Source organism: Phoenix dactylifera, chromosome 18 (assembly GCF_051530095.1).
Source record: "Phoenix dactylifera cultivar Ajwa chromosome 18, Ajwa_hap1_PhDact_Kaust_v1.1, whole genome shotgun sequence".
Classification (NCBI taxonomy): domain Eukaryota; kingdom Viridiplantae; phylum Streptophyta; class Magnoliopsida; order Arecales; family Arecaceae; genus Phoenix; species Phoenix dactylifera.
This window is the reverse complement of record NC_143207.1, coordinates 8859392-9003570: the sequence shown is the minus strand read 5'-3', so window position 1 is coordinate 9003570 and position 144179 is coordinate 8859392. Positions and strand designations below refer to the sequence as shown.

The 144179-nt window shown below is 41.7% G+C and overlaps 3 protein-coding genes and 2 long non-coding RNA genes across 13 annotated transcripts; 3 read left to right on the top strand and 2 right to left on the bottom strand.

Moving 5' to 3' along the window:
- Positions 1 to 40883: 40883 nt before the first annotated feature.
- On the bottom strand, positions 40884 to 46600 carry LOC103695731 (GDP-mannose 3,5-epimerase 2). Of its 4 annotated transcripts, none has more exons than XM_008777124.4 (7): positions 46481 to 46600; positions 44932 to 45353; positions 42550 to 42643; positions 42318 to 42447; positions 42034 to 42166; positions 41498 to 41705; positions 40884 to 41397 (listed from the first exon to the last, which is right to left on the bottom strand). In XM_008777124.4, the coding sequence occupies exons 2-7, from the start codon at positions 45345 to 45347 to the stop codon at positions 41236 to 41238; spliced, it is 1143 nt and encodes a 380-aa protein (XP_008775346.1). In that variant the 5' UTR covers positions 45348 to 45353; positions 46481 to 46600; the 3' UTR covers positions 40884 to 41235. The 4 variants fall into 4 exon arrangements, with proteins under 4 accessions (XP_008775346.1, XP_008775347.1, XP_088570486.1 ...); XM_008777125.4 differs by having other exon boundaries at positions 44932 to 45348; XM_088714360.1 differs by having other exon boundaries at positions 41005 to 41397; positions 41498 to 41759.
- A 13077-nt stretch (positions 46601 to 59677) lies between these two features.
- On the top strand, positions 59678 to 89129 carry LOC103710197 (cyclin-A2-1-like). Of its 6 annotated transcripts, none has more exons than XM_039131908.3 (13): positions 59678 to 59932; positions 61958 to 62043; positions 62342 to 62706; positions 62834 to 63137; positions 63489 to 63601; positions 63971 to 64063; positions 73736 to 73869; positions 76524 to 76599; positions 76736 to 76854; positions 76955 to 76988; positions 77082 to 77231; positions 77313 to 77447; positions 88683 to 89129. In XM_039131908.3, exons 3-13 carry the CDS (start codon positions 62401 to 62403, stop codon positions 88737 to 88739), a joined length of 1521 nt encoding a protein of 506 aa, XP_038987836.1. In that variant the 5' UTR covers positions 59678 to 59932; positions 61958 to 62043; positions 62342 to 62400; the 3' UTR covers positions 88740 to 89129. The 6 variants fall into 6 exon arrangements, with proteins under 6 accessions (XP_038987836.1, XP_038987834.1, XP_038987835.1 ...); XM_039131906.3 differs by having other exon boundaries at positions 62816 to 63137; XM_088714053.2 differs by having other exon boundaries at positions 59680 to 59932; positions 76736 to 76812.
- On the bottom strand, positions 83403 to 91733 carry LOC120112452 (uncharacterized). The gene is made up of 3 exons (XR_015974569.2): positions 91640 to 91733; positions 85646 to 85763; positions 83403 to 84882 (listed from the first exon to the last, which is right to left on the bottom strand). It is a non-coding gene; the product is annotated as an uncharacterized LOC120112452 (long non-coding RNA).
- A 25175-nt stretch (positions 91734 to 116908) lies between these two features.
- Positions 116909 to 121861, top strand: LOC149750897 (uncharacterized). Its single transcript, XM_089928474.1, has 2 exons — positions 116909 to 117525; positions 117582 to 121861. Exon 2 carries the CDS (start codon positions 119347 to 119349, stop codon positions 120808 to 120810), a length of 1464 nt encoding a protein of 487 aa, XP_089784600.1. The 5' UTR covers positions 116909 to 117525; positions 117582 to 119346; the 3' UTR covers positions 120811 to 121861.
- A 7048-nt stretch (positions 121862 to 128909) lies between these two features.
- Positions 128910 to 129368, top strand: LOC149750896 (uncharacterized). Its single transcript, XR_016399044.1, has 2 exons — positions 128910 to 129194; positions 129251 to 129368. It is a non-coding gene; the product is annotated as an uncharacterized LOC149750896 (long non-coding RNA).
- Positions 129369 to 144179: the final 14811 nt, after the last annotated feature.

Below are 144179 nucleotides of genomic sequence, written 5' to 3'. Positions count from 1 at the left end.
AAGTGGGGACCCTTTATTGGAGTGTGAAGGCATGAATCATCCTTGGCCATGAATAAAGCAATCCAGGGTCCTTCTAATAATGACAAACAGTAATAGCCCCTAACACCGATGACGGAGTAGTAATTATTGCAATTATGATATCTACTTTTGGGAAAGCAGCGACCCCCCAACCCCCAGCCCTACCCATCTCTTTTGCTTCCTCGTGTGCCCAACATCTGGAAGGCGGAGCCATCATAGCTCTGGACCCTCGTACGGGAAGCAAACCAGGCCGCTGTCAGGCCCACCACCCATCGTCACTAGCCTTCGGCCTTCGGTTTTGAAATGATGGATCCAGGATCTTCCACGGGAAAAAGATAGACGCTAATCAGCTGAGCTAAGTCTGCTTGGCCTGTAGCTTATACAAATCCAAAGCTTAGGTCACTTTCGAAAACTACTCAGCCCACGTCCTCCTGTCTGCTCGTATTTTCTGAAAAACAAGGGGCTGACGAGCCCTTTGCCTCCCTGATTGGCCTCCGGAGGTTGCCGGTCCATGTATGATTGCTGAGCTCTTGCATTGAAGTCCGCCGGAAATCCCCTCTTCCGGTGGAAAGAAGAGGAAAAATAATCGGCAGCCATGCCGTCATCTCTGTCACCAAATTTAGCCTTTGTTTTCCAACGAGACAACGTCACCGTATGGGCTAGGAATCTCGACCTCGTCACATGTATATTTATATGTTCTCTCTCTCTTTCTATTGCCAACGACTGCCATCATAGATCAAACGGTCCAGGAAAATGGTTGGACCACTCTATGAGCCCATGGGGGACAAACCCTATCCATAGTAGACGTGGGCAGGCCAATGCTCGGCTCCATTCCCTGGGTGCAGCATGTTAGGTGTGGCTTCGGTTGGCCCCTTTCACGCATTACGACACTCTAGCTACTGACACGCGTCCACCTATTATCGGAGAGAGGGTGACCCTGGGGTGAAAAGGACGGCCCTTTGGTCGCTTGACAGCTGTCGCAAACCTCTCTTACCTCTTTGATGTATGGCATGAGCAATTATTTTTAGGAGCCCTTTCCAAACAGGGACCCTCGAAAGCTTTGCTGCCTTCTTCTCAATCTGATCCAAAATGGAAAAGCCAGCTGGTACTTGTTTAGTTTCACTCTATCATGCAATTTATCTAGGTTTTTTTTTTTTTTGTTGCTAAAACGAGCGATTCATGTCTGACGAGTATGAATACATACAATAAAGTCAGAAAATAGAATATCTCCAAGTGCCAGAGGCAGCTCCTCATCCCCAGTTCACACGGTACTATCCGTATAGCTGGCCACCCAATCCACAATTTCATTAGCTTCACGAAAGACATGCTTGGCCTGAAAGGCTCACTCCATCTATTATTCAATGTTTAGAGGCCCCACTTGTCAATTCACCATTTATGATTCCACAAATATACTAAATGACCAAAAATGTGAACCTACAAGACCTCTCCATGGTCCTAACTGGTTAGTGTGAATATTGTAAGTGAAATCTTGTCACAAGGCAACTTTAGCAGCGGCACGTCCGAGGAAATCTCAGTTTTAGGATGCTTGGCAAAGTAGGTATAAAGTTTATGGCACAAGTTACATAATGCTAGGGAATAATTTATAAGGACTGAGCTGTGAGTATTAGACAATCAGTTCATCCGTGGAGACTTGTTTGTTAGTCATATTTTTAGGCATTTACGTCCTCTTGAGTAACTTGAAAGTGACCCTAAAACCATGGAAAAGGAGAGATTGAGACCTCCTAGGAGGATAATTCTATAAATAATTAGGATCAGATTAAGACAGCTATCGATGAAAAATAGGCCTTGATTGGGTTGATATGCATCTTCAACAAATTTTATTTCTTTAATTATATATTTTGATTAAAGAAAGTCCAACTTGTTTAGCTGGTGCGAGATTTTCATCTCCGCCAGGTTATCTTGGCTGGTTTAAACCAATATATCTCTATTTATCTCCCGACATGATATCATAGTGCTAGCTGGGATGAGAAACAATTTAGTTTTCCAACATTCTATTTGACCTGTTTACTGGCATCTTGATTGATAAATCCTATTTATAAGATATCAGTTTTTTGGCCTAGATGGAACCACAGTACTTGTATTTCTTGACCAAAAGTTTCCAGTTCTTCACTATCTTGAATGATCTTAAACCATGGGCAGCAATCGAGCTGCATAGGCGTGGCATGAAAGATAGTTTAATTGCTCCTTGGTGGAGTTCGAAGGGCTCGAGTCTTTCAAACCAAAGAGTCCGAAGGTGATTATGCCAAGAGTTGGGGGGCAATAGCCAAAATCATCTCACTACGCGGGGGAAGACCACTCTAAGGTTGGGCACCTCAAGGGTGGAGGAAAGCCCCAAAGGCAGAGAAGGTGGTCCAAGAGAAGAAGCCCGGAGGTAACTGCTTCCCATGGAATGGTTCACATTAGACTAGAAATTGTCCCAAGAGGAGTGCTCTGGATGCTATGATAGAGAAGCAAGAGAGCTTAGATACCATATGTTGCCACGGAATTCCGGACCGAGGTCAGAGCGCAGCTCGGCTGATCTTGAAATCGACGAGAATCGAGCTAAACAAGGCAGCCGAGGTGTTGAGAAGTTGATCTCCTCTGGAGACGGCCTACAAGAAGTTTGCTTGTCGGAGAGTTTCCGGCGGAGAACTCTTCGATGCCTAAGTTAGAATAGAAAGGCAATATTGTGGAAGAAAAAAAAAATTTAGCAGAGTGAAGTTCTCTCTGAGTGAATATCATATATATGAGGGCCCCTAAACTACCCTTGTATATAGGATAGTCTATTTTGTCATTACATGATTTGATGTGACGTGTGTTAATGACTAGTTGTACATTTACAGCGTGGAAATCATTCAGCTTGGGCGGCATACGACACTGATCATGCGGCGACTATAGTATTGTCATGATTGTTGGCTGCTAAAACTGTCGGTCTTTATCGGCACGTGCCGATTAGCTCCTCGGTTATCACCAAAGTTGTTCACCTCGGTTTACACCGAAGTCAAGATGGTCAGCCTAATCTAAGATCAAAATATTGTTCACCTCGGTTTATACTGAGGTCAAGAAAGTCGGCCTAATCTGAGGTCGATATGTCCAACATTTTTTTCATCACTTGCCCTCCACTTTCGAGACCGAGCTGCATTTTAGTTCGAGCATCGGAAGTCATATCATCATCTCGATCGAGGGCAAAGCTTCTAAAAGAGAGCATTAATGTGCCAGTTGATCTTTCCGAATCGTCACCATATTGTAAGCTATCCCGAGGAGCTATTATTCCGGGATTATCCCAAGGCGTCGTTTATGCAGCAATTCTGGTGAATCGCTTACGTCATATCTCAATTTAACACGTGGCTGAATCTGCTCGAGTAGTCAAACTGTTGCTTTGATCAGGGTCGTCTGTGCCTCTATATAAGAGTAACTCCCTCCCTCAGTTAGCACCCTTGCTTCATTTGCAGATCTTCCTGAGTGCATGAGTGCGCAAGCTCTCAGGTGGCGCTCCGACGAGGCTTCTCTTCTTTGGCTTCGGTGTCCTCCGTGCTCCTCCATTTTTCGGTGGGTACCCACTCTTGGTTGCTCGAATTCCTTCCTTTGATTTCTCCTTCATCTTTTCTCTTCCCTTTTTTCGCTAGCATGAGTGATGCCGAGGTCAACGCCTCGGCAGGGAGTTGGTCGTTCAACCATTCTCCCTGAGCTTAGCAGTCCTCACCTCCAGGTCAGGCGGAGCCCGAGGTCCGCTTTGGACCAGACTATAAGGTGTCCATCCTCATCCAAGAGGAAATAGACCTTATCCAAACTCAACACTTCATACCTCCTAAGTTCACCTTTAAACTTGTCGGTCCTGATGACCAGGTAACAAGTCCTTCTCCCTCTCGACTTGTCCTGTATGAGGAAACTCTCAGGGATGGGTTGAGATTACCTCTTCATCCCTTCTTTGTCCAATTATGAGGGTTTACAGCCTCGTCCAAACCCAGCTAGTTTCGAACTCCTGGCGAATCTACGTCATTTTTCTTTCTTTTTGTCTTTTCTTGAACATCCGGGCCTCAAGTTCCCTCTTCCGAGGATGCTTCACTCTGAAGAGGCATCCTTGGAACAGCAACCCGTGGTACTTTTATTCTTAGAAGGGCCACCAGTTGATCCGAAATACTCCCTCTTCCATTCATGGATGGAAAAGGAGGTTCCTCTTTGTTTTCTCCGAGCAGCCATGGCGGTTTGAAATCCTGTGGAAGGCACCTCAAAAATCTTTGAATCGAACCCTGAGGTTGTCTGGCAATGAAGGGTCCTTGGACGCTCTTCTTAAATCTCAATCCAAAATTTCTGCATTGTAAGAATTGTTTGTTGGGAACCCGCCCATGCCGCTGATATTTCAAAACAAAAATCAGATGGCAGCGGAAAGGGGGCATGTGCGGGATCAACGTTCATCGCATGAACGTTATTTCGAGACCTTTTGTAATTAGGTAAGAATTAAAACTTTTAAAATCATTAGGAAGATCAGATCTTCACCTTGCGCGGGTAGATGATCACCGCAAATCTGAATTCGTGGGTTTCGGAAGAGGGTTCGCTTGAAGCCGTTCAAACGTCCGGCCTCTACGGGTATCCACACGAAGTAGAGGACCGATCAAATCTTTCTTGTCTTCCCGGGGTGCTAGCTCCCTTGCAAAGACTTCTTTTGATGGCTGATCTCCTCTCTTTCAATCAACCCTTGATTGTACTTGAGAGGAGGAAGAAGAAGGATGAAGAAGAGGAAGAAGATCCAAGCCCCTGCAGCCTTCTTTCTATCTCCCTGCATTGGATGGAGGAAGAGAGGGGAAGGAGGCCGCCACCCTTTCTTTTGCCTTCTCTCTTGCTTGCGGCTGAAACAAGGGAGGATGAGGGATGGCCACGGCTTGGAGGAGGAGAAAAGCTTCAACTAGGGCGCCGGCCCTAGTCCTCCTTTAATAAGGATGAAGGGCTCCTACAAGTTAGGAGCCCTTGAATACTTTCCAAGAGGGGGCGCCGGCCCCCTCTCTTCATGCCGCACCTAATCAAGGATGAGAGGGGCTTATGCCCCTCTTACTTGGTTAACCCAATCCTCTTCCAAAGAGGATTAGGTGCCCTTCTCATGGTTTAGTCCTAATCTAATTAGGATTAACCAAATCATGAATCAATTGGGTTTAATCTATGCTAGTCCTAATCCAATTAGGACTTGAATGAACCATGACTCAATTGAACTCTTCAATCCTAATCCAATTAGGAGTCATGTTAATTCATTAGATTAATAATTAATTAGGACTTAAGGAATCCTAATCCAAATTAGGACATATTTAATTTTAGTCCTAATCCAATTAGGACTCTATTTGAATCCGAAGTCCTAATCCGATTAGGACTCTAGAAATCCTACTCCAAGTAGGAATCCGATTTTAATTTAAAATTCCTAATCTCATTAGGATTGTAGGAATCCTATTTCAAGTAGGAATCCCAGTCCTACTCCAACTAGGATTCCCAGTCCTAATCCAATTAGGACTCTAGGAATCCTACCCGAAGTAGGATTTGTGTTTAAGTCCAATTAATTAATTCCCTTTGTTCCTTCTTCAGCTTCTTATCAATCGAATTGATTATTTGTGATTCATAATCACTTTTCAACCATCGGATCGGTCAATACTTCTAGTGTGTGTGTAACCCCATAGGTTCTACTCTGACTGGTAGTGAGATATATTGCGATCTCTATCACAATATCATTGAAAACTCCTTTCAATGGGTTGGAACGATTCCAACTCAACTCATTAGGGTTTATCGATCATCGAGATAATCCCTGTGAGTCTCACCATCCACCAGTGACACCTAGCAGCATGTAGTGGCTACCCAGCAGAATGGAATGATGAACCTCTAGGTGCAGTTATCATGTGATACAGTCCTACTATCGTGGATCCCTACAGGACGGAGGTCATGGACAACTTGTCAAACCTCATCGTCTGTCATATGTCAAGATTTATTCGACTTGAGTTCGATAGTGGAAAACTCTTTTTCTACTTTATATTACTGCCCTGGCCAAGGTCTTAGAACTCAGTCTAACAAATCACATAGGATCACTCCTCTTCTATCAAGGTCGATAGATTCCTTATAGGCGCATACCCTACTCCTACAGTGAACTTACTGCAGCCAATCTACACTGCATGGACCCATATGGCTAGAGACCATGTATGTGTGCAGTCAAACTACAATAACCTCACTGTGAGTAGCCGAAGCACCGCAGGTCAAAGGACCAGTCACACTACTACAACATCAAGCAAGTCACTGACGAGTGGATAGACATCCAAGTGACTTCTTGTCTTGGTCACGCTCAGTACCCTTGTTCTCTAACAAGCACCTGCACTATCACTTCAGTGTCCCTACACTGTGGACTCAAGTCTCGTCCATCCAGAAGGAAAGTGATCTGTGCACTGATCGGATCGATCACCGTCCTCGTGATGATCCATTGATCAGGAGCATTTAGAAATTAATCACCAATGATACATGGCTCAAATTCTCAACTCTTGAGAATATGTATCATCATCTTATTAATTTCTTGGACGATTCATAGACACATAAATAATATGAATGAAAAGATGCCTTTTATTTATTCAATAATAAACAGTCAAGTACAAAATTATGTCCCTATAATCAACAATGTGTCAGCCAAATTGGCTTCTAGGGCATACATCTAACAATCTCCCACTTGCACTAAAGCCAATTGGTCATATATCTTAGGCCCATCTTCTCAAGGTGGGCTTCAGTCTTTTGCTGACTCAGCTGCTTAGTGAACGGGTCTGCCACGTTATCCGCGGAGTCTACTCTCTGCACCTCTACATATTTCTTCTCAACATAGTCGCGTATGAGATGGAAGCGCCGCTCTATATGCTTAGACTTCTGATGAGACCTTGGCTCCTTAGCAAGGGCTATGGCGCCATTATTATCGCAGTAGAGTGTTATGGCATCTGATGTCATCACGTCCAACTCTGTAATGAATTTCTTGAACCAGAAGCCTTCCTTAGCAGCTTCAGAGGCGGCGATGTATTCAGCTTCCATAGTAGAATCAGCAATGATCGGTTGTTTAGAACTCTTCCAATTTACCGTACCACCATTGCACAAGAACACATATCCAGATGTTGACTTTCTGTCATCGACATCAGTCATGAAGTCTGAATCTGTGTACCCTTTTACCTTTAACTCTGATGATCCTCCAAAAACCAAGAATAAATCTTTAGTTCTTCTCAAGTACTTGAGAATATTCTTCACAGCTGTCCAGTGTTCTTCATCTGGATTCGACTGATATCTGCTTGTGACACTCACAGCAAGAGCTATATCAGGTCGTGTACACAGCATGGCATACATGAGGCTTCCTATTGCCGATGCATAGGGAATCTTGCTCATGCGTTGAATCTCTTCAGATGTGTTGGGGCACATCTTCTTGGAGAGATGAATTCCATGCCTAAGGGGTAAGAGACCCCTCTTGGAGTTTTCCATGCTGAACCTCTTCAGCACCTCCTTTATGTACATCTTCTGTGAAAGGCCAAGCATCCTTTTAGATCTATCTCTATAGACCTTTATTCCCAAAATATAGGATGCTTCCCCAAGGTCTTTCATGGAGAATTCTTTTGACAACCAGACCTTGACCGAGGTTAGCATGGGAATATCATTCCCTATTAGTAGGATGTCGTCCACGTACAATACGAGAAATACGACAGCGCTCCCACTAACCTTTTTGTAAACACACGGTTCCTCTTCGTTTTTGATGAAATCAAACGTTTTGATTGCGTCATCGAAACGAGTGTTCCAACTCCGAGAGGCTTGCTTTAGTCCATAGATGGACCTTTGCAGCTTGCAGACCTTGTGATCTCCATCACTGGAAGTGAAACCCAAAGGCTGTTCCATATAGATATCTTCATTAAGATGTCCATTCAGGAAGGCAGTTTTCACATCTATCTGCCAGATTTCATAATTATGAAATGCTGCAATAGCAAGCAATGTTCGGATGGATTTTAGCATGGCTACAGGTGAAAAGGTCTTCTGATAGTCAATGCCTTCGCGCTGACTATACCCTTTCGCCACAAGCCTTGCCTTATAGGTCTCTACCTCTCCATCCGAACCTATCTTCCTTTTATAGATCCATTTGCATCCAATAGGTACAATACCTTCTGGTGGGTCTACTAAGGTCCAGACTTGGTTGGAATGCATGGAGTCTAATTCTGACTTCATGGCTTCCAGCCATTTCTCGGAATCGATATCAGATATCGCCTCGTTGTAGGTTTTGGGATCCTGTATGTGATCCCTATCTTCCACTAGGAACATTTCCTCGATATCCTCTTCTAGTATACCTAAGTATCTATCGGGAGGATGGGAGACCCTACTAGATCTACGAGGTGGTCGAGGGACATCGTGTACTGGCTCTTTATGAATGGGTTCTATAGGATCCATGACTCGTTGCTTTTCAGAGATTTTCTCTTCAAGCTCAATTTTTCTTCCACTGCCTCTATCAAGGATAAACTGATTTTCCAAGAAGATGGCATGACGGCTCACAAACACATTGTGATCCTCTGAGACGTAAAAATTGTATCCTAATGACTCTTTAGGATATCCTATAAAACGAGCACTTATGGTCCTAGCCTCTAACTTGTCCGCCTGTAGTCTCTTGACGTGGGCCGGACATCCCCAAATCTTGAGATGACCCAGACTTGGTTTCTTACCATGCCATATCTCATACGGTGTGGTAGGAACGGATTTAGAGGGAACTCTATTCAATAAATAAATCGATGTGAGTAAGGCATCCCCCCAAAGGAACATAGGTAAATCAGTAAAGCTCATCATGGACCTGACCATGTCCAACAGGGTCCGATTCCTCCTCTCTGACACCCCGTTGAGTTGAGGTGTACCCGGAGGTGTCCATTGTGAGACTATGCCGTTTTCTTTGAGATAGTCCCGGAATTCCCCACTAAGGTATTCTCCTCCTCGATCTGATCGAAGAGCCTTAAGAGATTTTCCGGTTTGTTTTTCTACTTCATTCTTGAACTCTTTGAACTTTTCAAAAGATTCAGACTTGTGTCTCATAAGATACACATACCCATATCGTGAATAATCATCGGTAAAGGTAATGAAGTAAGAATAACATCCCCTGGCTAGCACATCGAATGGGCCACATACATCTGTATGTACTAGGGTAAGTATTTCAGTGGTCCTCTCTCCATGTCCTACAAAGGGCAGTCTAGCCATTTTTCCTCGAAGACAGGACTCGCAAACTGGATATGACTCGGAAGTCAATGAGCCGAGAAGCCCATCTTTATCCATTTTGTTCATCCTATCCTCTCCAATATGGCCAAGTCTGAGGTGCCACAAATATCTTTGGTTTATCTCATCTCTAGATCTTTTGGATCCTTTGGCACTCACTTCTTGCTCGGTAATATTCACAGATACATCCATATGTAAATGATAGAGACTGTCGATCATGAAACCACGTGCGACTATTTTATTTCTTAAATAAATAGAACAGCAGTCTTTGTCAAAAGTAAAAACATGACCTTCCTGTGCTAGACATGAAACAGAAATCAAATTTCTGCTAGCAGCAGGTACACAATAGCAGTCTCTAAGTAATAAACTAAATCCAGACGGTAGTCGCAGATGGTAGGTGCCCACAGCCACAGCAGCAACTTTTGCCCCGTTGCCAACCCGAAGGGTTACCGCACCTTCCGCCAGCCTTCTACTTTCCTTTAGACCCTGCATGGTAGTGCACAAATGAGCACTAGAACCAGAATCTATAACCCAACTAGAAGTAGAAGAAACCGTTAGATTAGTTTCAATTATGAGCAAGTCTATACCTTCTGAAGGCGTGTCACCTTTCTTGTTCTTCAGGCTCTCGAGGTATGAAGTACAGTTTCTCTTCCAGTGGCCTTCGACATTGCAGTGGAAACATTTTCCTTTGTCGTTAGCCTTTTTCTTTTGAACTTCCTTCTTTGGCTTCTTGTCTTTCTTCTGCTTCTTAGCAGGCTTCTTTTTCTTCCAAGTAGACTTTCTCTTGGAACCAGAAGTCAACTCAGCAGCAAGGACATTACCCCTTGAACCTTTCAAGGCTCCCTCAGCAGTTACCAACATGTTGATTAGTTCAGTCTTAGTGCATTCAATCTTATTCATGTGGTAGTTTACTATAAACTGACCAAATGAATCAGGAAGTGACTGTAGGATCAAATCCACTTGTAATTCCTTGTGCATGTCCATACCGAGCTTCTCAAGCTCCTCCAGATCCTTGATCATAGTCAGACCGTGATCATGGACAGACTGCCCCTCGCGCATCTTTGTTTTGAAAAGCCTCTTGGACACTTCAAAACGAGCTGTGCGACTCTGCTCACCATACAACTCTTGCAGGTGTGCCAGTATGTCCCTAGCAGTCTTCATATTTTCATGCTGGCATTGGAGTTCATTTGACATGGATGCCATCATATAGCATTTTACTCTAATGTCATCATCCAACCACTTTTTATGCATCTCACGCTGAACATCAGTAGGACGTGTTGGTAGTGTGGGGATATCTGAATCGAGTATGTAGCCTATTTTCTCACAGTCCAAAACAATTTTGAGATTTCTAAGCCAGTCTTTGTAATTGGTTCCGGTCAGTCGGTTGGTCTCAAGAATACGAGTCAAAGGGTTTGAAGCTGACATTGTATCTGCAGAGAGTAAAGATTCTAGTTAGACTTTTGTACTTGATCCTAATCTGTTCTAAGGTCTTTTAGAACAAATGTAACTCCCACTATTTTCTCGAATCCCTCACACTCCCCTGGTAGGAAAACGGAAATCCCACACGACTAGGGTTTCTAGTGGGTACTGCGGCCCCACCGATTTACATGCCACCTCACCTAACAGTTATTGGTGACACATAGATGGATGAGTGTACAACTCTTGTACAATGCTTCTCAAGCATGGTGCAGTGTAACTTGGTCTCTAAGCCATGAAGACCTCACCTAACAGTTATTGGTCCCATTTCTTAGTTAAGTCAGACCCACCGTATAACCGTAGGAATAAAGTTGTCATTGGGTCCTCACCTAACAGTTATTGGTGCCCAACCCCACCTTTACCCTACAACATCTCATGTCTATAGAGAGGTCCAGCCCCCCGATGCAACTTGACCACTGTGTCCAGCCGAGACAAATCAACATCAGAAAGGCCTTAGCAGCTCTACTACAGTGGAAGACCTATTGACTTAATATTGGTTAATCAGGTCTTAGTGTTTGCAACTTGAGCCCTTCATAAGAGGTAATCGAACAATTGGCCAGGTAAGCAGGTGGGAGGCTCCCCTTACTCAGAGACTAAGGTCCTAATTAAGTAACCACCTTTTATGCTTTCCTAGACACCAATTAGATCAATTAATCTAATATGACTCGCTCATGTCGGTTCACTCTCGACTTGATTGAGGAGGTTTTGATTTAGGTCTCAATTGGGTTTGCTACATCACATGTAAACCTATCTACCCGACTCGCATTCACATCACATGCAAACGGCACATCACAGGCAGTTATAATCGCAGCATCAAATAAAGCTAAACTTTAAATAGGTGATGATCATGGATTCTAGTTAGGTCGTATTACAAGCACATGCACGTCAATCGATCAACTGGTCTTCAACTCTTGAATTGGTTCCAAGCCTCCTTGATTCGATCCTTGACCAACTCTTGATCCAATCGCCATCAACCGCTTAGACCCCTGTTCATCTCATGCATCGTCTTCGACTTGATCGTTGACGTACATCACATCACAGAAATACAACCAAATGTAAAATAAAAATAAAAATAAATTACATCTCCTTTTAGGAGGCACGCAGGCCTCTCAAAACATCAAATAAGATGCATGCAAGCATCTGAAAAATTACATGACATCGCAGATCACATCGCAGGTCATTTACATTTGATACCAAAAGGGTTTGAATCCTATGATCATCACCATATGCAACAATTATAATTTTCAGATCTGAAAACTAACTGATTATGTCATGACATAGGTTGCTGATCATGCTAATCATGATTCTAAACTTTGTAATCTCATTAACAACGCAATTAGAATCATCATTTTATCACATAAAAATCAGCATGCAAAAATCAGCACCCCTGAAAAATCTGCATGCAGAAATTTTCAGCATGCATGATCATTCAATTTTTAGATCTAATAAGCCTTTAGATATTTAATTCTTACCTTAATCTACGTAGCCTAGGCTCTGATATCACTGTTGTGAACCCGCCCATGCCGCTGATATTTCAAAACAAAAATCAGATGGCAGCGGAAAGGGGGCATGTGCGGGATCAACGTTCATCGCATGAACGTTGTTTCGAGACCTTTCGTAATTAGGTAAGAATTAAAACTTTTAAAACCATTAGGAAGATCAGATCTTCACCTTGCGCGGGTAGATGATCACCGCAAATCTGACTTCGTGGTTTTCGGTAGAGGGTTCGCTTGAAGCCGTTCAAACGTCCGGCCTCTACGGGTATCCACACGAAGTAGAGGACCGATCAAATCTTTCTTGTCTTCCCGGAGTGCTAGCTCCCTTGCAAAGACTTCTTTTGATGGCTGATCTCCTCTCTTTCAATCAACCCTTGATTGTACTTGAGAGGAGGAAGAAGAAGGATGAAGAAGAGGAAGAAGATTCAAGCCCCTGCAGCCTTCTTTCTATCTCCCTGCGTTGGATGGAGGAAGAGAGGGGAAGGAGGCCGCCACCCTTTCTTTTGCCTTCTCTCTTGCTTGCGGCTGAAACAAGGGAGGATGAGGGATGGCCACGGCTTGGAGGAGGAGAAAAGCTTCAACTAGGGCGCCGGCCCTAGTCCTCCTTTAATAAGGATGAAGGGCTCCAACAAGTTAGGAGCCCTTGAATACTTTCCAAGAGGGGGCGCCGGCCCCCTCTCTTCATGCCGCACCTAATCAAGGATGAGAGGGGCTTATGCCCCTCTTACTTGGTTAACCCAATCCTCTTCCAAAGAGGATTAGGTGCCCTTCTCATGGTTTAGTCCTAATCTAATTAGGATTAACCAAATCATGAATCAATCGGGTTTAATCTATGCTAGTCCTAATCCAATTAGGACTTGAATGAACCATGACTCAATTGAACTCTTCAATCCTAATCCAATTAGGAGTCATGTTGATTCATTAGATTAATAATTAATTAGGACTTAAGGAATCCTAATCCAAATTAGGACATATTTAATTTTAGTCCTAATCCAATTAGGACTATATTTGAATTCGAAGTCCTAATCCGATTAGGACTCTAGGAATCCTACTCCAAGTAGGAATCCGATTTTAATTCAAAATTCCTAATCTCATTAGGATTGTAGGAATCCTATTTCAAGTAGGAATTTCAGTCCTACTCGAACTAGGATTCCCAGTCCTAATCCAATTAGGACTCTAGGAATCCTACCCGAAGTAGGATTTGTGTTTAAGTCCAATTAATTAATTCCCTTTGTTCCTTCTTCAGCTTCTTATCAATCGAATTGATTATTTGTGATTCATAATCACTTTTCAACCATCGGATCGGTCAATACTTCTAGTGTGTGTGTGACCCCATAGGTTCTACTCTGACTGGTAGTGAGATATATTGCGATCTCTATCACAATATCATTGAAAACTCCTTTCAATGGGTTGGAACGATTCCAACTCAACTCATTAGGGTTTATCGATCATCGAGATAATCCCTGTGAGTCTCACCATCCACCAGTGACACCTAGCAGCATGTAGTGGCTACCCAGCAGAATGGAATGATGAACCTCTAGGTGCAGTTATCATGTGATACAGTCCTACTATCGTGGATCCCTACAGGACGGAGGTCATGGACAACTCGTCAAACCCCATCGTCTGTCATATGTCAAGATTTATTCGACTTGAGTTCGATAGTGGAAAACTCTTTTTCCACTTTATATTACTGCCCTGGCCAAGGTCTTAGAACTCAGTCTAACAAATCACATAGGATCACTCCTCTTCTATCAAGGTCGATAGATTCCTTATAGGCGCATACCCTACTCCTACAGTGAACTTACTGCAGCCAATCTACACTGCATGGACCCATATGGCTAGAGACCATGTATGTGTGCAGTCAAACTACAATAACCTCACTGTGAGTAGCCGAAGCACCGCAGGTCAAAGGACCAGTCACACTACTACAACATCAAGCAAGTCACTGACGAGTGGATAGACATCCAAGTGACTTCTTGTCTTGGTCACGCTCAGTACCCTTGTTCTCTAACAAGCACCTGCACTATCACTTCAGTGTCCCTACACTGTGGACTCAAGTCTCGTCCATCCAGAAGGAAAGTGATCTGTGCACTGATCGGATCGATTACCGTCCTCGTGATGATCCATTGATCAGGAGCATTTAGAAATTAATCACCAATGATACATGGCTCAAATTCTCAACTCTTGAGAATATGTATCATCATCTTATTAATTTCTTGGACGATTCATAGACACATAAATAATATGAATGAAAAGATGCCTTTTATTTATTCAATAATAAACAGTCAAGTACAAAATTATGTCCCTAGAATCAACAATGTGTCAGCCAAATTGGCTTCTAGGGCATACATCTAACATTGTTGTCCAAGAGGAATGTTGATCAACATCGGTCTGAGCCCAGCTGACCCCAGGGTAAACTTCTTTAGAAATTGTTCTATCTTTTCTCTTTGGGATTCTTGCCTTTGTCTTTGGCCTTGCAACTATTGCAGTGATGAAGACTGACCTGGCGCTGATCCGCAAGAAGATGCGCAAGAGGTCAGCCACAGTTTTCAGGGGTGAAGCCCCCCAAAGAAAGAAGTTGAGGGGAGAATCCTCCTCGGCCCCTGTCGCCGAAGCTGCTAAGGACTCGGTTCCAGAGGTCTCCCTCGAGTGCTCGTATCTTGGGAGCAAAATGTGGAGCTCGACCTTGAGGTTGAAATTGTATCTCCAATTAGGTCGGCCCCTCCGAAGGGGTCGTCCTCGCCCACCCGTCTGCCGCTGCCGCGTCTTCACGTCTGTCATCCTCCGAGCTCATGCCATGGTTCGGTCCTATCCGAGTTCGCCCTCCTCAGCTGAGAACGACCCTTCAACCTTAGCCTGCGCTTCCAGGACCTACATCAAGAGGTGGTCGATCCAAGAGACCGTTTCAGCTTTGACAAACTTCGGGGTGGCTAGGGAGGTGGTCTAAACTATCCAACTTGGGGACAACAAGAAGCTCATGTGCTCCTTCACCGTCAATGACCTGATCGATGGGGCCTTCTTCTCGGTCATCTGGGCAAGTTTTTAATTTGTGAACTTTTGCCAAGTCATTCACTTTGACTTCGGTCACTAATTCTTCTTCTTTTCAGCATGCTCATGAGGTCAGCTACATGTACAAGTCGATCCTGGCACTCAAGAGGCATGGCTCGGAGCTCGAGATGAAGCGAGAGCCAATCGAGGAGTGGGCTCGGCAGGCCGAGGAGCGAGCAAGGAAGGCCAAGTATAAGATCAAGTAGGCGAAAGCTAAAGCCTCAGCCGCGCGGAGCCAGGTGATGAACTCTGACAACCGTTTGTCCACGATTAGGGAGGCCTTCCTAGCTGCCGAACAGAAGGTTCTGGAGCTTTCTATGAAACTTGCTCGGGCCGAGCAGGAGAGGAGCTTGTCGTCCAAGCCGAGGAGTATCTCTCCTCGGATCGGTTCAAATATGGTCCGTTGAGAATGCGACCGATGCATTCGCGAAGTGCTTTGAAGAGTGCTAAGCTCAAGCACATCGGCTCTTCTCGAGGATGGATTTCTTCGACCTTCAACCTGACCTCGGCGATGAAGACGACGATGATGAAGACGGCAACGATGAAGACAGCGGCTCAAAGAATAAAGTCTTTTTTTTCTTTTTTCTTTTGTTTCTTTTTGCTCAAATAGATGGAGCTTAATGTACTTTGCTTTTGCTCCATTTTTTCTGAGGTTGATGTATAAACTTAAAAGTAATGAAAGTAAAATTTTTTCCAAGTACCCATCTTTAGTTCATTCTTGCATGATTTATTTTCTTCATCTGAGTCCGGTTCATTGTACCGAACTTTCTTTTGGTGCCTTTTTTTAGCTTAATCCCGACTAGAGGATTGACGACGACTTTTAACGAATCTTGAGCTCCTCGAATGATTTTTTGATAATTCCAACCAGAGGATCGGCAAGGATTTTCAGCCATTAGGCTCCTCAATTGATTTTACGATAATTCTGATCAGAGGATCGACAAGAATTTCCAGCCAATCTTAGGGTCGGTTGATTTTCTGATAATTACGACCAGATGATCGGCAAGGATTTCTAGCCAATCTTAGGCTCCTCAGTTGATTTTCTAGAGTTTGTCTCCAGATTTACTTCGAATTCCGAGCAAGCTAGGCTTAAGGAGGTCCCGGACAGGTCCGAGGTATCTCCACCAAAATAGTTGGTTTTGTTACCGAACTATCGTTGACCTTGGAAGTCTTAGGTCGGGGCTCAGGCATTTCTGAGGTATTCCTTATTTTATCCAAGTCAAATATGCTTATCATAATTGTCCAATCTAAAAGATAGAAACATAACAAGAAGGTCTTTATTAGAAATAAGCTCAGTATACAATGAACCTTACTAGTGATAGATACGAAGGTTTTTGGAGTTCCAAGTGTGGGATTAGAGTGCTGTCAAGATCCTCCAGCCTATACGTTCCTAGTCGTATTGCTTCGGCTACTCAGTATGGGCCTTTCCAATTTGGCAATTTGGGCTCAGCTTTTCAAGTTTCTCTGGTTGTGATGCTTCGATCTTTTTCAAGACGAGGTCGCTAGGTCGGAAGAGCATAACCTCAACCCTTGAGTTGTAATACCGAGCTCCTTTCTATTGAGATATCGCCATGCAAATTGTGGAGTTGGAAAACTTGTGGAGCGCACTGCTAAGCGCCAAGTATGGAGTGCAGGTGATGGCGACTTGCTTCTAGGCAGGGCACCATTGCTCCTTCATATGGAGGGAGATCTGCTAACATGCTCCGTCGGTGCTCACGGTGACCAGATGGGTGATCGGCAATGGACAAGCCGTTGATGTTCTAGAGGACATGTGGGTGACTGAGCAACCGCTAAGTCGATTGCCGACGATGGTTGATGCAACGAGACTGGCTGGTTCTAGAGTCTGTGACCTGCTCGTTTCTGGGGAGGGCAAGTGGGATGAGGCATTGATCAGGGAGGCCTTCGGGGAGCAGTTGGCTTAGAGGATTCTAACTATCTCGCTATCTTATGGTGCTTCAGAGGACAGATTAGTCTGGACGATCACTGGGAGGGCCAAGGTATGCTCAACAGACCTACAGGTGGTTATGGGAGGTGGGTCCACCCCTGAGTGACTTTGTTCATCTAGAAGGTGGCCTAAGATTGCCTGTCGACTGGGAGAATGTTGTCGAGGAGAGGAGTCAAGACTCCCTCGGTGTGTGCAGACTGCTCGAAGTTGGTGGAGTTGGTCAGCCATGCTCTGCTTCATTTTCCACGGGCCGCACAGATTTGGAGGAGGGCCTCATTTTTCCTCCCTAGGTCCACTGAGTCAGCAGAGAATCTTTTGCGCCATATAAGAGCAACCATGCAGTCACCGAGCACAGCTGGGTAGGGTATTACCTGTGCCTATTTGGCCTATCACATCCGGCTAGATAAAAACGACAGGATCTTTGAGGACAGGAGGGCACCTCTAAGGACTATTGTGGAGAAGGCACTCTATCAGGCTGTTGCAGTCACTGAGGCTACATTGGATGCTTCATATGAAATAACTAGAAAAATCTGAGACCCCCTCTCTACTACTACACCTCCCAGGTCTGTGCTTGCTTCTTGGGAGCCTTCAACCCCAGTCATCTTAAGGTGAATTTTGATGGCAGCCTGCTTAATAGTGGTGACAGAGCTGGTGTAGCATTTGTGATCAAGGATCAGGATCTAAGTTGGTTGTGGTGGGAGGGCGACGCTCTTTCGAGGCATCAGCTTTTGGAGCGGAGCTTAGGACGGTGTGGGAGGATATTTTCTACGCGAGACAGGTGTTAGGGGCTAGGAGCATCATCCTTGAGGGGGACTTAGCCATGGTGATTGAGTGGACACTGAAGGAGGGGCAGAGGGGGATGGCCATCCATTTCTTGGCGATATTCGGTTGCTGGTGAGAGAGTGTGATGCATTCCAGGCCGTACATGTGTACCGAGAGGCAAAGAAGGCTGTGGACTGGGTTGCCTCCTGTTGGGGGGCGGATGGGGGATCCGAAACTTTAATCCCACATTGGAAGAGTAGCGGAAAGGATTGTGCCTTATAAGGAGGAGCCACCCCTTTCCTTCCAGAAGGCCTTTTTAAGAAGGACAAAATCGTGAGGAGAATATTGCCCATTAAGAGCTGCACACGACACGCGTCGCGCGATACTTACGTACTTCCCCAAAGTAGACAATACCTCTGGTCGGGATGCAGTCACTTTTCTGTTCTAACAGATGGCGCTAGAGAAAGGGCCCTGCCGAAACTTTTCCGCACGAATCCTTCCCGCTGGGGGGTAGTGTTGGAGGGCGGATGGGAGATCCGGGACTTCAGTCCCACATTGAAAGAGGAGCGGAAAGGATTATGCCTTATAAGGAGGGGCCACCCCTTTCCTTCTAGAAGGCCCTTTTAAAAAGGACAAAGTCGTGAGGGGAATATTGCCCATTAAGAGTTGCACACGACACGCGTCGCGCGATACATACACACTTCCCCAAAACGGACAATATCTCTGGTCGGGATGTAGTCATTTTCCCACTCTAACACCTCCATATCGCCCACCATTCTGGAGAAGTTATTTGGACTCGACATTCTACCATTCCTTCTCCACTGAGATGTCTTCTTTCTCTTGATTCTATTGGCTATGCTCACACGAGATTAGTGTGAGCAGCTGGTGTATCAAAAAAAAGAAAAGAAAAAGCATTCCATAATAGAAATATAAGATTTAAGGTGTCTATGAAGCTAAACATGTGTTACACTATGCAATCTTTTGGATCCATATGTTTGTTGGCTGGAGAAATTTTTTTGTTGAGGTTGATGTTAGTGATGGTCGCACCCCAACTTCTCCTTGCCCTATTCTGATCTTTCAATCTTTTTTTTTTGGGGGGGGATTAACATTCATGGTCCCTTTTGTACAAGTTTTCCATACCATTTTGATGCCTTTTGTCTGATCATTAGGCTCCCTTTATTAGTGCCTCCGGCCTTGACCAAGCTACTAGTTGTAGATTTTCTTCTCTCAGTGTGCAGATATGGGAGAACAAGGTCCTAGCCACCAAATTAAAGAAAAATCACCTCCAAACAATGTGAGAAAGATAGAAAAGCAAAGAAATTATCGGATCATGAAGATCTTAAGGATCCAATAAGAAACCTTGGAGTCCTGCTCCTACTAGAATCTACTTTTCTCACATCTAGGGCTCATAAAACTCATTATGTAAGTTTATATGTGATTCATAGACATATAAAGACCTCCATGGCTTCTTAGAAATACAAGATATAAGCACAACAAACTGAAAAGCCTCAACACAAGGGATTTTGCCAACTTTAATCAAACTGATAAACATACACGTGTCCTATTCCTAATAGGACACGATGGGCATAGAAGATGGACCTTCCTATCTTATATAATGAAGAAGAAGAGTTAAGAACTTAGATCTAGAAATTATCTACATAAGATACAATCGTGTAAAAGTAAGAAATAGATTTAATGAAACTGGATCTATATGATTCCGACCACTGATTCATGCAACTAAAGCCTTCTTCTATCACCCCATGAGAAGAATACCTTCATATCTATTAATTTAGAATCAGATCTGAACTTTTCTCTTGTGGATTAAAATTAGATCCATGGCCTTCTATTCTCATCTAATGAGATTCATGCCAAAACAAATTGCACCCCATGCTTGATATAGTGCTACACTATGCATGATTAATAAAATTTTGTTGTAAATCAATATACATCAAATTTGGAAAAATTAGGAAATCATATTTTTATAATCATCACCACAAGTTAAAGATGGAAAAACAATTAATAGATCATATCTCATGTGATCTACATTATACACCATTTAAAATGTCCCAAACAAGCATGAAACCATACCAACATAGATCTATTACTAGATTGGGAGTTATTTTTCACCTAAAGGGAAACTTGGCACTTTGATACCACTTGAAGGGTGTGGTGTGCTATCCAACACAATATTATATAGCAGATTAAAATCTAAAATATGGAACAAGATTGCTCTTTTTGATAAATCACCATGAATATATAGATTACATGCATAATAAAAGCAAAGTATATTGGTTAAGAGATACTGAGGCCACGAAAGTATAAAGCCCTCTAAAAATTACTATCCTCGGCCACTTCAATCCACATGCTTATTTAGAGTATTACCTAGTCCTAGTCTCTAGCAATTGCATGCCAAATGGATACTTTATAAGAAAAACTTATCTCACAAGCCTTCTTTCTTTCTCTCACTCTCTCTTTTGGAGAAGAAAAAATCCTAACCTTGTGCCTCTCTCTACCTCGCTCTTGGTGGTGTGTATCCCCTTACCCAAAACACTAACGTGCCGCCTCTATTTATAGAGTAGGAGAGGTGAAAGGTTTCTAAGTTTGAATCTAAAGAGTCCTATTTAGGACTCAAAGAAGAGAGGAGATAGAATAAGGAATTGGCACCGTCATCCATGCCGCCCCACTTTAAGGAGTCTATTTTGGACCCTAACTTTGGGAGGCCAAGGGGTGCCGGCCCTAGGGACAAGCCTTTTCTAGAAGCATGCACCTTGGTGGTTGAGCCTTCTAATAGACACATATAATGTAGGGCACATATGCTTTTGGTTGATTGGGCCCCAATTGGATCCTATCCAAGTGGATTTAGGGTTAGCCCAAGTTCGATTATGCTTTATCTAATCTAGCCTAATCCTTGTATCCGGACTATTTCTCTATCATAGTCTCTTCTCTAACAACATATAGATTTTTCTTGATCCATTATGTAGGAGAATAATTAGCTGAAATCTTATTCCAATTGACCTGTAAACAAATGGCACATTCTAAATGCATTACTGAGATACGTCAACTTAGATTCTTGCTCATCAAAGAATTGCCTCTATAGATCTACTTATTCACACATTAACTATATAGTCCAGCATGGAGATATAGAACCTATATTGTATTATTTTTTCTTTTGATGAAGGATGAAACTAGTAGGTCATCCTATTCCTGCATAAGCCATATCTTTAAATTCAGTTCCTATCAGTCCAATGTCCTCGAATGATCATTAAATATAAAATTATTGCCCAAGGAGACAACCCAAGAGGGGGGGTGAATTGGTTTTTAATTAATTATTGACCAATTAAAAATAAAGTGAGTGATTAACTAAATCTATTGCAAGTGGATTAGTTAGATCGCTAGATGCAATGAATGAAGAGAGAGAAAGAGACAAAGACCAATACAAACACTGAGAGGTTTATAGTGGTTCGGAGCTAACACTTGCTCCTACGTCTACTTCCCAAGCCGCACTTGGGAGTTCACTATAATTTCTAGAATTACAGCCGGTTGTTTTCCAAGTTCACAACGAACTCGGTCGGTTTTGACAGGCTCACCGACTAGAACCAAACGATCGTTTTTCCGAGGTTACAATCAAACCCAGTTGGTGTTTTCCGGTTCACCAACCACAACCTTACATCGTTGGTTTTAACCTTGGCTCACCAACAAACCTAACTAGCCTTGATTCAATCCCTTGACTGAATCAAGAAGTAAAGCAAGAGTTTAAGTTTACAACAATAAAGCTTCTAAAAAGCAGATTTAGGGCAATATAAACAAAGAGGAGTTAGAAGCCCTCAAACAGATTTGAGTTGTTAATGTGGGGCTTCTTGATATCTGAGTCTCCTCTTGAGTGAGCCGGAGGATGAGGAATAGTCGGTAGATCTTTTAATGCCAAGGAAGCTTTTTAATTTGAGTTGAATGCACTTCTCCCTTCTTTTTGCTTGGATTCAATCTACGGATGCTTTTGGTGGTTGAAAACCTTTAATGCTCAAGTGAAATGACTCTCTTGTTGTCTACTACTGTTCACTCTGGCTATTTAAGTGATCACCTTTGAAAAATAGCCATTAGAGACTGATTTGGAGTCGTTCTGACCTATCTGCACAATCTGACAATGTATCCGTTGGGATCGGAGTTGACTCGCGCAATCTGGAGTCGACTCGGCTGTTTTTAGAGTCGACTCGCGCTATACTGGAGACGACTCGGCCACTGTTCCAAATTTGAATTAAAGTGCATGCCTTGTCCTGGAGTCGGCTCGGACCAAACTGTAGTTGACTCGCCAACAGCTGGAGATGACTCGGGCACTTAGGAGTCGGCTCGTTCTCAGGAATTCAGAGAACCCATTTTCTGATTTTCCTCCTCGAGTCGACTCAGGTTAGCTTGGAGTCTACTCGGCTGACTTGAGAGGCGACTCGAGATCTTCGAGAGACGTTTCGCTCTCAAAGACCGAAAAATTGATCCTCTGTCTTTTTGAACTGATCTGCCTCGGAGTCGATTCGGGCCTTGCTGGAGTTGACTCGACTAACTTGGGAGTCGACTCTGGATCCAGTGGAGACGACTCGATATCAGGTCTTCAAAAATCAACTATGTTGTTTTCACTATCTTCTTCTGGGACTCGACTCGGGACCATCTAGAGTCGACTCGCAATCTTTTGGAGTCGACTCGCTCTCAGGGTCGAAAATCCATCGTTCTGTCTTTCTCTCTGTTCTTAGTCAGAGTCGACTCGAGCTTATGCCAGAACCTTGCAAGCGTCCGGAGTTGACTCGCAGAGTGCAGAAGTCGACTCGTGATGCAGACTTTGATTCAGACAGAGTTCAATACTTAACCAAAAGACTCTAAACCAAAGCTCAAGGCACTTAGACAAAATTTAATAAAGATTTTCCTGAAACACTAAATTGAATTCATTAGAACAACATAAAACATACTCAAGTGCTTTGAACTCATCAACATCAATTAGGGGAATACTCAATCACTCCACAATCTTTCCTTTTTTGATGATGATAGAGTATTTGTAAAGCGAATTACTTATTCAAGGAATGATTCATGGTAAAGTTTTGAAATGAATTCAAATGTCTAGTCATTTAGTATATCCAAAATTGAATGGTATAAGTCAGTAAACTCTGAAATTAAAGCTCCCCCTTTCATTTGAAATTATATAAGCCTTCAAATTATTCAATCAATTATTTGGCTTATATGTCTTTAATGAGTTTGCTTTCTTAGAATTTCAGATTCTCCCCCTCAACATGTGCATTCAATTTTGTTTAAACTTTGTTCAAATTTTCTGGATGTTCTTTTAGTGTTCTAAACTTGAACTTTTGTTCTTAATTATAGAAGAAAAAATCTGATGATTTGTTTTTGAATATGATCCAACAAACCTCCGAATACCCCTTGAATAGATTCTGGAGATTACTCCTTGAGGAGCCCCAACGGAGGAATAAAAACCTCGAGGTATCGAATCTACTAAGAACAAATCACATTTTGCTTAAATGTTTTCTTGTTTAGTGATTCCCTTTTTTTATAATATATCACATTTTTTATAATAAAAAGGAAAATAGCAACCATTGAACACAATAATGATACCAAGAAAGTCAACACAAGCATCACAATGTGACGTAAAAGGGAATTCATTTCATTTCAGTAAAAAGTACAAGATACATCAGTGCAGAAGAAAAAGAAAAAAAAAATATAACTAGGGCTTGGAAGACGAAGCACCACCAAAAAGGCTGTCTATGGAAGAGGTGATGGACTCTAGAAGTTTTATCATCTTGAAAAATTTGTTCTTCTGTAGAAGATGAAAGTCACTCATAGAGTCCACAATCTGCGCAGTAGCACGCTCCACTATACCTCGAAGTTCTCCATCCTCCTTGGCGAACTCCAAAATGTCGATGATTGTAGGAGTGGCAATGGCAGCAACTCTCAGCTGCAGATCCCGGATCTCCTCCATCAAGAGGGAGTCCTCCCAAGATATGCTCTCTTCCAAGTGAGTGATCCTCTCGTGTAGCCGAGTGAACTCCGGCTGAACGCGCAAGACCACCTCACTCGAAATCCTGTCGACGAACTCGGAGTCAAAGATAGTGGGGGCTGTCTGAGGAGCAGGCTGAGAAGAGGGAATGTCAGAATCAGCTGGGATCTCAGAGGAGGGTATAGAGGGAGGAGGAGGATGAGATGAAGAAGGGATCTCTGTGGATGGAAGGTCAGAATGAGTAGATGTAGATTTCCGAATCCATGAACCCTCAACAAGGGAGAACCCCATCCTATGAAAGGTTCTCTCGTCTACATAGTCAGTGTTACGTAAAGGACAAGAGGACTCCCTCTCTGGAATGGCGACATGGAACTCACGAAAGAGAAGTGTGAAAATCATTCCATACAGAAGACTCATCCTAGGCTTAGATACAGCCTCTAGAAAGTGACGATAGATGAGATGGGGAAAGTTCAGTGGAAGGTCCTGAAGAATGAAGAACATGACCATAAGATCCTTCTCGAAAATGAAGTCGAATCTTCCAGTCTTGGGAAAGAGGACATGACCAATAATGCAAAGGAGAAGACGCAACTCAGCGTTAAGCTGATTTGCAGATATTTCCTCAAACGGGTCCGTGGGGTCTCTACCGAGCAAAAGACGTATACCATCACCCTATCAGCCAAGGAGGAAGGACAGGGGCCGACAATGGGTAGGTCCAAGAGCCTAGAGAGGATGGGCACCGAAATGACAATCTTTGTGTTGGCTACCCAACCTTCAATACAATCGTCACCCCATGTGACGGTGCTGAAGAACTCCCTAACTAACCCGGGGTAAGTAGGGACAGAGAGAGTACAAAGAAAATGGAGACTATGAAACCTCAAATGATCCCCTAGGGCAAAATCCGAACGGGAGAGGAAGTCAAAATCAACACACCTCCCGGTCGTGACTGCCCTTCCAGCACATGAGCGCGAGGGAGCCGATCTCGGAGGGGAAGGAGCCTCGGGTTCCAAAGGAGCCGGCTCATTCTGACTCTTTGACCGTCTCTCAGCGTCAATGCACATGCTAGGGCGCTTCTTATGGGAAGCGAGTGCTTTCTTGGGGGCCATGACAGTGACAAAACGAAGAGAAGGAGACGAGGAACTTACGATTCGACACGGGAGAGACAGGGAAGACGGGAGACAGAATAGGATGATTTTGGGAAGACGAAAGAAAATAAGAAAGGGACGGCTCGGTTAGGTCATATACCGATTTTTCGTTCCCCAGTTGACTCCTACGATAGCTCGAGTCGACTCGGGCACAGACGACCAAAAAAAATAAAAGCAATTCCAAAAAAAAGGAAGGGGCCAAACAGAGTCCATAGACTTCTCATGATCCTCAATAAATGATATAATGATTATTGACTCAACAATGATTCAAGGAATAGGAATCAAGGATCAAAATCAAAAAGAATTGAAGATAGATCAATCAAAGGGTCAATCACTCCTAAATCTCTTCTAAGAACACAAAATCTATCTTCACTTAGAGGTTTAGTGAAGATATCAGCAAGCTGATCATCTGTACATACAAATTCTAACATAACATCACCATTTAGCATATGATCTCTTATGAAATGATGTCTTATTTCAATATGCTTAGTTCTTGAGTGTTGTATAGAATTTTTAGTCAAGTTTATGGCACTAGTATTTTCACAATTTATTGGAATTTTATCTTGCTTAATGCCATCATCTTCAAGTTGTTGCTTAATCCACAAAATTTGAGCACAACAACTTCCGGCGGCAATATATTCGGCTTCCGCCGTAGATAGTATAACCGAGTTTTGTTTCTTGCTAAACCATGAGATTAAGTTCTCTCCTAAGAATTGACATGACTCGCTAACTCCTGATCCCTGCGGAAAGGAAAAAGAATTTCACGTTCTTAGTGCTTTTTCTATCAAGTTTACAACCAGCAAAGTCGGAATCAGTGTACCCTATTAAGTTTATGCTTGATTCTCTAGAGTACCATAAACCTATATTTTTTGTTCCTATTAGATATTTAAAGATTCTTTTTACAGCTAATAGATGTGATTCCTTTGGATTAGATTGATACCTAGCACACATGCATACACTAAACATGATATCAGGTCTACTTGTTGTAAGATACAATAATGAACCGATCATACCTCTATACAGCTTTTGATCTACTGACTTACCTCATTCATCTTTGTCTAGTTTGCATGATGAGCTCATGAGGGTGCCAATTGACTTGTTTCCATCCATATCGAATTTCTTTAGCATCTCCTTGATGTACTTAGCTTGATTGATGAAAATTCCTTCCTTAGATTGTTTGATTTGAAGTCCGAGGAAGTAGTTCAGCTCTCCCATCATGCTCATCTCAAATTCACTTTGCATTAATTCAGCAAACTCTTTGCAAAGACAATTGTTAGTAGCACCGAAAATAATATCATCTACATAAATCTGCACTATTAACATATCTTTGCTTTTCTTTTTCAAAAACAAGGTTGTATCAACATTCCCTCTAGAAAATTCATGATCTAATAGAAATTTGCTAAGTCTTTCATACCATGCTCTAGCGGCTTGTTTTAGACCATAAAGTGCTTTATTTAATTTGTAAACATAGTTAGGGTATTGATGATTTTCAAAATCAGGAGATTGTTCTACATAAACCTCCTCATTAATATACCTATTGAAGAAAGCACTCTTTACATCCATTTGAAATAATTTGAAATCTTTAAAATATGCAAATACTAGTAACAATCTAATTGCCTCAAGTCTAGCTACAGGAGCAAAGGTCTCATCAAAATCTATACCTTCTTCTTGATTATAGCCATTTGCTACTAGTCTAGCCTTGTTCCAAATCACAACTCCATTTTCATGAAGCTTATTTTTGTACACCCATTTAGTTCCAATTATTGAGTATTTAGAGGGTCTTTCAACTAAGTTCCATACATTATTTTTTGTAAATTAGTTAAGTTCCTCTTGCATAGCATTTATCCAATTTACATCATTTTCAGCTTCTTCAATGTTTTTAGGTTGTAAATATGATACAAATGCAAGATGATCATTTAAGTTCCTAAGAGAAGCTCTAGTTCTAATAGGTTGAAATGGATCATCTAAGATTAACTCTTTAAGATGACCGTAAGCATACTTCCAAGCTCTTGTAAGCTCATGATCAGCAATTACCTCCTGGCTTGTTGAAGTCTCTTCAATTTGCTTCGGTTCATCCTCTTGCAAGGTCATGTGATCCATTTTTTCTTCAAGTGTCCCTGCATCATCATCAAAAGCTACTTTTTTGCTAGAGGAAGCATCATTAGTCTCATCAAAAATAACATGAATAGATTCTTCAACATCAAGAGTTGTTTTGTTGAAGATTCTATATGCCCTACTTGATGTAGAGTATCCCAAAAAGACACCCTCATCAGATTTGGAATCAAATTTGCCTAAGTTATCTTTATCATTATTATGATGTAACACCTACAACCAAAAACATGAAAGTAGTTTACTCTGGGTTTTCTATCTCTCCAAAGTTCATAAGGTATTTTCTTTATAATAGGTCTCAACAGAACTCTATTTAGAATATAACGTGATGTGTTAACAGCTTCAGCCTTTGCAAGATCACTTTCACACAACATGATTCTAGCCATTTCTTCTAGGATTATATTCTTTCTTTCTACCACTCCATTTTGTTGTGGAGTTCTAGGTGCAGAAAAATTATGAGTTATGCCCTTTTTACTACAAAATTTTTCAAAAAGAAAATTTTCAAATTCTGTTCCATGATCACTCCTAATAGCTATAACTGAAGTATTTTTTACATTAGTTACTTCCTTATGGAATTTCTTAAATGATGAAAATGCTTCATCTTTATGAGCTAAAAACATGACCCATGTGAATCTAGAGTAATCATCTACTATCACAAGACCATACTTCTTTCCACCAAGATTTGTGATCCTAGTTGGTCCAAAGAGATCCATGTGAAGTAGCTCAAGAGGTCTAGTAGTAGAAACACAGTTTATAGACTTAAAAGAACTTTTAGATTGTTTGCCAAAGTGACATGCTCTACAAATTTTATCTTTTTTGAATTCCAGCTTTGGCAAACCAATCACAAAATCTCTTTTAATTAATTTAGACAGTGTATCCATGCTTACATGACCTAATCTACGATGCTATAACCAACTTACCTCATTGACCTTAGCATCATTAGCTACTAAACAGTGGCTATTTTTAATAAGATCATCAAGATCTACTAAATAAACATTGTCACATCTTAGTCCTTTGAAAACTATGCTATTGTCAATTGGATTGGTTATGATGGATAAAGATGACTTAAACAAAACATCAAAATCTCTATCACATAATTGACTAATGCTAAGTAAATTATGCTTGAGACCATCTACAAACAGAACATTAACAATAAAGGTTGAAGGTGTGATTTGTATTTTACCGATACCAATGATGTGACCTTGATTATTGTTTTTAAAGGTCACCACACCTCCTTTCTTAGGTTCTAGGGTGAAGAATTGCTTCTTGTCACCCGTCATGTGTCTTAAGCAGCCATTATCCAAATACCAACAATGTTTATTGAGCTTGGCCACAAGACACTCCTAGACAAGGAAATCATATAGTCTTAGGTACCCAAGTTTTCTTGGGTCCTTCAAGGTTAGCTAAGTTAGTTCCTTTTGGTACCCAAACCTTGTTAATCTTCTTTTTAGTTTCTGTTTTTCTATAGTTGCATATATTAGCTTTATGTCCTACTCTACCACAACAAAAACAGGTTACATCTTTAGCTTTACTTTCACTAGCTTTTACAAAGAAATTTTTAAGGAATTTCTGTTTGTTCTTAGGCTTATACCCTAAGCCGGCTCTATTAAACACAGCTCTTTGACTATTAAGAATCATTTCTAGTTTTTCAGAACTATAAGTAAACTTCTCAACAATAGGTTTATATTTTTCAAGTTCTTTTGTTAAGTTTAGTTTTTCTGTTTTTAGTAGGTTTAGATTTTTCGTAAAGTTATCTTTTAAAGTTTGAATGGTATTTTTTAAAATAGAGATTTCCTTTGTTAATCCTTCCTTTTCTTTAATTAAGGTTTCTGTTTTTAGTTTTAGTATTTTATTATTAGTTTCAAGCTCTAGGTTTTTCTTAGTTAGATTTTCTTTGTTCTTAGCTAGCTTTTCTGTCTTATAAATGTGGGTTTGATTAGATAGCTTCAATTCTTTGTTTCTAATGGTTAGTACTCTATATTCATCCATTAACTCATTAAAAGCATCATATAATTCTTCAAAAGTAAAATCTAAATGGTTTTCAGTATTTACCTCATCCTCGTTGGCTATAAGGCAGAAGTTGGCCTTCTCTTCTTGTTCTTCTTCTGATGGTGAGTTGTCGGAATCTGTCCAAGTAGTGAAGAAGACTTTCTCCTTCTTGAATCTACTACTACAAAACTCACCCTCGTTGGCCTTAAGGCAGAGGTTGGCCTTCTCTTCTCGTTCTTCTTCTGATGGTGAGTTGTCGGAATCTGTCCAAGTAGTGAAGAGGACTTTCTTCTTCTTGAATCTACCCCCCTTTTTCAATGTGAGGCAGTCGGCTCTGAAATGACCCGGCTTCTTGCACTCATAGCACCTGATTTCCTTACCTTCCTTCTCCTTACCCTTGTCCTTGTGGAAGGAGCTTGAAGGGAACCTTTTCTTGTGGAAGGTTTTCTTTCTATTGATAAACTTCCTGAATTTCCTCGCAAGAAGTGTCTCTTCTTCATCCTCCTCATTGTCTTCTTCTTCACTACTGCTACTGCAAAAAAGATTTTTGTTAGAGAAAGTAGACTTGAGGGCAATTACCTTTTTTCTTATGAGAGGATTCTTCTTTGCTATGTTGTTTCATCGTGAGCTCATGCATCATTAGTGATCCAAGAAGCTCTTCAAGTGGTAGCGTGTTCAAGTACTTCGCTTCTTGAATCGCCGTGACTTTGGCTTCCCATGACCTATGTAACGAGCGAAGAACCTTCCTAACAAGGTCACCGTTAGAATAACTTTTACCAAGGCTTTTTAGGCCGTTGATAATATCAGTAAATCTAGCGAACATGCAAGTGATGGTTTTATTAGATTCCATTTTAAATAGTTCATATTTATGAACTAGCATTTTGATTTTAGATTTGATTTGTGCCCTCGTGGGTCACTTCAAGTCTATCCCATATTTCTCTTGCAGAAATATAAGTAGAGGTCCTATTGAATTCATTTGGATCTAAGACACAATATAGTACGTTCATTGCCTTAGCATTAAGTTGTGCTTTTCTTCTATCAAATTCATCCCAATTTTTTTCAAGCTTGGGAATGGACACATTATCTACCGTGTGTGTTGGAATGTGTGGTCCATTTACTACGATGCTCTATACATCATAGTCTTGGGCTTGGATGAAAATTCTCATCCTAGCCTTCCAATAGGTATAATTTGTACCATTGAATAATGGTGGTCTATTGGTGGATTGTTCTTTACTAAAGAAAGATCCAAATGGGGTTGTCATGTTAATCTTTTACTCTTTTTAAAGATTGGAACACCAATCGATATGAGAGCACCTGCTCTGATACCACTTGTTGCCCAAGGAGACAACCCAAGAGGGGGGTGAATTGGTTTTTAATTAATTATTGACCAATTAAAAATAAAGTGAGTGATTAACTAAATCTATTGCAAGTGGATTAGTTAGATCGCTAGATGCAATGAATGAAGAGAGAGAAAGAGACAAAGACCAATACAAACACTGAGAGGTTTATAGTGGTTCGGAGCTAACACTTGCTCCTACGTCCACTCCCCAAGCCGCACTTGGGAGTTCACTATAATTTCTAGAATTACAACCGGTTGTTTTCCAAGCTAACAACCAAACTTGTTGTTTTTACGAGATCACAACGAACTCGGTCGGTTTTGACAGGCTCACCGATTAGAACCAAACGATCGTTTTCCCGAGGTTACAATCAAACCCAGTTGGTGTTTTCCGGTTCACCAACCACAACCTTACATCGTTGGTTTTAACCTTGGCTCTCCAACAAACCTAACTAGCCTTGATTCAATCCCTTGCCTGAATCAAGAAGTAAAGCAAGAGTTTAAGTTTACAACAATAAAGCTTCTAAAAAGCAGATTTAGGGCAATATAAACAAAGAGGAGTTAGAAGCCCTCAAACAGATTTGAGTTGTTGATGTGGGGCTTCTTGATTTCTGAGTCTCCTCTTGAGTGAGCCGGAGGATGAGGAATAGTCGGTAGATCTTTTAATGCCAAGAAAGCTTTTTAATTTGAGTTGAATGCACTTCTCCCTTCTTTTTGCTTGGATTCACTCTACGGATGCTTTTGGTGGTTGAAAACCTTTAATGCTCAAGTGAAATGACTCTCTTGTTGTCTACTACTGTTCACTCTGGCTATTTAAGTGATCACCTTTAAAAAATAGCTATTAGAGACTGATTTGGAGTCGTTCTGACCCATCTGCACAATCTGACAATGTATCCGTTGGGATCGGAGTCGACTCGCGCAATCTGGAGTCGACTCGGCTGTTTTTAGAGTCGACTCGCGCTATACTAGAGACGACTCGGCCACTGTTCCAAATTTGAATTAAAGTGCATGCCTTGTCCTAGAGTCGGCTCAGACCAAACTGTAGTCGACTCGCCAACAGCTGGAGATGACTCGGGCACTTAGGAGTCGGCTCGTTCTCAGGAATCCAGAGAACCCATTTTCTGATTTTCTTCCTCGAGTCGACTCGGGTTAGCTTGGAGTCGACTCGGCTGATTTGAGAGGCGACTCGAGATCTTCGAGAGACGTCTCGCTCTCAGAGACCGAAAATTAATTCTCTGTCTTTTTGAACTCATCTACCTCGGAGTCGACTCGGACCTTGCTGGAGTCGACTCGACTAACTTTGGGAGTCGACTCTGGATCCAGTGGAGACGACTCGATATCAGATCTTCCAAAATCAACTCTCTGCCGTTTTCACTGTCTTCTTCTGGGAGTCGACTCGGGACCAGCTGGGGTCGACTCGCCAAGCACCGGAGTCGACTCGCAACCTTTTGGAGTCGACTCACTCTCAGGGTCGAAAATCCATCGTTCTGTCTTTGTCTGTTCTCAGTCGGAGTCGACTCGCAGAGTCCCGGAGTCGACTCAAGCTTGTGCTAGAACCTTGCAAGCGTGCCGGAGTCGACTCGCAGAGTCCAGGAGTCGACTCGTGATGTAGACTTTGGTTCAGACAGAGTTCAATACTTAACCAAAAGACTCTGAACCAAAGCTCAAGGCACTTAGACAGAATTTAATAAAGATTTTTCTGAAACACTAGATTGAATTCATTAGAACAACATAAAACATACTTAAGTACTTTGAACTCATCAAAATTAATTAGAGGAATACTCAATCACTCCACAAGAACTATTAAGCTTTAGTTGTATGATTTCATGACCCATTTAAAACATGTATCATGTCAAATAATCTTTTATGAAAACTATTCACGCAAATCATTTTTGAAATGGTAAATTATTAACTATAAAATTTTGCAAAATAATTATTTTTAAAATCTTCAAGTTATTGCTTGGCAAGGTCTAATATATTTGACCACATCGATATTCTAATATGGATAATATGCCAAATAATGTTTTTCATGTTCGACAATATGTCCTTTAGTCATATCTGAATCTAGTAAACCACTATCCTTCCTATCAAGCACAAGGACCTTTTTATCATGGTCGATACATGGTTTGGCCGCAAATTTATTGACCTCTAGATTATATTAGAGTGTTCTATCCTGCAAGTCAAGGAACCATTTGCAAACTCATGCATTTGGTTTATATATTTAATCCTAACAGTAGTTTGTGAGGTAGATTACGTACATTGATCGTTTACTATGATGGCATTTCTAGTATCAGCATAAGGTCTCACCTAGATAAAGAAAAAACTCCATGAAGCTACTTTTCACCTCAACAGCCTTACAGATACAATGCCCGACTTAATCCATAGCTGATAATAAATTTTGAGTATTTAGAAACATCCAATCCTTCTCGTGAAAAACACTTTCTCCATTTGGACAATTCTCGGAGTACTCATAGATTTTTTTCTAGCTCTATGACCAATGTACGATACATACCCTATCTGTATATGACTTTGTGTGGATAGGAGAAGCCATAATTTCTGAACCATTCTCCATTTTAAATATGTAAATGGCTTTAGAGAAACTTTACTTCCAACACTCTCGAGTTCTCACCAAACTCGGGCTCAATCTTATTGAGTAGGTGAATTTGACGCTTGGTACAAGGATTGGTTCATCTAGGCTGGCATGAGAAAAATCATTGGCGTGGTATTATGGATCGAACCTAGCTCAACCTGGCATATGGGTTTTTGATATAGTCGACTCCAAGGGCTAACCCTAGGTAGCCGATTACATTTGTAAAAACCTCAAGGCAGTCGGTCAAAGCCTAATGTTTAATAGGAAGCTGCCAAGTACCAGAGGTTTAAACATAGTAGCGACCATAGACCTACAGTTTCCTTGGATGGTGGCAAGAGGCCTAGGGTTTCCATCCTAAGCTGGCCCCTTGTATTATAAATAGAGTGGGTGGTGTAAGGGTAAGAGTGTTTGGAGAAAATAAAGAATGATTAAGGGTGTCCAAGTAAAGGCGTAGAAACCTTAGCTCCCAAGAAAAAAAGAGATAGGATGGAAGGAAGAAGAGGAAAATTGAGATGACATGGAGACTACCGAGAAATTCTTAGAGTGGTTGCCAGGTGCGAGCACTTTGTGTGGTGCCTAGAGAATCTCCATCCATCTTCTTTCACCTTTTTGTGTTCTTCAACCTCCTCCACAGGTACACATCTATTTTATTGTGCATGCAATCTATGTATTAATGATGATTTATCGAAAAAGAGTAATCCTACTCATATTCTTCCATTGCATAGCATCCTGCTAGCCAATTCCATGTCCTTCACAAAAAGGTCTACAACAAATTTGGTGAGAGGGGTCAACTAATTGAGCTAACAGTTGTTGCTGCAATAGATTCTAAGTTATAACACAATTAACCATATTAATATGTTTAATACTCCAGACTCTTGGTTTTAAATTGCAAACAGATGAAAGCTAGATCTTGCAGAAATTATAACAATAGAACCTTATAGATCAAGAATATAAGACAAGATAAGCGAGAGAACCTTTTACATGCATACATACACACAAATTTATAGCAGTAGAACCTTATAGATCAAGAATATAAGACAAGCAAAGAGAAAGAAAAGGAATATAATACATTGAAGCAGGCAAACCAAACAATTAGCATTCATAGTCAAGTTCCATTGGTTGCTCATTAAAACATTAGGAACCATAAATTTTAGGCAATCTTTATGCATCCTCTATTCCCAAGATTGCTCTCTAGATATACTTTACAGAAAAAATTATTTAAAGACAGAACATCCAAAGGAGCATGCTATGGTTGACCAACACATATAAGCTAAGAGTAGATTCATAGAGGAATTTATCAGAGAGATCTCTGGCACATGTCAAACTAATTCTGACTTCAAAAGGCATTATTTATCTGTTTATATCATCTTAGAGGGTTCTGTGCCATTATTCATGTAGTTTTCAGTGTAACTTGTGATATCCTCGTTAGGCTTCAAACTAACTCTGGATGTTAGGCGAGAAGGCCATATACAAATTGAAGACCCAAAGATGTAGCAGGGTTGAACCACTGAGTCAAAAAATTGCATTTAAAAAAAATACATAATGTATAATATATGCCACATTGATTAAATGACAGCAATTTTCTTAAACCTCATACCTGGTGCAAGAGATGAAAATTATGAAGTCTTGAACTTGAGAATTTAAGATGCCAGAGATCAATTGAACAAGCAAGGCAGGTGAACAGAGGAACATATTTTTCATTTGGTTTTCATATATATAACATATGTATACGTATATATTTAAGCCACCATTTGTTAGCTATATATCCTTGTTCTTCAGTAGAGGTGGGCATTGGGCCGGGCCATGGGCGGCCCGGCACGAAGCGAGACATGCCAGGCACGGCCCGCTTGCTACAGTAACGGGCCGGGCTGGGTTAAGGATTTCTGGCCTACGGGCCGAGCTCGGCACGGCCCATAAGGGCCTGGGCTGGCACAATTCGTGGGCCAAGCACGGCACGGCCCGCGGGCAAGCCCTTCTCCTTTAAACCCTCATGGCCAAATCCTAACCCACCAGTCCCATTCTATAGAACTCTGAACCCCGTAGCTCTAATCCCGAATAGGGTCTTGGTCCGCTTCTACACCAAACTCGCCGCTTGCTTCAAGAAACCCGGGCCGTCCGCCACTGCCGCTGGCAAACCGCCGCCGAAGTGGCCCTCTGAACCCAACCCGACGTATTCTTCGCCGTCCTCTCCCTTCTCCTCCTCCTCCGCCTCCTCTCCGTCGAGGGATGGTGCCGCCGGCAAGACCCTCCACGCCCGCCTTTGCATCATCGGCAGCAGTCCCGCCGCCCACACCGCGGCCATCTGCGCTGGCAGGGCGGAGCTACGGCCCGTCCTCTTCGAGGGCTGGCTGGCCAACAGCATCACCGCTAGCGGCCAGCTCACCACCACTACCGACATTGAGAACTTCCCGGGCTTCCCTTCCGGCATCCACGGCCCGAACTTCATTGACTGCTGCCGCATCCAGTCGCTCCGCTTCGGCACCGAGACCACCACCGCCATCGACTTCTCCGTCTGCCCCTTCCGCGTCGTCTCCTCCTCTACCGTCCTCGCCGACGCCGTCATCGTCTCGTGCCTGGCACGGCCCGCCACCCCACGGGCCTAGGGCCGTGCCGGGCTTAGCCTTTAGATTAAGCGGGCCGTGCCGTTTAGTAACGGGCCGGGCCAAGCACGGCCTGTTTGGTCTGTGGCCCGGTGGGCCTGGGCCGGGCCTGGCCCGGCACGACCCGATGTCCATCTCTATTCTTCAGTCACCATTTTTCACAAAATAAAAACAAAAGGAGTGCATCTCAGACAAGTGTGACCCAATTACAATCCTGACAATGCCAATGAGAACATAATCAGTCATGAGGAGATGCCTAGCACATTGGCTTCAAAGGAGATATGTCGTATGTACTTTTGATCATATGTAGACTTGCAAGAGTAAGGGGATGATAAGAACGAAATCAATGAAATTGTTACAGTTTGAAATTATTTCTAATCTTGCTATCCAGGAATTTGATTGGATTAACCCTAGAGTAAGCATGGTTAATAACCTACTATGACGGAATTTTAAGAAGTACTGAAAGCTAAATTTGTGGCTATCACACAATAATTTAAGAAACAACATGATCAATAGCTATGAATTTTAAGAAGTGCAGCATCAATTCCCTACATGAAAATCACAATTCCAGTGGCATGTCTACAGTATAATCCAGAATAGAGAAGGTCAAAATACAGTCATTGAGATATTACAGAAATATTTTGTAGCAGAGCTAGAGACAGATACTGATTGGATGTCAATCATGCTTTGGTGCATGGAGAAAATATTTTTTGGTATTGCAATAAATAACTATTTTTTGGTCTTGCGGTAGGTATCTTCCTATATGATGGTCCCACGTATTCTAAAACTGAGATCTTATTTTGCTAATAGATGATGAAATCACTCAGGCCTTGTATAACTTTTATTCTTTCTAATCTAAGCATCAAACTCAGGGACACCATTACTAATACAAGTGTCAAGGAAATGCACATGCTCTACATCAGTTTTACATGATTGATAATCACAAAACAAAGCCATACAAAGTCGCTAATATTTTCATTTTGTAGCAATAAATAACTCTTGAATATAAATGTACTGCTGGAACAATTTTCAGTCACAGGCAAGCAGAGATGGGCATCGGGCCGTGCCGGGCCTGGCTCGGCCCAGGCCCACCAGGCCACAGACCAAACGGGCCGTGCCTGGCATGGCCCACTTAACCTAAAGCCTAAGCCCGGCACGGCCCTAGGCCCGTGGGGTGGCGGGCCATGCCGGGCATGAAACGGGCCGTGCCTGTACAAAAAAAATAGCCGTTATGGGCCTATTTTTTTGGCCCATAACGGCTATTTGTGGCTTTTTACCCATTTTGCCCCTCCCAACAGCCATAAAACGGCTAATTTGAAGGATATTTTGGGGGGGAAAAATTGGAGTCCTATAAATTCGTGCTTGGCCCACGAATCGTGCCAGCTCAGGCCCTTATGGGCCGTGCCGGGCTCGGCCCGCGGGCCAAAAATCCCTAACCCAGCCCGGCCCCCTTTTATGAGCCGTGTCTGACACGGCCCGCTTCGTGCCGGACCATGGGCGGCCCGGCCCAATGCCCACCTCTACAGGCAAGTAACCATAAAATAATATATAAATAACTTGCGTATTGATATACAACTTGTAGGAGGTTCACATTCAAAAAAATTGAACATTAGCGATTTGTTTATGATCCAATGCAAGCTTTGCAGGGTGCGTGAAAATATGCTTTGGAGGCATTACAAGATTGTGCTTTGATAAAGTAGGTTTCTCTACAAATTTTTTAATGTCCACATTGACCTTCGTTCATTTCTTTGACTCCGAAAGCCCGAGAAAATGATCGTGGCGACTTAACTACTTTTTGAAGTCAAATGAAGGGTTCGTCCAGCTTTGTAGAGTTTGCCTTCTCAAACAGATATTTGTACTGCAAATGCAATCCACTGAATCTTAAAGACCTAAGTACTCAAATTTGGCAGCAAGATATGCTCCAAATGATAATAATTTTCACAATATAGGTCCATGGTTCTACAATTAAGGTTCTCAAGCAGGATGTGCGAGGAAGGATCTTTGCAAGATTACAGTCTAGAAGTATTGTGTTATAGTTAGATAGGAGCTATCTCTAGAAGCCAAGCTACTCTCCGTCAGGCTATGATCAATGGGCTTCAATAGAAATACATTCAGTTCATATATAAAGGTCTGGGACTATAGATGTTTCAGAGGCATTGCAGGGTTTATTTATGTTCTTAATGTCCATCCCAAGCTTGATCTTAGGATCTAGAGAATTAAGGATATGAGAATTTTCAGAAAGATCGTCTATCAGTTATGAAGATCAAATAAGTGCTTTCCTACTTGAAAGGACTTAGAGATGTTGTTGTGTATGTAACAATCCGGTGATATTTAGATTCCTTGATCATGTATAAATACTCAAGATCTATCTAGTGTATTGTTGATGTGAGACTAAAAAAAATGCCCGCATGGGTCCTCACGATATATCTTGGGAAGGTCAAGCCACAGGGACTGCAATATAGTTCCATTATACTACTCAAGTACGATCAAGTGTTAAAAGAGGATGAGCCAATGACAAAACCACTATTATCTATATTTCCCAGCAGTATTCACATGAAACAAAAGCTAAGATAGATGTGCATGAGCAATAATTGCAGTGTATCTGAATTTGTAATGGTAATTTTAGTTCAGTAGTTGCACTTTAATTAACTAGAAACCATTAGGATGAAATTTTAACAGATTCTTACAGATTAAATCATATTATATGTATAGAAAACAACTTTTCTAACCAGAAGTTCTCCCGATGATTAGTGGCACAATAATGATATCCAGAAAGTTGTTTAAGTTCCTCCAGAACTCAATCTTTCAGATTATTTTCAGAACATGGTAGGATCCATAGATGTCATGACTGACTTTGTAAGTGACGTCAATTTGTTTATACATATTGGAGGACTTTAGAAACAATAGAAATATAGAACGCTAGAGTCACAGAAGAAATCATCTTCCATTTGCAGTTACTCAGAAGCACAATAAATATGGTTAGTAAGGCAAACTTGCCTCCTCAGCAAACATATTATACATTGGAAACCTTTGGAAGATCCAAAGTTTTATTAGGTGAATGTGGCCAAGAAAAGCTCTCTGCATTGACATACTCTCTCTGGTTCATCAATCAACTTCATTTTCCTCAACTTTATGGCATGCGACAGATGATGGAACTGCATTTTCCTCTTAATAGTTGTAGAGTATATCAAGCCCAGCGTATCCTAAAGATAGATAAGAAGTCTTTTTTCTTGATAATGTATACCACCTCTGATCATGATCCAGTGACTGTCTAATAAATCTCAAAATTTTTCAGGCCTCACAAATCATATCCAAACCAGTGGCATTCCAAACAGCACATGTAGATTATTAACATCACTCATGTCAGTTCACATATCCTTTCTTTTGATCCTAAAGATATACATGGAGGTGGTCCAGAAAAACTAGTGATCTTCATCAAATATTCCGTAGGCAAGTGGGAATTGAATGTGAAGCATCCAGTCATAATTTTTTAGGTACATGTCCTCTCTATATAGGCATCCAAAGCAGAGCTGCTGCACAATGGATTATGTGGACAACAATTCTCATGGAAGTTGTCATGTCAAGCAGGGAAGTTTACGGTATAAAAGTTTCTGATGGAATTGTGGGTTCTAACTCCTAGGCGAGTATGCACTCCAATTTAGAGAATAAAGCTCTTAAACTACATTGCAATGCCATTTTAAGGCCAAAATACTGAGTTCAAATGCCATCTGTTTACAGTTCTTTGTATCACACTACAACAAATTTTGATTCTTAAGTTTCAAGAATTTATTGCTATGTTTTTTTATTAAATTAAGGAACAAGAACAGCATAATTGAAAACATCAGGTAGTTGAATAAAATTGCTTCAGACACTTCATGGAGAGTCACATTGGTGGGAGGATTAGTGGAGAATTTGGGAAAGATGAAGAATTCCAGTTCGTTTTCAGTACGTGTGACAGAGCACTTTGCTTCTAGTATGTAAGGTATTACAACTACTTGCATCCATAGTAGAATAGGAGAATCATTGTGCTAATGGAGTTTCATTGAAAGATACTTACATCCATGGTAGAATAGAAGAATCATTGTGCTTATGGAGTTTAGTTGAAAGATATTAATAAATTGCAGGTAATAAAGATCTAGGAACAACCTGATAGAGTACAGTAACAGATACATGTCAAACTGTTAGGGAAAGGAACAGAGTTGAAAGCAACCGAAGGTTAACTGCAATGAATTTTACAGAATTATCAATTGTTTTCGTGTGTGTTCCCTATTTTAGGAGCCCTTTGGAAAACCATTGCGCAGGAGAAAGTAAAGATTTTTAAGTGGTCAATGTTAAACAGCAAAGTAAACACAAGGGACAACCTCAGGAAAAAGACCCACAAGTTGATGCAGAGAGATTTCTCTGTGGAAATGGCTTGAAATCTGGGAACCATTTGTTCTTGAATTGTTCTTTTACAAAGGTAGAGTGATACCCTTTCATGGAAATGGACTGCATATTAATAGAAAAGTCTCAGCAGTGCAGTCCTCATGGACAAAATGGAGAATAAGAATTCCTCGCCAATGGAGACTTGCCTAGGACCAACTGAACATGGTAATCTGGTGGAGAACTAGGCTCATCTTTATGACAAGAGAAGGCTATGGGAGTTTAATCTGTTAAAGAACCTGTTGAAACCTCTACATAGAGTATTGTAACTTGTTTGTGCAATTTTCTCAATTGTTTGTCCCATCACCTTGGGGCTTCTAATTTTTTATGATGTAATGACCTTGTTATAGTTTCTTGATAAACCGGGTGGTGTCTAACCACCCTTTTTTTCATAACATATATAGAGAAACTGGCAGTGGCAGCCAAAATAATCCTTGTGGAATGAACAGCAAAAACGATCATGAGCTGAAAAATAAAGGGCAAAATAAATCTTACTGGTTACGGTTGTGGTGTAACAAATGCTATTCTAGATTTTCTTAACTAGCTAGGAGTTTTACAAAAACAACAACAACAAAAAGAAATAAACATCAATCCTCATACAGAGTAATCATGCATCAAAAACCCACTTTGGCGGCTATTTAATATGAATTTCCCATAGAGCTATCAAGATTACTTTAAACTTCTGCGACCTCTTCTTCACAACAAAGCTCCAAAATTTCAAAGATTAGCATTAATTATTAAAACTCAAATTTTCACTATAATAGGATGCCAGAAATCTGATATACATGACGCAAGTATTCAAGTTCAACAGAATAACAAAGAGGGATTTGCATCTCCTGTATAAAAGACAATGCATGCAACTTTAATACATGTCATATATAAACTCTAATAACAGTAGAATGCACAACCACCAAAGACCACTATGACATGGAAATAAAGGCATCCTTTAAACTTACTAGCATCAATAATGTGAAAACCAGACACTACATTTCACTCTAAATTTCCGCCATCCATGCCCAGAGTTTGACTCCCCTTTCAACCTGGACGATCATGTCAGTGCCCCACAGCCACTGGAAATAACTTCAATTTCGTTCCTTTCCATCAGCTGCACAAAGCGAACCCAGTTGAACAGGTGCTTGTGTCCCAACCACTTTGGATGATCCATAAACAGACAAGTCTGCCCCCTGAGCTTTCTCTTTTTCAATTTGTTCCTTTATCCAGAAATATGTAATCCTCAGACCATCCTGTGGAATTTAATGAAAAAACTTGCATAATCAGTATCAATATGAATTATGACACTGATGAAATCAAAAGATTTGAATAAAAGATTAATTCTCTGAGTACCTTCAGTTTCATTGTTGGCGCCCAACCCAGTTTCTCTTTAATCAGAGTGTTGTCAGAATTGCGGCCACGGACGCCCTCTGGACCAGGAATGTGATGGATGGGCAGCTTCTTGTTCTCAAAACTGAGTACTATCTCAGCCATCTCATTCATGCTCACCATTTCATCACTTCCAATGTTCACTGGCTCTCTGAAGTCTGACTTTGTCAATCTAAAACCCATCAGGAATAGATTTGCAAATATTAGGAAGGTCCATATGGAAGCTCTGTCAAAGAGCACTATTAGAATCAAAGCATCAAAAACTTTTATTGCTTTATTTAGGTCAGCAAGAACTGTAGCATGAAGAAATTTCGGGCCTAATAGGAATACGAATTTGTGTCGAGTTTTGAATAAGTAACAAGAATATCCAGAGTTCTCTTGACTTCATTTTTGTTTGCTCATAAGAGAAATCAAGTTTGCTCGGCTCTTAACCATCTTTTCTTTTCCAACATATACAGTAGTAGTAATAGAGATATGTAAGGATGATGTCAAGAGTTTACCTCAGGACACCTTCCACACATTCATCAATGAACGTGAAGGATCGTGTTTGCAGCCCATCTCCCCACATTTCAAACTTGTCGGTAGAGGTGATTGCCTTTCTACAGAAAGCAGCAGGGGCCTTCTCTCTCCCACCTGGAATACAATTAAGAAAACCTTGACAGTGAATATGCTGCCAAGGAAGATCATTTAATATTTTATTAAAAGCTTACAAGTTACCTTTCTAAGTTCCATAAGGGGTGCCATGGAAGATCATTTAATATTTTATTAAAAGCTTACAAGTTACCTTTCCAAGTTCCATAAGGGCCATAGATGTTATGGAACCGCCCAATCCGACACTCAATACCAAAGTCCTTAGTGTAGTGCTTGCACAATTCCTCTGTTGCAAGTTTCTCTAAGCCATAAGCATCTTGAGGCTGCATTAGTAATCAATATCCAATAAATAACACTGCATGCAGTTAACTTCAAAAAATATGTTAACCAGACCAATATTCTCGAACATTTTGAGATCAACAAACCTCTGCAGGCCAAGCATCAGATTCTTTCAAGCTCACATTAGTGTCCAACTGCTTAAATTCTGGGTAAATGCATGCACTGGAGGCATAGAAAAACCTGCAGGCCATCATATCGCAATTTATTTTCATAATTGTTTATTAACAAGCAAGCATTCATGCAAATGAAGATAAAATATCATGAGGCTTAGTACAGAACTTTGGCAGTACTGCATAAGCATGAAAAGGAAAGGATGACAGAAATCCTAAAACAATACATGATTATGGATAACTTGAGCGTCTGGATTATGTTTTTTTCCAGTTCTTGAATGCGCCACCCTTCCTATTGGTTAAACAGAGCTAATAAAACCAGAAACCTGGTTCAAAATTTTGTTTGTTTTATGACATATTTATTTGAAATAGTTAGATTTATGTCCGGAGGCAAAAATATCAAAATGATAATGCATCTATCATCATACACTAGGGACATCATTAGAGGATTTTTAGTTTTTAAATTGTTAATTGCTTGGTTCTTATATTTTATTCTATGATATATATAAATGCTTTTTAAATTCTTTAACTTTCACAAAAACATAAATATAGAAGCTCTAACATGGACAACTATTATAATTCATAACAAGGTATGTCATACCAGCTGTACCATACTATACCGGTTCGGTACCGGTACCGGGTACTGGTGGCTACTAATACTCGGTACGCAAAAAAATTTTGTACCATACCGTACCAACACTGCACTAGTGTGGTACCGACATGGAGTCCAGTACCGAGATGACGAACCTTGATTCATAATAATCATTGAAATAGATCTAACATTATTCCATATTTATTATCTCTCCTACTTAATTTCTAATTGGTGATTATTCTTTTACTTATATCTAAAAGTTGCTTTTTTTCAAAATTGGACACGTTAAAACTAAAAGCCACCTGAAATAAATGAAACATTGAAATGTTTTGACCCAGCAAATGGCCAAACCTGGTCTAAAAACAATAGTTTAGGCTTTAGCTGAGGAGAAACCTCCAGAATACCCTGATTTCACAAGTACCTAAAGAAAGAGGGAAGAGGAAAGACTTAGATAGGGATTTTGATTTATCTCTAAGGCCCAAACTATAACAACAAAAAGTGTCAACTTCAAAGAAAAATCCTAGCATCCCACCCATGCCTGTGGTATACTGGACCATTTTTCCAAATATAGAATTATATATGTTATTGCTTTTTATGTCCAGATGAAAATCATGCATTTCTTTCTTAGAGATTAGGTATCCTGGTAAACTTGATCTGAATAAAACTACATTTTATTATGGAACTACCTGAAATAAAAATATGAGATGTTCAATGTGCAACAAGGCATTCGGTGATGAAAATAATTCTATATTAAAATTTTAAGAAAAGACCATGTATTGATAAAACTAAGACTTTGTGGCTTGGTTTTTGACATAGAGTATATGGCCCTTTAACTATGACATATTTAGCATCTTTTTGTGCATCCATGCATTGATACAATCAAGTTGCCTATTATGAAAACCATAAAGCAGGCAATTTCTTTGTTTCCTAACACAAGTTCCTATTTCATATCATATTACAGAAATCGTATAATAAACAGTATTGAAACATCTAGAAAAGTAGGGGTAGAATTAAAGATAAACAAAAATAACAAGAATCTAATACTGAGTTATAAAAAAAATCCAAAGAAGAAACAAGTACATATATAAAAGACAGCAAGAAATCAAAGTAACGCCAATAAAGTACAAGCTGTTGACTACTAGTAATTTTTTTTATCTACAGAAGGGAACATTTTACCAAAGTTATATATAACTTATTACTAAGCAATGGCTTGCATACATGAAAAAGGAATGAGTCATGAATCGGTCATGACATGCAGCAGTTGAAATTGACAAGACAATTATGAAAAAGGGTCAGTTAATTCAACATAGTGAAAAAGAAAGCGGGTCATACATAAGGATAATTTTGATTATACACAAAAGCAAACAGCTCCATTGATTATTTCCTAACTAGAAATCATTTCTGTAATTTTTTTTCTTGCATATTAGTAATTAGTTCCATTTCAAAACAGTTAAAAATTTAATAATTTAGACTTTTGACATGACCATTATACTTTTTGTTTTTAACTAAATATTGTTTTTGTTGGTGCTTTTTGAACTTTTCTGTGTAGATCACAGAAATATTGAATTTTTATAAAGCCCATTCTTTTAGCGGCGAAGACATAGTTCAATTGCTGAGATTGAATTTCATTGCATGACGTGCCACGTGTAAACTCAAGCAATATTGCAGTTCTCATACATTGGCTGGAAAAGATGAAATTTTTTGACATTAAAACCTAGAATTTTAATACCTGCAAAAAGTCAACAGTAATTATAAAAATCATATACCTTTTCACACCATTAATCCTTGCAGCTTCAAGCATGTTAAAACTGATCATGGTGTTATTGTACATGATCACAGAATGGTTCGACTGAATAAAACCCATCCCTCCCATATCAGCAGCAAGATTAAATACATGGTCCACACCACAAGTGACCTTCAAGCAATTGTCCATGACCCTTAAATCAACAAGGTGGAACTCATGGCAGAACATATCCACGGTCATGTGCTCATTCTTCTTCCAGTCAGAGGCAATAATGTAGTGCCCCTCGCTCTTCAGACGCCTTGCGATGTGGGAAGCAATGAAGCCTCCAGCTCCTGTGATGGAGATGCGTAGCTTCTCGGAAGGCCAGTATGGCTCCCTCTCCAAGTTTGCATAGGTGTATTCCCCATAGATACTTCCATTATTACCAGAACTACCCATTCTGCCCTATATGTGAATAAGAAATTCCAATGGAAGCTCGTGTAAAGTTCTTAGACATCCACATATACAAATGGAAAAAGATGCAAAGGCAATTTAAGTATAACCAACTTAAAATTATGAAAGAAGCCAAGCATGTAAGAATTCCAAATTGAGCCACTTTAGTAGAGCAAAACGTACTAGCAAAATTATATGCAGCAAGTCCATATACGAATTTTATTGAAGAATAAGAATGAAATAAAAGCACAATTAACTAATACAACGTTAGCTTATGCAAGCCTCATAGCAAAACCAGAGTCAATTTCGACAGGAGAAAAAAAAAATGCCAATTATATCTTTTTACATTAGGAACCATATCATATCTCATAAAGTAAGAACACTCCATGCATCATGAACCAATTATAGGCTTGAAGCAATTAATAAAACTACCTGAATCATAAAGAAACAAATCACCCACCAAATCCAAACCACATTAGAAATAAATGCCATAAAACTCAAAAATCAGTTTTTGCCATTCATGCAGCTATCATCTAATTTCTGGTCAAAGTAACAAACAACGTAATACATGTTATAAAAACAACAAATTCGATGATAAATCTATCAGAAATATGTCCAGTGAGCAGGAAAGAAGTCGTAGTCATTCTTAACACAGATCATGAGCAAGTATAGAACATGCAAGGTCATCAAAATACAGCTTTAGCGAAAGAAGAAGAAGAAGAGATATATAGTCATAGGAGGAGAAAGAATGATTAGCTTTTCTATCAAATACGATCAATGGATTTAAGGAAAATATAAGAGAGAACTTCCAACTTATATATTAGACAAACATGAAGAATTTAAACAAGAAAACAAAAATTACCCAAAATCAAAAAAAAAAAAAAACACACATGTTTAGGACTTTCTGACCCAGCCGAAAATTCAAAAAAACCAAGATAGAACAATTATAATCAACAGGAAAAACCAAAATTAAATATAACCAAAAGCGAAGACTCCTTATAATCCCCAATCCTGAACAGGGGAAGAAGAAGAAAATTTTTAAAGAAAAAAAAAAGCCATTTTGATCCTTGTCAGCAAATAAACACATCGTCACAAAATCTTCAATGCATTGAAACCTAGAGAGGTCGAAACCGCTTTACCTTAGAGAGATGGAATGGAATACCAAAGAGTTGGAGACGAGAGACAGCGGCTTAGAGGGATCTCGGAAGGCAACCGGAGCCCTTTAGCCCTCTCTTCCTGCCTTTATAGTTGTGCGGTTGAGGTAAGAAAAATTTATAAGTAAAGTTTTTTTAGTACAAGTCGTTTTCCATTCTCCTATTATTTATTTTTTACCATTCTCTCCCCTCTCTCTCACTCTCTGACCTTTACGTTTTTTTTTTTTTTTAGTTTCTGTACATCTTAGAGAGACCAGAGTGGAAAGCCAAATGGGGCGTGCGCCGGGCTGCACAATGCTCGGCAGGCTTTATAGGCTAGAATGGTATTGTTTGAGAATAATTCGGCTGTAGTTAAAGGCTGGATTCAAAAAAAGCATGGACAATATTGCTGGTTGTCATTCCTTGCTTAAAGACATCCGAACCATGATCTATAGCAATGATGTGATATTTCAGGCTAAGCATGTCTATAAAAAGACCAACAGAATGCAGACTAGATGGTCTGTATGTGGCCAACCACTTTAGAAATGCTCTCTAGGTCAGAGAAAATTGCTTAGAGCACTCTGAAATTTATTATATTTTTATCTTTTTGGATACATCTCTATTAAAGCTGTGTAAATTATTTAACAGGAAAAAAAAAGCCAGGAATTATTTATTTAGCCCATACATCACAGGACAAAATGCTGCCATCCCATTATTACTTGCTCTCCCACCGATGCATATAATAATATTAATAAATATTAATTTTTATGGAAGCATATTAATTTTTATGTTTTTTAGAAGCACTTTTTAGATGATATTAACAAACATTAGTTTTCTAAAAAGCATTTTTTTAAAATTTTAAAAATTATAAAAGAAATTACTTTGTGAAGCAATAGCATGCATGTCTTTCAATATTATTTGTATGATGTTATAATAGATGATTTCTGTTAGCCAAAGTTGTCAATATCTAATTATCTAGCATGTACTTGAGTCGCTTAATCCATGCTTACAAAGACACACATGATTTAGGCCACAAGCTTTGGGCCCAGACTAAGCCACGGAATCACTAAATCAGAAGCCCAATCTCTACCAACTGCCAAATTAACCTGGGTATATGGTACTTGATTGTTAACTAGTCATACAAGTTATGGTTGTAAATACCCGAATCAAGAGAAAAGAAAAGGAATTCCACTATGCAATTCTTTTAGATATACAAATATTAACTAATAAAAATATTAGGTTCAAATGAATCTTGGGTTCAAGTGTAAAACTTATTAAAGTAAATTACAAAAACCTCCTTAAAGTCTGCATTTATTACACTTATGTTCAATAATTTGTACAACCTACGCTTGCACCTAGTTAAATTAACAGCGTTAGTAAATCCGTTTATCTCATATGAAAAGTCAAAATTGTTCTTGAGTGAGGAGGAGAATACATACATTTTCTTATATCCTTAATTAGTTGTTAGGTCACGTAAGGTTATTTTAATTATTTTTAAAAATTTTTCTAATGTGACACGTGGGTCATGTTAAAAGTTAACGTTTTGACTCACATTTTATTAAGTTATGGATTAAAATATTGAATAGAAATAAACCTCAGAGGGTAAACGCAGATTTTTTTCATACTATTGGGTATAAATATAATTTATTCCTAATCTCAATAAAATTTTTATAATTTTCTCAACTTATTATTATTATTATTATTATTATTATTATTTAGAATGAGGAATAAAACTAATTATTATCGTATAGCATACCATGAAGTCTGATTCCCATATTGGACCTATATTATGAACTCCAACTGAACCATGGGCCCTAGTCATCTAGAATCCCCTCAAATTGACCTGGCTCATTGATATCAACAATGTTTACCATCTCCATCCTTTAACACTGCCCTTTCTTCAACAATATGTCCTTAAAACCTCTACTCCTCATGTGAGGGTGTATACAGTATACTGGACTGAGCCAGCCATGAACCACTAGATCAGCTAAATGAGCTAACATCCAATATGCTTGGTTACCAGGTTTGAATTGGGTTTGGGACTAAAAAATACGACCCATCTTAAAATTGGGACAAGCTTGGGATGGGAGCTCTTTAGACCAACCTGATCCAACTCCCATGTCATATAGACATGTATGCTTAGATTGTTACATTACTTTAGCTGTGGTGTAATTATAGGGTGTAGCCTAGCAAAAGATTATTTTAAGATAATTTTAAATTCTACATATATATTGTATTAAAAGCAAACTTTGAGCAGTGCATGAAGCTTCTCTTTGCTTGCGAGGTTGTATGTCTTATGTGATTTGCATGTGGTGAATTCTAGCTTAAGCATAAAATAACTCATATAACAACATAGTTTTCCCTAATAAAATCAAGAATAGATATAATTGGGGAACAATCCATTGGCTTGGATTGTGTTGGGTTGCTCATATGCAAAGGGTGGACTTCTCCATTTTCAAAGTTCAGCCACTGATAGCATGCAATGGGACATAATGGGTTGACGATGGACTAGGTCAAACTTGGCTTGTGATTGTGTATCCCAACACAACTTGTAGCAAGCCGGCCAATCCACTTGGACCGGACCGGTTCACTTTGCTTAGGTGAACTCTGGCCGGAGGAGAGGGTTGCACATTGCTCACCCTCCTGGGGTCTTTTTTTTTTTTGGGGGGGGGGGGGGGGGGGCGGGGGGCAGAAAGATTTGTTGAAGAATCCCATAATGTAGTTCAAGTGTAATTGGTGGCATAGCTCGTCATTTGAGATCCTTGTTTTCGATAACGGCAATGATAGAGATTAATTAATTTGAACACAACCAAATTCAAATAAAAAAACATTTCAAAATGTATTTGTAAAATTAGTGCAAAAGTTTGAGAAAAAACTTAGATGAGTTACAATTGCTTTGCAAGTTAAAAGAAGGAAATGTGCATGATACAATGTTTAGAAATATGACAAGAGAAGACAAGCACATGAGTGCATTGAAAAGCAGATAAACAATCAACGAAGCTATCTCCAACAACATTTTGTATCGATAACACATGGCCTATGAGTAATGGCGAAGAACTGGTAATTAATTTGTGGAATTTACAAATCATCAAATAATTTCTTAACAACTTGATTAGCTATTAATAATTGGAAGAATAGCTGAGTGAATACGATTGTAGCCTGGTGGTTACATCCATCTATCATTAAAAGAAGTTTTTTTGAACCTTGGTAGTGTTTTTTCACATATTCGACATAAATAATTATTTTATTGCTTTTTTTTTTGGTACAATGATGGCTCACACCTGACGAGAATGAGGGTAGCCAACAGAATCAAAAAGGATAAGACAATACAAGGGAAAAGACACCGACACAGGGTCTACCCAAGTAAAGCTCCCAGAATGGTGGGCCGCGAAGGAAGCCACCCAATCAGCTGCATTGTTTGCCTCCCTGTAGATGTGTGAAACCTGTGATGAACCATACTCATCTAAGAGCCTGTGGATGTCCTGGAGCAGCGGTTTAGAACCAGCGCCACGACTCCAACCCCGGATCCACTCGATCACCGTGGCTGAATCTTCCTCAAGGAGGATGCGATCCGCCCCCAGCCTCCGCTTCACGTAGGTAATACCCTCCCATGAAGCTTTAAGCTCGACACAAGGAACGGACATGTCGTAGAGCCGCCAACCCTCGGCCGCTACCAGCCTAGCATCATGGTCTCTGATGATAAAATCCGCACCTCCTAAGTCACCTCCTCACCAACACTCTCATCAAAGTTCACCTTGAAAAAACCAGAGAGTAGGAGCTCCCATGAGACCAACACAGTCCTAGGCACTGCAAGTGCGAAGGGGGGGGGGGGGGGGGGCAGATTTTTCGGGCTAACCCAAAGGATGGTGGTGTGGTAGAGTGGAGGACCTCCGCCACTTGGAGAAGAGCCATGTCCACCACATGTCTCGGCTGCATTCTGATGTTCTTGAAGATCAGGGCATTCCTATCTAGCCAACAGTGATATGCTAGATAAGCAACTCTGACACTTGACTCCCCCCAACCCGAACTCCACAAGGAGATCTTCAAGAAGAGCAGAAAGTCCTCGGGAGATATCCACCGTCATTGAGGGTCGAGGGGGCTCGTGATGATCCCCCAGATATGAGCAGCTCTCGGGCACCCGATCAGGACATGAAAAATAGTCTCCTCCTCCCTTGGGCAATCCACACAATCTGGGGAAGCACACATCCCTCACCGAGCTAGGAAGCCTCTGGTGGGCAAACACCCCCACGCCATCTTCCAGAAAAATAAGGAATTCTTTTATTACTTCAACTTACTTAGTTATGCTTGCATCTCTATTATCAGGAGAAAAAACCTTATAAATGAGGAGTTTAATAGTTGATTAATATTTTCATAACTTAGAATTTCCATTCAAAAAGTTGCCCAGATGGTGCATTGCAATCATGGCTTTTTTTAATGCATAGATGACAACAACTGAAGCTACAAGTTTCTCATCAATATTTTTAATTTTCCTCATCATAGATTAGAAGGCTAGTTTGTAATCTAGCCTTGGTGCTCCAAGAGGTGAGTGAGACATCTTAATGATCAATTCCTCGAGAGGCATGATGAAGGTCCAAGGCCAGGAGAGGAAGCAAATCGGCAAGGAGAAACTTCATTTTGGATGTTTTCACTTGCTCCTATTTTCCCTCTTTTCTTTGAAGTTTCTTGGGCGGTGGGATGTCAACGTTCTCCACTACCCTTATCAGCTTTTGAATCATGGACTTTGGGCATATTTCTACCTTGCATATTTCATGCATCTTTTACTCTCTCTTTGCCTTATATAAGCTTGTATTCTTTGTATGTCCTTCTATGGGCCTGCTTTAGCTCTTTTTGGTGTTCTTTCCATCTATTGCTTAGCATAAAGAGGTTGAGGTAATCTCAAAGTTCCTTATAATATATTGGGCTCACTTGGACATTCTTATTATTTTTAAAAGAAGAAGAATAAAAAACAGTGTAACCTTAAGCAACATAACCACCACCTAAAGACATAAAAAAAATATAGCATCTATCTCGCAAGACAATTTTGATTTTTCATATAAGGTAGATAGGTTTATTCATGCCATTAATTTAACTGGATATAAATGTAGATTTTATAAACTATTACATGTAAGTGTAATAAATATAAATTTTAGGAGAATTTTTGTAATTTACTCGAAAAAAAAGCTATATACAATGCACATAAATTAAGTTGTCTTAAATGATCCATAAAGGAACTCCTTTGTGCATTAACAAAATTGTTATGTTGGCCTCACTTGGACATCCTTGCAATTTTCTTTTAGAAAGCAAACAGATGAAATGCAATGCAAATGAAAAAAAATATTTTATCAAATTAGGTCTCAAATGATTCATAAATGTATTTAAATGTGCTGTTAGTGCAGAAAAAGTTCATTCCTCTATTAAGGGTTATCATAAATAAATAAATAAATAATAAATAATTTCTATATAAAAACTAAATTATTAGATTGGCCTCATTTACTACATAAGGTTTTCGGGAAAAAGGTTATATGTGGCTTCCTAAATGATGTTCATTTGTTTGAAAATCTTATTTTTAGATTTTTATGATGTACCAACTTCATTTACAAAACTAATTTGGTGGAAGGTAAAAATGTATTTCAAAAAAATCGCTCATTTTGGACTTTTGTAAATCCATTTTTAGTAAAGTCTCCCAAGCAAAGAACCCTGAAGTACATCTAGTTGGGCATTTATGCAAAAGTTTAACATGTACCAAACATATGTAATTTGCATATTCCACTTATTTGTTAATTTTAGATAGAAAGGGAATTAATAGTTCCCATATATTCTCACATTCATCTCCTATTCACGGTTTCCTCTGCTCTCCTCTCTCTCACTCCCCCCTACTCTTTTTCCAAAATTTTGATTTAAATTCATGAAATCTGCAAACATCATTTTTTACAGAAAGACCAAATATGGACTTGTTGGTAAAGAAAACCTATTTATAATATTTCTAACACAAATATATGTGAATGTCACTAGGGCTTTTTATCACATCAATATTTTAGATATAATATTCTTTAATCACTAAAACATTGCATACCAAATATGGTAATCTTAGATCATCAAGGATCATATTTTTATAGGATGAGAATCACTAGTAATCTAAGATTGCACTAGCTACCCCATTTGGGTCATTAAACACCACCTAAGAAGCAACTAATAAAAAAATCAGCAAAAGAAACTATTAAAAAATTATTACTTCGCCCCCCATAAAGCTTGTGATTATTTGCACTATTTTCTTAGACTTCATTATAGAGACATTTTTATTCTTTTAATGCAAGTGGGCACCTAATTATGGTTGAAACAAAGGATTCCAATGTGTCACATAAGGGTTGGTATTAGTTTGATTAAAATTCCTTTTCAATGTTTGAGGAACAAACATGGAACTAGGTAGGTGCATCCTTTGAGGCAACACACTATTGACTGATGGATACCCCAAGTGCCCCTCAATGTCGACAGTTGGTTTCGTGGAAGGCACCAAACTTATCACTGGAGCCACTTATTGCAATAGGTTACTAGGTTCTAAAATTCTTGTATGTTCATACTGAATCTTGGATAGGTGATCAACACGTAAACTAGGGATTGCTTTCAAAGATCTTCAAGTTCAGGGATGCATTGCAAGATGCCTGTGAAGACCGATTCCGATAGGCCAAAACTGCAATCAACCTGTCAATCTACTTGGACATTTGCATAGAAGAACTCTCCTATTGACTTACTAACAATCTTAGAACCATAGCAGATTGACTCATCAATACTTCCAAAAGATCCTTCTGACTTTTGACTAAAAGATTTTTGAACTATGCGATAGTATCACATTTCTACCCCAACATCCATTGGAATGATCCTGTAACTGGAAGTTGGCTTTCATGTTAGCCAGTATTCCTTTGGGGAAACATGCCTTTTTGGGTTCCACCACTAATGACACCAAGTTGCCGTGAGGGTGAGGAAATTTCCACTTGTTCAACCTAGAAATCTGTTGCTTCTCTATAGCATACGATTCTTCAACAGGATTCTTAGATGGAACATGATAGAAGGTTGAGCATTGGTCTTCTTCTTCGGTGACAATCCATATAAGGTCCTTCCAAGCATGCCAAAAACTTGTTTTCCTTAGTTTCCGATCGAGACTAGGATATCAAACAAATGCCACCGGCCTGTTGCTGGAATTTGAAGAATATAGGATCAAGTTTGGTTACCTGAACCTTCGAGAACTTCTGAAATTATGGAATGCTACCTAAATTTATTGTAAATCTACCGTAAAAACTAGAGCAAAGTAAAGAAGAATATAATATAAAAGTGATTTCATTTTTCTGAAAAGGTCCCTTGCTCTCATTACAAACTTCCTTTTATACTTTTCCATCTTTTCATGCGGTTATAAGTAGTGGTCAATTATTCCCCACTCACCCAAGTTACTGTCTCTAACCAATTATATTTTCAAACTTGTAGTAAGTGGATATCTCTCGGCCAAATCTGTTGTTGCTATCGAATCTATTTTTTGGGTGCACTTATTATATGATTAATTAATTCAGTATGTCTATAGCCAATATATGTATGCAAATATATTGTGCAAAAATCTTCCTATGCCTTTCCTTCTCCAATAGATGATTCCCAGGTCTCCACAAATCCTTCATCTCTACCAAGTATCCCACTAAAACACTTATAAACAAATTCCTACATAGCCCCTCATCGGTGTGGAAGACTAACATGTAACAACCCAACCTAGTGTGGTCCCCTCGCATCATAGCATACTAAATGCAGTCATTTTAAATCGTCAAAGATTAGATTACCCCAAGATAATCACTAGTGATCTCAGATCGCCATAACTATCTTATTTGGATCACCAAATACTACCTAAGAAGCAAAATTATATATTGTAGTAAATTCAGATTACATTATTGCAATATTATCCTTGAAGGGGCTTTTGTTGTCATGATTAAATAAAGAATTTTTTGCATTAATACTTTTCTAAAAATTCAAATTTGTGTGAATATTCTATTAAAATTTATATTTATTTCTGTACTTTCATAAAACACTATTTTTGCATAAATGCCTCTAATATAACTGTTCTTCTAACACAATTAATAAAAACCATATTTATTTTAATTAACAATAAAATAAAATTTTGAAATTACTTTTTTGTTCTCTATCGCATTATAAATGTTTTTTTTGTGCACATCTACCCAGTAAAGGTATTTTAGTCATTTTAATTTGAAACCATTAATTTTCTAACGGCGTTAGAATAGCAAAAATAAGTATTTTATGAGGGTATATATATACAAATATCAATTTAAGAAATATGTTATGCAAAATTCGATATTTAGAAGAATATTTATGTAAAAAAAATACTTAAATAAATATCGCAAGTCCCCGTTGGCCGGCAAGTCGATCCTCTATTGCAATTTTGAGGTATGCCAGGTATTCAGAGAAGCTTGCTTTTTTTTTGCTAGACCAAAAGGAGGGGGGTGGAGAGGAGAATTAACCCCACCTGTGTAGCACCCCCACTGGGCCCCCTTTCCACTAAAGAATGTTTAATGCGGGTAGACAATAGAAGCTTGCTTTCCTTTGGGCTTGCTTGCTAGAAGACATATAAATATGAATTTTTCATTCAGATGTCGCCCGTTCGATTCAGTATCATGCTATGGGTTGTAGCTATATAGTAATTACTTCCTTTGGGGTACGTGACCTTCATGTTTAACCCTGAAAGATAGTGCAATCAAAGAAAGAAATTAATAAAAAAATTCATTACTCTAACCACCACATAATGGTCGTGATTATCTTGCAAAATTTTCTTAGATTTCATTTCAGAGACGTCCTTCTTTTAATACAAATAACTGTCTCCCATGCGTGCGACATTCAAATCAATTTGTTTATGTTGGTTGATGTGATCATAGCCATTCAAAGATTGAACGATGACAAATAGTGGAGGTTGCCATGAAATTCCAATTCCTACTAGACATGGGCATCGGGCCGTGCCGGGGCCGTCGGGCCACAGGCTAAACGGGTCGTGCCTGGCCCGGCCAGTTACTAAACGGGCCGGGCCAGGCACGGCCCGCTTAGCCTAAAAGTTTAGCCCGGCCCGGCCCTAGGCCCGTGGGGTGGCGGGCCGTGCCGGGCCCTCGCACGAGACGAGCCGTGCCTGGCACGGCCCGTATGGCAAAAAAAAAATTTTCCGTTACGGGCCGTGCCTGGCACGGCCCGTCTGGGAAAAAAAAGATCCGTTGCAATAACGGCTTTTTTTGGTTTTTACCCAAAATACCCCTCCCAACAATCATAAAATGGCTAATTTGAGGGGTATTTTGGGAAAAAAATATTTGGAGTCCTATAAATACCCCTTTCCTCCCTCATTCTCACCACACCAAACCAACTCTTCTCGCCTTCTCTACTACTACTATTTCTCTCTTCTAGCAATAATTAGCAAGTGCTCTTCTAGTAATTTAATTTTTAGTTTGCATTTAGCAAGTGTTCAAGTGCTACACAAGAGGAGGTTCTTGTTAAGAAGAGAAGGAGGTTCTTGTTGAGAGCACAAGAGGAAGCTCACAAATCTCGGCTCTACCTCTGCTTCTGGTCCTCTACTCAATTCCTCCTTGTGGTTAGTTTTTATTTTTTGCATTCACCAATTTAGATATGTCATCTTTTGAGAAAGTCATTTTGGCATTCCTCCTGTTTCTGAGGAAGAAGAAACTAATCCCCAACCCCATGTTCCTAGTTCCTCTAGAACTAGTGAACTGAGTAAAGATCAAACCTTTTTTCGTAAGAGGACTAGTGCTGTATGGAATAAATTTGATAGAATTATGGTTGATGGAGTCTGGAAAGCAAAATGTAAAAAATGTGCCAAACTTTATAGTTGTAGTAGTAGTGGGGAAAAATGCCATTTAAAAAGATATCAAGAGAGTCATAGGATGCATGATTCTCGTGCTCAAAGTACCCTTAATATACAAGGGGGATCACTTGTAGGTAATTTTGCATATAATCATGAAAATCAAAGAAAAACACTTGTAAAATGGATAGTTAAGGATGAATTACCTTTTAGTTTTTGTGAATCTTTTAATTTTGAAGAATATGTTCAATTAAACCTACAACTTGCTTACAAAAGAACTAGTAGGCGTACATTTAGAAGAGTAGCTATGACTAACTTTTTAGCAATGAGACAAAGTTTAATTGAAACACTCTCTACTTTAAATGTAAAAGTTTCATTAACTTCTGATATTTGGTCAGCATCTGTAGGTAGTAATTATTTTATTGCTATTACTGCTCATTATATTGATAATGATTGGCAATTAAATAAATGTATTCTTGCTTTTCGTGCTTTTGATTTTCCACATTCTGGGCAACAAATTTCAAATGCTATTTATCAAACTGCTTGTTCATATAATATTAATGATAAAATTATGTCTATTACTTTTGATAATACATCTAATAATAATTCTGCTGTTACATTATTAAAGGACTCATTGCATCCCATGTTAAATGAAAATTTATTGCATATTAGATGTGCATGTCATATCTTAAATCTTTCTGTTCAAGCTGGCATAGACATGATTCAAGATGTGATTTCAAAAATTAGAAATGCAGTTTCTTTTATTCATGCTTTAAGATCAAGACTTCAAGAATTTAAGGAACTATGTATAAATAATGGTAAACGTTTTAAAAAAATTAAACTTGATGTAATTACTCGTTGGAACTCAACATATAGCATGATACATGATGTATACCTATATAAAAACTTATTAAGTGCATATATTAATGATCGTGGATTAGGCTTTACATTGACTGAAATTGATTGGAATAAAGAAAAAAATTTGGAAGATTTTTTGCTTAGTTTTTATAATGCTACTAATGTTTTTTCTGGTATTTATTATCCAACTTAATGTTCATTGTTACAACAAGCATATATGATTAGTCAAAAATTTGCCGAACATAGATATGATGATGTTTTAATGCCTATTATTGAACAAATGGAATCTAAATGGAATGAGTATTGGGACAAGATATGTCCTATGCATAACTTAGCTGCTGTATTTGATCCAAGAGTAAAATTGAATGGCGCACTAATTTTACTTGATGCATATTGTGAAAATATGATTCAAGATCCTGAACCTGCTAAAATTGAGGTAAAACAACTTCTTTATGATATTTATGCTATATATGATGAAAAAATTCGTGGATCTAGATTCTCCGTACAAAGCTCTATTTCTTCTTCTAGTAGTTCTCGTTCGTCATCTATTTTTTCATTCATTGCACAGAGAAAACACACACATGCTTCAAGTTCATCTTTATCTTCTTCATCTTTAAGTAGTGAACTAGAATTTTATTTACGAAACGATCTTCAGTCTGTATATGATGAAAATCAAATAGAGAGTCTAGATGTATTATCTTGGTGAAAGAGTGTTAAAAATCAATATCCTGTTATGTCTGCAATTGCACGCGATATTTTAGCTGTGCCGATGTCCACAGTAGCATCGGAATCCACTTTTAGTGCAGGTCGGCGTGTTCTTGACGAAAAGAGAAGTAGGATGACTGGCGAAACGGTTGAGATGCTTCTCTGCTTCAAAGATTGGTTGGATGCTGAGGCGAGAATTCAAGATAAAGATGGACATGATACAACATCCTCTGATGATGATGATACAAACACTACTGAATAGTGAATACTGATGATTAGTAAGATTTTGATCATTTATTTTTATTTCTTAATTTTTTATAATTGTACATTTTTATTTTTTTAATTGTTAAAGTGAGTCATCTCTATTTTTTCTCCTTTCTTATTATATTCTGGAGGTCAGACCAAGGTCCAAACCTCCCTTCATGTACCATTTTGATTTAAATTAATAAACTGGTAGGGGTCTATGCCAAAACCCCCACCATTAAGGTGGCTTTGTATTAATAAATCCTTAGTTCCCAATATTTATTAATTTATTTTAAAAAAAATTATTCTCATTTATTTTAAGGGAGACGAGCCGTGCCTGGCCCGGCCCAAGCTCGGTTGAGGCCCTTACGGGCCGTGCTGGACTGGCTCGCGGGCCGTGCCGGGCTTGGCCCACGAATCGGGCCAGCCTAGGCCCGTATGGGCCGTGCCGGGCTCGCTCGCGGGCCGTGCCGTGCTTGGCCCACGAATCGTGCCAGCCCAGGCCCTTATGGGCCGTGCCGGGCTTGGCCCGCGGGCCAGGAATTCTAAACCCAGCCCACCCCCCTTTTATGGGCCGTGCCTAGCCCCGCTTCGTGCTGGGCCGTGCCGGGCCATGGGCGGTCCGGCCCAATGCCCACTTCTAATTCCTACGTCCCAAAACTGCACCTTCCTGTGCCTTTCCTTTCCCTTTCCCTATACAAATTCTTTTTTTATTAGATTTTTTTTTCTAAACGGATGATCGATACAGTTCTAATACGAATACATCCAAAAAGATCAAAAAATTAGCAAATCGACAACTTCCTCTTTCCAACTCACAGAGCTTTCCGAAATAATCGGCCATATATGAGGCCACCCAATCTATGGCCCGTTAGCCTCACTATAACCGTGCTTTGCCTGAAAAGCCACGCCATCACTAACTATTTTCCGGATGTCTTGAAGCAAGGGATGACACTCATCCACGTTACTGATGTCCTATTGAATCTAGTTGATCACTGTAGTCGAATGACTGCTCTAACCCGCAGCACGCGTTGAGCATGGCCCAGACCGGCCTATGCTACCCTCAATTGAGCTTCTGAAATCGAGGTGTTGAAAATCTAGCACCCATAAGCAACAAATTCTGCGGCACTAAGTATACCAATGAGAGCGCTCACATTTCACAAACATACGCCTATATAACTTCCCTGGTGTAGGAGACTAACACGTAACAACCCAACCAGGTGGTATGGTCCCCGGCGTCCACGTGACCAAGTATCCTCTCGCTCGGACGACTCTCACAACCATTTCTATGCGACACACAATCATCGCCGTCCAAATCGCAAGTCAAGACCATCTCGCCCCTCTCCTTCGACGCGTCAGATTTTTGAATCCCGACGCCGTCGCATGTCCCTGCAAACGGACGGCTGAGATGCACAATACCGGGTAAAAATTACGACAAATTCTGCCACCTTAGACAGTCGCATGCGCGGGTCGCACATGCAGCCCTACGGGTCACGTGGTAAATAAATTAAAAACCGTGACCTTTTTTGGGACCCAAATCGAAATCCAAACCGAGATCCGGCGGCAAAACCAGTGGACGGAGAGGGGAGCCTCGCTCTCCTCTCCACTTCGCAGAGCCAAAAGAAAAAACAGGGAAAAAAAAGCGACCCTTCTCTCTCTATTTCGCTCGGTCTTTTAAGTAAATATAAACGCCGCAGAGGGAGGCGGAATATTGTGAACTCCGAAGCCGTCTCCTTGCTCTCTCTCTCTCTCTCTCTCTCTTCCGCTCGAAGAGAAGGAGAGATCGGTGGGAGTTTATCTGGATCGAGGTATGGGCATTTCGTTTTTGGAACTGAGGTCGTTCTTTTGTTCACCGATTTCTTGTGTTTTTGTTGGTTGATTGCGTTGAATTCTTTTACTTTTTATTTCGATGTCTATTCTAGGGTTTGTGATATTGGAATCGTCGACCATGGATCCCGGGTTTGTGGGCGGGTTGATCGGGCAAGATTTGGAGGATTTATTTGCGGATCTACCGGTTTATAAATGATTTTTTTTAAAAAAATATTTTCCGTATTTTTTTTAAATTTTCAAGAAAGTTTTTAAGCAGATCGGTTGCGTTAGGAGGTAGATGTGCAGCTTCTTGAGGTGCTGACGGTTTAGAAGTCAGCCTTGTTAGATATTTCCTTTAGCCAAAGAAATCAATTTATTGATTCATGGGTTTTGGGGTTGAGAATTGGCTCTATAATTTTGGTCTTTTTCTTTTTAAAGAAATCTTTCACTTGTTTGTTTTTCTTCTCATTAATTTCGTTGATGTGGAACTGTTTTTTTTTGTAGTATTTTACATTTTGGTGAATTATTTATTCTTGATGCTGAGATCGTTTTATATGGGTGATAGTGAGGAAGAAAACCTTTTTGGCGGATTTAGCTATGTGTGCTACTAGGGTTGGTGATAACTTTGGCTAGCGAAAGGTCTGAAAAAAAAAGGGGAGAACTTGGGTTACTGCAGTGTGATGGGAGACCCTTCGCATTATTATTTATTATTTATTTTTCTTGTAACGTAATTATCTTGGACATGTCTGACAATAAAGGTCTCATTGAGAAGCCGATCTCAGGCAGAATGTAAACCAAAATGCAAGTTGTGTGCCTGTGTAAAAATGTACTGCTATCAAAGTTAAACTTCAGAAATACTATAAGCAGGAAGAAAGTCTGAGCTACCAAACATTTTTTAATGTTAATATAAGCTTATGATCTTGAGAAGTGCAATAGTTCTTTTAAGTAAACATATGACTTGAGTTAATTCAGCATGAATGTGAAGTAGACTGAGGTGTGGCACATAATCATCACTGGACGATGGAAGCATATAAGCTTTGAGGCATTTTCACTGATTTTGCTTTTTCTTTTCTCCAGAAAAGGGACCTTTTCTGCCCAAATAAAGTACATACATTCAAAAATCAGAAACTACTCATTATTTATTGGTCCTATTGTTTTATAGAACTTGTGGACTTGGGAAATCTATATTTTCTAGGTACTGGCTTGCCAATTAGTCTAGATGGCTTAATATGAAGAATTTCAAGTGTTATGCTTTTGAATTGGTATACTGATACAGTGTAAAAACAAAATTGGAATGTGTTATTAGAACATCACTTTCCCATGAGAAACTGAGCTCTGCTTGAAGCATAAAAGATGTGCAGATGTCAAGAACACGCCATGGATTAGTGTCCATCAAACATGTTGTTGCATTGTTACTATTTTAAGTTTTAACATTTTACAGGTTTGAAAATCTTTGGCCTTTTGTCTATGCATGTCTGCCACTTCCTGGATTATGTGAAGAGGGCCACTATAAGATGCTTTCTCTTACAAATTGTGCATAGAAAAATTTAAGTGATGCACACAGGTTTTACCTTTTCTTGCAGAAAAACTAATTTGAATCATCATTTTTTAAAATCTTTGCTTACAGATAAGCAGTTTATTTTGCTGAGAATTTCCATTAAACTATTCTCTGTTAATTATGTGATGATACCTTTAAGTAATAAATTGTTTGCCCAGCAAACTAATTATGGTTAAGACATGGCAAATGTGACCCAAGAGTGAGCCCGATCAGACCGACACACGCTGCCATACTTCTAGTTTTAAACTTAATTGATTTAAGTTGAAAAATTAAAAGTTAGCCATGAAAAAAGATAGGCTGCTTTTTGCATGATGTTTATGAGCTTTAACATTAATGATAACCTAAGCAAATGACTTTGATGAATATGTCCACATTGTGTAGCCAAATTTTGCCATAGCAATACTGTAATAATTTGTTTTTAATGTAACTTGACTGAAGCATAATGGATAGTCTATTTTTTGGTTAGTTGGAGGAACATGATGCCATAGGGGTGCTCGCATGACTGCCTTGAATTGGTGTTTTCCTATAAACAATTCTTCCCTTCTTCATGTGGTAATGTTTTCAACTTTCTCATCTGTTTATGTTCGTTAGCTAAAACCTTAGAGAGGGGTTTAGCCGTCTGCTATGGTTAGATGGGAGGAACCACTGTTTATAATGGCCAACTATTGGATATTTTATTAAGCACACCTCTTGGAAATTTTCTGGTTAAAACATGAGGCTTCACAAGTAGATCAGTGTACCCAGTCACACTGGATCTTTTTTTTTTTTTTTTTAAATTCCTTCCTGCCTTTGTTTCATCATTTTTTTCATTTTTCTTTTGTAATTACTCAAGTTTGGTTCGAATGGGCAGGTGCCATGAACGGTTCCTTGTGAGAGTGGTGCATCTTATTCTTTAAGTCCTAGTTGGCCATGAGGAAGGAAAATTCCATAACTGCTGGTTATAGAGTGCCTACTGTTCGAATCACACGAGCTCGAGCTGCTGCCATCCGTGCAAATGGGGGTGGGGGCGTGCTCCCTTTGTTACCATCACTTGCGAAGCGAGAGAAGATGCAAACACAACAAGGAAAATCAAAGAGGGCGCCTACAGATGAGAACAGTCAAACTGCTTCTCTTAGTGCAGGTTTTCAGCACAAAAAGAGAGCAGTACTTAAGGATGTCAGCAATGTATGTGCTGATAATTCATATAGGCACTGCATTCCTGCAGCAAACGTGCAGGTTATTGACCTTCTCTCTTTAGATTATGGAATTTTTTGTTTCAATTTTTTTTTTTTAAAATTGTCTTTTACTACTCGGGAAATTACACTTTCTTCTTTTGATGATTCAGTCTAAGACCTCCCCTCAGGTTAAACTGGGTGGCTCTAAAGCCAAGCGATGGTCTGACCAGAAGAATTCTAAGTTAGCCACAGCCACGTCTGTTGAAACTGCGATACTTCATGATTTTGTGAAAAATAAGGTGGCTGAAGAGATACCAGAGGTAGGAATATTGGAATCAAAAGAAGCAACTGTTTCAGCAAAAGTGGATGAATGCCTTTTAGCCCTACAAGATATGGAGTGTCTCAGGGATAGTGAGAGCACATGTGATACAACTTTCTTCAAGGAACATAACTTCAGAGAAGGAACTGAAATCATCAATCATTCAAAGAATGGTTCGTATCATTTTTCTGTTTCTATTTTAACTTGATACAATCGTCCTTGTGAATTATGGTTGTCTCTAGAGACTACTTTGAGCACTGGATCGCCAGTAGCAATGACAAACTAAACAATGGCGATCCAAGCAAAAGGCTCACCATCAAACTTTAGGTGAATAACCAATGAAATCAGGCATATATTGATGGAAAAGGCATGTTTACTTGGTTCATATAAATCTTAGCTCATGTATTTAATAATTTAAGCAGTTCATTTATCTACTACTGCCAATTCATACCAGGAAATTTATGAAGAGGGTCTTAGAAATTTCAATTCTATAGTGATTAAATATAAGCTTTGTGATGATCCAGATGCAGGAGGCTTCACCGGGAAAGATATTGTAGATATTGATGCTGACCATGGAATTCCTCAGATGTGTAACATTTATGCTGAGGACATATATACCAATTTACGTGCTGCAGAGGTATCCTTAACAGACATTATTTGTAAATATCGATGCATCTGAATCTTTTTTATTCTCTCTCTCTCTCTCTGGGTTGTTGTTTTTCTACAATTTAACCGATTTTAGATCTCCATCAAAGTTATCCTTTCTTTTCTTTTCTTTTCCTTTTTCTTTCTCATTTGCTGCTATTTTACATGTCAAATTTGGTGTGGACAATCCCTATGTTGTTGATATATGTAACTGTATTTGGGAAATTTTTTGTCTAGCACAAAATCTGTTTTCTTTTGTTGGTTTCTTCCTCATCTTTTCGATCAATACATTGCTATTATGCAATTCTTTATTTACTTGATATACTGCTTGTTGCTTGACCTTAAATTTTTATTTCTTTAGCTTATTCGAAGGCCTTTCTCCAATTTCATGGAAACAATGCAGCGAGATATCACACAAAACATGCGGGGCATTTTAATTGATTGGCTTGTGGAGGTTTGTTAATTTTCTTTATTTTCCTTAAATCTTTATATGCATTTTCTGCTAAAGATGCTTGTTCTTTGTTATAGATCCTTGAGATTGCAAGGTGGGCATGATCACCGAAGGCATCATTTAAAAAAAATCGCAAATCTTGAATTAGTTTTCTTTGCTAAAATTTATTAGAATGAGTTGGAGATGTGAAGACTGTATTTTGGTAGTATGCTACTACTTTTAAGTTAAGCATTTGGTATATAATCGTATTCTTTATCCAAACAACTGACAAAGGAGAGACATTTGCTGTGGAAATTTTCAGTATTGGAAATTGCCAAATTAAATTGTTGATGGAATGCTGCAATACGAAATTTTAGCAAACCACAGATCACCTACCTTCTTTTTATACTTCAAATCAAGATTGGAAAACATTACTTTTGATGTTGCATCAAAATTACTAAAAAATATCTACCTTTTTCTAAATTATGGTGGGAGTAAAATCTCATAGCTTCGGATGACATGAAATATTTTTTTGAACGAATATTCGTTCTGGATTTTGGGTTACTTCCAAAATGAATTGGCAAGTAAATTGCAATATAGGATCCAACGCTGAGTTTCTTTAATAAATGGTTAAGACATGATTTTAAGAACTAAAAGACATTCAGGAGACCTAACCAAAAGGTCAAGCATGCACAAGAGTTAAGGTTGGAAATTCTAATATTCATAATGCATAAACAATAAAAGCTCTGTCTTCCACTTCATTTTATAATTGTTATTTTTGAAGAATGAGTTATTTATTAACTAAACTTTAAGCCAAGCTAAATAAAGGATACTATAAATATACAACTATTTGTGATCAACTATTTGAAACTAAGACTGGACTTTCTGAATCTGGTTCTACCAGAATCAAGGTCATTGTTAACTCTGACTCATTCAAATCTTGAGGAATTTTCATTTTTAAACTTGAGACCCTACTTAAATTTGTTTCTAGCTGGATTATAGTGTAGCTATATGGTTGACCATATAACCATGCTGAATGCTCGACAGGGATGGCAATAGGGTGGGTAGGCTAGTATCTACTCATACCTTGCAATTCATGTACATGCACCACATTGTATTTATCTTGAGGCTTGGTAGGGCAGGTAGAGTTAGATAGGGTGGGTCGAGGTGGGTAAAGTTGCAATTTTTTTTTTTTTTTGCAAACAAATCAAACAAATAAAAAATGAATTGAAACGTAAATCTCTATACTGCACATAACATCAGACAAAATAAAAATCAAAGACATAGAACATAACAAACCAAATGTTCAACAATGATAGAGTCAACAAATAGAAATATTGTTTTTTAGGAAGTCAAATATCCCTTAAACTAAGAAAAGCAATCAAATAAAAAAAAACAAACAACTAAAAATGTATTTTGTACCTTTTCACATGATTAATCTTTCTCATGATTGATTACCACACTTTTTTCTCCATTATCATCACAATCATCATAATTATCAAGGCTTATATAATTGGGTCAGGTTTGGGGCGGGCTTTGCCATTATCCGCATTTTCCCTGAATCTACTATGCGATTTAGAATGAAGACCCGCCTCTGCCACCGACTTTAAACGGGTAGGGTAAAACCCACTTCATTAAGGTCGGATCGGGTCGGGTCCCTGTGGGGCAGAGTAAATTACCACCCCCAATGCTAGAAATGCAAACGTTGTAATAGGATAATCAGCTTTGAGGCTAAGAACCCGATGATGTGAAATACATAGTGCATGTGTTTTAATCAATGCTTGGATATTAGATGTCAACCATGGCTAGTAGAACTGCTCCTAACCGTCCGGTTTGGGGCGTCCCAAGCCATACCGGTGGTGAAAACGAGACCGGCGACGGTGGGGGAGGAGAAGAAAAAAGAGAAAAAGAGGGAGGGAGAGGGAGAGGGAGAGGAAGGAAGAGAGAGGAAGGTGGAGCCAGCCGGCAGAGGCTGACGAGCCACCGTGCGGAGGAGGTGGAGGCCGGGGAGCCGCGGAAGAGAAACTCCCGCTTTGGGCCCCTGTTTCGAACGAAACAGGGGATCGGAGGCGGAGCTCCTCCTTCGCCTCCTCCGTGGCAGCTCTCCGGCCTCCGCCTCCTTTACCTGACGGCTCTCCGTGACAAGAAAGAGACTTTGCTGGAAAAATCTGCTTCCCCTTTGAGTCTTTTCCAATTATATAGAATACAAGGCTTAATTACAGCTATAGAATCTCCACAATCTAAGCATCTAATAAATACAGATCTAGCCTAAGAATGGAAAACGAAAATACATTTCAACCTTATTTACAACATACAATGAATGTGCTAAATCAGATTCCTCTTTTCAGCATACAACGAAGATGCTAGCTGTAAATCAGATCCCTAGTTTTCAGCATACAACAAAGATGCTAGCTGTAAATTAGATCCCTAGTTTTCAGTATACAACAAAGATACTAGCCTGTTGTGTGACAGCTAGCATTGACACCCCCCTCAAATTGATGCTGGTACAGGTACCAACAGCAATTTGCTGACCAAGAACTCATGTTGTTGCCTAGGCAAGGCTTTGGTGAAGATGTCAGCCACTTGTAAATTAGCGGAGACATGTGGCAAAGAAATGAGTTGCCTATCAAAAGCTTCATGTATAGAATGACAATCAACTTCTATATGTTTAGTGCGCTCATGATAAACTAGATTCGCTGCAATTTGTATGGCACTTGTGTTGTCTGCATGTAGAGGAGTTGGAATAGATGGAGCAAATTCAAGTTCAGCAAGGAGCCCACATAACCAAATAACTTCAGAGCATGTAGATGACATGGCTCGCTATTCTGCTTCAGTAGATGATTTAGAAACCCTTTCTTGTTTCTTGCACTTCCAGGAGATCAAAGCATTGCCAAGATACATACACCACCCTGTTGTAGACCTACATGTGTCAGGGCATCCAGCCCAATCTGCATCACTGTAGGCAGTAAGTGCGAGATCAGATCTAGTAGGAAAAAATAATCCACGCGTAGGAGAGCCTAGAAGGTATCTTATTATTCGACGGACAGCAGTCATATGAAGATGTCGAGGAGAAGACATAAACTGACTGACTTGATGTACTGCATAAGAGATATCCGACTGAGTGACGGTTAAGTAGACAAGGCTGCCAACAAGCTTGCGATACAAGGTGGGATCAGAGAAAGGGTCACCTTCATGTCTTCTGTATTTAACATTCAGCTCCGAAGGTGTATTAGCAGGAGCAGAATTTTCTAAACCAGCTAAGGCAATGAGGTCTTTAGTGTATACCTTTGTTGGTTTAGAAAAAGACCTTTAGTAGATGTGTGCACCTCTAATCCAAGAAAATAAGTGAGGGGACCAAGATCCTTCATATGAAAATTAGCATGAAGAGACTCTTGAAGCTAAGTAATCAAAGATGAATCAGTGCCAGTGATGATGATATCATCTACATAAACAAGAAGGATAACAATACTGGTGGAAGTCTTGTGTAGAAACATAGAAGTATCGTACTGGCTTTGCACAGAGGAAAGTCTTAGATTAGTTTGCCTGAATTTTTCAAACCAAGCCCGCGATGCTTGTTTTAACCCATATAGAGACCTCTTTAGGCAACAAACAGCATTGCTAGAAGAGCTTGCCATGCCAGGAGGAAGGCGCATGTAGATTTCTTCTTTGAGATCGCCGTGAAGGAATGCATTTTTAACGTCCATTTGATGGAGAGACCAACCTTATGAAGCAGCAATAGCAAGAGTTGTGCGTGTTGTAGTCATCTTGGCTACAGGAGCAAACGTCTCATCATAGTCAATATCGTATTCTTGGTTGTTTCCAAGAGCCACAAGTCTTGCCTTATGACGGTCCAAGGAGCCGGCAGATTTAAGCTTAACAGAATAAACATACTTGCAGCCAATGGGCGTGAGACCACGTGGGCAGGGGACTATGTCCCATGTCTGGTTCAGTTGAAGAGCATCTAGTTCCTCTTGTATTGCTTGCTGCCCTCACTCATGTTTCATGGCCTGGGTAGAATAAGAAGGCACAAGAATAGTGGACAATGTAGCAACTAAAGATGTAGCTGAGTATCCATACCGATCAGGAAGCCGAGTTTGGCGAGTTGACTTGCGAAGTGGCTGCAGATCAGGTGTAGATTCTGGTTCAAGTGTTGGAATAGGTTCTTGCTGAGGGCTATCATGATGAGCATGCCTTTCATACACAAAACCTGGTTTAAATCTTGTTTTAGAAGATGGTAAAGATTGAGGACTGTCATTAGAAAAGTCTGGCAAGAATGATACTGAAGGTGAGGATGAAAATTCAATGGTAGACATGAAAAAATTTTGATTCTCAAAGAAGATGGCATTTCTTGAGACATGTATCCTCTTAGCAAAAGGATCATAACATAGAAAACCCTTTTGACGAGGAGCATATCCAAGAAAAGCACACCTAACAGATTGAGCTGAAAGTTTAGCGCGTTCATGTGGAGGTAAGTGGACAAAACAAACACACCCAAAAGTGTGGAGATCAGAATACTTGGGATGAGAATGGTACAGACGATAATATTGTGACTCATACTGCAATTTAGAAGCAGGAACACGATTAATTAAGTAAACTGCAATACTAAGAGCTTCAACCCAAAACCTGGATGGAAGTGATAGAATTTTTTTTTCCAGGAATGTTTGAGGAAATCCACGCTTCAAAAAAGAAGTGAAGTGAGGCTTTCCAAGCCGAACGAAACGAAGACAGCGCGAAAGAGAGAAAATGCGATAGCAAAGGCCAATGGGTCGGTCGAGAATAGAAGAAATTCTCAATGACGCTCTTTCTGGTCAGGATAAACCTTATCTGCGGCAAGCCATACATGTTGGCTCCTTCCATCCGAATTGGTTTTTAGGGTCCCTTTTTTTACTCCAAACGAGGTGGATCGAGCGCGAGTGATTCAGAGTCCCGGAAAAAGGCTCTCTTGCTTCTTTTGCTTTCCCACCCGAGCCAACAACTCCGATCGGAGAAACTTCGGAACAAACAACTCCCCCCGAGGGGGACGAGGCCGCAGGCCACTGGCGGATCCCACGTTAGCTCCAAGACGTTGGTCTCTAACTAGAAAGGTACATGCTTGAGCTTGAGAAGCTTCTGGCCCGGTGGGTCCGTAAAACTCACTAGGATAAGCGGTATTATTGAACCATACGAAACAACAAGCGATGAAACCAAAAATAGAGCAGAGGCAAAAAGACAATAAGTAGATACATAAATATATAGGCCAGCTTGCCCTCTGGTAGCCTGGTAATTTCAATAGGCTGCTCAGAGGTGATGGGTTCTCTGGTGAATTCCCCCGTCTCGTCGGGGTCAGGTCCCTTGTTCTGAAGCTGGCATTTTCACTCGCGCTACCCGAAAGGGAAAATGAAGTCACCCCTTTCTCTAAGCCTGCTAGCTAAAAGGCAAGTGGTAGATCTTCTTGTAACATTTCACTTTGGTCATTTTTTTTTTCTCATTGATTGAGTTGATTTCAACCTCCTTCTGCTTCGTATGTTGCTGCTTTGTTGCTGTCCGACCACCGCCTTCGTTGATAGGTCTGTGTCACCTGCCGATCTGCTTTTCGGAAGATGAGCTCGATTTACGGAAACACTCAATGCAGAAATTGATGACTCAAACAGCAAAGTTCGAACCATGTCAAACGGATGGCAATTCTTTCTTTCAGCAATCCCATTTTGTTGTGGAGTGGATGGGCATGACCTTTGAGATATAATTCCTTTTTGTTGTAGAAGTTTCTGGAATTCATGAGACATGTATTTCCCACCTGAATCTTATCTTAAGATCTTGATGCAGGTGGAAAATTGGTTTTCAATGAATGCCAAAAACCTCTTAAACACATTAATGACTTCAGATTTGGATCAGAGAAAATAGATCCATATAAACCTACTGTGGTCGTCAATGAAGGTCACAAAGTATTTGGATTGAGCATGAGAAACAATAGGTGCAATTCCCCAAACATTACTATGAATGAGATCAAAACAGTTTGCAGAGAGAGTACTATGAGTAGGAAAAGGCAGCACTTTGGTCGTGCCTAATCTATAGCTGGAACAATCAAACTCGACATCTTTAGAGGAACACTGAGTTTTAAGTAAACCAGAATTTAGTACATGAAGCAAGATCTTTGAGTTTGGATGGCCTAAATGATTATGCCACATTTGACTCTTGTTTTTGGCAGAAATACAAACAAAAGAGAACAATTTGGAACCACGAACAACAGCTGGAATGTGTAAAGGAAAGAGTCGCCCTCATTTAGGCCCCTTTGCGATCATCGTCCCCGACACCTGATCCTGCACAATACAACCAGTTCCAGAAAAGTGGACATCACAATTATTCTCAACCAATTGCCCAATAGAGATTAGGTTACTAGTCAAACCAGGAGATAGAAAAACATCTTTCAGAGAGGAGAAGACATCACCAATGGCTGTAATAGGTAAGGAGTCCCCATTTGCAGTATGGATTTTTATATTACCATTATATTTCTTGACATTAGAAAGGCTCTTGGAGGAGTAGGTCATATGATTTGAGGCTGCAGAATCAAAGAGCCAAAAGTTTGAAGAAGCTGTTACCTGAAAGTCTAAGTGCTGAAAAGGCAGAAAACATCATATGCTGAACCATTTTAGGTGTTACAGAGTCTGAGATAGCAGCTGTAGATGAAGAAGGTTGTAAAGTCATGGCAGTGTTATGATCTGAGGTTTTGGGAGCAGCTTGATATGCCATGGTGGACTCAGAATTCATGGAATCAGCACCTGCAGTCTTGACTGTAGCTTGAAAAGCTTTTTGATTTCTGTTTTGTGGCCGAGTTGGACATGTTGTAATGATGTGCCCCTTTGCTTTGCAGTAATTGCAAAACTTCTTCGGACAATGAGTTGCAATGTTACCAAATTCGTTGCAGCTATAGCATTTAACATTCCTCATGTCCTGACCTCTGTGTTTCCCATTTGCTGCATAGGCAATATTAGGAGAATCTATGGAAGTCTGCTGTTGTTCTATAGCTGTTTGTGTAAGGGAACACTGCTCTTCTCTCATAAGTTCACCCAAACAAGTATCCAAAGATGGTGTTGGAGATCGACTCATCAAATTAGACTGAACAGTTTCAAAACTTGGACGTAATTTCATCAGAAACTGATCTCTCTTGCTAGTTTCATGGACTGCTTGGATAGCAGACATTAACTCCGCAGGAACCTTAGCATACACAATGTCAGAGTATTCGGTCCACAAATTAACAAAACCAGAATTGTATTCTTGCACAAACAAGCTTCCTTGCAATTTCAAATTCTAATTGAAATCTTCTAGCATCATTATCCTGGTTGTACACACGTTTCAAATAATCCCACATTTCTTTGGATGTTTTATAGGGTCTAAGATTAAAAAGAATATTAGGTTCTACAAAACCCAAGATCCAACTCCTAATACGTGCATCCTTCACTTCCCACTCAGCCCCTTTCATAACATCTTTTGGTCTAGAATTAGATCCATCAAGATGTCCCCATAGCTCTTTCCTTTTGACATATGTTTGAAATTGAAATTCGCAAGCAAAGTAATTCTTCCCCGTAAAACGAGTGCAAGAAGACTCAGATTTTTCAAAAGACATGGTTGCTACAACAAATCTTCCCACTTAAACAAATGATAAATATATCAAAGCCTAGCAGCCCACAACAGCCAGAATAACCAAATCAAAATATCCCAACAAAAACTGAAAACCTCAGATCAACTCAGAATCCTTAGCCAAGAGAAAAACGTACCTCTGGTGCTCGAAACAATGATAGAACCAAATCTGTAGCTTACAAGACAGAGAGAGCAAAGTAATCACGAAGTTTAATTACTAGCTCTGATACCATGACAAGAAAGAGACTTTGCTGGAAAAATCTGCTTCCCCTTTGAGTCTTTTTCAGTTATATAGAATACAAGGCTTAATTACAGCTATAGAATCTCCTCAATCCAAGCATCTAATAAATGCATATCTAGCCTAAGAGTGGAAAACGAAAATACATTTCAACCCTATTTACAACATACGATGAATGTGCTAAATCAGATTCCTCGTTTTCAGCATACAATGAAGATGCTAGCTGTAAATCAGATCCCTAGTTTTCAGCATACAACAAAGATGCTAGCTGTAAATCAGATCCCTAGTTTTCAGCATACAGCAAAGATGCTAGCCTGTCGTGTGACAGCTAGCATTGACACTCTGGCCCTCCGCTGGTTCTCCGTCGATCTCCTTCGGCCTCCCCCTTCCCTCTTTTTTTCTCTCTCCTATTCTCCCTCTCCCCTGCCTCTCCTACTGTGTCGGTACAGGCCTGGCCCAACCCGATGTGGGCTTGTACCGACTCGTGCCGCCGGACAATTGGTCCCGAGCCCGGTACCGGCACAACAAACACTGATATCAACAATATAACACCATGATATTTAATGGAAAAAAAACATGACCATGTCCAATCAGATAAAACTTTGCTGATTAAGTGTGGATGAGGCACCCTTTCCACTTTCATGCCCAGTTTAGTTCTAACAATGTTGCTTCTATGGGTTCATGTAAGCAGTACATCTGTGCATGGTCAACCTATTCAGGATTTTAATCCTCTGAGTTGGTCTATTATTGTCCTTGGTTTTGCTTACCGGCCGTAATGCAGAAATGTAGCAGTAAGCTGAACATGCAACTGATGAGATGTCGGGACTTTGATTGAAGGAGACAGACTGGAACATAAACTTTTTCTATTAGTTTCTGGACTAACTCTAAGGCAAGCTAGAGAGATCTGATACTCCGATATTGCTTTAGCTGCATCAATCTACATAAATCAAGCTAGGATCCACTATTGGTAAGTAAAAAAATGTGATGTTATTTCATGTAAGTGGTGCCATTTCTTAGGTGAAGTCTAGTGTAAGGAGAATTACAGATGGGTGAGGTTTGACGAAATTGTGCAAACAAGCAATACATGCTGGTGCCTGAAAAATTATATGCAAATGTCAGATTTCGGCTACTAAATGACTATCATACATGGCCATGGGAATCATCAATGAGCTTCTTACATGGACTTGAAGTTTATTTTTTTTTTTAATGAAGTCTATTTTGTAGAATATTTTACTGATATTAGCTTTAGGTTAAAAGGCATTGGCATCTTTCCAACAGAGGCTTCAAACTAGTTCAAAAAACTCTAATGAAAAGATTGCGTACATAGTTTGACAACAGTCTAGAGATGAAGTAGAGTGATCTTTGATTGAAAGGATGTATGCTTGGATGCCATTATGGGAGGCCTGGCTTTGGGAAAATGAATTTAAATTATTTTAAAGAAATGGAAAAGTAACAAGTATCATTGTGGTGCATCTAGTACATGCAGACTATATTTCATTGGCTTTTTTTTTGGAAAAAATCTTTCTGGTCAATACTTTGGTCAAAAAGCTTAAATGTAGAAATGTCCACCATAATAGGACTTGTTTTTGTTAGTAATGGAAAACACATGTTCGAAGTGTCCTTGTATTTGCTTTCTAATTATGCTGAAGATAAAAGAACAAATACATCCTTATTAGAGCCTTAATTTTGATTGGCAACTTTATTAGATCCATAATGTGTTTTTATGGATTAGAATAGGTAGGTTGTCGTGCTGGATGCTTAGTTTGCTTTTTTCTTACAGTAAAAGCTAATATTGGTTTGACAGTACATGCTTCATTATGTTTTTCCCTTCATTTCCTTTTCAGGTTTCTGAGGAATATAGACTTGTTCCAGATACGCTTTACCTTACAGTTTATATTATTGACTGTTTTCTATCTCACAACTATATTGAACGACAAAGGCTGCAACTACTTGGCATTACATGCATGCTGATTGCCTCGTAAGTTTCCCCTTTTTCTTCATTTCTCAGTAATTCAACAAATTATATACAGTATTTACAGCTAAAAAATATAGTTGGTGATTTTCTAGTGTATGAACAGTAAAAGCATTTTCCTTGGGAATGGGTACCCTCTCTGCCATTTATTCCTGTGAAAGTGTCTGATTTGTTTCTCTGCAATGTCACCGCAGCTAAGGCTGCAAATGGGTCGGGTTGATCCGAGACCCGACCTGGCCCGACCCGCGTAGACCCGACCCGACCCCGAATTTTAGGACCCGCGGGTCTGGGTCGGGTCCTAAAATTGGACCCGAATCATTTTCTGGGTCGGGTCTGGGTTTATCGAACGGACCCGACCCGACCCGAATGGACTCGAAGAGAGAAAGAGAGAGGGGGAAAAAGCAAAAGAGAGTTTTTTTTTTCTTTTTTTTATGTGGGTCATGGCACTATTGGTCCGTCAGGATCCTCTCTTGGTCTATTACACTGTTGATACCTCTGGTGTCTTGGTAGCTGGCTTTTTTTTTTTCCTTCGGTTTTTTGGTTTCTGTTTTTTTTAACTTTTACAGGGAGGAAGTGAGGGAGCACCGAACTGAATATGGGTCATGTGCCAATTTTCTGCAAAGGAATTGGATTTTGGAAGAAGGTCTGGGATTTTTTTTATCCTCGTGAGAGGGGAGCTGGGAGACACCAAGTTCCGTCCAATCAGTTGTATGGACAAAAAATAGTGTGATATGAAATTTGGCTTGTAGACCGACTTAGTTAGTAAGTCGGGGTCATCTGTTCTGACTGGAGATCAATTGCAAGTCTTTCAAGTCATGGGTCACCCAGCACCTCATAATTATGATATGACCAAATTAGATTTGCCCAAATTCTTTCCCAAAAATATAAAAAAATTGGACCCGATTCGGACCCGAACCCGACCCGACTCGGACCCGGACCCGACCCGGACCCAACTCGGACCCGACCCGACCCGACCCGATCTTCAACCGGGTCGGGTCTGGGTCCAAAATTAGGATCCGATCAAAAAACCGGGTCGGATCGGGGTCATCTAGGACCCGATCCGACCCGACCCATTTGCACCCCTAACCGCAGCAGAGTTTGACTGGTAACAGAAAGCAGGTCTAACCTCTAGGTAGTAATTTCCATGTGGATCATACAGACTTTTGTTGCGAAGTATTCCTATATGAGGTTGGGTTTTGGTATTTTATCGATTAAAAACTTTGTTCTTCTACACAGTTTACTTAATATCATATGATTCCTAGAAAGCATGATCTATATGAAAATTTGTATAGTTTATTGCTCGTATCTTTCAAATGGGTATTGTTATTGGATATTTTTTTGTAGAGAGAGAAGGTCACAGCTTAATCTAATTAGTGATAGAAATGTGTTAAATCTCATCTGAAACCCACTAAATTATGATTCAAGGCATGCATGACAAGTAAATAGGTTCATTTCCAGACATATTCGGCATTAAAAGATAACTCAACTCAATTAAGTCTTAATCCCAAACTAGTTTGGGTCGGCTAATATCCAACATTATGAGATATCATCTAAAATTCAAAATTAAATAGATACAGGTAAATTAGAACCTTCATGCTCCTTGGAGTCTTTCATTCTGTTATCATGAATGGCTAGCCTGACCAATAAAAGCTACATAACTTGTGGTTTGGTCTCTCTCTCTCTCTCTCTGTCTCTCTTCCCCCCTTCTGTCTCCCACCTTCCGTAGTGCACTTTCTCTTCCACTGCAATCACTTATCTTCCTTCTCTGGGTCTCTTATACTTTTGCATTGTTAGTTACTAAAATCATCTGCATATCGACTATATGGACAGTTTTCATTCTTTCTAAACATATTTACATATCTTGAATCCCAAAATTAGGTTAATTGAAAGTGTGGTTCACATTTTTGTTCTTACATCGAAAATCAAACATGTATCTGATTTTTTTAAAGTAAATCATAAATATCCATTCTTTTATCCTTTGTGCTTATCATGGTTGATACAAAACACTATCGTGCAATTTTTGTGTCATTTTTATTTTATCAATTAAAGCCAACCATCTAAAAATTAAATGTATCTATTCCCTTGCCTCAGTTGCGACCGCCTGTCTCATATGCATCACATATGCCTAAGACTGGTTCTCATATGAGTAATGACACAGATAAAGGGGGAGGGGGGCATGGAGCACGTGCACATACAATGAGAAAGAGATATGGTTCTTTGAATATTTGTGATATCTTCAAGATGGTCAAATATCTTCAAGATGGTCAAATCCTTACACTCTGAGAATACAATGCTTAATCACACATGATTGGATGCAGTACATAACCCATTAAATGTTTCCATATTAGTGGTTTTCTGGCTAGGTTCCAGATTTTGCAGCTAGATCTGCCACATTGATGCTGCTTTTTCTTGTTTCATTGGTTTTTCTACTCTTCATTGGTTTTATAGCGTGATTTTTTTTTCGGAGTTCTTTATATTGTCATTAGTTTTTCTTTTAATCTGGTATAATCTTGTTGTCTAATGTAGTTACACTTTTACAATAAAGGATCCATGATCTATCTTTTGTCTCAGACATATGCTTGTTGTGATGATATAAAGTTGCATAGCTCTTTTGTTTGTTATATTAATGAAAGCCATAGCTTTTGTTATTCTATTTGCAGGAAATATGAAGAAATTTGCGCTCCTTCTGTTGAAGAATTCTGTTTTATTACAGACAACACGTACACTAAGGCAGAGGTACGTTTTTACCTTTTCGTTTTTAATTTTAATTTTAATGGTGTGTTGCATAATTCGGTACTGTTAATCGGAAAACATTCTCCTCAATGAGAGTCAGTTTCACATCATGTGAATATTGCTGGCTTCTGACTTACAGGTTGTCAAAATGGAGAGTCAAGTACTGAATTATTTAGGCTTTCAACTATCTGTGCCCACCATAAAAACATTTCTCAGGTTTTTAGATCTACCAGAATTAAACAATTTCATAACTCATCTGTAAGGCTTTATGTACTTCCACTTTCTGAGATGCAGTATGAGAATATCTTAAAATTTAAGGTTCTAATGCCTACTCTTTTATCACTATGTTTACTTGCAGGAGATTCGTTCGAGCAGCACAAGCAACATATAAGGTGAGGTAGATTTTGAGAAAGGATGGGTTTGTATTCCACCCACTAGGTGATAAATCTGTAGGCTTTGTAATTTCCATTTGTTCTAAGCTGCAGGTTCCAAGTCTAGCATTGGGATACTTGGCTAATTATCTGGCAGAGCTGACACTGATTGAATGTAGCTTCCTGAAGTTTCTTCCTTCAGCCATAGCTGCATCTGCTGTGCTTCTTGCTAGATGGACGCTGGATCAGTCTGACTATCCATGGGTCTGTGAACAATTTCTTCACTTTTCCTTCAATCTAATTAAGTTTTATTGATTGTGATTTCCATTTTATTCTTCTCTGCAGAATCCTACTCTGGAGCATTACACCTCATATAAGGCTTCAGATCTTAAAGCAACAGTTCTTGCATTGCAAGAGTTGCAGATGAACTCCAAAAACTGCCCCCTGAATGCTATTCGTGAGAAGTATAGTCTGCAGAAGGTATTCAGTGTTCTAAAATGTTGTCAAACTACTAAATAGTTGCACATAATTTTTTTCACCCCTCATATATATATATATATATACATGATATATACATGTGTGTGTGTGTATATATATAGAGCTGGATTTAGCTGCACCTTGAGTAGGTCTTCACTCAGATTCGGTCAGTTCTAGATTAGACAATGGGGATCCCACATTGATGATCCGAGCCATTGGATGTAATCTACTACCTATAAGCTATTTGCACACTAAATCATGTGATCTGGAGATTTCTAGCTTATGCATTAAGCAATCAAAAGAACCAATATAATTTAATGTTATTTAGATTGTCTATTTTTTTGACCACTTGATGCATAGGCTAGGGATCACTAAATCATATGATTTTTAGTATGTAGGCAGTCTAGTACCAGCTTGAACTATTGATATGGGATTCCCATATTTGATTTGGACTTGATCGGATCTGAGTAGAGATCCACTTGAGTGTTAGCCCAATCTAGCATCATATACACACACATACATATACATACACACATGAACACATATATTATAAGTATCTTAAATTATGTCTACTGTGGATTAATTGGTAATGGAGCAAATCTTTGCAGCATTCTTGATTTGTGGTATTCCTAGAAAATTGGTATGGTGCCAAATATCTTAAAAGGTTTGATGATAGGTCTGTGTTGCCCAAGGAGACAACCTAAGAGGGGGAGGGGATGAATTGGGTTTTAATTAAATATTGATCAATTAAAAATATGATGAGTAATTAACTAAATCTATTGCAAGCGAATTAGTTGGATTACTAGATGCAGTGAGTGAAGAGAGTGAAAGAGACACGATGCAAGACAAACACAAAAGATTTATAGTGGTTCAGAGCCAACTCTTGCTCCTACGTCCACTTCCTAAGCCACACTTGGAAGTTCACTATAATCCCTAGGATTACAGCCGGTTGTTTTACAAGCTTATAACCCAACTTGTTGTTTTCACGAGGTCACAACGAACTCGATCGGTTTTGACAGGCTCACCGACTAGAACCACCCAATTATTTTTCTGGGTTCACAATCAAACCCAGTTGGTTTTTTCCGGTACACCGTTGGTTTTATCTTTGGTTCACCAACAAACCTTACAACCCTTGATTCAATCCCCTGATTGAATCAAGTAAGAAAAACAAAGTTTAAGAATTCACAAAGAAAGCTTCTAAAAAGCAGGTGTGAGAACAATATAAGCAAAGTAGAGTTAGAAGCCCTCAAACAGATTTTAGATGAGGAAGTGGGGGTTTTCGATTTCTGAGTCTCCTCTTGAAAGAACCGAAAGTTGGAGGACAGTAGTAGAGCTTTGAATGCGAAGGAAGCACTTTTCGGTTTGAGTTGAATGCACTTCTTCCTTCTTTTTCTTGGATTTACTCTACGAAAGCTCTTGGTGGTTGAAATGCTTTAATGCTCAGATAGAATAGCTCTCTTGTTGTCTACTACTGTTCACTCTAGCTATTTAAGTGGTTCCTTCTGAAAACTAGCCGTTAGAGAGAGATTTGGAGCCGTTCTGTCTCGTCTGCACATCCTGACAATGTATCCGTTGGGATCGAAGTCGACTCGTGCAATCTAGTGTCGACTCGGCTGTTGCTGGAGTTGACTCGCGCTTTATTGGAGACGACTCGCCCACTGTTCAGGATTTGAATTAAAGTGCTTGTCTCGTCCTGGAGTCGACTCGGACCAAAACTGGAGTCGACTCGCCAACATCTGGAGATGACTCGGGCACTTAGGGGTCGGCTCGTTCTCAGGGTTACAGAAACCCATCTTTCTGTTTTTCTTCCTCGAGTCGACTCGTATTTTCTTGGGGTCGACTTGGCTGTCTTGAGAGGCGACTCGAGATCTTCGGAAGACGTCTCGTTTTCAGAGACTGAAAAACCGATTCTCTGTCTTTTGAACTGATCTGCCTTGGAGTCGACTCGGGCCTTGTTGGAGTCGACTCGGCTGACTTGGGGGTCGACTCTGGTACACTTGGAGTCGACTCGTTCTCAGGGTCTCCGAGATTGGTTCTCTACCTTTCAGACTGCTTTTCTCTGGGAGTCGACTCGGACAAACTGGGAGTCGACTCGCCAAGCGTCGGAGTCGACTCGCAATCTTATGGAGTCGACTCGATAACAGGGTCTAAAATCCATCGTTTTGTTTTTCTGTCTGTTACCCTTTGGAGTCGACTCGAGATCATCGGGAGTCGACTCGGCAAGCATCGGAGTCGACTCTCAACTTTTTGGAGTCGACTCGTAGGGTCTAAAATCCATCGTTCTGTCTTTTTGTCTGTTCTCAGTCTGAGTCGACTCGAAGAGTTCCAGAGTCGACTCGAGTTTGTGCCAGAAACGTTAAACCACCTGGAGCCGACACGCAAAGTTCCGGAGTCGACTAGTGCTGCAGACTTTGGTTTAAATTGAGTCCAACACTTAGCCAAATTACTTTGAACCAAAGCTCGAGGCACTTAAACAGAAATTCACACATATTTGCCTAAAACACTAGATTGAATTCATTAATACAACATAAAATATACTCAAATGCTTTGAGCTCATCAAAATCAATTAGGGGTTTACTCAATCACTCCACAATCTCCCCCTTTTTGATGATAACAAAACATTGAGTATTTGTAAAGTGAATTGCTCATTCAAGAAGTGATTTGTAATGAAGTTTCGAAATGAATTCAAATGTCTAGTCATTTAGTGTATCCAAAAATTGAAAGATATGAATCAGTAAACTTTGAAATTAAAGCTCCCTCTTTCATTTGGAATTATATAAGCCTTCAAATCATGCAATCAATTGTTTGGCTTATAAGTTTATAATGAATTTGTTTTCTTCAGATTATTCCCCTCAACATATGCATTCAATTTTGTTTGAACTTTGTTTAAGTTTTCTGAATTTTCTTTTAATGTTTTAAACTTGAGCTTAAGTTCTTAAGTATAGAAGAGAAAATTTCTTGAATATGATTCAACTAATCTCCGAATATTCATATTTTGCTTAAAGGTTTTCTTGTTTAGTGATTCTCTTTATTTACAATATATCATAGGTTCTCCCCCTTTTTGTCATCATAGCAAAAAGGTGGAATATCAATGAATCAATGTAGACAATGCTCATAACACAATACTCATAACACAGAAAGCACAATGTACACAAGTTTTTAGAAAAAGACTTCAATATATTGGAAGTATTACAAAATTTGAGTACAATGATTGAAAGTCCAAAAGGACTTTAAATGATAATAAAACAAAATACAAGTTTAAGGATGTCTAGAAGAAGAAGATGAAGCTCCCAAATTTCTTCGCTGACATTGCAAAACCAAACTAACTGCTTCAGAGAGATTCCCCAGTTGCACAATTATTTCTGAAGTAGTCCTAGCTTGAGTCTGGGTCAGTTGGGTTACGCTTTCATTGATTGTATCAAGCTTATCTATCACTACATTTGCAAGCCTTTCTGCTCCTTGATTTAGCCTTAGCAGCTCAGATCTTATAGAATCTTGCATTTGCTTCGTGTCTTTCTTAATAGCTGTGAGGCTCAAGTACTGACTCTGAACTAGACTCCTCAGACTGGACAGCTCCTCCTTGACTTCAGGTACCATGACAGACACTGCTACTGTGGAGGGAGTCAGCTCGGTGGAGGGTGTACTGGAGGTACCTCGAGTTCCCTCACAATGTCATCCCTCAATTCTCGGAGCTGCTCAGGACTAATTCTGACCTCTAGAGGCTGCTGAGGTGGTGGCACTGTGGATGAAGGTCCAGTAGAGGACGAGGGCCCGACAGTGGATGAGGGACCAGCTATGGATGGGAAGGTGGAGGATCTATGGAGATGTCTTGGTCATGGTCAGAGGTAGGAGAGTGATGAGCAGTGGGGTCAGATGGTATGGATGTAGAGGACTTCCTAACCCATGTACCCTTCACCTTGTGGAAACCCATCGGTGGAGAGTTCCCTCACCCATATGGTCTGTGTATCGAAGTGAGCAAAAGGGTTCCCCCTCAGAGCTAGGAACCTCTAACTTCCTAAAGATCAAGATGAAGAGCATACCGTAGGGGAGACTCAATCTAGGCTTATCTGGGGGTTCACTAATGTAATTGTAAATGAGTTTTGAGAAGTTGAGAGGAATTCCATGTAAGATATTGAATATTAAGTCTAAGTCTTTTTCGGAAATGAAATCAAATCTACCGGTTTTGGGAAAGAGGGTGCGAGAGATAATACTAAGTAGGAGGCGCATTTCAGTGGAGAGCTGATTTGCAAAAACCTCCTCAATAGGCGATTGGGGTACTCTCCCTAGGATGGCCGTAAGGTCCTCAGACCTATCGGTGGAATGTGTGGGAGTAGGGCTGGAAGTGGGCAGGGCCACACCCCTACCCAAGCCCGGCCCGAATTTATTTTCCGGGCTTCGTGCCGGGCCTAGGCCCGAATTGTATTATTGAAAATCGGCCCGAGCCTGGCCCGAGCCCAGCCCGAGCCCGATTGGGCCAGCTCGATCACATGAAGAGTAATTCGCTTCCTCCATTTTCCATCAAAATAATTTTTGATTGATTTAAGCTTGGGGAAGTAATTCGCTTCCTCCATTTTCTATCAAAAAAAAGTGTGATGCAATGTTCTAGAGTTTACAGTTTTTTTTTCTCAGTTTGAGATGTCGCTCTACCCCCCAAAAAAATTACTGTGTAATAATGATAAAACCTACTGAATACAGTGTGATGCTTAACGAAATGGTCCTACTTCTCTTTTATTCATAGAACTAATACACAAAAAGGAGCACAGCATCTCTTCTTCATATTAAATATAACTAATAGCCTTTCATTGAAATTTCTCAGTGCACGTGATCATATGTATTAAGACTTGGGGTTCCATAATAAGAAAATACCTGAGTTCCCGTCACCTCCTTTCTTCCTCTCTCAAACCCTAGTAGCTTGCCGGAACCCTAAACCCTCTAGCCATGGCGCTCTCCCTCCGCCTTCGCCGAGCCCTCGCCCTCTCCTCCTCCCTCCTTAAGGACCGCTCCTTTTCCTCGATCGTCTCCTCTTCTTCCCCTCCTCTCCCTCTCTCGCGGTTCCGCGCCGCCCCGGCACTTCTCGGAAGCCCTCGCACTAGCCTTCATTATCGGATCCAATCACTCGTTCCGTTCGTCGCCGATGCTTGCTGACTGTCGTGCAGACGGTGGCGAGGAGAGGAAGATATCGCCGGGCGAGATTTTGTTCGAGGGCTGCACTCGACGAGCCGACGACGACGAGCCTCCACGCCTCCACCGGACCCTAGACGACGACGACAAGCCTCTGCAAATCGCGATTCGGCAACCGCAAAAAATCCCCAAATCCCGTAACCCGGTTACCCAAATGGCCAAATACCCAATTCGGGCCGTGGTTGATTTCGGGCCGTGGTCGATTTTGGTTCGGGCTGGCATTGGGCTCGGGCTTGGTCCGGGCCCGGGCCGGGCCAATGGAAAACCCGAGCCCGGCCCGAAATAGAATTGGGCTTAAGTTTGCAGCCCGAGCCCGGTCCAAAATTCATTGGGTCTAGCCCATAGCCCGGCCCGCAGGCGGTCCGACACGGTGGGCTTCGGGCCGGCCCGAGCCCACTTCCAGCCCTATGTGGGAGCTATCCCCTCACGAGAGAGGTGGAGGACTCGAGCAATAAGATCCTCCGAGATTGAAATAGGGACATTGGCTACATTCCCTTGAATACCACCGCCACTTCGTGTGACGGTGCCATAGAATTTCCTGACTAACCTAGGGTATGTTGGAAGGTCAAGGGAACAAAAATATTCTAAACCTTGGGCCCTAAGATGCCCTAATGTGAACCCTTCATGGGAGAGTAAGTCAAAATCGACTTTCCTCCTGGTGGAGACAATCCTCCCGGCGCACGAACGCGAAGGAATCGACCTAGGCGGAGAGGGAACCGGAGGTGGTGGCCTCACGGGTTCATTCCGCGCCTTAGACCGTCTCTTGGCGTCGCTCGCTGTGAGAGGTCTCTTTTGGCTAGGGACAACGGCTTTCCTAGGCATCTTGACCTATCAAGGACGGAGAGACGTGAAAAAGGGAGGAAAAAATGGAGAAAAAACAAAGAAGGGAATCGGAGACGACCGTGGGAGACGACTCTAGGGTTTTTGGAACAGTGACGGCCGAAAATAGGTTTTGGGAAAAATCGGTTCGTTTAGGGTTAAAAGACGGATTTCCGACCTCGAGTCGACTCCTGAAAATTCGCGAGTCGACTCCTGAACATGCGCGAGTCGACTCGTGGGTTTTTGGAACAGTGACGGCCGAAAATAGGTTTTGGGAAAAATCGGTTCGTTTAGGGTTAAAAGACGGATTTCCGACCTCGAGTCGACTCCTGAAAATTCGCGAGTCGACTCCTGAACATGCGCGAGTCGACTCGCCCACGAGTCGACTCTTAGATTCATTCGAGTCGACTCGAACTCTGGTACATACCCAAAATCCCAGTTAATTCCGTTCCAAAAGAGAAATATGAAAATCTTTAGAACTTAAGAAATGATTTGATGATCACAAACGTGAAATCCTATATCCAACATAAGCTAATCATCGAAATCAATGAATTAGAGAAGAGTATCACAGGAATGGATCAATCACTCCTAACCCTCTTCTAAGAATACAAAATCGATCTTCACTCAAGAATTTTGTGAAGATATCAGCAAGTTGATTATCAGTACATACGAATTCAAGCATCACATCACCATTTAACATATGATCTCTTATGAAGTGATGTCTTATCTCAATGTGTTTATTTTGAGTGTTGAATTGGATTTTTAGTTAGATTTATAGCACTTGTGTTATCACAGTTTATGGGAATCTTATCTTGTTTAATGTCATAATCTTCAAGTTGTTGCTTGATCCACAAAATTTGAACACAACTACTCCCGGCAGCAACATATTCGGCTTCAGCCATAGATAGTGCAACCGAGTTTTGTTTCTTGCTAAACCATGAAATTAGGTTTTCTCCTAAAAAATGACAAGATCCGCTGGTGCTTTTTCTATCAAGTTTACAACCAGCGAAGTCTGAATCAGTGTACCCTATTAAATTTATGCTTGATTCTTTAGAGTACCGTAGACCTATATTTTTTGTTCCTATGAGATATTTAAAAATTCTCTTAACTGCAATTAGGTGTGATTCCTTAGGATTAGATTGATATCTAGCACACATGCATACACTAAACATAATATCAGGTCTACTTGCTGTAAGATATAGTAAAGATTCTATCATACCTCTATACAGCTTTTGATCTACTGACTTACCTCATCTTTGTCTAGTTTGCATGATGAGCTTATGGGAGTGCCAATTGACTTGTTTCCATCCATATCAAATTTCTTTAGCATTTTCTTGATGTACTTAGCTTGATTGATGAAAATTCCTTCCTTAGATTGTTTGATTTGAAGTCCGAGGAAGTAATTCAATTCTTCCATCATGCTCATCTCAAATTCACTCTGCATTAATTCAGCAAATTCTTCGTAAAGACGATTGTTAGTAGCACCGAAAATAATATCACATACATAAATCTGCACTACTAACATATCTTTGTTTTTCTTTTTCAAAAATAAGGTTGTGTCAACATTCCTTCTAGAAAATTCATAGTCTAATAGAAATTTGCTAAGTCTTTCATACCATGCTCTAGGGGCTTGTTTTAGACCATAAAGTGCTTTATTTAATTTGTAAACATGGTTGGGGTATTGATGATTTTCAAAAATAGGAGGTTGTTCTACATAAACCTCCTCATTAATATACCCATTCAAGAAAGCATTTTTTACATCCATTTGAAATAATTTGAAATCTTTAAAACATGTAAATGCTAGTAACAATCTAATTGCCTCAAGTCGAGCCACAGGAGCAAAGGTCTCATCAAAATTTATACCTTCTTCTTGATTATAGCCCTTTGCTACTAGTCTAGCCTTGTTTCTAACCATAACTTTATTTTCATCAAGTTTATTTTTGTACATCTATTTAGTTCCAATTATTGAGTATTCAGAGGATCTTTCAACTAAGTTCCATACTTTGTTTCTTGTTAATTGTTTAAGTTCCTCTTGCATAGCATTTATCCAATTTACATCACTTTCAGCTTCTTCAATGTTTTTAGGTTCTAGATGTGAAACAAATACAAGATGATTATTTAAGTTTCTAAGAAAGGCTTTAGTTCTAACAGCTTGAGATGGATCATCTAAGATTAACTCTTTAGGATGATCGTGAGCATACCTCCAAGCCTTTGTAAGCCCATGTTCAGCAATTGCCTCTTGGCTTGTTGAAGTCTCTTCAATTTGCTTCGGTTCATCCTCTTGTAAGGTCATGTTATCCATCTTTTCTTCAAGTATCCCTGCATCATCATCAAAAGTTACTCTCTTGCTAGAGGAAACATCATTAGACTCATCAAAAACAACATGAATAGATTCTTCAATAACAAGGGTTCTTTTGTTGAAGACTCTATATGCCTTACTTGATGTAAAATATCCCAAAAAGATACCTTGATCAGATTTGGAATCAAATTTACCTAAGTTATCTTTGCCATTATTATGAATAAAACACCTACAACCAAAAACATGAAAATAGTTTACTTTGGGCTTTCTATTTCTCCAAAGTTCATAAGGTGTTTTTTTTTATAATTGGTCTCAATAGAACTCTATTTAGAATATAACATGATGTGTTAATAGCTTCACCCCAAAAATACTTTGGGAGATCACTTTCACACAACATGGTCCTAGCCATTTTTTTTAGGGTTCTATTCTTTCTTTCCACCACTCCATTTTGTTGTGGAGTTCTAGGTGCAGAAAAATTATGAGTTATTCCCTTTTTACTACAAAATTTTCAAATAGATGATTTTCAAATTTCGTTCCATGATCACTCCTAATAGCTATAACTGAAGTATTTTTTGCGTTTGTTACTTCCTTATGGAATTTCTTAAATACTGAAAATGCTTCATCTTTATGAGCTAAAAATATGATCCATGTATATCTAGAAAAAACATCTACTATGACAAGACCATACTTGTTTCCACCAAGGCTTGTGGTCCTAGTTGGTCCAAAAAGGTCCATGTGAAATAACTCAAGAGGTCTAGTAGTAGAGACAATTTATGGACTTAAAAGAGCTTTTAGATTGTTTGCCAAATTGACATGCTTTACAAATTTTATTTTTCTTAAATTTCAGCTTTGGCAAACCAATCACAAAATCTCTTTTAATTAATTTAGATAATGTGTCAATGCTTGCGTGACCTAATTTACGATGCCATAACTAACTTGCCTCACCGAGCTTAGTATCATTAGCTACTGAGCAGCGGCTGTTTTTAGCAAGATCATCAAGATCTACTATATAAATATTGCCATGTTTTAGGTTTTTGAAAACTAAGCTATTGTCAATTGAATTGGTTATGATGCACTTAGATGGCTTAAACAAAACATCAAAACCTTTATCGCATAATTGACTAACGCTAAGTAAATTATGCTTGAGACTATCTACAAACCGAACATTATCAACAAAGGTTGAATGTGTAATTTGTATTTTACTGATACCAATGATGTGATCTTGGTTATTGTCTCCAAAAGTCACCGCACCTCCTTTCTTAGACTCTAGGATGAAGAATTGCTCTTTGTCACCCGTCATGTGTCTTGAGCAGCTACTATCCAAGTACCAACGATGTTTATTGAGCTTGGCTGTAAGACACTCCTACACAAAGAAATCATATAGTCTTAGGTACACAAGTTTTCTTGGGTCCTTCAAGGTTAGTTATGTTGGTTCTTTTTGGAGGTGAATACACTTCTTCCTTGAATCCGAAGGAAGCACTTTTCGGTTTGAGTTGAATGCATTTCTTCCTTCTTTTTCTTTGATTTACTCTACGAAAGCTCTTGGTGGTTGAAATGCTTTAATGCTCAAATAGAATAGCTCTCTTGTTGTCTACTACTGTTCACTCTAGCTATTTAAGTGGTTCCTTCTGAAAACTAGCCGTTAGAGAGAGATTTGGAGCCGTTCTGTCCCGTCTGCACATCCTGACAATGTATCTGTAGGGATCGGAGTCGACTCGTGTGATCTGGAGTCGACTCGGCTGTTGCTGGAGTCGACTCGCGCTTTATTGGAGACGACTCGACCACTGTTCAGGATTTGAATTAAAGTGCTTGTCTCGTCCTGGAGTCGACTTGGACCAAAACTGGAGTCGACTCGCCAACATCTGGAGATGACTCGGGCACTTAGGGGTCGGCTCGTTCTCAGGGTTTCAGAAACCCATCTTTCTGTTTTTCTTCCTCGAGTCGACTCGGCTGTCTTGAGAGGCGACTCGAGATCTTCGGGAGACGTCTTGTTCTCAGAGACCGGAAAACCGATTCTCTGTCTTTTGAACTGATCTGCCTTGGAGTCGACTTGGCTGACTTGAGGCTCGAGTCTGGAACACTTGGAGTCGACTCGTTTTCAGGGTCTTCGAGATTGGTTCTCTGCCTTTCAGACTGTTTTCCTCTAGGAGTCGACTCGGACAAACTGGGAGTCGACTCGCCAAGCGTCGGAGTCGACTCGCAATCTTCTGGAGTCGACTCGGTAACAGGGTCTAAAATCCATCGTTCTGTCTTTCTGTTTGTTACCTTTTGGAGTCGACTCGGGACCATCGGGAGTCGACTTGGCAAGCATTGGAGTCGACTCTCAACTTTTTGGAGTCGACTCGTTAACGGGGTCTAAAACCCATCGTTCTGTCTTTCTGTCTGTTTTCAGTCGGAGTCAACTGAGCTTGTGCCAGAAACGTTAAACCACCCGGAGTCGACTCGCAAAGTTCTGGAGTCGACTCATGATGCAGACTTTGGTTCAAATTGAGTCCAACACTTAGCCAAATTACTTTGAACCAAAGCTCGAGGAACTTAAACAGAAATTCATACATATTTGCCTGAAACACTGGATTGAATTCATTAGTATAATATAAAATATACTCAAATGCTTTGAGCTCATCAAAATCAATTAGGGGTTTACTCAATCACTCCACAGTCTGGCACATCAAGTTATCCTCAATGGATTTTTATATTTGGACCCCACAGCAGCGGGAGCCTTGTGCATCGAGACACCTTTTTTAGTGTCATAGAAGTAGAGAAAAATATTGTGACACTTAACAAGAAGTGTTCAAAATCCTGTTAGTGTACTTTTAGGGATTTGATTCACAGTTAGCTCAATTTTGAAGCCTTAATGTCTCTAGTTAAATAGTACCATGAATCTGCAATTATTTCCATTATATAGGCAATTAGTAAATGCTGAGCAATGTTTTTAACAGATCGAACGTGTGGCTGCTCTGACATCTCCAACATTGCCGCAATCAATCTTTTGTTGATTGTGATCTATGCCTCTATCTTCCATGGGCTGTGCCATTGGAGAGTGATCGCACTAAAGTTTCATTACCTCTTTTCTGATTCTTAGCAAAGACTGGATCTACTGATTATCTATTTGTCCGTTTCTTTTGATCTTCATTTATGGTGGTGGGTGGTGCCTACTTTTTCATTTTAAATATTCTGGCTCTGGTATTTCCAAGCCAGCCTGTGAAACGAAAAGTTTATAAGAGGGATGGGAGTGGCTGAAATATGCCAAAACAAATGTTTAGTTCATTTCATGATTTTATTTTCTCATGCAAAAAAACAGCTTATGCATGGATTCATGCTTGTCTGTCTGCGAGAGGAAATTGTAACTTTCTGACATAAATTTGAAATTTCGATAATTTTCACTTTATCACTGTTTTCTTTGTTGTTTTTACAATGATGCTCTGAAGAAAAAGTATGGTTGGAGTCCTGTGATATGTGGAAAAACGGCTATCATATTGCATGGAATCTATTTGGGATTAGAAAGCTTCCCAGAATTTCTCCAAAAGTAGATCTAGTAAAACATCTTTTTAACCTTGCAGAACTCAAATAATGTCAGGTTTTGATATGTGAACTTGATACTCGTGAGCTAACCTATGGCTGTTCAGTTATGCGTTCCCTTCACCAAACCCGCAGTGGCTGTTCGGGCATGCATTGCCTTTGACAATCCCTCGTCCTCATGTATCCATATTCCTCATGAATCCTCATGATCATGCACGTAAACCATATTTAATGCTGGAACCATTTCTAGTGCAAGCCTTCTCCGTTATTTACACGCCATTAACGTCCGGTTAGGTGAGTTGTGCTCTTTTTCTTTCATAGCCAGAGACAAGCCCAGGTTCCCCTTTTTGATAGATCTGCTGGATGTTTGTGGATGGAGCTGCTCTTGTTAACTTTCATTTCTTTGGTTACCTGGGGTTAAAATAGTTGCTGAGTCCATTATCCCCATTTTATAGGATTAAGAAAAAATCAATTGGCATCGTCCAAAGTATTAGGAGTAAAATCTTTGGCATCTATCCGGACGCTTTCAAAATACTGTTTCGACCCTATGCACCTATCACGTCCCAAGCCCGGAGTACGACAGACGCTGCACAGGCGCGCAAGACAGCTGACCATGTCAAAACTATCACAAATATTTAAAAATTCACTTAAATATTAGTATATATACAAAACGATCTTACAAAGTTTTCAAACTTTGCATATATCAACATAATTTCAAATATTTTAGTTAAATTAACTAAAATTCTAATTTTAGCAAAAACTTCCAAAATCTATCGCACTCTCCAATCCCGTGCGGTCAAGCTTCTGGATCTAAAAAGCAAATAAAATAGGATAATGAGCTACACTAGCCCAGTAAGCAACATAATACCCTAAAGTGGGGTCAAAGCATATCAAATATTTAATTAAAACATAAAATTATGACTGGAAAATAAATCACAATAAGCATTCTAATTTTTCTTTTCAAAACCTATCATCATTTTCACAAAAACTCTGATACTAAAATCCCAACATACGTAGGCTACGGCCACGAAATCCAGTAGCATGGGTCGCACAAAGTGCTAAACACTACTATTGTTATACACCGGTGGTACAGTGTCCAAACACCACTATTATTAAACACCGGTGGTACGGTGTCCAAACACCATTATTCTAATCACCAATGGTACGGTGTCGAAACCCGACTCTCACATATACAGGTCGACAGGGCCAACGAATAATCCTCATAGGCGGGGCCAGATCATAGCCATGCTGAAAATACATACATGTATATAAAATAAATTTTTCATCATTTGCCCAGTCACATTTTTCAGATTTCATAACATATAATATAAATTTCAAATGATATTTAACATGCGTGACCCATTTTAATAGGTACAAAATATATCTCAAGATTCAATCACTAATAATTATTTTATCAAATACTTTGAAAAATATACTTTGAGTATTAAATTATTTACCTTTTATTGCTTAAATTCCACTTCAAACAAACAGATCAAGTGCATCTGTTTAGATATAAGAAATTTTTTTGTTAATTTCAGAGTAAAGCAAAATCTAAAATACTATTAGACGTGGCCCAATAGGGTCGCACACGACTGAGCTGAGCCCAAGTTGGGCTCATAATGGGTACGACCCAAATAGGGTCCAACAAGGCTGAAGTAGGCCCAAGTTGGGCCCATAAAGGGGTGTGGCCTCAATTGGGCCCAAGTTGGGCCCGCAATTAACAGAGCCCAAGCTTGGCCCAATTCGGCCCACGATGGGCCTTTTTTTTTCTTTTCTTTTTCTTCTCTTTCTCTTCTTCTTTTTCTTTTCCCTTTCTTTTCTTCTTCCTATTTCTTCCCAAAGCTTCCTTGTTTCCCTCCTTTTTTTCTTCTTCTCGAAGCATTCGCTCATCCCTTCTTTCTTTTCTTTCCCGAAGCATCCTCCTTCCTCTTCTCTTCTCTTCTTCCTCTCACCTTCCCACTCTTCTCCTGTGAGCACACAAAAAAAAAAAAGATCCCAAGCCGGAGCTTGGGAAGAGGGGCGATGGAGCTCTTGGAAGGGCCGGCCGAGGCCGGCAGCGCCTGCGGTGGCCCTCTCTTCTCCTGCGATGGGGAGACACACCGGAAGAAGCCGGCGGCGTTGCAGGATGACCGCGGCCGAGCCTGCGGCCGCTCCCTACGACGGTCACGGCTTTCATAGCTGGGCTGCAGCATCGCGGTGCTCATGGCCAGGGTCAGCAGCGCTGGCGACGCACGCGGCCACACACGGTGAGCCTTTCCTTCTTACCCTTTCTCTCTTTCTTGCTTGCTTTCTTTCCTCCTCTCTCTCTCTGTTATCCCAAGTAGATCGGGAGGGAAGAAGGCTGGGAAGAGGAAAACTAAGATGGTCGGAAGCTTACCTTACTTTGGAAAGGAGTCACGAGCGCCTTCTCCGGCGATGCAGACGTCCGTTCAGGGAGCCCGGTCTCTGAGGAAGAAGGAGAATGGTGAGGGAGGAATCGTGATGTGGGTTTAGTTAATAAAAAGGGTGGGTTCTACTAGAACCATCGCACATCCACTTCTCCCCCCTCGAAGCAACAGATAGTGGCCTCCAGATGGGCTGCCGACTTTGGTCCAGGTCGGCCCATCTGGCGGCCCGATACTCACATTCTTCCCTCCTTTTAAAAATTTCGTTATCGAAATTTAACATACCTTAGCTTTCAAAAAGGCATGAATATTTTTTCTTCATCTCGTCCTCCAGTTCCCACATAGCCTATCATGTCAACCACACAAGCCCTCAGCATATTCTCCAAGATCTGAATGGTTCTTTTCGACTGGCCATCGGTCTGAGGGTGGAAAGCTGTGCTAAAGCTGAGAGTGGTTCCCAAAGGTTTATACAGACTACCCCAAAGGTGAGATACAAACCACAAGTCCTTATCGAAAATAATGGATATCGGTATTCCATGCAACCTCACTATTTGCTCAATATAGAGCTCCGCAAACTTTTCTAGTGTCATTCCCATTTTGAATACTAAAAGTGTGCCGACTTAGTCAGTCTGTCTACAATCACCCATATAGCATGATAACCTTTAGGAGTACGAGGCAATGTAGAGACGAAGTCTATTGGGATGTGTTCCCACCTCAATTCAGAAATTGAAAGGGGATGCAACAACCCAGTTGGTCTCTGGTGTTCTGCCTTAACCTGCTGACAAGTCAAACACCGAGCTACAAACTGTGCAATTTCTCTCTTTATGTTATTCCACTAGAATATATTTTTCAAATCTTTATACATTATTGTACTTCCAGGATGTACTATATATCCAGTGTTATGAGCTTCTCTCATAATTTCTCTCTTTAAATTAGAGTCATTTGGAAAACAAATTTTGTTTCTGAATCTCAATGATCCATTCTCATGAAGTCTGAACTCTGACTAAGAACCTGTTTCAATGTCACTTCTAATCTTTTATAACTGAGGGTCATCTGCTTGAGCATTCCTGATCCTCTCTATCAAGATATGTTGGACCCACAGATTTGCCAAATATACATCAAGATCATGCTAACATACCCCAATTTCTGCTCTCCTCAAATCTTCCAAGATTTCCTTCTAAAAGGTGAGTGGAGCAGCAATACTACCAGAAACTTTTCTGCTCAGTGCATCTACCACAACATTAGCTTCTTCTGAAGGTGAATAGAGCAGCAATACTACCAGAAGCTTTTCTGCTCAGTGCATCTACCACAATATTAGCTTTTCTCGAAGGTGAGTAGAGTAGCAATACTACCAGAAGCTTTTCTGCTCAGTGCATCTACCACAACATTAGCTTTTCCCGAATGGTAGGGTATAGACAAGTCATAATTTTTTTTATCAACTCTAGCCATCTTTTCTATCTCATATTGAGTTCCTTCTAAGTAAAAAAGTATTTTAGACTTTTGTGATCCGTATACACCTTACAAGATTCATCAATCCAGGGCAAAGGATATTTGTTCTTTATTGTTACCTTGTCCAATTCTTGATAATCGATACACAGCCGCATACTCCCATCTTTCTTTTTCACAAACAGGACAGAGGCTCCCCACGGAGATACACTAGGCTGGATAAAATTCTTGTCCAGGAGTTCTTGCAGCTGGATCTTTAATTTTCTTAGCTCGGCAGGGGCCATTCGATAAGGGGCTTTGGAAATAGGTCCTACTCCTGGCGCGAGATTGATGGTGAATTCGACCTCTTGATTAGGGGGTAATCCTAGTAATCCATCCGGAAAAATATCCGGGTATTTCCTGACTACTGGAATATCTTCCAGTTTGGTCTCCTTTTCGGTACCCATTACACAGGCTAGATAAGTCTTACACCCCTTTCTTAATGCCTTCATAGCTTTCAGGGTAGAAATAAAATGCAATGATGAATTACATTGCAGGGGTGCATCGTCTTGGAAGAAGAACCTTGGTTCTTCATGTATCTAGAATATCACTCTTTGGATATCACATGTCCTAGGAACATCACACTATCCAGCCAAAATTCACTTTTCTTCAATTTACCATACCATTGCTCCTATCTTAGGGTTTTCAGTACTATCCTTAAATGCTGCTCATGCTTGGCCTGACTTCTAGAATAAATTAAAATATCATCAATAAAGACCACCACAAATTTATCTTATGATGCAATTCTTGCACCTAATATCATCAATTACTGTTTTCTGTAGAGTTGTAGTAACATGTAATGGTTCTTTTAGTTTCTCAAGTATGCAGTGTAATTATCTAGAAGAATTAACTGAAACCAAAGAATGCGTAGAGCCAGAATCGAATAGAATAGAGCTATCAATCGAGTTGACTGGTAATGTACCTGTCACCACCCGGTCATTGGCATTGGCATCTTGGTGGGTCAGTGCAAAACTCGAGCATTGCTTCTTGGCCTCTGGTCACCAGGTATAGGAAGTCTGGGCTCATTCCTCCTTTTGTTCGGGCAAGCACATGCTAGGTGTCCAATCCACCCACAACTAAAACATGCCCTCGCTCTCCTTCGACAGGGCCTACTATGGGATCTGCCAGAGTAAGTGCAGGCCTTGGGCTTCTTCCGAATCGGAGCGTCGTTGAAGTCCCATGGCTTGCCACTCCGACTTCTAGCTGGCCTAGATCTCATTAGGTCAGCCTTGTCTCTATCAGATCTTTTTAATTCAGCCTCCACTTTCAAGGCTTTGTCCAAAATATCCCTATAACTGGTAAATAAATGTGAAGATGTCCGGAACCTGATCCTATATCTAAGCCCTTGTTCGAACTGGTTGGCTCTACTCCTTTCGTCCTGCATGAACTAGGGGCAGAATCGGCCTAACTCATTAAACCTATTGGCGTAATCCTAGTCAGGCATATGCTCGGACTGAGTCAGCGATAAAAACTCATTCTGCTTTATTTGCTTCACTGAGTCCGAAAAGTACTGAGTATAAAATAACCTCTTAAAATCTCTCCAGGTCATTCTATTGACTTCATATGCTGTCTCCATAGCAGACCACCAAAACTCAGCATTCCCCCTTAGCATAGAGATAGCTAGTCTGACTTTTATCTCCTCGAGAAATTGGAGTGCCAGATACATCTTCTCCATTTTCCGGATCCAGGTCTCAACTGTCATGGGATCAGATCCACCATCAAACATCGGTGGATTTAGCCTACGGACCTCTCGTAATAGGAATCAATCGACTCTACAGGTTGGGCAGCCAACTGCATTTGCTGCTGTTGCTGGAGCAGTTGTGCCATTAATTGGTACACTCTTGCCAAGTTTGCTTGGGTTGCCACGGAGTGTGGAGTGGTTTGTGAAATTGATTGGCTGCTAAGGTTCGGGAAATGTACCCTTATTTCTCTCTCATCCTCCATATTGTTTACGGCTACCTAGCAGTCAAAAATTTAAGATGAGATTAACACACATCAATTTCTTTAATTAATATATATATATTTATAACAAATATTAATAAAATATTTTCTTCAATTAATATATTTATAACAAATATTAATAAATTTTTTTCTTTAATTAATATATTTATAACAAAAAGCAAATAATATTATCCTCTTGTCTAACTCTTGCCCATTTCTCAACCTTTCCAACAGATCCAAGGAATCCTAAAATCTAGGCTCTGATACCACTAAATCTGTCACGCCTCGAGCCCGGAGCACAGCAGACGCCGCACGCCCGTGCGGCGGGCCGCATGGGCACGCAAGGTAGCTGACCATGTCAAAGCTATCACAAATGCTTAAAAATTTGCTTAAACAATAATATATATGCAAAACAATCTTACAAAGTTTCCAAAATTTGCATATATCAACATAATTTCAAATATTTTAGTTAAACTAACCAAAATTCTAATTTTAGCAAAAACTTCCAAAATCTATCGTACTCCTCAATCCCGTGCGATCAAGCTTCTGGATCTGAAAAATAAATAAAATAGGATAATAAGTTACACTAGCCCAGTAAGCAACATAATTGTCACGACCCCTGCCCCGCTTCCGGCGGGCCGCCGCGACAGTCCTAGGGTGCGGGTAGGCATAAGGCCACCAGCCACCACGTAGAATCCTATTACCTATCAATCATCAATAAATTCTGAAAAATTTTGGCATGATGCATGCACAAAATGATCACCTTTCTTATGGTGACCTGTCAGGATTATCTCAATACATACAACAACACTACCTGTCAGAGCAGCAATCACATAATCTGTCACATAATGAACCTGGATAATATATATCAATACATCATCACATGCATATAACTCATCTGTATAAAAATCTGGTTTCCATTCCATCCATGGTTAAACCCATATCCACAACAGGATCTATGACTGTAACTATACACTATATACAACAGAAGATTTATAATACACCAAAAGGTATAAACCTCTATCTATATTATACTATGGAGCGGCACAGCTAGCAGGCAATCTCTAACCCTGCTCCTCTCTATACAACATCTGTCCTGCAACAAAAATATCAAACTGGGGAGTGAGTATATGAATACTCAGTGAGTGGAGTAGTGAGTACTATGCATATGAGATAGAATATAATCATGGCTCGAGATGAAATCTCAAGATCAATAACAAGATGAACATGAACTCAACATAGAGAATATGGAGTAAATCATCAATATCACCACAATCACAATCAACTCATCTGGAGCACATATGGAATAATCAAGTAAACATATATGCTACTCATGAATATGTTCGACAAATCATAATGCTGGAACATACAAATCGGATGTCAATATGCTGAAACATTGATAAATAGCTATCAGAAGGTGGGTCTTACACCTCAGGCGAACCACAACAACTTCCTACTGCCATATGCATGCATAGAATATGACACCACACCAATATGTAAATCAGGGTGTCAATATGCGAAGTCATCACTAGACAGCTGTCGGAAGGTGGGTCTTACGCCCCAGGCGAACCACAACAAATCTCTACAATCACATGCATATGCAGGATAAGACACCACACTGATAATACAAATACTGGCCAGTATCCAGAACAGAAATCCATAGAAACATCTCACTTCTATATACTAAACGGCACCTCGCGGGAATTCTACATCCGCGGAAAGCCATACTGCACCTCGCGGGATCTTACTATGCCCGGCGGCAAGCAGAATATAAGTCGTAGGACCGGCCGACGCCTAGGGCCGTGTCCCTCCTAGGAAGGGACTGGGCTCCACCCTTCCAGAAGGCTACTATGTGCACACAGGCCGATGTCTAACCCCATCGACTATAGGTGTCCTGTAGATACTGCCAAGCTATGCATGAATGACATAATGCACCTTCTCAATACTCAACTATAAAGGAGTAAAATGAAGACTACCACTCACTTGACCACGACCCAATCATAAACTAACATCAGGGTTGGGAGTGAAGAGTCAAGGAGTGCAATGCAACTCAATATACCACTGAAAAGGCTCTACAAATCTTTGAAGTAGAGGAAATGAAATCAATTTACAAAAAAAATCATTTCACAATCCGGAACCAATTTGAATACTCTTCTATCCCTTTTAATTCCTCTCAATATTCCCTCAAATGCATGTACAAAATAATCAAGCATGGAGAAACAATTCAACTCCCCCCTTTCTAAATCCTTTTTCTTTTCTCTTTTTTCTATCAATAAATCTTTTCCTTATATGTATTATGATGCAAAAGCATCACATACACACACCTTAGGCCACTGCTATAGGGTCAAGGTGCGAGAAAGAGTCAAAATCCTCCTTCACTAAAAATTTCACTGAGGCGTGAGTCTACCCCAACCTCATGAGTCGACCCCGACCATAGAGCCGCAAAACTTCATTTTTTGGACTCTCAGAGAGAGTCGACCCCCAACCTCGTGAGTCGACTCCGACCATAGAGCCGCAAAACTTCATTTTCTGGACTCTTAGAGAGAGTCGACCCCCAACCTCGTGAGTCGACCCCTCTGAGGCATGAGTCGACCCCAATCTGCCCCGAGTCGACTCCAGTTGACCTTGAGTCGACTCCGGCGCGTTTTGAGGCGACTCCCACCATTTTCTCATTTTTTTTATCTCGGGTGAACAGTAACCCGGACTGACAGTGGGTTACTTCATCCCGGTTTTGATATACCTAACATTCTACACTCATAGGGGTTTCCAGAGAGATAACATGCATCACCATCGGAGGCCGATTGACCTCCAAAATAATTCACCGAAGTTGAAACTTCGACACAGTTTTTCCGCAGTGCTGGAAAAACTTGTCGAAATCCAATTCTTCCTCTTTTAACCACCTCTACAACCCTTATCTGACCCCTCTAGACTACATTCATCCTTTGTATAGCCTAATTTCATCAAAAGACTAGGTAGGGATGGGTATTTACCTTTTTCTCTTCGGAAAATCGAGGTCTTTGCGTAGAGGAGAAGGAGATCTACGCTTTTTTCTTCAGTTGGCAGCGCAACCGGGGCTCCCTTCCCTTCTTCTTTCTTCTTCTTCTTCCTCTTCTTTTCTTCCTTTCTTTTTTTCTTCTTCTTTTCCTTCTCTCTGTCACCACCTGAGAGTCCCCTCCCTTTTTTTCTCTGTTTCACTCCACGGACACAGCACCAACCCATAAATTAAGTCACATCAAGCACTATTCATCCTTTGTTTGATATTATTAAATTCCCGTTTTGCCCCTACACTTCAACATATTTACTGTTATGCCATTAACTTTTGATTCCTTCCACCACTTCAACGCATCTACAATCATGCCATTATTTTTTGATTCCTTCCAATTTTATCCCTTATATCAATTTTAAAGGACTATTCTATTCTTTTATATATATATATATAAAAATTTTTGGGGTTATTACATCCTCCCCACTTTATATTAAATTTGTCCTCGAATTTAAAAGAGTAAATTACCTGATTACTCAAAGAGGTGAGGGTATTTGCTTTTCATACTTTGCTCCGACTCCCAAGTGCATTCTTCAACATTGTGCTGGTGCCATTAGACCTTCACTATACATATTTTCTTATTTCTTAGCTTCTTGATCTGAGTATCAAGGATAGCTACGGGAAGCTCTTCATAAGAAAGGTCTCCCTCTACTGTAACTTCCTGCACTAGTAGCACATGGGATGGATCCGGCACATACTTCCGGAGCATAGATATATGAAATACTGGATGCACATGGCTGAGGGTTGGAGGCAGTGCTAATCTGTAAGATACAGTGTCAACCTTGTCTAATATCTCAAAGGGGCCAATGTATCTGGAACTAAGCTTGCCTCTTATTCCAAACCTCATTACTCCTTTCATAGGAGAGATCTTTAGGAAAACATGATCCTCCGTGCCAAATTGCACATCTCTCCTTCTGAGATCTGCGTAGCTCTTCTGCCTACTAAACACTGTCCTCAACCTTTGCTGTATCACTAACACCATTTCTGATCAGTGCATCTACCACAACATTAGCTTTTCTCGGATGTGAGTAGAGCAGCAATACTACCAGAAGTTTTTCAGCTCGGTGTATCTACCTCAACATTAGCTTTTTTCGGGGAGTAGTGCATAGACAAGGCATAATTTTTATCAATTCCAATCATCTTTCCTGTCTCATATTGAGTTCCTTCTAGTAGAAACGTATTTTAGACTTTTATGATCCATATACACCTTACAAGATTCATCAATCCGAGATAGAAGGTATTTGTTCTTTATTGTTACCTTGTTAATCCTCGATAACCGATACATAACCTCAAACTTCCATCTTTACAAACAATACTAGAGCTCCCCAAGGTGACACACTAAGTCGAATGAAGCCTTTATCAAGCAGATCTTGCAACTGTTCCTTTAATTCTTTTATTTCAGTTGGAGCAATTCTATAGGGTTTTTTTTTTTTGAAGATTGGTGTGGTATTGGAAATCAAATCAATTGCAAATCCAATCTCTCTCTCTGGTGGCAAACCAGGAAGATCTTCTGGAAAAACATCAGGGTATTCATTCATTACTGGAATATCCTCCAATTTGGTCTCCTTTCAGGTATTCATTATACAGGCTAAATAAGTCTTATATTCCTTGCCTAATGCCTTCCTAGCTTTCACGGCAGAAATTAATGTAATGATGAATTACATTACACGGGTGCATCGCTTTGAAAGAAGAACCCTGGTTCTTCAGGTATCTAGAATATCACTCTTTTACTGTAGCGGTCAATATGACCAATTTAAATTTGACTCGATCCACTATACTTTTGCTGCACAACTCTGATCAATATTCTCCGAATTTATTAATTGACTTTCTATCAAAATACAAGTCTTAATTATAAACTGAAATGATATAAAATTTTATGCCTCAAGTAGAGCCAAAAAAGAACTCTTAAGTCTCATCCCCAAATATATTTTACTGAATTGTAAATGATTCATAAAATAACATACAGAAAAATTCTATGCTCCATAGTATAATCCTATACTTAATCCTGACTCACCCTATTGCTCTGACAGGACTCTTCTTAACCTTTGCTCTGATACCACTTTTATCACGACCCCCGCCCCGCTTCCGGCGGGCCGCTGCGACGGTCCTAGGTTCGGGGTAGGCATAAGGCCACCAGCCACCACGTAGAACCCTACTACCTATCAATCATCAATAAATTCTGAAAAATTTTGGCATGATGCATGCACAAAATGATCACCTTTCCTATGGTGATCTGTCAGAATTATCTCAATACATACAACAACACTACCTGTCAGAGCAGCAATCACATAATCTGTCACATAATGAACCTGGACAATATATATCAATACATCGTCACAGGCATATAACTCATCTGTATAAAAATCTGGTTTCCATTCCATCCATGGTCAAACCCATATCCACAACAGGATCTATGACTGTAACTATACACTACATACAACAGAAGATTTATAATACACCAAAAGGTATAAACCTCTATCTACATTATACTATAGAGCGGCACAGCTAGCAAGCAATCTCTAACCCTGCTCCTCTCTATACAACATCTGTCCTGCAACAAAAATATCAAATTGGAGAGTGAGTATATGAATACTCAGTGAGTGGAGTAGTGAGTACTATGCATATGAGACAGAATATAATCATCGCTCGAGATGAAATCTCAAGATCAATAACAAGATTAAAATAAACTCAACATAGAGAATATGGCGTAAATCATCAATATCACCACAATCACAATCAACTCATCTGGAGCACATATGGAATAATCAAGTAAACATATATGCTACTCATGAATATGCTCGACAGATCATAATGCTGGAACATACAAATCGGGTGTCAATATGCTGAAACATTGATAAATAGCTATCGGAAGGTGGGTCTTACACCCCAGGCGAAACACAACAACTCCCTACTGCCATATGCATGCATAGAATATGACACCACACCAATATGTAAATCAGGGTGTCAATATGCGAAGTCATCACTAGACAGCTGTCGGAAGATGGGTCTTACGCCCCAGGCGAACCACAACAACTCCCTACAATCACATGCATATGCAGGATAAGACACCACACTGATAATACAAATACTGGCCAGTATCCAGAACAGAAATCCATAGAAACATCTCACTTCTATATACTGAACGGCACCTCGCGGGAATTCTACATCCGCGGAAAGCCATACTACACCTCGCGGGGTCTTACTATGCCCGACGGCAAGCAGAATATAAGTCGTAGGACCGACTGATCCTACGCTTAGGGCCGTGTCCCCCCTAGAAAGGAACTGGGCTCCGCCCACCCAGAAGGCTACTATGTACACACAGGCCGATATCTAACCCCATCGACTATAGGTGTCCTGTAGATACTGCCAAGCTATGCATGAATGACATAATGCACCTTCTCAATACTCAACTATAAAAGAATAAAATGAATACTACCACTCACTTGACCACGATCCAATCATAAACTAACATCAGGGTTGGGAGTAAAGAGTCAAGAGAGTGCAATGCAACTCAATATACCACTGAAAAGGCTCTATAAATCTTTGAAGTAGAGAAAATGAAATCAATTTATAAAAGAAGTCATTTCACAATCTAGAACCAATTTGAATACTCTTCTACCCCTTTTTATTCCTCTCAATGTTCCCTCAAATGCATGTACAAAATAATCAAGCATGGAGAAACAAGATTATAGAGGAATTTATTACAATATCAATCAATATGCACAAGTGGAATCAATTCACACTTGGCGACATTCATGAAAATGAATTAAGAATGCTCATGGTGCAAAGTACATGACTTCCACTCACCTGTCAATCTGGCACAGCCCTGATACACTTCCAAAAATCTACAGTAGGCAGTAGGGGACTTCCTCCTCTTGTTTCCTAGCTTCTTGCCCAACTGATACATGCATTGATAATACATTTAGTCTTGTATCAAGGGCCATAATTTACGTGCCAATCATAATATAGAAAACTTTAATTGATTCAACTCCCCCCTTTTCTAAATTCTTTTCTTTTTCTCTTTTTTCTATCAATAAATCTTCCCCTTATATGTATTATGATGCAAAAGCATCACACACACACACCTCTTAGGCCACTGCTATAGGGTCAAGGTGTGAGAAAGAGTTAAAATCCTCCTTCACTAAAAATTTCACTGAGGCGTGAGTCGACCCCGACCTCATGAGTTGACCCCGACCACGGAGCCGCAAAACTTCATTTTCTGGACTCTTAGAGAGAGTCGACCCCCAACCTCATGAGTCGATCCCTCTGAGGCATGAGTCGACTCCAATCCGCCCCGAGTCGACTTCAGTTGATCTCGAATCGACTCCAGCGCGTTTTGAGGCGACTCCCACCATTTTCTCATTTTTTTCATCTCGGGTGAACAGTAACCCGAACTGACAGTGGGTTACTTCATCTCGATTTTGATCCACTTTCCAAACTCCAAATTTTATAAAATTTTATACCTAACATTCTACACTCATAGGGGTTTTCAGAGAGATAACATGCATCACCATCGGAGGCCGATTGAATTCCGAAATAATTCACCGAAGTTGGGACTTCGACACAGTATTTCTGCAGTGCCGGAAAAACTTGTCGAAATCCAATTCTTCCTCTTTTAACCACCTCTACAACCCTTATCCAACCCCTCAAGACTACATCCACCTTTGTATAGCCTAATTTCATCAAAAGACTAGGTAGGAATGGGTATTTACCTTTTTCTCTTCGGAAAATCGAGGTCTTTGCATAGAGGAAAAGGAGATCTACGCTTTTCCCTTCAGTTGGCAGCGCAACCGAGGCTTCCTTCCCTTCTTCTTTCTTCTTCTTCTTCCTCTTCTTTTCTTCCTTTCTTTTCTTCTTCTTCTTTTTCTTCTCTCTGTCACCGTTTGAGACTCCCCCCCTTTTCTTCTTTGTTTCACTCCACGGACACACCAATCCATGAATTAAGTCACATCAAGCACTATTCACCCTTTGTTTAATATTATTAAATTTTTATCTTGCCCCTAACACTTCAACATATTACTGTTATGCCATTAACTTTTGATTCATTCTAATTTTATCCTTACCACTTCAACGCATCTACAATCATACCATTATCTTTTGATTCCTTCCAATTTTACCCCTTATATCAATTTTAAAGGACTATTCTATCCTTTTATATATATATAAATTTTTGGGGTTATTACAATAATACCCCAGAGTGGGGTCAAAGTATATCAAATATTTAATTAAAACACAAAATAATGACTGGAAAATAAATCATAATAAGTATTCTAATTTTTTATCCAAAACTTATCATCATTTTCACGAAAACTTTGATACTAAAATCGCAATATATATAGGCTACGACCACGAAACGCAGTGGCATGGGTCGCACAATGTGCGAAACACCACTATTATTATACGCCGGTGGTACGGTGTCCAAACACCACTATTATTAATCATCGGTGGTATAGTGTCCAAATACCACTATTCTAATCACCGATGGTACAGTGTCGAAATCGATTTCTCACAGATACAAGTCAACAGGGTCAATGAATAATCTCCATTAGCGAGGCCAAATTATAGCCACGCTGAGAATACATAAATGTATATAAAATAGATTTTTCACCATTTGCCCAGTCACATTTTCCAGATTTCATAACATATAACATAAATTTCAAATGATATTTAACATGCATGACCCATTTTACTCGGTACAAAATATATCTCAAGATTCAATCACTAATAATTATTTTATTAAATACTTTAAAAAATATATTTTGAGGTATTAAATTACTTACCTTTCCTTGCTTAAATCTCACTTTAAACAAATAGATCAAGTGCACCTGTTTAGATATAATAAATTTTTTTGTTAATTTCAAGGCAAAGCGAAATCTAAAATAGTATTAGACACGGCCCAACAGGGCTCCACATGACTAAACTGAGCCCAAGTTGGGCCTATAATGGTATGGCCCAAATAGGGTCCAACAAGGTTGAAGTGGACCCAAGTTGGGCCCACAAAAGGGGCACGACCCCAACTGGGCCCAACATGGTTGAACTGGGCCCAAGTTGGCCCCGCAATGAACAGAGCCCAAGCTTGACCCAGTTCAGCCCACGATGGGCTTTCTTTCTTTTCTTTTCTTTTTCTTTTTCTTCTCTTTCTCTTCTTCTTTCTCTTTTCTGTTTCTTTCCTTCTTCCTGTTTCTTCCCAAAGCTTTCCTGTTTTCCTTTTTTTTTTTTTCTTCTTCTTCCCGAAGCATCCTCTCCTTCCTTCTTTCTTTTCTTTCCCGAAGCATCCTCCTTCCTCTTCTCTTCTCTTCTTCCTCTTACCTTTCCACTCTTCTCCTGTGAGCACAAAAGAAAGAAGATCCCAAGCCGGAGCTTGGGAGGAGGGGCAATGGAGCTCTTGGGAGGGCCTGCCGAGGCCGGCGGCGCCTGCGGTTGCCCTCTGTTCTCCAACGTAGGGGAGACACACCGGAAGAAGCCGGCGGCGTCACGGGATGATCGCGGCTGAGCCGGCGACTGCTCCCCGTGACGGTCACAACTCTCACGGCCGGCTGCAGCGTCGCGGTGCTCATGGCTAGGGTCAGCGGCACCGGCGATGCTCGCGGCCGCACATGGTGAGCCTTCCCTTCTTCCCCTTTCTCTCTTTATTGCTTGCTTTCTTTCCTCCTCTCTCTCTCTATTATCCCAAGTAGATCGGGAGGGAAGAAGGCTAGGAAGAGGAAAACTAAGATGGTCGGAAGCTTGCCCAACTTCAGGAAGGAGTCATGAGCACCTTCTCCAGCGACGCAGATGTTCATTCAGGGAGCCTAGTCTCTGAGGAAGGAGGAGAATAATGAAGGAGGAACAATGATGTGGGTTCAGTTAATAGAAGGGTGGGTTCTGGAGGGTTCGACGACTGAACCACCGTACATCCACTTTTTCCCCCCAGAAGCAGCGGATAGTGGCCTCCAGATGGGCTGCCGACTTTGGTCCAGGTCGGCCCATCTGGCGGCCCGATACTCACAGCACCTTTTAATTAGGAGATAATATCTAGGGATTAGATGGTCTGATGTTGAGATTTAGGGAAACATTGAGATCCTATTTAGATGCGAGAAGATGTATTGACCCCATGATATATTCTTGGCAGGATTTCTTAGGGAAAAAAAATCTTGGTGGGTTTTGACGGGTTATGATCACAATTAATCCATAGTGTTCAGAGCGACTTAGAAAATAGATTAGTTGTCTCTAAAAGAAAATAATAAATTTTCTTATCAATGGCACTTGTTTGATCGTATATCAGAAATAGAATCATGACCTCGTGCCTTAGAAGGCAAAGGTGACTAAGTAGGAACTCCCTCTTCAGCAGTTGGCCGACTTCGACCAGCTGTCGGACCCATCATCCTATCTTTTCTCTCTCCCCTTTCTTCTCTTTCTTCCTCTCTTTTATCGGACCTATCCGTGTCCCTTTCTCTTCCTCCCTCTCTATTAGCTTTCGATTCCATGGCTATTCAGATATGGTCTTTGACTAGCCACCAAATCCCGCTTCTCTCCCCCATTTTGTCTCTCCATGAAGTCATATCTTCTCTCTCTCCCCTTTCCTCTCTTTCTTCCTCTCTTCCTCTCCTTCTCTTCCTTTCTTCCCCTTGATGTGGGAGCATTGAGCCCAATCCCTTTGGCTTTGTGAGGATTGGGTCCTCTAGTTTGGTTGTGTTGAGTCATATGAAGATTGAGTCCTTTTTGTTTGGCGTGTTGAGTCAATTAGAGTTGGGGTTTCAATGCCATGAAATTACATTGAGTCCATGGCATTGAGGAGTCCTTGAGAGATTAGAGAGTTTTGAAAAAAAATTGTGTTCTTTCACGTTAAAGGAGAGATTCCTTTTTTTTTTCTTAGTGCGATGCCAAAAGTGGCTGAAGAAGGATAGGTGAGATGCCATCCAACTCTTCACGCCAACCATTGGATTGAGTGAGGGTGAGACTCTCTCATTCATTCCATAGTTATATTAATTCCCTATGGCCAACTGGAACTCACATCTCAGCCAACCGGAACTCACATCCCAACCAACTAGGACGTGCATCCTGGATATTCTAGAATCCTTCTTTTGCTAGAACACCTAAACCTCCATCACACCTCCAAGTATCTCACGTCCAAACCCAAACCACTTTGGGTCTAAGCCAAGTTCCATTCGCCCCTACCAAATCAATCACAATCCCCAAATTTCAGCCGCCAATCATTGAACCTTAGGGAACCACTTAGCCATCTTCTTCCTCCTTTCTCCCCCAAGAATCCTAGCAACCATTGATAGAGAAAGAAAAGAGAAAAAAAAAGAAGAGAGATCAGCCACCGTCCAACTAGATTTCAGCAAGCACCCATCCCCATCTGCGTCAATTGGTATTAGAGCGAAGATCCTTGATTATAATGAGCACATGAAGCGGCCGTCCCTACAACACCCATCATCAACTTGGGTACTCTAGCACCATGAGTACGAGAAGCAGCCATCCCTACAATTCCTATCCACATCAACTTGGGTACTCTACATTCATGAGTATGAGAAGTAGTCGTCCCTATGATGACGATCGAGAAGCAGAAGAGATATTGGCTAGAATCGCTAATCAACTTGCTGCTATGGCACAAAAGTTAGATGCCGTGGAGGCACGACTATAGCGTCACCCTCAAGTTGGGCGAGGATCTTCAGAATGCAGCAACAAGTGCATTTCTTTTCCTCGTGGTATTTCTCCTTTTACAATATTAAAAATTTCTGCAAATAGGGGAAGCCAATCCGATTGCAGCATATGCGGTGGCCGAAGGCACTTTGTTGATGTTCGCCCCACTAAAGACCAGCGATTTACGTTGGTTTGTGAGGAAGACGAGATCGCTGCGACATCTGAAATTCTTCTTATACCCGCTGAGGTTGAAGAAGAGGAAAAAGGCAACGAAGAAGAAGTCGACGCGGTGAAACTAGAAGTTTCTGATCTGCCCATTTGCATGATTCACAGGATCCTTTCGATTTGCAAGCAAGGCGAGAAAGTTGGATATGAAATTTCAGAGATAATCCCTTCTTCCCCACCATCGTCTTCCCCAAGACCTTCTTCCCCATTGCTGTCCCTTTCTTCTTTCGCTCCACCAAAAGTAGTCTATGTCCGTGTTGAGCACAACAACAAGGCCATGAACCTCAACATCGACAATGGAAGCGAGATGAACATTGTCTTGTGCAAGTTGCTAAACAAGATGATGCTAAAATTGGAGCCTCATTCTGAGCCATACCGACCATTTCGGATTGTTGAATTCAAGCCTAAAAATTCAGCAATCCAAAGGTTGTTGACTATAAGGCGATTCGAGGAGATCAGCCATGAAGATGAGGACATGTTCACCTCAATTGTGAAGAAAGTCGGTTCTAAAATTTCAGAAGTGTGCCATCTAATTTCGAGGGGGATAATCTAATTTTTCGAAGAAGCCAAGAGAAGCACAAGCAGCGGCCAGCCAATCCACGCGCGGTGCCACGTCCAGCGCCTGAGCATAAGTCTACAACCTAGCACAGCAGCTGCTGCGACCGCGCGAAATGTAGCCTCTCGGTTTTGTCCGAATATGCAATCCGTGCACATTGGACCTGCATCCCATGCACACCAGATCCGCGTCCATCAGGTTTATGAGTTTTTTGGCTTGCATCAACCCACGTTAGCATGCCGCACCAGTAACGGTTCGACCATCACTTCATCAGTCGAGTCCGTTCGAACTAGTACTCTCCTAGCATGCACCTGCCAGCACCTGAGCACGCACCAGATGGCGGGTCCCATCCGAGCTAGGATTCATCAAATTAGCCCCAACTTGATGGAGTCGAGTTCTTCTTAGCAGGGAGAATTGATGCAGGAGCATTGAGCCCAATCCCTTTGGGCGTGTGAGAATTGAGTCCTCTAGATCGGTTGTGTTGAGTCATATAGAGATTGAGTCCTTTTTGTTTGGTGTGTAATTGGAGTTTAGGTCCCAACGCCATGAAATCATATTGAGCTATGGTGTTGAGGAGTCCTTGAGAGATTAGAGAGTTTTGAAAAAAAATTCTGTTCTTTCACGTGAAAGGAGAGATTTCTTTTCTTTTCCTTGGTGCGATGCCAAGAGGGGCTGAAGAAAGATAGGTGAGACGCCATCCAACTCTTCACGCCAACCATTAGATTGAGTGAGGGTGAGACTCTTTCATTCATTCCATAGTTATCCTAATTTCTCAAGGCCAACCGGAACTCGCATCCCGGCCAACCGGAACTTGCAACCAAAGTATCTCACGCCCAAACCCAAACCACTTTGGATCCAAGCCAAGTTCCATTCACCCCTACCCAATCAATCACAATCCCCAAATTTTAGCCACCAACTATTGAACCTAAGTGAACCACTTAACCATCTTCTTCCATCATCTTGTTCCTCCTTCCTTCCCCAAGAACCCTAGACACCACTGATAGAGAAAGAAAAGAGAAAAAAAAGAAGAGAGATCAGCTATCGTCCAACTAGATTTCAGCATGCTCCCATCTCTGTCTACGTCACTCTCTCTTTATTAGCTTCCATTGTCATGGATGATCAGTTCTGGTCTTTGATTAGCCACCAAACCCTGCTTCTCTCCCCCCATTGGTCTCCCTATGAAGGCAACCACCCTCCAACCTTTTCTCTTACCTCTTTCTCTGTGAAGGCATCCCGCTTCAACCCCTTCTTTCCGATCTCTCTTGCTACAAAGACAACTACTCGATTCTCATCTCTTTTCTCTCACTTTCTTGGAATCTTGATACCTCTCCCATTTGGCCCTCTTTTGATTTGTTTGAGATGGCCTTCCCCTCCTCCCTCCCTCTCTCTTCCTCTCACTTTTTCTATATGAGGCCATCTCTTACCCTTTCTTAGCATGAAATGATTGTCGGCCGCTCCTTATAAATCTGGCCCTCTTCTCTCTCTATCTCTATTTTTATAGGATGGGTGTTAGTCCCTTTCTATTGATCTGACCCTTGTCTTCCTTTTTTATTCCTCACCCTTTTTTTCCTAAGCAAATAATGCCCCTAATTATGGTACACCTCTTCTTTTCGTGCTTGTCGGTCCCTCCCCTCTTTTCTTTCTTTTCACATGTTTTTGTGAGTGCCCCTCCTTGGTTAGTCTCTCATCCCTCTCCACCGATCCTCGAGACCAAATCCTCCCATCCTTTCTCTCTCTTTCTCTTTCGCTTCTGTCTGTCTGAATACCTCTCTTGATTCTGACTTCTTTATCTTCTCTAAATTCTTTTTTCTCTACTCTCTTTATGTGTAACATTACTGTTAATAGGATGTCGTGCTTTACTGTGATTAGGCTATGTCGTCTTATTCGTATTTTTGGATAATTTAATTTTGATGCATCCTTTTTTTAGGAAAACTTCTCAGTGTGGAGCAGATTTCTATCTGAAATTTAAATTTTAAATTATAAAATTTTAATAGCATTTAATGTTTATATAGAAAATGTTAAATTTTAAATTTTATAGTTTATGTTAGATAGTAGTATGGAATTTTTTTATTTTTTTAATATTTTTTCTTTTATTATATCTTTCTTCATCTTGGTATGCTTTTTTTATTTAAAAAAAAGTTTGAAATAGAATTCTGCCTGACTAATGTGATCGGTTCTAGAAGACCTCCAAATAGACCCTAATATTTCATACATAAACAAGAGAAGTTCGAAAGAAAGGCCATGACAATAGTTTAGGGGATGAATTTTATGCCCAACCCTTCTTTGTAGGTTTCCTGATCAAAGCTTTTGTGATGCAGAAGGGTGATGAATAGGGAATTACGCCTTTTAAGAGCCAGTGCCATGTTGAAAATAAACACCACAAGAAACTAATCAAGAAAGGTATATTCTTGACGAAGGACAATGGAGAAATGAGGCTAGGGTGTTACTACTTGATAATGAACTCAAATTTCGTTGATTTTCGTTGATTCCAATGATAGGTATGAAGTTACAAAACTGAAAATTTATAGGCAAATTTTCATACGAATTTAGACTAGATTCACATACTAATTAATGACACAACTTTCCAAGAGACAAGAACCAAGTTTCTAGAACATATTCAAAGTAAGAAATAAATTCTTTCCAACCAACGAAGTTCACGAACTAGAAAGTTCATGAACCACAGAAGCCAAAGAGACAAACATTAGCTACCGAAGCTAAAGAGACAAACATTACCCACAGAAGCTAAAGAGACAAACATGTGTCTAGCTTACAAATTCTAACAGTCCCCCTTAAGCTAGATAACCGTCATACCTAATTTCTTTTTCAAATGCTTGAATGTATCAACTTTCAAAGCTTTTGAGAAGACATCAGCAACTTGTTCTTGTGTCTTGCAATACTTCACATTTACGTCACCATTCTTCATCAAGTCATGAATGAAATGATACTTGATTCTTCTATGCTTATTCTTGCCATGAAAAACTAGATTTTTGGTGAGAGAAATAGTTGATTTGTTGTCTGAAAATAATGTGATACCTTCTTGTTCTGAATGCTTGAGCTCCTCTAAAACCCATCTTAGCCAAAGTGCTTGACAAGATGCAAAAGATAAAGAGATGCACTCCGCTTTAGCTGTAAAAAGTGTCACCACTGATTGCTTCTTTGAAGCCCATGAATTAGCATCTGAACCAATGTTAAAAACATATCTGGAAGTGCTTCTACTATCATCAACACTTCCTCATCCAATCGCTATCACAATAGCCAACCAACCATGCATCTTCGACACTTGCATAGGGAATGCCTTCGTCAATGGTTCCACTTACATATCTTAGAACCCTTTTTCTAGCTGCCCAATGATTTCTTGTTGGTGCTTCAATGAACTTACTAAGCATGCTCACCGAATACATAATGCATGGCCTTGTAGCTGTCAAGTACATAAGACTACCAATAAGTCTTCTATAAAGTGTTGCATCAATACTTTTCTCACCATCTTAGCTTCAAGCCTACTTCCATAGGTGTGTTCAATGGAGTAGCATCCTTCATTCTAAATCTCTTCAACAAATCTCTTGCATACTTCTTTTGAGAAATAAAAATTCCTCTTTCACTTTGCTTAACCTCAATGCCAAGAAAAAAATGTAGGAGACCCATATCGATCATCTCGAACTCATGTTTCGTAGCTTCTTTGAGCTCTTCACACATATATGAATTATTGCCGGTAAAGATTAATTCATCAATATAAAGACAAACAATCAAAATCTCACCTTGCTTGCCTTCTTTAGTGTAGAGAGCATGCTCAAATGGACATTTCTTAAATCATTTCTTCATAAAATATCCATTAATGTGGCTGTACTAAGCTGTAGGAGCATGCTTCAAACCATAAAGTGCCTTCCTTACTATGCACACCTTCTTTTCTTCACCCTTCTCATATCTGAGTGACCGGTTCACATGCACATCTTTTTTTTTTTTGGTGAAAGCGGCAATTCATATGGCTCTAACGTGAGTATATCCTGACATATCAGAAGAAAGCAAAAAATACAATGGGGGTGGGAGCTCTATTGTGGTAGTCCAGCAGATCTCCTCGAAATGCCGTGCAACATAAGAGGTGACCCAGTTTGCTGCTCTGTTCATCTCTCGGAATACATGCACTACCTCAAACTCGTCCATCTCCAAAGCCAGCCTGCGAGTCTCACGGATAAGAGGATTACCATGACCATACTTGTCCGCACCTCGAATCCAATCGATAACTATAGATGAATCTCCCTCGAGGTGCACCCGCCCGGTACCGAGCATTCGCCTCGCATAGGATATGTCCTCCCAAGCTGTTCGTAGCTCTGCCCCAACTACTGTGAGCCCTGGCATACACCGGCCACTTGCTGCAACCAGTCACCCAAGGTGATCTTTGATGACAAATCCAACCCCTCCGAACCTTCCATCCAACGCCACGCTACCATCAAAGTTTACCTTGAGATGACCATGAGGTGGGGCACCCAAAAAGCAACGACAAATCTGGATGCTGAAACAGCATAACAAGTACCCCAGATGTTCCTGGCCATTCCAAGAGAACACAAGTCGAGACAAGAGGAGACCTCCCTGACCTGAAGCACAACTCTATCCACCACCATCCTCGCCGAGAACCTTCTGCCCTCAAACAATCGCGCATTCCGATCCAACTAAATGTGGTAGGCCGCATATGTTCTAAGTATCCTTACCTGAGCAAACTTAGGGCTCCACATAGATACTCTCAGCAGATGTAACAAACCCTGTGCCGACTCCACTGAACAAGAAAGAGGGGCAGGTGACCTACTCCATATCTCCCTAGCCCAAGGACACTGTACTAGAACATGCCCGATGGTCTCCTCAGCGCTTGAACACTGTTAGAAGTATGCCCTAGAAGCCAACATGGCTGACGCATATTTGTAATCTGGGGCATAAATTTATAATTTTACACTTATTAATAAATAAGATTGGGCAATTTATTTTTTATTCATATTTGTATGTGTCCATGAATCGTCCAAAAAATTAATAGATGATGACACATAATTTCAAGAAGTTGAGAATTTGAGGCATGTGTCATTAGGGATTAATTTTTAAATACTCATGATCGATGGATCCATCACGAGGGATGGTGATCGATCCGCTGAGATTAGTTCACAAATCACTTAGTCAGATGGACGAGTCTCGAGTTCACGGTGTAGAGACACTGGAGGGATTATGCAAGTACTTGTTAGAGAATAAGGTACTGAGCGTGACCAAAGATAGTTGTCACATGGATGTCTATCCACTCGTCAGTGACTACTTATGCTGCAGTTGTATGACTGGTCCTTTGACCTGCGATGCCTCAACTATTCACTGTGAGGTTGTTGTAGTTTGACGAGCATGTGAACTTGGGCCCTAGTCATTCGGATCCTTGTAGTGCGAATTGGCTGCAGTAGGTTCATTTTGGAATAGGGTTGCATCTATATGGGATCTATCGATCTTGATAGATTAGGAGTGATCCTATGTGATTTATGAGAGTGAGTTCGATAAATTTTTGATCAGATCTTTTGAAAAAAGAGTTTTCCATATTTCGAACTCGAAGTCGTATAAATTTGACATATGACAGACGATGGGATTTGACGAGATATCCATAACCTCCGTCACGTCGGAATCGATGATAGAGGGACTGTATCATACGCTAACTGCACCAAGAGGTTCAGATATTCTATTCTGCTGGGTTGCCACTACATACTGCTAGGTGTCACTCGTGGATTGTGAGACTCGAAGGCATTCACTTGGTGATCAGTGAACCCTAAGATAGAACTGAAATCGTTTCAGTCCACTGAAAGAAGTTTCAGTGATATTGAGATGGAGATCTCAATATTTCTCACTACCAGTCAAAATAGAACCTACGGGGTCACACACATAGAGGATTTAATTAGTCAGACTATCATAATTGTGATTTGGAATCATAATAGAAATCAATCATCAATATGATTGGTGATTGAATTAACCCACTAAGTGTTAGTGAGTTAATGAAAGAAGAATTAAGTGGAATTGATTGCAATTGGATTGCAATTGGGCTGATTTAATGAGCCAAATCAAATTGGGTTTGACCCAAATTGATTTGGGTTCATGATTGGGTCAATTTGATTAAACCAAGATTTGTGCGGATTTTAAAGACCACATGTCGTTGTAGGATGAATATGACTTAAGTCATGTTCACACTATGTGGACTTTAAAGTCCACATGGCATCGTAGGATGCATGCTCCCAAATTAATTAATTCTCCTAATGAGATTAGGAATCCTAATATGATTAGAAAATTAATCAATTGATTAAATAGACACATGTCATGCATCTATGAGCACAAGGATTGGACACTTGGCATTAATCCAAGGGTGGGTTATAGTCCCATACTCCTAATAAGATTAGGAGGAGCCCTAAATTCAATCTATAAAAGGGTAGCAAGGGAGAAGTTATGGATGAATTATCTCATCTTCCTCTCCACGCCTCCTCTTCTTTCTTCCTCCTTCTCCACGGCAGCAAGGGGTCTTCATCCTCCTCTTCTTCCGCAGTAGCAAGGCAAGGAAGATTCACGTGCAAGGTTCCTCCTTCCTCTTCCTCCATCACGAGCAAGGTTGAAGAAGAAAGGGTTCTTTTTTAAGGAGGTATATTGTAGATTTTTAGCTTCTAATCTATATGATAGTCATGAGAGGTCTTTGTAAGGAGCTAGCACTCCGGTAAGATCCTATCTCAGATGATTAGATCCTCGTGTGGATACCTGTAGAGGTCAGACAATTGTGTGGCTCAAACAGGAACCTAGATAGATCATTAGGCTGCGGTGTTCTTCACCTGCAGAATTTTTGAAGATAAGATCTTTAAATTAATTTCTTCTGATTTTAGTTTTAGCTTTATGAATCTTAATCAACCTTCCTCAGATCCTAATCTCTCCTCCCTAATGAATTCAAAGATCTTCTAGATTTGGATTCAGAAAAATTTTTGAATTCTACGATCCGAGGCGCGTTCTTGCGATGAACGACATCCCGTTCGAATTCCGCTGCGAACGTCGCATCGAACGGGGCGTAACTCAGCAGTGGTATTAGAGCCATGGTTCTAGGGAGCATGATTAGGATCTAAGGATTGATTACCATATTTTTATTCTGATTTTTAAAGAAATTATGCTTGCTGGATTTTCTGCGTGCTGAAATTTTCAGCATGCAGATTTTTATTTGCTATGATCTTGCAAATTATTTTAGAATTGCGATTAGATTACAATATTTTAAATCGAGTAATGCATGATCTGAAATCCAGAGAATAGCATAATAGTTTTAAAATTTTAGATCTGAAAATATACATGAGATGCATATGGTAACATAATGTTCATACTTGTTTAAGGTTATGTTTAAAATAATGTATGCATGAGATGTATGTATTAGTTAAACAAAAATTTATTTGCATGAGATGTAAATAAAATCCTTAAACAATAGGACATTTACATAAGATGTAAACTGAACAATTATGTCATTTACATAAGATGTAATCACATAATATATGAAAGGGTTTCATAATTACATAGGATGTAAACCTGAACCAATGTGACATTTACATAAGATGTAAATCGAATGACATATGGTATGGGGTAGATGGTTACATTAGATGTAAATCCCAAGAGACCTAAAATCTCCCTAAATCAATCGAAAGTGAACGATACATTGAGCTAGCCATATTTGATTAATTGATCTAATTGGTGTCTAGGTAAGCTCAAAGGTGGTTACTTAATTAGGACCTTACTCTCTGAGTAAGGGGAGCCTCCCACCTGCTTACCTGGCCAATTGATCGATTACCTCCTATGGAAAGCTCAAAGTTGGAATCACTAAGATCTGATTACCCAATATTAAGTCGATTGATCTTCCACTGTAGTAGAGTTGCTAAGATCTTTTCGGCGTTGATTAGTCTCGGCTGGATACAGTGGGCTAGTTGCATCGGGGGATTGGACCTCTCTATTTACATGAGATGTTGTGGGGTAAAGGTGGGGTTGGGCTCCAATAACTGTTAGGTGAGGATCCAATCACAGCTTTATTTTCGCGGGATATACGGTGGGTCTGACTTAACTAAGGAACGGGTCCAATATCTGTTAGGTGAGATCCTTATGACTTGGAGACCAGGTTAGCTTAATATGTTTACGAAGCATTGTACAAGAGTTGTACACTTATCGTCTATGTGTCTCCAATAACTGTTAGGTGAGGTGACATGTAGATTGGTGGGACCGCAGCACCCCACTCGAAATTCTAAGTCGCAGGTTTCCGTATATTTACCAGGGGAGTGTGAGAGATCCAAAAAATAGTGGGAGAATTTGATCCAATTTTGTTTTAAAAGTCTCTAAAACAAATTAATGTCAAATACAAATTTCTAATTAGAATCTTTACTCTCTGCAGATGTCAATGGCTTCCAACTCGATAGTTCAAATTCTAGGTAACAATAGGTTGACCGGACCAAACTATAAAGATTGGCTCCGCAACTTGAAGATTGTCTTGAGTTGCGAAAAGATAGCTTATGTTCTTGACCATGAACTCCCGGTTTTACCACCCGTGCAACCAATGAGCAGCGTGAGACGCATGCAAAATGGTTGGATGACGACAATAAGGTTAGGTGCTACATTTTGGCAATCCATGTCCAACGAATTGCAATGCCAGCATGAGAGTATGAAGACTGCTAAGGACATACTTGATCACCTACAAGAGTTGTATGGTGAACAGAGTCGCGCAACAAGGTTTGAAGTGTCCAAGCGGCTCTTCAAAGCCAAGATACGTGATGGGCAGTCCGTCCATGAACATGGTTTGACCATGATCAAGGATCTTGAGGAGCTTGAGAAGCTTGGCATGACCATGCATAAGGATTTGCAAACGAATTTGATCCTACAATCGTTGCCATCTTCATATGGGCAGTTTATTGTAAACTATCATATGAATAAAATTGAATGCACCAAACTTGAATTGTTGAATATGTTGGTGACAACTGAGGGAGCCTTGAAAGGTTCAAGGGGCACAGTTCTCGTTGCTGAGCTAGCTTCTACTTTCAAGAGAAAGTCTACTGGGAAGAAGAAGAAGAAGCCCGCGAAGAAGCAGAAGACCCAAAAAAAGCCGAAGAAGGAAGTTCCTATAAAGAAGGCCGAACCCAAAGAAAAATATTTCCATTGCAATGAAGACTGCCATTGAAAGAGGAACTGTCCTATCTACATGGAAAACATAAAGAGCAAGAAGGATGACACGCCTTCTGAAGGTATGTCTAATATGCTCATTATTGAAACTAATCTAACGGTTTCTTCTATTTCCAGTTGGGTTATAGACTCTGGTTCTAGTGTTCACTTGTGCACTACCATGCTGAGTCTAAAGGAAAGTAGAAGGCTTACGGAAGGTGCGATAACCCTAAGGGTTGGTGTTGCTGGAAATTGGACCCGGGGGCCGCCGCGAAGCCGGGGAAGGAGGAGCTCCGCTGCTGCAGGGGGCGGACGGCGGTGCGCCGGCCGGCTGCGTCCTCCGCCGCGGGGGGTGTGCAAGTCCGAAGAGGGGTGGTGCGTCCAGTCCTGTCCTGTCCTGCAAAAAAGCCGGTGGCCGGGCTCCCCGGCGCCGGCCCTCCGATGCCTAAGTCAGAGGGGGCAAGTATGTGGAGAGAGCAGGGAAGAGAGTATGTGGAGAAGACAGAGAGAGCTTCGGATTTTTCCTCCCGTTTTTGTCCCGTTATGTGATAATTGGGCACGATTTGGCCCATTAATGGCGTGGTGGAAAAAAAAGGCCGAATCAGACCGGAACCAGGGAGTTGTCACGGTCGATCGGACCTGTTGGAGTGGTTGAACCGTCGGCCGTAGCGGGCCTGGGGTCTGTGGATGGTAAGTGCATTTATTACCGAATGAACCGGCGGTCAGGTAGAGCCATGCGCTCTGATGGTTCAGTGATCCGGAGATCGTCTTGGGCCGTGTTCATTAAATGACTGAGTGCATCGGAGACTTGAGAGAGTCTCATGCATTAATGGCAGGTCGTGCCGAATACCTGCGAAGATCTTATGCCTTGATGGCTTGGAGATAGTGGCAGGTCGCAAGCCGTAGGAGTTGTCAGTCCCTTGGACTTTAGGCGGAGGTTGAACATTTGGTTAAGGCATCGGCTCGGCAAGAGTGCCGAGCCGAGCTGGTCGCCCAATGGGGCGCCCTGTGGCGGGGTTGCTTCAAGTGCTCCTGGTTGGCGCCCTTTAGGCGAGCACTTTCTAGCAGAGCGCCTCGGCGCTGTCTTTGGTCGGCACTTTCTAACCGAGCAGCTTTGGGTGGGGCACCTCTTGGCGCGCGCTCTGGTCGACGCCCTCTAGTCGAGCGCCTTCCTGGTCGGCATCCTTTGGCCGAGCAGCTTTCCGGTCGGCGCTCTTCGGCCGAGTGGCTTTCCGGTCGGCACTTCTTGGCCGAGCAGCTTTTCGGTCGGCGCTCTTCGGCCGAGTGGCTTTCCGGTCGGCACTTCTTGGCCGAGCAGCTTTCCGGTCGGCGCTCTTCGGCCGAGCGCCTCTGTGGATATATGACTTGGGGTTTTTCTCCTAACACTACCCCCCGACTTCCGAGCTCCAGTTGGCTATCAGCTGGAGCGCGGGAAGTAGCTTTAATTTGGTCATCACGAATTCCGAAAATTTTGATTTACTGTGCGTTTTGAATTATCGAACGCTTCGAGGAGCCTTTAATAGGCGGCGTCTCTTCTTTCCCGAAGAGCCTCATTATTGGGACACCTTTTGCGAAGCATCCTCGCGTCGTGGGCTCATGATGGGGCCGCACGATCTTCGATTGCGGATGCCTTTCCGCACGATCCGATGGGGCGCTTCGACATTCGAAGCGCCAACCCTAATTAAATGCGTCGTTCTGTCTTTTAGGCCGACACGTGTTATCATCTAACCAGGACGCAGCGCTTTCTTCGCTGATCCGGGCCGTCGGGGAGGTCTATATAAACTCTCCCCCGGCCCCCTGTCCTCTTTCTATTGCCTTCTGCTTCCAGCTTCCTATTCTCCCAGCCTTCCTCAGACCGAAGTCCCTTTTCTCCGGCATCTTTCCCAGGTCCCCCTTCTTTTTGATTTCCCTCTCTTGTAATGGGTTCTTTGCCTAGCGAAGTAGTATCCACCATGAGTGTCCTGGAGGTCGAGATGACCGAAGAGTGGTTTTTCCCTCTTCACGGGTTCCATTTGGAACCCGCCAGGCGAAGGGATCGGGTAACCGATCCTCCGGTAGGCCGGATCGGAGTGCACTCGGAGTCACTCTGGGTCGGCCTCCGGTTTCCTCTTCACAGCTTTGTGAATGAGTTGCTGGCGGTATGCCAGTTGGTCCCGGCGCAACTCACTCCAAACGCTTGGAGGGCAGTGATGGATTTCCTATCACTGTGTTTACTACAGGGGATTCCTACCTCTGTCAACGTCTTCCGGCGACTTTTTATTTTTAAGTCGAACCCGGGAGACGGGGAGTGGCTCTACATCGCCCTCCGGGTGGGTCGTCCACTTTTTCATGGTGCCCCCTCATCCATTCATGGTTGGAAGGAGAAGTTCTTCTTCCTGGGTTCCGAACGGGCCTAGGGGTTTGACCCCAGGTGGAGGCCGGCCCAACTTAAATCCATCAACAGGCTCCCCCAGCTTTCTCCGCGTGAGCAGGAGATCTTCGATACCATCCGCAACCTTGGGGACGGGATTTTGCTGAACGGCCTCATTAGCGAGGACGCCCTGGTGAACGTGGGCTTGAGCTCGGCACGTCCTCAGGGTAAGGATAGTTACAGCAACTTCTTATTTCCTTATTGTTCTAATGTTCTAATTTTGCTCATCTTTGCAGACATCGCAAAAATGGTGACCAAGAGCGAAGTCCTTTACGCCCGCTTCCAAAAGAGGGCGGCTGAACTCTCAGGAGAACCGACCGAGCTGAGGAAGAAAGCAAAGACCTCGGCGAAGACCTCGACGACCACAACCGTTGAGGCGCGCGCTTCTCGCCCCGTGCGCCCTGAGGCTGGTCGGGGAGAGGGCGTGGGCTCTGGCGGAGCCACAATGGCACCTCTGTGTCCGGTTTCGCAAGTCCCTGGTCGGCGGGAAGCTCCAGATTCCGACCAGGGAGGGAGGACCTCAGCAGATCTGGCGCTCGCACGCCCCACCTCTACCACGCAGCGGTCCGGTCAGCCGTCTACTCGACCCCAATTCCCCAGCTCTGAGCCGGGGAATAGCCAAGAAGCAACGGGGTCGGCCGCACCCCGGCCAGCTGAGGCCGGTCTGGCGGGTCCTTCGGGTCCTCAGGAGCGGGTGCCTTACGCTCCTGGATGGGCTGTTTTCGAGGGCGACTCGGCCCTCGATAATGTACAAGTGGCGCGCGAAGTTCTTCGGGTCGCGCTGCTCCCGGCCGACCAGGCAAAAATTCGGTCCATGAACTACGGCGAGTTCATGGACTCCGCTATTTGCTCTTCCATCCGAGTAAGTCAGCTTTTATCTCTGTGCAAATTGGTGTTTCGGCTTAAAACTGTTTCTTACATGTCCCTCTTGCAGCGCCTCCACGAGACCGAGACGATGATTCACATCATCCAGGACTATCGGGACCGGGCCCGAAGGCATCAAAGGGGGCGCGAGGAGGCCGAAACAAAGTTCCTCGCGTATGAGGCCGAGCAGAAAGTGCTTCAAGCGAAGCTAGGGGCGGCCGAAGACGAGGTTCGGACTCTGGTCGCCGAACTTGAAGAGGAGAAGGGCGCGCACTCTTTGACTAGGTCCGAAGTGCGCGCCGCGGAGGCCCGCCGGACGGAGGCCGAATCGTCGCTCGCTATACGCGAGCAGGAGGTGGGGGAGGCTCGAATAAAGGTCCGAGATCTCGAGATCCGTCTACTTGACGTGCAATCTCTGCTCGCGGATCGCGAAAGAGAAATAAAGATTTTGGAGCGGAAGGCCGCCTACCATGAGGCTCGGGAGAAGGAGGCTCGGGAGCAGGCCCAGGACGCCGTCAAGCTCTTCCGTGAGTCGGAGGAGTTTCGCGACCTCTTAGCAGAGGAGGGCGTGAACGGGTTAATCCAAGGCTTCCGGGATTTCCGCAACCAGTTGCGGCATCTTCTCCCGGATTTCGATGTAAACCTGCTCAAACCGGGAGCAGGGAGGGCGGAGGCGGAGGCAGAAAGTCCGGGAGCTGAGGCGGCCGTAGCCGATCCTGAAGCGACCGAGGTCGCCCCCGAGGCCGCTCCTATTATTGCCGAGGCCATTGTAGAGGTCTCGGCTGCTGAGCCGACCACTCCCGGGACCGCCGAGGCTGAGGTGGTCGAACTCGAACCTTTAGTGTAATTTTTGTTCTTTCTTGTAAGGTTGGGATGGCCTCCCATTCTTGTAAGGGCCAAACCCGAATTTTGTACTTAGCCTACGGGCCTTTTTGAAATGAATATGCATTTCTTATTGGAAACTCGTTTACGTAGCGTAGGTTTTCCAGCTCGGATCCGTTTTGAGTTCCGAGGACATGGGCTCTATGGCCTCTAATTTCGCCCGCCACAGGGTTTGGGTTTAGGTTCGGCTCGTCGAGCCCCATTGTTCGGAGTATCATTCACCCAAAGGGTTCGGGCTCGGAAAGTCTTTCCGAGCCTAGTCCAATGTGACCAAGCCCTGGGGCGGTCATTAGGACTTAGCTTTAGCGAAGTTAATTAACTTCGGGTCCGAGCCTTGAATTATCGGGGTCGGACCGAATTCTCTCCCCACAGATTGGTTGAATATTTGCCAACTCGTGACAGGGACTCACCAGCCTTAGCATGATAATGTGCCGGTGTCGTGAGCATTCTTTCGCCGAGGTGATTGCAAATGCTTTCTGCTCGGAGTCCATTCTTCAAGGACGTCGGCAGAGATCCGAAAACGAAAATAATGTAAAGACATTAAATAAATGGTACCTTGTACCGTATGCGTCCTGGCGCCGAGGCGACTGAAGACGCTTCTCTGCTCGGACTCCATTCTTCGAGGACGTCGGCAGAGAAATCCATAGATAGATAAAATAATGCCGACAATAAATAAAATGCGTCCGTGCGCCGAGGCGACTGGAGACGCTTCTCTGCTCGGACTCCGCTTCTTGTACCGTGTGCGTCCTTGCGCCGAGGCGACTAAAGACGCTTCTCTGCTCGGACTCCGTTCTTTGGGGACGTCGGCAGAGAAAAGTCCAAGAATAAAATAATGTAAAGACATTAAATAAATGGTACCTTGTACCGTATGCGTCCTGGCGCCGAGGCGACTGAAGACGCTTCTCTGCTCGGACTCCATTCTTCGAGGACGTCGGCAGAGAAATCCATAGATAGATAAAATAATGCCGACAATAAATAAAATGCGTCCGTGCGCCGAGGCGACTGGAGACGCTTCTCTGCTCGGACTCCGCTTCTTGAGGACGTCGGTAGAGAAATCCATAGATAGATAAAATAATGCCGACAATAAATAAAATGCGTCCGTGCGCCGAGGCGACTGGAGACGCTTCTCTGCTCGGACTCCGCTTCTTGAGGACGTCGGCAGAGAAATCCATAGATAGATAAAATAATGCCGACAATAAATAAAATGCGTCCGTGCGCCGAGGCGACTGGAGACGCTTCTCTGCTCGGACTCCGCTTCTTGAGGACGTCGGCAGAGAAATCCATAGATAGATAAAATAATGCCGACAATAAATAAAATGCGTCCGTGCGCCGAGGCGACTGGAGACGCTTCTCTGCTCGGACTCCGTTTCTTGAGGACGTCGGCAGAGAAATCCAGAAATGGAATAGCGGGCCGAGTTCGTTGGCTGAAGCCGGTAAAAAATGAGCCGAGCTTGCTTGGCCAATGAAGACAACATCCCAACGTATCGGGGCATCCCGGCCGAGGTCGGGGTAGGAGCACGAGCCGAGCTCGTCCGGTCAGAGGACCGCTACTCAATAATCGATGGAGCACGAGCCGAGCTCGTCCGGTCAGAGGACCGCTACTCAATAGTCGATGGAGCACGAGCCGAGCTCGTCCGGTCAGAGAGGACCGCTACTCAATAATCGATGGAGCACGAGCCGAGCTCGTCCGGTCAGAGGACCGCTACTCAATAGTCGATGGAGCACGAGCCGAGCTCGTCCGGTCAGAGAGGACCGCTACTCAATAATCGATGGAGCACGAGCCGAGCTCGTCCGGTCAGAGGACCGCTACTCAATAGTCGATGGAGCACGAGCCGAGCTCGTCCGGTCAGAGAGGACCGCTACTCAATAATCGATGGAGCACGAGCCGAGCTCGTCCGGTCAGAGGACCGCTACTCAATAGTCGATGGAGCACGAGCCGAGCTCGTCCGGTCAGAGAGGACCGCTACTCAATAATCGATGGAGCACGAGCCGAGCTCGTCCGGTCAGAGGACCGCTACTCAATAATCGATGGAGCACGAGCCGAGCTCGTCCATGGAGAGCGCACCATAAACTCATGGACATCTTCAGGGAGTCCACGCAGGTACTCCATCGTCCCGAGGTATCAGGGCATCCCAACGGTGGTTAGGGAAGAATAAACCTGATGCCACGAGATAATCAAGAAAATTGGTGAGCTCGGAATAAGTTCGCAATCCATCAGTTTACCGTGAAATGAAATTTATAGAGTGAAATTCATAAGATGAAATTTAATAGTTGAATGATGAGGGACCCCTTAGGGTTCTACTGGTGGTACACGCGGAGATTTTCAGAGCTCCAGCTCCGCGGAATGGGAGTCCCATCTAGAGACTCCAATTGATAAGCTCCGGGCCGGCGAATGCGCGTGATTCGGTATGGTCCTTCCCAATTCGGGGCCAGCTTCCCTCGCTCAGTTGGTCGGGAGGTTTCAGCTCTTCTTAGGACAAGGTCCCCTGGTCTGAAAGATTTGACTTTGACCCTGGCGTTGTAGTACTGAGCTGTCTTTTGTTGGTACCTCGCCATACGCACTCGGGCGACCTCCCTTGTTTCCTCGATCAAGTCGAGGTTGCCTCTGAGCTGCGAAGAGTTAGAGCTAGCATCGTGGTGCTCGACTCTTGGAGAGGGGAGCCCAATCTCTAGTGGAATGACGGCCTCCGTCCCATATGTCAGGTTGAAGGGAGTCTCGCCGGTGGGGACGCGGAACGTAGTCCGGTAAGCCCACAGGACATTGTATAGGTCTTCGACCCACTGTCCTTTGGATTTGTCGAGCCTGGTTTTGAGACCCTGCAAAATAGTACGATTTGTTACCTCGGTTTCTCCGTTTATCTGAGGATGCGCGACCGAGGTGAAGCGGTGGTCAATGCCAAGCTCGGAGCAGAATTCTCTGAAATGGATGTTGTCGAACTGGCGACCGTTGTCAGAGATAAGGATGCGGGGAAGCCCGAATCTGCAAATGATGGACTTCCAAACGAAATTCCGCATCTTCTGTTCGGTTATCCGGGCGAGGGGCTCAGCTTCCACCCACTTAGTGAAGTAGTCGATGGAGACGACCAGGAACTTCCTTTGCCCGGTGGCCAGAGGAAATGGCCCGAGGATGTCAATTCCCCACTGGGCAAAAGGCCAAGGGGAGCTGATAGAAGTCAAAAGAGCCGAGGGCCGGCGCTGAACGTTGGCGTTCCTTTGGCACCGGTCGCATCTCTTGACGAAATCCATAGCATCCTTCTGGAGTGTCGGCCAATAATACCCTTGGCGCAGAATTTTATGGGCCAAGGCTCGTCCTCCCAGATGGTTTCCACAAATTCCTTCGTGGACTTCGCGCAGGGCATAATTAGCTTCCGTTGGGCGAAGGCATCTGAGAAGGGGAGAGGTGAAGGATTTCCGATAGAGCTTTCCCTCGTATAGTATGTATCGGGTGGCGAGGCGCTTGATTCGGCGAGTCTCTCGTACATCAGCAGGGAGAGTTTCGTCTTGCAGATAGCTGATGAGTCCATCCATCCAGCTTGGCTCGAGCTCGGTGCAGAGGGTCCGCTCAGTCTCGTCCGTGCTGGGCTTTTGGAGATATTCCAGGACTGCCCCTTTGGGAAGCTCGCTCATGCGAGAGGATGCCAGCTTTGATAGCCGGTCGGCCCTGAGATTCTCCGATCTGGCAATATGTTGGACGTGGAAAGAGTCCAAGGTCGAGGCGAGATCCCGTACTTTCTGGAGATACTTCTGCATGGTCGGGTCTCTAGCTTCGAAGTCGCCCACAATTTGGTTGACGACGAGCTGGGAATCACTGAAGGCCTTCAAGTCCTTCACTCCTAGCTCTTTGGCTAGCTTAAGCCCGGCGACGAGCGCTTCATACTCCGCCATATTATTGGAAGCAGGAAACTCGAGGCGCAGGGCCTGCTCGGCGACCACCCCCTCCGGGCTGGTGAGAATAAATCCTGCTCCACTACCCCCCGAGTTTGAAGAGCCATCGACATGTAGAGCCCATGTGAAACTCGGGGTTTGCTCCAGCGGTGGTTCAGGTTCAGGCTTGACCTCATCTGGTATAGTGCACTCGGCCATAAAGTCTGCGAGTGCTTGTGCTTTGATCGCCTGTCTGGGCCGGTACTCAATGTCGAATTCCCCGAGCTCAATGGCCCATTTGGTGATCCGACCCGCACGATCCGATCTTTGTAGGATCTGCTTGATCGGCTGGTCAGTCAGCACGGCCACTGTGTGAGCTTGGAAGTAGGGTCGGAGCCTCCGAGCTGAGATGACCAAAGCATAGGCGGTCTTCTCAAGCTTGGAGTATCGGGTCTCAGCATCCCTTAAGACCCGGCTGGTGTAATACACCGGTTTCTGAAGTTTCTCCTCCTCTCGGACCAGGACCGAGCTTACTGCTACAGGGGAGACAGCTAAATACAAGTAGAGGAGCTCACCCTGTTGAGGCTTCGTGAGTAGGGGAGGGGAAGCCAGCAGGTGCTTGAGCTCTTCAAAAGATTGCTGGCACTCGTCCGACCACAAAAAGTTCTTCGGCTTCTTGAGGGCTGCAAAGAATGGAAGGCAGCGCTCGGCCGAGCGGGAGATAAACCTCCCGAGGGCTGCCACTCGGCCCGTGAGCCGCTGTACCTCCTTGACCGTCCTGGGAGGCGTCATCCTTTGGAGGGCTCGGATCTTCTCTGGATTGGCCTCGATTCCTCGTTGTGTAATGATGAAGCCGAGAAATTTGCCGGAGGTGACCCCGAATGCACATTTAGCTGGGTTGAGCTTCATCTGGTACTTTCGGAGTGTGGAGAATGCTTCATTGAGGTCGGCTATGTGGTCTTGCGCCGCCTTACTTTTCACCAGCATGTCATCCACGTAGACCTCCATGTTTCGGCCTATTTGGTCTTTGAAGATCCGGCTGACTAGCCTTTGATAAGTCGCCCCGGCATTTTTTAGACCGAATGGCATCACTTTGTAGCAGTAGGTTCCCCCGTCGGTGATGAAGGCTGTCTTTTCCTCGTCTTCTGGCGCCATGCGGATCTGGTTATATCCGGAAAAGGCGTCCATGAATGCCAGCAGCTCGTGACCCGAGGTGGAGTCCACGAGCTGGTCTATGCTAGGAAGTGGAAAGCTGTCCTTCGGGCAGGCTTTATTCAGGTCGGTGTAGTCCACGCACATACGCCACTTCCCGTTGGCCTTCTTGACGAGGACCACATTGGCGAGCCACTCCGGGTAAGCTATCTCCCGGATGAATCCAGCTTCAAGGAGTTTGCTGACCTCCTCGGCTGCTGCTTGCTGTCGTTCAGGGGCGGCGCCTCGCTTCTTCTGCCTCACGGGCTTGCTGGTTGGCTTTACTTAGAGCCGGTGGACCATGATCTCTGGATCTATCCCCGGCATGTCTGCAGGCGACCATGCGAAAACATCCATGTTGTCTCGCAGGAGGTTGACGAGGTGACCCCTCTCGTGCTTGCCAAGGCCGGAGCCGACTTGCACGGTTAGCTCGGGAGAGTTCTCACATAGAGGAACCTGAATTAATAACTCACCGGGCTCTACCCGCTCTTTCTGGGGGTTGGCCCGTGCCTCCATAACCTCGGTTGAGGGCTGGTCAGTCGCTGGGGCAGGCACCTCGGCGGGTCGCTTTGCCTCGTGGGTCGCCAGGTAGCATCGCCTTGCCACCATTTGGTCTCCTCGGACTTCGCCGACCCCCTGGCTGGTGGGGAATCGCATCAGCAGGTGGTGAGTTGAGACCGCTGCTCGGAGGGCGTTGAGTCCTGGCCTTCCAAGGATGGCGTTGTAAACCGAGGGCAGGCGTATCACAAGGAAGCTCATACCCACGGTACTTTCACGAGGGGCGAGCCCGGCTGTGACCAGAAGGTCGATCTCGCCCTCTACTGGGACTGAATCCCCAGTGAATCCAACTAGCGGAGCATTCATCCTCCGTAGCTGTTCCTTTGTCATCCCCATTTTACAATAAGCATCAAAATACAAAACATTCGCCGAGCTTCCATTATCAACCAGGATGCGTTTTACATCAAATTTATTTATGATCATGGAGATGACCATGGCATCATCATGGGGAGTTTCGACTCCTTCTAGATCGTCGTCTGAGAAGGAGATAGCTTCAAATGTGCGCGGGCGCTTCGAGGAGGTTCCTTCCCCTGAGGCTTCTCCAGCTGAGGTCCCTCCTCGGATAGTGTTGATGACGCCGACGATGGGCCTGTTGGCATTGGAACCTTCAGGCTGTGCTGCTCCTTCGGCTGGCTTCTTCCCTTCGCGCCGGCCTTGCACAAACCGATTGAGCACCCCTCGGCGAATGAGTGCTTCGATCTCATTTCGGAGCTGATAACAATCCTCGGTATCATGGCCGTGATCCCGGTGAAAACGGCAATACTTCCGGAGATCACGCCGGATTCTGGTGTCTGGCTTTGGAGGGGGGAGCCGGATGCAATCCCGATTCTCAATCTCCATGAGGATTTCAGCTCGAGGAGCATTGAGGGGAGTATACTTTTCATACCTCCCTTCAGGTGCACGGGCCTGCAGCGGGAACCTCGGGCGGAGTGACCTCTGCTGCGGCGGTCCTCTCAACCGGGGTGGACTCTTCGGGCGGGGCGGATTCTTAGCTCGTCGTGGAGACGAGCTTCTGGGTCGGCCGCGTTCCTCGCGGCGCCTCTTCTTGGGATTCTGCTCGGTTCCACCCCGCCTAACTGCCACGGCCTCTTCCGCCTTGGCATACTTCCGTGCCCGAGCGAACATTTCGGTGAGGTCCGCTGGGAAATTCTTCTCAATCGAGAAGAGGAATCTGTAGGACCGGGCTCCAGTCTTCAGCGCCGACATGGCGATTGACTGGTCAAGCTCCTGGACTTCCCATGTTGCGGCGGTGAACCGGTCCAGATATTCCTTGAAGGACTCTCCCTCCTTTTGTTTGATGTCGAGGAGGGAGTCGGATGTCCGCCGCTGGGACTGACTGGCGGCGAAGTTGCCGGCAAACTGTCTGCCGAGCTGCTCAAAGGAGGAGACAGTACTTGGCTTTAGCCCGGTGAACCAAAGCCGGGCTGGTCCTCGAAGTGTCGCCGGAAAAGCCTTGCACATCATGGCTTCCGAGGCTCCTTGTAGGGCCATCAAGACCCGGTAACTCTCCAGGTGGTCAAAGGGATCAGCCTTGCCGTTGTAAGGCTCCACCTGGGGCATTTTGAACCGGAGGGGAACCGGTTCATCTTCAATCTCCTGGGAGAAGGGCGACTTCGTATTGAACTCGAAGTCGCCGTTACGTCCCGATTTTCTCCCGTGGAGTGCCTGGATTTGGCGCTCCAGCTTTTCGACCTTCTTGTCGAGTTCATCATTCTGGAGGATCGCTACAGCGGTTCCTCTGGGTGCAGGTTGCCCTGGAACCGACTCGGCTTCTGAAGGCTGTGGCCAGCCTCCGTGATCTCTGACTGGGTGCTCTCTCCAGAGGGAGGCCTGGACTTGAGAGTCCTGACCTCGAGGAGGAAGCCTGCTAGTAGGGGGCCCCAGTTGAACTGGAGCCGGGGGAGGCGGTGCTGCTGGGATGCCCCTGGGTTGCAAGTTTTGAACGGCGGTAGCCAACGCCTGCACTTGCTGCACCAGGGCATCAAATTGTTCCGGTCGAACTTGAGGTGCTGGCTCAACCGGGGGTGATGAGTTCCGAACGGAACATTCTGGGCTTGGTGGAGGACGTCGAGAGGCGTTGGAAGCCCCTTTGCTTCTTAGCTTCATGGTGGCGAACTCGGGCCCTTCCTCTAGCGCCAACTGTTGCTGGAAATTGGACCCGGGGGCCGCCGCGAAGCCGGCGAAGGAGGAGCTCCGCTGCTGCAGGGGGCGGACGGCGGTGCGCCGGCCGGCTGCGTCCTCCGCCGCGGGGGGTGTGCAAGTCCGAAGAGGGGTGGTGCGTCCAGTCCTGTCCTGTCCTGCAAAAAAGCCGGTGGCCGGGCTCCCCGGCGCCGGCCCTCCGATGCCTAAGTCAGAGGGGGCAAGTATGTGGAGAGAGCAGGGAAGAGAGTATGTGGAGAAGACAGAGAGAGCTTCGGATTTTTTCTCCCGTTTTTGTCCCGTTATGTGATAATTGGGCACGATTTGGCCCATTAATGGCGTGGTGGAAAAAAAAGGCCGAATCAGACCGGAACCAGGGAGTTGTCACGGTCGATCGGACCTGTTGGAGTGGTTGAACCGTCGGCCGTAGCGGGCCTGGGGTCTGTGGATGGTAAGTGCATTTATTACCGAATGAACCGGCGGTCAGGTAGAGCCATGCGCTCTGATGGTTCAGTGATCCGGAGATCGTCTTGGGCCGTGTTCATTAAATGACTGAGTGCATCGGAGACTTGAGAGAGTCTCATGCATTAATGGCAGGTCGTGCCGAATACCTGCGAAGATCTTATGCCTTGATGGCTTGGAGATAGTGGCAGGTCGCAAGCCGTAGGAGTTGTCAGTCCCTTGGACTTTAGGCGGAGGTTGAACATTTGGTTAAGGCATCGGCTCGGCAAGAGTGCCGAGCCGAGCTGGTCGCCCAATGGGGCGCCCTGTGGCGGGGTTGCTTCAAGTGCTCCTGGTTGGCGCCCTTTAGGCGAGCACCTTCTAGCAGAGCGCCTCGGCGCTGTCTTTGGTCGGCACTTTCTAACCGAGCAGCTTTGGGTGGGGCACCTCTTGGCGCGCGCTCTGGTCGACGCCCTCTAGTCGAGCGCCTTCCTGGTCGGCATCCTTTGGCCGAGCAGCTTTTCGGTCGGCGCTCTTCGGCCGAGTGGCTTTCCGGTCGGCACTTCTTGGCCGAGCAGCTTTCCGGTCGGCGCTCTTCGGCCGAGTGGCTTTCCGGTCGGCACTTCTTGGCCGAGCAGCTTTCCGGTCGGCGCTCTTCGGCCGAGCGCCTCTGTGGATATATGACTTGGGGTTTTTCCCCTAACAGTTGGCAATGGAGCAAGAGTTGCTGCTGTTGCTGTGGGCACATACCCTTTGCATTTACCGTCAGAATTTAGTTTGATACTTAGAGATTGTTATTTTGTACCTAGTGCTAGCAGAAATCTGATTTCTATATCTTGTCTAGCACAGGAACATTATGAATTCAATTTCAATAAAGACTACATTTGTATTTATTTATGAAATAAACTGTTTGGACGTGGTTTTATGATTGACGGTCTCTATCACTTACATATGGATGTATCTGTGAACGTATCTGAGTATATAGTGAGTACCATAGGATCAAAAAGATCTAGAGATGAGATAAATCAAAAGTATTTATGGCACCTCAGACTTGATCATATAGAAGAAGACAGAATTAACAAATTGGAGAAACATGGGCTTTTGAGTTCATTGATTTCTGAGTCATATCCGATTTGTTAATCCTGCCTTTAAGGAGAAATGGCCAAATTACCCTTTGTAGGACATGAAGAGAGGTCCACTGAAATACTTGCCCTAGTACACACTGATGTGTGTGGCCCATTCGATGTGCAGGCTAGGGGTCAATTTTTCTACTTTATTGCTTTTATCGATGATTTCTCACGGTATGGTTATGTCTATCTTATGAGACATAAATTTGAATCATTTGAAAGGTTCAAAGAATTCAGATTTGAAGTGGAAAAGTAGATAGGGAAACTCATTAAGGTTCTTCGATCAGATCGAGGAGGAGAATACCTTAGTGGAGAGTTTCGCGATTATCTCAAACAAAATGGTATAGTTTCATAGTTGACACCTCCTGAAACACCTCAACTCAACGGAGTGTCAAAAAGGAGAAATCGGACCCTATTGGATATGGTCAGGTCCATGATGAGCTTCACTGACTTACCCTTATTCTTGTAGGGAGATGCCCTACTTACAGCTATCTATATATTGAATAGAGTTCCCTCTAAGTCCGTTCCTACCACACCGCATGAGATATGGCATGGTAAGAAACCAAGTCTTGGTTATCTCAAGATTTGGGGATGTCCAGCTCAACTCAAGCGACAACAAGCGGACAAGTTAGAGTCGAGGACAATTGGTGCTCGTTTCATTGGATATCCTAAAGAGTCGTTAGGATACAATTTTTACATCCCAGAAGATCACAAAGTGTTTGTGAGTCGACATGCCGTCTTCTTGAAAAAATAGTTTATCCTTGATAGAGGCAGTGGGAGAAAAATTGAGCTTGAAGAGAAAGTCTCTGAAGAGCAACGAGCAATTGAGCCTAGTGAACCTATTCACATTTAGCCAATACATGAAGAACCTCGTCCACTTCGTAGATCCAGTAGGATCTCCCATCCTCCTGAAAGATACTTAGATATGCTTACAGAGAAAATAGAGGAAGAGTTTCTCATGGGAGAAAGAGATCATAGTAATGATCCCAAGACCTACAACGAAGCGATGTTAGACATCGAGTCCGAAAAATGGATTGATGCGATGAAGTCAAAAATAGACTCCATGCATTCCAACCAAGTATGGACCTTAGTAGATCCGCCTGAAGGTATAGTACCTATTGGGTGTAAATGGATCTACAAAAGAAAAATGGGTTCGGATGGCAAGGTAGAGACCTATAAGGCAAGGTTGGTGGCAAAAGGTTATAGTCAGCGCGAAGGCATTGACTATCAAGATACCTTTTCACCGGTAGCCATGCTGAAGTCCATTCGAACGTTGCTTGCCATTGCAGCTTATCATGATTATGAGATATGGCAGATGGATGTGAAAACTGCTTTTCTTAATGGATATCTTGAGGAAGATATCTATATGGAACAACCTCAGGGTTTTACTTCCAGTGATGGTGATCACAAGGTCTGAAAGCTGCAAAGATCCATTTATGGACTAAAGCAAGCATCTCGGAGTTGGAACACTCGTTTCGATGATGTGATCAAATCGTTGGATTTCATCAAGAGGAACCATGTGTGTACAAAAAGGTTGGGAGGGCTACATATTCCTCGTATTGTACGTGGATGATATACTCCTAATTGGGAATGATATTCCTATGCTCACATCGGTCAAGTTATGGCTGTCTAAGAAGTTCTCCATGAAAGATCTAGGTGAAGCATCTTATATTTTGGGGAGGATGCTTGGCCTATCACAGAAAATGTACATAGAGGAAGTGCTGAAGAGGTTCAGCATGGAAAACTCTAAGAGGAGATTGTTACCCCTAAGGCATGGGATAAATCTCTCCAAAAAGATGTGCCCCAAAACATCTGAAGAGATTCAGCGCATGAGTAGGATCCCTTATGCATCGGCAATAGGAAGCCTCATGTATGCCATGCTATGTACTCGACCTGATATAGCACATGCTGTGAGTGTCACGAGCAGATATCAGTCAAATCCAGGCGAGGAGCACTGGATAGCTATGAAAAATATCCTTAAATACTTGAGAAGGACTAAGGATCTGTTTTTGGTCTTTGGGGGAGGCACAGAGTTAAAGGTAGAAGGATATACTGATTCAGACTTCATGACTGACCCTGATGATAGAAAGTCTACATCAGGATATGTATTCTTATGCAATGGAGGATTGGTAAATTGGAAGAGTTTCAAGCAACCGATTATTGCAGATTCTACCATGGAAACAGAGTACATTGCTGCATCGGATGCTGCGAAGGAAGCGTTCTGGTACAAGAAGTTTGTCGAAGAACTAGGAGTCATGTCATCGATGCCATAACCCTTTTCTGCGACAACAACAGCGCCATAGCACTAGCTAAGGAGCCGAGGTCTCACCAGAAGTCCAAGCACAAAGAGCGGCATTTTCATCTAATTCACGACTACCTCGAAAAGAAATATGTAGAGGTGCAGAGAGTAGACTTCTCTGATAACGTGGCGGACTCATTCACTAAGCAGCTGAGTCAGAAGAAATTAGAAGTCCATCTTGAAAAAATGGGACTTAAATATATGTCTGATTGGCTTTAGTGCAAGTGGGAGATTGTCAGAAGTATGCTCTAGAAGCCAACGTGGCTGATGCATATTTGTAATCTGGGGCATAAATTTGTAATTTGACACTTATTAATAAATAAGATTGGGCAATTTATTTTTTATTTATGTTTGTATGTGTCCATGAATCATCCAAAAAATTAATAGATGATGACATAATTTCAAGGAGTTGAGAATTTGAGGCATGTGTCATTAGGGATTAATTTCTAAATGCTCCTGATCGATGGATCCATCACGAGGGACGGTGATCGATCCGCTGAGATTAGTGCACAAATCACTTAGTCAGATGGACGAGTCTCGAGTCCATGGTGTAGAGACACTGGAGTGATTATGCAAGTACTTATTAGAGAACAAGGTACTGAGCGTGACCAAAGATAGTAATCACATGGTTGTCTATCTACTCGTCAGTGACTACTTATGCTGCAGTTGTATGACTGGTCCTTTGACCTGCGATGCCTCAGCTATTCACTGTGAGGTTGCTGTAGTTTGACGAGCATGGAAACTTGGGCCCTATCATTCGGGTCCTTGTAGTGCGAATTGGCTGCAGTAGGTTCATTTTGGAATAGAGTTGCATCTAGATGGGATCTATCGACCTTGATAGATTAGGAGTGATCCTATGTGATTTATGAGACTGAGTTCGATAAATTCCTGGCCAGGTATTTTAGAAAAAGAGTTTTTCATATCTCAAACTGGAAGTCGTATAAATTTGACATATGACAGACGATGAGGTTTGACGAGATATCCATAACCTCCGTCACGTCGGGATCGATGATAGAGGGATTGTATCATACGCTAACTGCACCAAGAGATTCAGATATTCTATTCTGCTGGGTTGCCACCATATACTGCTAGGTGTCACTCGTGGATTGTGAGACTCGAAGGCATTCACTTGGTGATCAGTGAACCCTAAGAGTAGAACTGAAATCGTTTCAGTCCACTGAAAGGAGTTTCAGTGATATTGAGATGGAGATCTCAATATTTCTCACTACCAGTCAGAATAGAACCTACGGGATCACACACATAGAGGATTTAATTAGTCAGACTATCATAATTGTGATTTGGAATCATAATAGAAATCAATCATCAATATGATTGGTGATTGAATTAACCCACTAAGTGTTAGTGAGTTAATGGAAGAAGAATTAAGTGGAATTGATTGCAATTGGATTGCAATTGGGCTGATTTAATGAGCCAAATCAAATTGGGTTCGACCCAAATTGATTTGGGTTCATGATTGGGTCAATTTGATTAAACCAAGATTTGTGCGGATTTTAAAGACTACATGTCGTTGTAGGATGAATATGACTTAAGTCATGTTCACACTATGCGGACTTTAAAGTCCACATGGCGTCGTAGGATGCATGCTCCCAAATTAATTAATTCTCCTAATGAGATTAGGAATCCTAATATGATTAGAAAATTAATCAATTGATTAAATAGACATATGTCATGCATCTATGAGCACAAGGATTGGACACTTGGCATTAATCCAAGGGTGGGTTATAGTCCCATACTCCTAATAAGATTAGGAGGAGCCCTAAACCCAATCTATAAAAGGGTAGCAAGGGAGAAGTTATAGATGAATTATCTCCTCTTTCTCTCCACGCCTCCTCTTCTTTCTTCCTCCTTCTCCACGGCAGCAAGGGGTCTTCATCCTCCTCTTCTTCCACAGTAGCAAGGCAAGGAAGATCCACGTGCAAGGTTCCCCTTTGCTCTTCCTCCATCGCGAGTAAGGTTGAAGAAGAAAGGTTTCTTCTTTAAGGAGGTATGTTGCAGATTTTTATCTTCTAATCTATATGATAGTCATGAGAGGTCTTTGCAAGGAGCTAGCACTCCGGTAAGAACCTATCTCAGATGATTAGATCCTCATGTGGATACCTGTAGAGGCTAGACAATTGTGTGGCTCAAACAGAAACCTAGAAAGATCATTAGGCTGCGGTGTTCTTCACCTGCTGAATTTTTGAAGATGAGATCTTCAAATTAATTTCTTTTGATTTTAGCTTCAGTTTTATGAATCTTAATCAACCTTCCTCAGATCCTAATCTCCCCTCCCTAATGAATTCAAAGATCTTCTGGATTTGGATCCAGAAAATTTTTTGAATTTTACGATCCGAGGTGCGTTCATGTAATGAACGATGTCCCGTTCGAATTCCGCTGCGAACGTCGCATCGAACGGGGCGTAACACAGCAAACACATCTCGCAATACTGAAGGATCCGCACAGCCCACCTGATTAGCATACTCCTGGTAGGTAGGCAGCCCCAGACCACCTTTTAGATGAAGAGGGCCACCCGCGGATGAATCTGCATCCTTCAAATCCACCCACCCTCAATCTGCCTGACGGCTCCCCACTGAAAAGAGCCTGGAGATTCCTAGCTTGCACCTGCAACCATCCCAATGGTACCCAGATCAGCCTGTCAGACTCTCCCTCAGTGGGCACCGGGAGAGCCAGGACCATCTCTACCAGCTGCTCCCCAAACACCTCTCGGACCAACCCCATCCTCTACCTGCCCTCATCTAGGACCATCAGGTCGTTGACCCTATAGCCTGCTTAGCATCCTGAATCCACCATGGTAGGTAGGCGACTGATTGGCTACGCAGTCACCCAGCAATCCTCTAATACATCGATTGAGCCTCCGTCGCCAACAACCCATCTGATCTCCGACAATACCACCCCTGCTTTAGCGCACATCTCCCTCCACACCGGAGAGTGGTGGCGGGCTGCCCTCACTCCGGGCACCAAAGCTCCATACTTAGCCCTCAACAGTGAGGATCACATACTGTCAGGCTCCATAACAAATCTAGTGGCATGGCGCGCCGCTAAAGCCTCCTGCCTCTTTAGTAAGGAGTGCACTCCTAAACCTCCACATCTAATCGGCTGACACATCACCTCTCATGCCAGTAGATGAATACCATCTCTACCACCCTGCCTCCCCCAGATGAAGCTTCTGAGAAGCTGCTCCATGGTCCTCAGAACCGCCACCGGGATGAAAGAAGTGGAAAGTAGATAGGTAGGATCGAAGAGAGGACTGACCGAACCAAAGTAATCCTCTCCATCATAGATAGTGAATGCCTCATCCAACCCTCCACCCTCTGCCTAATGCTGGCCTCAAGAAAAGTACAATCTTTGCCGCGCAGTCGCCGATCTGAAAGCGGATAAAGAAGGAGCACAGCCTGATGCAAGGATCTGGATAAAGCATCCGCACAGATAATAAACAAAAGGAGGGAAAGCGGGCATCCCTGCTGCAACCCTTCTGAAGATACAAAGAAATGAGAAGGTGTGCCATTCACCAGGATGGCAAAAGAAGGAGCCTTGACACAACCCATAATCCACCGAAACCATGTCTCTGGAAAATCAAACTCCTGCAGAGACTGATGCACAAAGTCCCACAACATCCTATCATAGGTCCTCTCCATATCAAGCTTGACTCCTATCATGCTCCTTCTCATCGGGGCCCTCCTCAAATCGAATGTGAACTCCTGGGCTATGATCAGAACATTGTTGGAGATGCTTCGACCACCTATGAAAGCATCCTGCTCTGGACTGATCAGCCTCAGAAGAAAATTCCTCAACCTGACTGCAAGAATCTTCGCCGTTGCCTTGTACAAAGTGGTGCACAGGCTGATCGGTCGAAAGTGATCAGGCTCAGTAGCATCCTGCCACTTCGGTATCAGGATAATAAAAGTCCTCTGCCAATCTGATGACATCACAGCTGTAGTAAAGAACCACTGTATGGCCACCGTCACATCCTATCCCACTACCATCCAGTACCTCCGGAAGAACAACGGTGGAAAACTATCTGACCCTGGTGCCTTGTCCCCCTCAAGAGACCACACCGCCTCCCTAATCTCCTCCTTCGATATCGGCCTAATCAGTATAATCTCCTCCTCCAACACCCTCACAGTAGGCATCAGCATCTCCACTCGGCTCCCCTCCCCTAACTGCTCCGTCCACCTTGCTCTGAAGAAGCTTTCCACAATCCTTTGGATCATATTAGGATCATCCGACAGCTGTCCATCCTCACTCCTGATGACTCTGATCCTGTTTTGATGCCTCTTGATCACCGTCGCCTGATGAAAAAAATTTGGTGTTCCGATCTCCGTCCAAGATCCATTGGACCCTGGACTTCTGTCTCCATAATATATCCTGCTGCTTAAGGAGGGAATTTGTGTCCGTTCTGCACAGTCTGCACCTCCTGACAATGTATCCGTTGGGGTCGAAGTCGACTCGCTCGATCTGGAGTCGACTCGGCTGTTGCTGGAGTCGACTCTTGCTTTATTGGAGATGACTCGCCCACTGTTCAGGATTTGAATTAAAGTGTTGTCCCGTCCTGGAGTTGACTCGGGCCAAACCTGGAGTCGACTCGCCAATATCCGGAGATGACTCGGCACTTTTGGAGACGGCTCGTTCTCAGGATTCCAGAGATCTATTTTTCTGCATTTCTCTCTCGAGTCGATTCGGATCATCTTGGAGTCGACTCGGCTCTCAGAGCCCGAAAACTGATCCTCTGTCTTTCGAGTTGAACTACCTCGGAGTCGACTCGCACTTTGTTGGGGTCGACTCGGCTGACTTGGGATTGACTCTCGTATTCTCGGAGTCGACTCATTCACAGAGTCACTTTGTTTAGTTTTCTGCCTTTCAGTCTGCTTTCCTCTGAGAGTCAACTCTTGCATGTTTAGGAGTCGACTCGCCAAACGTTGGAGTCGACTCGAATCCATCTGGAGTCGACTCGGTAACGGGGTCTAGAAAACACTTCTCTGTCTTTCTGTTTGTTACTCTTTAGAGTCGATCGAAACTGTCGGGAGTCGACTCGGTGACAGGGTCTGAAATTTATCTTTCTGTCCTTCTGTCTGTTCTCTGTTGGAGTCGACTCGTAATGTACCAGAGTCGACTCGAGCTTGTGCTAGAACCTCTGAAATACTTGGAGTCGACTCATAATCTTCCGGAGTCGACTCGAGCTTCAGACTTTGGCTTAATTGAGTTCAATACTTAGCCAAATGACTTTGAACAAAAAGCTCGATGCTCTTAAAGATAAATTCACATATATTTGCCTGAAACACTAGATTGAATTCATTAGTACAATATGAAATATACTCAAATGCTTTGAGCTCATCAAAATCAAATAGGGGTAGAGTCAATCACTCCATAATCTCCTCCTTTTTGATGATGATAAAATATTGATTATTTGTAAAGTTAATTGCTCAACCAAGAGGTGATTTATAGTAAAGTTTTGAAATGAATTCAAATGTCTAGTCATTTAATTTATCCAAAATTGAAAGGTATGAATCAATAAATCCTGGAACTAAAGCTCTCCCTTTCATTTGAAATTATATAAGCCTTCATATCATGCAATCAATTGTTTGGCTTATATGTGTTTAATGAATTTGCTTTCTTAAGATTTCAGATTCTCCCCCTCAACATATGCATTCGATTTTGTTTAGGTTCTCTGAATTTTCTTTTAACGTCTTGAAGCTTTTGAGCTTAAATTCTTACTTTCAGAGAAAAAATCTATCAATTTGTTCTTGAGTATGATTCAACTAATCTCCAAATATCCCTTGAATAGATTCTGGAGATTACTTCTTAAGGAGCCCCAATAGAGAGATAATGAGCCTCGAGGTATCGAATCCACTAAGAACAAATTACTTTTTACTTTTTTGATTTTCTTTTTAGTGATTCCCTTTACATTCATCATATTTTCTCCTCCTTTTTGTCATCATAGCAAAAAGGCACAAACACGAAAAGTATAAGAACTCAAATTGCACAGTTGTGAAAGGAAAGTTCTACTCATTGTATTAAAGTCAAATTTGAGTACAAGTGTGATTACATAACAGAAAAAAAAATACACTAGGGTTTCTTTGTAGTGAAGGATATGGCTCCCGTACTCAGCTTGGTATGTTTGATGACTAAGCTTATCCCCTCAGAGACGTTCCCTAGCTGTTCGATGATCTCCGAGGTGGCCCTAGACTGTATCGAAGTGAGCTGGGTCACACTTTCTTGGAGGGTGTCAAGTTTGGAGATCAAGGCATTTGCTAGCCTTTCTGCACCCTGACTCTGGCTACTTAGCTCGTTTCTGATGCTATTTCGCATCTTCCTTGTGTCATCCTTTACGTCGCTAAGATTCCAGTATTGAGCTTGGACTAGGCTCCTTATATTGTAGATTTCCTCCTTCAGGTCTGCTACCATCTTGGACACGGCTGCTAAGGAGGGAACAACATCAGAGGAGGGAGCACTCAGTAGACCTCGGAGCTCTCTCAATAAATCATCTCTTAGCTCCCTCACAATATCCTGTCTCATCTTCCGGAGCTGCTCAATGCTGATCCGGACTTCTAAAGGTTGCTGAGGTGGTGGAGTTGTAGATGGTCCAGCAGAAGTAGATGGGAATGAAGGACCAGAAGTGGAGAAAAAAGTGGGAGGAGCTGTGTAGTGGTCCTGGTCATGATCAGGACTAGGTGAGTGATGAGTGGTAGGGTCGGATGGTGTGGATGAAGATGCTTTCCTAACCCAAACATTCTCGACTTTATGGAACCCCATTCTGTGGAGAGTCCCCTCACCCATGTGATCAGAATTTCTAAGTGAACGAGAGGGTTCCCCCTCAGGGATAGGGACCTCTAACTCCTAAAGAAGAGTGTGAATAGCATGCCATAAGGGAGACTCAACCTAGGTTTATCTAGGGGTTCACAGATATATTTGTAGATGAGTTTGGAGAAGTTGATGGGAGTGTCTTGGAGAATGTGGAACATCAATGCTAGGTTTCTTTTAGAGATGAAGTCAAACCTACCAGTTTTGGAAAAGAGAGTCCTAGAAATGATACTTAGGAGGAGCCGCATTTCAGCTGAAAGCTGATTTGCAAACACCTCCTCTATTGGGGATTGAGGTGGGCTCCCTAAGATGGCCGTAAGGGCCTCAGTCCTATCATGGGGATGAGTGAAAAAAATCCCCTCTCGGGAGAGATGGAGGATTCGAGCAATGAAGTCCTCCGAGATAAAAATAGGGACACCTGCTACGGCTCCCTGGATACCACCGCTACCTCTAGCGACAGTCCCATAAAATTTTCTAACTAATCCTGGATAGGTAGGAAGGTCTAAAGAATAGAAGAATTCTAACCCTTGAGTCCTAAGATGATGCCCTAGGGTGAACCCTTCCCGGGAGAGGAAGTCAAAGTTGACTTTCCTTCCAGTAGAGACTGCCCTCCCGGTGCACGGACGCGAGGGAACCGGCCTAGGCGGGGAAGGAACCAGAGGTGGTGGTCTCACGGGTTCGTTCCGTGCCTTGGACCGTCGCTCGGCGCCGCTCGCGGAGAGAGGTCTCTTCCGGCTCGGGACAGCGGCTTTCTTAGGTATTCTGACCTAAAAATCGAGGGATGGACAAGAGAAATGGAAGAAAAACTCGAGGGAAAGGACCTAAAATGGTCGGGGACGAGGTAGGAGACGACTCTAGGGCTTTTGAACAGTGGCGGCTGAAAATAGAAGTGAAGAGAAAAATATTCCGCTTATGGTTAAAAGTCGGATTTTCGACCTCGAGTCGACTCCTAAATATGCGCGAGTCGACTCTCCCATGAGCCGACTCTAAAATCTATTCGAGTCGACTCGAACTCTGGCACATAACCAAAGAACTCAGTTAATTCTGTGCCAAAGGAGAGAGATATGAGAATCTTTATAACTTAAGGAATGATTTGATGACCATAGACGTGAAATCCTATATCCAATATAAGCTAATCATCAAAATCAATGAATTATAGAAGAGTAGCACAAGAATGGATCAATCACTCCTAACCCTCTTCTAAGAACACAAAATCGATCTGCACTCAAGGGTTTTGTGAAGATATCAGCAAGTTGATCATCGGTGTAAACAAATTCAAGCATTACATCACCATTTAATACATGATCTCTTATGAAGTGATGTCTTATCTTAATATGTTTAGTTCTTGAGTGTTGAATTGGATTTTTAGTTAGATTTATGACACTTGTATTATCACAATTTATGAAAATCTTATTTTGTTTAATGCCATAATCTCCAAGTTGTTGCTTGATCCATAAAATTTGAGCACAACAACTTCCGGCAGCAACATATTCGGCTTCAGCCATAGATAGTGCAACCGAGTTTTGTTTCTTGCTAAACCATGAAATTAGGTTTTCTCCTAAAAAATGACAAGATCCGCTGGTGCTTTTTTTATCAAGTTTATAACCAGCGAAGTCTGAATCAGTGTACCCTATTAAATTTATGCTTGATTCTTTAGAGTACCATAGACCTATATTTTTTGTTCCTATGAGATATTTAAAAATTCTCTTGATTAGATTGATATCTAGCACACATGCATACACTAAACATAATATCAGGTCTACTTGCTGTAAGATATAGTAAAGATTCTATCATACCTCTATACAGCTTTTGATCTACTAATTTACCTGATTCATCTTTGTCTAGTTTGCATGATGAGCTCATTAGGATCCCAATTGACTTATTTCCATCCATGTCAAACTTCTTTAGCATTTTCTTGATGTATTTAGCTTGATTGATGAAAATTCCTTCCTTGGATTGTTTGATTTGAAGTCCGAGGAAGTAGTTCAATTCTTCCATCATGCTCATCTCAAATTTACTCTGCATTAACTCAGCAAACTCTTCGCAAAGGCGATTGTTAGTAGCACCTAAAATAATATCATCTACATAAATCTGCACTACCAACATATTTTTATTTTTCTTTTTCAAAAATAGAGTTGTATCAACATTTTCTCTAAAAAATTCATGGTCCAATAGAAATTTGCTAAGTCTTTCATACCATGCTCTAGGGGCTGGTTTTAGACCATAAAGTGCTTTGTTTAGTTTATAAACATGATTGGGGTATTGATGATTCTCAAAATTAGGAGGTTGTTCTACATAAACTTCCTCATTAATATACCAATTCAAGAAGGCACTTTTTATATCCATTTGGAATAAGTTGAAATCTTTATTGCATGCAAATGCTAGTAACAATCTAATTGCCTCAAGTCTAGCTACAGGAGCAAAAGTCTCATCAACATCTATATCTTCTTCTTGATTATAGCCCTTTGCTACTAGTCTAGCCTTGTTCCTAATCACAATTCCATTTTCATCAAGTTTATTTTTGTATATCCATTTAGTTCCTATTATTGAGTATTCAGTGGGTCTTTCAACTAAGTTCCATACTTTATTTCTTGTAAATTGGTTAAGTTTCTCTTGCATAGCATTTATCCAATTTACATCACTTTCAGCTTCTTCTATGTTTTTAGGTTCTAAATGTGAAACAAATACAAGATGATTATTTAAGTTCCTAAGAGAGGCTCTAGTTCTAACAGGTTGAGATAGATCATCTAAGATTAATTCTTTAGGATGACCATGAGCATACCTCCAAGCCTTAGTAAGCCCATGATCAACAATTACCTCTTGGTTTGTTGATGTATCTCCAATCTGCTTCGGTTCATTTTCTTGTAATGTCCTGTCATTCATCTTTCCCTCAAGTATCCCTGCATCATCATCAAGAGCTACTCTCTTGCTAGAAGAGACATCATTAGTATCATCAAAAACAACATGTATAGACTCTTCAATAATAAGGATTCTTTTGTTGAAGACTCTATAAGCTTTACTTGATGTAGAATATCCCAAAAAGATACCTTCATCAGATTTGAAATCAAATTTGCCTAAGTTATCTTTGCCATTATTATGAATGAAACACCTACATCCAAAAACATGAAAATAGTTTACTTTGGGCTTTCTATCTCTCCAAAGTTCATAAGGTGTTTTCTTTATAATTGGTCTTAATAAAACTCTATTTAATATATGACATGATGTGTTAATGGCTTCTCCCTAAAAATACTTAGGAAGGTTACTTTTACACAACATGGTTCTAGCCATTTTCTCTAGGATTCTATTCTTTTTTTCCACAACTCCATTTTGTTGTGGTGTCCTAGGTGCAGAGAAATTATGAGTTATTCCCTTTTTACTACAGAATTCATCAAATAGATGATTTTCAAATTCCGTTCCATGATCACTCCTAATAGCTATAACTGAAGCATTTCTTGAGTTAGTTACTTCCTTATGAAATTTCTTAAATACTGAAAATGCTTCATCTTTATGAGCTAAAAACATGACCCATGTATATCTAGAAAAATCGTCTGCAATGACAAGACCATACTTGTTTCCACCAAGGCTTGTGGTTCTAGTTGGTCCAAAAAAGATCCATGTGAAGTAGCTCAAGGGGTCTAGCAGTAGAGACACAATTTATGGATTTAAAGGAGCTTCTAGATTGTTTGCCATATTGACATGCTTCACAAATTTTATTTTTCCTCAAATTTTAGCTTTGGCAAACCAATCATAGAATCTTTTTTAACTAATTTTGATATTGTATCCATACTTGCATGACCTAATTTACGGTGCCATAACCAACTTGCATCATTGACTTTAGAATCACTAGCTACTAGGCAACGGCTATTATTGGCGAGATCTTCAAGATCTACTACATAAACATTGCCACGTCTTATTCCTTTGAATAATAAGCTATTGTTAATTGAGTTAGTTATGATGCATAGAGATGGCTTAAACAGAACATCAAAACCTCTATCACATAATTGACTAACGCTAAGTAAGTTATGTTTAAGACCATCTACAAATCGTACATTATCAACGAAGGTTGAAGAGGTGATTTGTACTTTACCTATGCCAACGATGTGACCTTGGTTATCGTCTCCAAAAGTCACAGCACCTCCCTTTTTAGGCTCTAGGGTGAAGAATTGCTCCTTGTCACCCATCATGTGTCTTGAGCAGCCACTATCCAAGTACCAACAGTTTTTGTCGACCTTGGCTGCAAGACACTCCTACACAAGGAAATTATACAATTTTAGGTACCCAAGTTTTTTTGGGTCATTCAAGGTTGGCTATGTTGGTTCCTTTTGGAACCTAAACCTTTTAAATTTTTTTTTTAGCTTCTATTTTTCTATGGTCACACACATTAGCTTTATGTCCTACTTTTCTACAGCAAAAATAGGTTATATTTTTAGTTTTACTTTTTCCAGCTTTTACAAAAAAGTTTTTAAGAAACTTTTGCTTATTCTTAGGCTTATACCCTAAACCAGCTCTATTAAACACAGCTCGTTGACTATTAAGAATCATCTCCAATTTTTCAGAACTATATGTAAACTTTTCTACAATAAGTTTGTATTTTTCAAGTTCTTTTGTTAACTTTAGTTTTTCTATTTTTAGTAAGTTTAAGTCTTTTGTAAGATTATCTTTTATAGTTTGGTTACTGTTTTTAAGTTCTGAAACTTCCTTAGTTAGTCTTTCGTTATCTTTAATTAAGGTATTAGTTTTTTGAGTTAGCAATTGGTTGCTTGTTTTAAGTTCTAAGTTTTTTTTGATGATAGAGTCATTGTTTTTAATTAATTTATCGTACTTATGAGTGTAAGATTGATTAGTTACTTTCAATTCTTTATTTTTAAGGTTTATTGTCTTATATTCATCCATTAG

Excerpts from the sequence above, each read along its gene's own strand:
- LOC103695731 (XM_088714360.1), bottom strand. The coding sequence starts at position 45,347 with ATGGGTAGTTCTGGTAATAATGGAAGTATCTATGGGGAATACACCTAT. Across the intron at positions 41,760-42,033 it reads TGTGTGGAAGGTGTCCTGAG|AGCTTCCATATGGACCTTCC; the intron begins GTAAACTCTTGA and ends GCTCTTTGACAG. Across the intron at positions 41,398-41,497 it reads CGCCAACAATGAAACTGAAG|GATGGTCTGAGGATTACATA; the intron begins GTACTCAGAGAA and ends TAAATTCCACAG.
- LOC103710197 (XM_039131906.3), top strand. The coding sequence starts at position 62,401 with ATGAGGAAGGAAAATTCCATAACTGCTGGTTATAGAGTGCCTACTGTT. Across the intron at positions 63,602-63,970 it reads CCAATTTACGTGCTGCAGAG|CTTATTCGAAGGCCTTTCTC; the intron begins GTATCCTTAACA and ends TTATTTCTTTAG. Across the intron at positions 76,855-76,954 it reads AACAATTTCATAACTCATCT|GAGATTCGTTCGAGCAGCAC; the intron begins GTAAGGCTTTAT and ends GTTTACTTGCAG.
- LOC149750897 (XM_089928474.1), top strand. The coding sequence starts at position 119,347 with ATGGTGACCAAGAGCGAAGTCCTTTACGCCCGCTTCCAAAAGAGGGCG.